Source organism: Lycorma delicatula, chromosome 6 (genome assembly GCF_047948215.1).
Source record: "Lycorma delicatula isolate Av1 chromosome 6, ASM4794821v1, whole genome shotgun sequence".
NCBI classification, from domain to species: domain Eukaryota; kingdom Metazoa; phylum Arthropoda; class Insecta; order Hemiptera; family Fulgoridae; genus Lycorma; species Lycorma delicatula.
Window position 1 is genome coordinate 658,033 of NC_134460.1, and position 144,179 is coordinate 802,211.

General features: G+C 31.0%; 1 protein-coding gene, 1 long non-coding RNA gene and 1 pseudogene across 8 annotated transcripts; 2 read left to right on the top strand and 1 right to left on the bottom strand.

Moving 5' to 3' along the window:
• Positions 1–30,147: 30,147 nt before the first annotated feature.
• On the bottom strand, positions 30,148–116,952 carry LOC142327125 (uncharacterized). 7 transcript variants are annotated; one of them, XR_012756925.1, is made up of 8 exons: positions 116,564–116,952; positions 65,419–65,591; positions 62,701–62,725; positions 61,334–61,395; positions 56,276–56,440; positions 45,889–46,116; positions 43,458–43,537; positions 30,148–30,988 (listed from the first exon to the last, which is right to left on the bottom strand). It is a non-coding gene; the product is annotated as an uncharacterized LOC142327125 (long non-coding RNA). The 7 variants fall into 7 exon arrangements; XR_012756924.1 differs by lacking the exon at positions 62,701–62,725 and having other exon boundaries at positions 116,564–116,951; XR_012756923.1 differs by lacking the exon at positions 61,334–61,395 and having other exon boundaries at positions 116,564–116,950.
• LOC142327136 (cytochrome c oxidase subunit 1-like) lies at positions 113,890–114,770 on the top strand (annotated as a pseudogene).
• A 3,261-nt stretch (positions 116,953–120,213) lies between the features above and the next one.
• On the top strand, positions 120,214–124,676 carry LOC142326527 (vacuolar protein sorting-associated protein 45-like). The gene is made up of 2 exons (XM_075369104.1): positions 120,214–120,354; positions 124,506–124,676. Exons 1-2 carry the CDS (start codon positions 120,262–120,264, stop codon positions 124,674–124,676), a joined length of 264 nt encoding a protein of 87 aa, XP_075225219.1. The 5' UTR covers positions 120,214–120,261.
• The last annotated feature ends 19,503 nt before the right edge of the window (positions 124,677–144,179 follow it).

The window sequence follows — 144,179 nt, forward strand, 5'->3', positions numbered from 1 at the left end:
TTTACTTTATTACCAATAATTTTATATATATTAATCCAATCAACCCAAGTACAGAATTAATAAAATAAAATAAAATAGGATGATACCTACCTTATTCCATAATCCAAGCAAGACACTTTCACAAGTACCTCGTATCATCAGTTGCTCTATAACTTTTCAAATCTTTTGTTGCAAATTATATTTTTTTTTTTTGTCTTCAGTCACTTGACTGGTTTGATGCAGCTCTCCAAGATTCCCTATCTAGTGCTAGTCGTTTCATTTCAGTATACCCTCTACATCCTACATCCCCAACAATTTGTTTTACATACTCCAAACGTGGCCTGCCTACACAATTTTTCCCTTCTACCTGTCCTTCCAATATTAAAGCGACTATTCCAGGATGCCTTAGTATGTGGCCTATAAGTCTATCTCTTCTTTTAACTATATTTTTCCAAACGCTTCTTTCTTCATCTATTTGCCGCAATACCTCTTCATTTGTCACTTTATCCACCCATCTGATTTTTAACATTCTCCTATAGCACCGCATTTCAAAAGCTTCTAATCTTTTCTTCTCAGATACTCCGATCGTCCAAGTTTCACTTCCATATAAAGCGACACTCCAAACATACACTTTCAAAAATCCTTTCCTGACATTTAAATTAATTTTTGATGTAAACAAATTATATTTCTTACTGAAGGCTCGTTTAGCTTGTGCTATTCGGCATTTTATATCACTCCTGCTTCGTCCATCTTTAGTAATTCTACTTCCCAAATAAAAAAATTCTTCTACCTCCATAATCTTTTCTCCTCCTATTTTCACATTCAGCGGTCCATCTTTGTTACTTCTACTACATTTCATTACTTTCATTTTGTTCATGCAGTAGTTCTTGCGTAGGACTTCATCCATGCTGCTCATTGTTTCTTCTAAATCTTTTTTACTCTCGGCTAGAATTACTATATCATCAGCAAATCGTAGCATCTTTATCTTTTCACCTTGTACTGTTACTCCGAATCTAAATTGTTCTTTAACATCATTAACTGCTAGTTCCATGTAAAGATTAAAAAGTAACGGAGATAGAGAACATCCTTGTCGGACTCCCTTTCTTATTATGGCTTCTTTCTTATGTTCTTCAATTGCTACTGTTGCTGTTTGGTTCCTGTACATGTTAGCAATTGTTCTTCTATCTCTGTATTTGAACCCTAATTTTTTTAAAATGCTGAACATTTTATTCCAGTCTACGTTATCGAATGCCTTTTCTAGGTCTATAAACGCCAAGTTTATAGAAAATTATATATTAAAATTAAAATTGTACTTGCAAATTGCACATTAAAATTAAAACTGAGTTGTAAAATTATTAAAGATCCTTTTCCAATTAAATCAAAACAGAAATAAAACTAATTTTAATTTTCAATTTAAAATTTTGAATATAAAAAAAAAATTAGTTTTATTTCTGTTTTGATTTTTAATTGAAAAAGGATTTTTTAACAATTTTCAATTTTAATTTTAATATGCAATTTACAATGTACAATTTTCATTTTAATCTGTTATTTGCAACGATGTGAAAATAATGTGAAAATAGGAGGAGAAAAGATTATGGAGGTAGAAGAATTTTGTTATTTGGGAAGTAGAATTACTAAAGATGGACGAAGCAGGAGCGATGTAAAATGCCGAATAGCACAAGCTAAACGAGCCTTCAGTAAGAAATATAAGTTGTTTACATCAAAAATTAATTTAAATGTCAGGAAAAGATTTTTGAAAGTGTATGTTTGGAGTGTCGCTTTATATGGAAGTGAAACTTGGACGATCAGAGTATCTGAGAAGAAAAGGTTAGAAGCTTTTGAAATGTGGTGCTATAGGAGAATGTTAAAAATCAGATGGGTGGATAAAGTGACAAATGAGGAGGTATTGCAGCAAATAGATGAAGAAAGAAGCATTTGGAAAAATATAGTTAAAAGAAGAGACAGACTTATAGGCCACATACTAAGGCATCCTGGAATAGTCGCTTTAATTTTGGAAGGACAGGTAGAAGGGAAAAATTGTGTAGGCAGGCCACGTTTGGAATATGTAAAACAAATTGTTAGGGATGTAGGATGTAGAAGGGTATACTGAAATGAAACGACTAGCACTAGATAGGGAATCTTGGAGAGCTGCATCAAACCAGTCAAATGACTGAAGACAAAAAAAAAAAATTTGCAACGAAAGATTTGAAAAATTATAGAGCAACTCATGATGCAAGGTACTCACGAAAGCGCTCTTGCTTGGATTATGAAATAAGGTAGGTGTCATCCTATTTCATTTTACTTTATTAATTCTGTACTTGGGTTGATCAGATTAATATTATTTGTATAGTGCAGAGGAATATGATTCCCAAAAGATCGATTAAAGAAAAATAATGTGTGTATATATATATATATATATATATATATATATATATATATATTATATAAGAAAAGTATTTATTTACTTTGTTACAGAAATTATACATACTGTAATGTTACTGATCAAAATTTATCTTTTACAATTCAGACAATATTTGACTTAACGCAGATGACATGTTTTCATGTTTTTTTTTTTAATATCATTATGTAGAAATTCTCCCGAATCTTTATAGCAACCTGATACAAAATTGTTCAGGTTAATATCAAATCATTACTGAAGTTAGCTGTATTTGGATTATTAAAGATATTTTATTCAAAAAAACTTATGTATTGTGATTGTCATCGATTCCATATTCTGAACTCTGCATTTCAATTTTTCTGTGTATTTTTTTTTTTTTTTTTTGGTGTGCAGTGGGGATTGGTTTGTTTAACTACTTAATTGATTATTGTTACTTTTATTACCACATAAATATTACTTGATTACATTGTTTATCACATATCTTTATGTGTGGACTGTTTGATTGTCTCTATTAATAAAAAGAGTTGCACGACAAAGGTAAATCTTGTGACCTAGAAATTACAGTGTTCAATCATATTTTGTAAAATGAGAGAAGTCATTAGTAGAACTTATTTTATTTTTTACTTTTATACCTTTTAATGTTTACAAATACAAATTATGTAAAAGACAAGTAAATTTTGCTCAATAATGGATCCGTGGAGATAAAATACATCTTACCAAGGAATCAAAAGTAGCAGTAATTTTTTAAGTGAAAGTTCAAAATGGAAACTTGTAGCGCATTGAGTCGATATTATTTTTCTATTATGAGAAATATAATGTATGTACATTTGTATTTAAGTTTGAAAAAATCCATTGAAGAAAAAGAAGATAAACAACTTATATTTGGTTCACTTCCAAAATACCATTGCAATTACAAGTTCTGCTTTTGGCAAAGCTTCATTTTACAAATTATTCAGTTTACCTGCTCAAGAAATAGAGATCACTGAGAAGTTATTCTTTACTAAATCTTAGTTTTTGTTTTATATTAAAATAGTTTGTAGTTTAATAAAATTATTTAGTTTATAATATATATTATTAATATTTCTTCAATCATCTGATGGCAATTCCTTATTTTTACAAAAAGATAAGAAATCTTTTTGGTCATGTTACAAGTTAAAATGACTTTTAAAATATTAACGATTACAGTGAAAATTTTCTTTCAGAGGATTCTACTAATAACATCTTAAAGAGTGCCTTCAATATCTACTTCAAAGAGATGCTACATAATTAGTTCTGATAAAATTGTGTAATAATAAGTTTTTTTTATGTTTTTAAAATGTTATGCTGATCAACAAGTATTAAATTAATAAAAAATGGCATAATTCTTCATCTGTTTTAATGAATCTCTGTGGATGATCTAGTCCTAATCCTGATTTAAATTGCTTATAAAACTAGAATATCTGAGTGCCACCACCTTCTTAGACAGAAAAAAATTCTATGTACATTTATTTCATGGATGTTATTTATTGCAAATTTAATAAGATTAGAATTTACTTTTAATGTTTTAAATATTTTTTTCAAAATTCATTTTGATACTACAACTTTTTTTTCAGTTATTGTTATTTTAGAGGGAGACGTCTCATAATGCTTCCTGTAAAACTTCTTACAATTTTTTTTATGTAGATGCCAATGTGTTACTACTGAATTGTCAGTTGTACTGTAACACTTTTTTGGTGATATTTTTTTGTCACATATTTTAATTTTGAGGCAATTGTAAATATAAAGATCTTATTTATCCCATTATTAAATTTGAATATTTATTATGTATTTCAGCATATATACGGAAGTTCGAAATGCCACTGTGTACAAAGTAAACTGATAATTTATTAATATGATAATAATGGTTGTTTATCAACCTGTTCTTTTATCAGTCAGATTTTTGGCATATCTCTTCTCTTTACAAGTATGAACAGCATGTATTACTTTAGAAAACTTACCTAGTTCGATCACTGTTTTCATAATTAAATCTTAGACAATGTTTTATTTCAAAGTTAACAAATTTTTACCCTCTTTTGGGGGTTAAAATTACCCTCTTTTGGCTCAATTAAAATTAAGGCCAAAACCCAAACTCCAGTCTAAGAATTAGGTGCATCCAGTTTGTCAGAAAGTATCAGTTTATATCTGAAATATGGAAATACTTTCTCATTACTGGCCTATTTCTCCCATCTTGGCTTACATTTATATGATTACAATTGTTTTTCATAGTTTTTTACCTACTTTGTTCACTCTATTGAGTACACAAAGAATCTCTTCCACAGTGTACCTGTATCGGCATGCAGAGTTTAGGAATTTTCAAACTTTTACTCGCACATTTATTTCATCGACACTCATTTCAAAATTAAAAAAATTTGAATTTAAAATTAAAGAATAACTGATTTGTGCTGTTTCTTGCTCTTGACTATTCAATCAAAAATAGTTTGCACTTTGACTAGCTAGATCACAAATTTCTGTATTTGATATCAATTAAATACAGTTAATCAACAATATAGGTCAATGGGAAGAGACTGACTGATCTGTAAATTATCCAGTTATAGTGGCTGCCTCACGGTTAATTTATCTGCATTATTATTAAAATGTATTTTATATTGCAAAAAATATTTTATAAAAATTTATGAGTTGATTTTTAAATATTAGTTCGCTTGTATTAAATATCAGTTTTATATGCAACTTTCTAACTATAGTAATTTATTTTTTATTGTTATGATTGTTCAAACATTTTTTCAATATTAAACTGATATTAATATAAATAATGCAAAGTATTCCTTAGCATTCCTACAAAATGGAAAACTCTTGATTATAAAAGCCAAAATCAGACACTATAAAAACTTGGGAGAAGAGCATCAGTACCGAAGAATAATATTTTTTCTTGTGTGTAATTTCTTAAGTAGATTCAGTTTATTTAACTGACCGTATATATATAATACATATCTTTATCTTTACGGCATGAATTATTTATAAATTTAATCCCTGATCTTATATTAGTAATGGCTTTCTTCACATTTTTATGATTTCTCGCTACTATATTTAATTTTTTACTTACATTTACAGGTAAACATACAGTTGAATTATCAGGGGAAAAACTCAGTGGAACATTGTATGTAGAATATTGAAAATATCAATAATCATAAACCTCTGTTATTTAAAGCAATTAAATAAACAATTTTTTTTTTTAAATGTTCGATAATTTTTCTAACTTCCATGATGTAGTGTGCTGTTGGTTCCTCTCATCCAAAAGGTTCTGTCTGTATTTAAATCCTGATCAGACAAAGCTTCTGGTTTGTGTGGGAACAATTTTAAACAATTATTCATTAATGTATTGTATGTGTATAAACGATTTTCCTGTAATTTTATTTTGCATTTTAATGCCATGAAATTTAATGTTATTTTTGGTTTTCCATTTTAATAAATGTCTTAGTATTTTTAAAATAATTTATATATATATATATATATAATTTATGTATTATTTAACATTTATTATTATTATTTATTGATATATTTTCTTTTTAGAAATATCATAATAACAATATTCCCTTGCACCAAATAACAAAAGCTATTATAAACTGCGTATCCTGTTTAAGTTTATGATTTTGAATTATCTGGAACATTTCACCAAGTTGGATCCTAGAAGCTGAAGGATGTGAAATATTAAATATATTTTGTTTTATTATCTTCTCATTATTAATTGTTTGTTTGTAGATTCAGAAATAGTTTACTCTTTCATGATACAATTTCTTAATATCATATGTTAAAATGTCAGCAATATATATTTTCTAAGTGTATTCTACTCTGTCTTAATCGATATCAATTAATAATGCTTCACTGTAGGGTTTACTCCTGTAATAAAATTAATATATTTAAATTTCATTCCTGGATTAGCAAAGGGGAATTTTCAATATGTTCAACAGACTAATATATTATTTTAGATAGCTTCAGTTAAGCAATTCGTATGTAACAAAAATAATTTCCTGTTGCTGTGTTTCTTTTTTTATACTTAAATTTTATTATGTTTGTATATATTTTTTCTTTATTCATTTTGTAGGCACAACTTAATTTTTTTTTCTTTATGAAAGAAGTATTAGAGTACGTTATTTTCTTATTTTCATTCTTCTGTTTGCTTTTAATAATTATTTATTCTGCTTTATTTAATAATATTGCCTTTCAAATCTACAGTATCAATTAAATTAACTTGATCATTAAAGTTGACAATGTACAAGTATCTGAATAGAATTGTCTTTTTTTTATAATACTTGAATATTAAATAATTATTCGCATTGGATAATTTTTTCCAAGTTTGGCAGACTGAGGACAATGTGAAGCAACGTTTTTCATTTATTTATGGGCGTTTTCTTTCTTGGTCTTCAAATAGTTCATTCTTTCGCTTTGTTTTGTCTTTCTGTGTTCTGATCAAACATTGTTGGCTTCTTTTTACTACTTCTCTTAGAAACACTTGAAATGATGTATTTCTTCAGATATATTTAAATTTCTTTTAGGTTTTTCTGAACCACAGGTACATCAGTTTCCATTCTTTTTGTTGTAAATGTGGAAGCCCACAGGGCTGGTTAGTGGTTAATTTGTCTTCACAAATCAATTTGTCATCAGCTGATTGAACAAATAATAATAATTGGCTAATTGAAGAAATTGCAACATACAATTAGGAAAATAAATATAAATATGGTTGAGATTCATTTTGTGAGCCTGTTATGATTCATTCTCATAAGGTGGCCAAAGAATTTTTTTCCTTCTTTTTCTGATGAAATCTTTTGCTAAATTTCATTTTGTTTGTAAAAAAAAAAAAAAATTATTTCTGAATTTGTATTCGTTTTTACCAATTTTTATTGGTCTTGGCATTTTCTTAAAATTTTCTTTTCCTTATTTTCTGATGCATACAGATCTAATGGTTTGATTATTGTATAGTAATGCCTGATTTTGGTTTTGATTAAGATGGGTTTTTTGTTGTAAATATCTTTTGTTAATTGGTAAGCAATTCTATTTTACCTGTTATTGTTTTATAAGCTTCTTTATTGAAACCGTTAATTTGGATTATTTCTCCCAGATAATTAAATTTATTAACTTTATGATTTTTCCATATTTCATATTAACGTGCTTAGAGGTATTTCTAATGATGTTTGTCATAAAATGTATCTTTTTGAATGACATTTTTAGCCCTTTCTCTGTGATTTATTTTTTGTGATTTACTTGTTCTGCTGATGTTATGAGATTCTTCCCAGCAAAAGCTAGACAGTTAATTCCAAATTCTTCTAATTTCAGACCCAATTTTATTTGGTGGGGTGTTCCAATTTATTTCATCTTTTTTTCCCCATTCTCTTATTACTTTCTTTAGTACACAGCTAAAAAAAGTTTGTGATAAACCTTCCCCTCTTCTTACTTCATTTTTAATTTTGAACTATTTGAAAGCTCTCCCATGAATTTTACTTTGGGTCTTTGTTTATAAGAGCGTTTAGTAATGTTAAATGTTTTGGGATTCACAGCGAATAATCCTAGGACTGTTAATTAAGGAGTCCTGTCAATTGAATAGTATGCCTTTTTAGAACCCTTGAAGATGATTATTTAGTTTATTGCCCTGCCATTCTATCCCTTATTATTGTTTTTAAAGTTCCAGATTTGTTCAATACATGATCTTCCTTTTCTGAATCCTCATTTGTAGTCTCCCAGTTTTGTCTATGATTATACTACGTGAGCTGAAGGTTTACCCCTATCTTTGTCAACCAAACTGTTGGCAGACTTAACAGAGTGGGTGAACAGGGTTTGTTATACTGCCTAATCAGATATCATCCGATTAATAATAATATGATACATTTACGAGGTTCGGCTGATAAATTTTGCACATATATGTGTAGCATTGGAATGAAAAGAGTTATTGAATGAAATAAAAATTAAATAAAAGTACAATACGCTGAAAAATGCAGTATTTATTTTTCAATATAATCCCTGCATACACTGATTACACACTTTTCCCAACATGTGACAAGTTTTTGCAGTCCATCATTGAAAAATTCTGGCGATCTTTTTCAGATCCAAGCGGTCACAGCATCCTTCACTTCATCATCGGTAGTGTAATGATTACCTTTGAGATCGCTCTTGAGGTGCGGAAAAAGTGAAAGTCACAAAGCCAAATCCAGTGAGTATGGCAGATGTGGAATAGACTCAAACTTCAGTTTGCAGAGAGTTTACGTGGTACGCATCGTGCACAGATTTTATGGTAACCCAGTTTCTCAATAATATGGCCTACTCGTTCTTTAGATATGCCTAACTGAATAGCAATGCGTTGCTAGGTGATTCGCTGGTCACTTTGAAGCAGATCATCCACCTCCTTTCTATGTTTCTCATCAGTCATAGAAACTGGTCGTCCACTGCAAGGTGCATCCTCAGTTGTCACTTTATCAGCTTCACATTCGCAAAATTTCAATGTCCACCTATTCGCAGTACTCCTGTCAACAGTTTCACTACTGTAGACCACTTTTAAACTATGAAAAATATTCATAGGATTCACATTTTCTACTGTTAAAAATTCAATCACTGCACGCTGTTTTAACTGTGTTGACATATTGGCCGTACTCGACTCCATTTTAACTGCTACTGAAAACAAACCAAAAAACGGATTTCAACACATTATCACAGGTTTGTAGAGGGGGATTTTAGCTATCATGTGCTGCCACGCCCAACTCGATAGTGTACCTTTTGTCTCCGTGTAGCACACTAGTGTGTAAAATTTATCAGCCGAACCTCATATATAAATTGCAATCACATTAAGAATCTTGTTGTTGCAGTTTGTGAAGTAGTGCGTGCCACGTAAAGTTAATTTGTTTATACTCGTCTATATTTGGTTTTTCTTGAGTGCATTATCCTGCGTATAATATTTTTGTAATTTTATTTTAATTTTAGTGAATATTTATTTTCTTGCCCAATTTTTAGTATTCCCAAACAATTATGGAGGGTTTTATGTCATAACTTAAGAGAGGGAAAATTCTCAATAGTCAAACTCAGGAAATTGTACAGAACATTAATCACTATGGAAAGAGAGAGGCCAAAGAATTCCAACAATTGGTGGTTCCAAGCATACCATTTATTATTCCTGTGAAAAAGTGTATGGAGAGAACTGCTGCTGCAGTGGGGTTTTGGTCAGGACTGTTGAAACTATTAGAAAAGAAATGAATGGGATGTTGAGAGGATGAATGTTCTTGTTTCAACCTGCAAAAAAATATAAAAGAGAAGACAAAATTACTAATTTAGATGGTTTTGATAAATGTTTAGTTAGGCGAATTGTTTACTATTTCTATTTGCAAGAAAAAGTGCTTCCTACAGCTAAACATATTTGTAATAAACTGAAAGAGGCTATTAGTTTTCAAGGTGGTGTATGGAGCATCAGGCAAGTAGGGAACTTTTAGACTATGTAAAACAAATTGTTAGGGATCTACAATGTAAAGTTTATACCTAAATGAAACAATTGACCCTATATAGTGAATCTTGTAGAGTTGCATAAAACCAGTCAAAGGACTAAAATAAACATATTAGGCAAGTAGGGAACGTTTAGACTATGTAAAACAAATTGTTAGGGATCTGCAATGTAAGGTTTATACTAAAATGAAACAACTGACACTAGATAGTGAATCTTGTAGAGTTGCATAGATATTTTCTACCAAATACAAATTCATTTTTAGCAAAACAATTTTACGTTTGATTCTATTTTAAAAAGTTTTCCTTTTGTAATAAAATGTCAGTTTAGAATCAGTATGAATATTAATAAACGCTATAAACATTCAACGATTACAAATTAGCATAAAGTATTGTAGATATTTTATGATCAAGCAATATATTCAACAGTTATTAAATAATTATTATTTATTTTTTATTATATTTATGTAGATATATCTGTGTTAATGCTTACAAAGAAACATATTATGAATTATCGCATAGAATTCTTCCATGTTCAAATTTTCATATATTTTGGTGAATATCTATTGCATTTTGGTGGTCCTAAAATGCTACTGTGCATTTCTATATCAGGCTCATTGAAGAAGGCAATTGAATACCACAAAGTAATTTACCTATTTCTGTAGGGAAATGATGAGGCATCGTCATTTCCAAGGTTTAATCATTATTTCAAGGTTTAACCTTGTTAAACCTTGCAAGGGATGTTTATATGTTTGAGAAGAACTTTTTCTTAAGTAAATTGTGACTTAAGCCAAATTGCTTACAATCATTATGGTTATGTTACCTAATAAAACTGTATAACTACATAAAAAAATGTACATTGTATTATATTATTTTTTGATTCGCATAATATAATCTTCTTACAGCAAAATTTTTTACAAGTTAAAAAATTTATATTGTTTAAGAATTAGTATTTAATATACATTATTATTTAATTTAAGAAATTTCCTCGAAAGGAAGTCTAGTTTGAGTCAAAACCTTACTGAGAATCAAATTGATATTCAGAATCTTCATTAAAGAATGGTGGTTTTATACGTGTATTAAATGAAAACAAAAATGCTTACAGTTGATGTTGTTTACTTATCAAATTTGTCATCTCAAACAGTTTTTCTTAAATAATTAAATATCATTTAAGTTGATTAAGGTATCTAGTAATGATCCTTAAGAACACAAAGACTTCTGCTTTCATTTGATCTGGTAGGTCAATATGTGGTATACAATTAGAAAAATAAACTTTTTTGGAACCAGATGAATCATTTTAAATTACTCTGTAAAGAAACCATTATCATAGATTAAATGATTGTATTATGAGCATAAATGATAAAATGTACTAATCCAAAAATTTATAGTTAATATTGTTATGTTAAAGATAATCTTAAAATTTAAAAGATTCTTTATTTTATTTTTTTATTTTTTAGAATTATTTAATCGAAGTCAACAAGAATCGCTACTGTCAGATTACTTTGCTAAAAATACAAACTTGACAAGAGATTTAGAGAGGTTCTAAGAATATTACTGGTAACAGTTTCATAACTAATGTGAAAAATTATTCTAAAATGTTGATCGGTTTAATTAATGATAAATTGTTTACTAATATTCCATTTGGTAAGTTAACTTTTTCTTTTTTTGCCACCTAAAGATATATTAATTTATTTTAATAAGAATGTATGCTTGTAAAATTGAATTTAATTAATTTGTTGTAAGAAAGGTGTTCAAGAATGAAAAGAAGACAAGCTTTAGTAAAGGTGGATTAATGTGAGGGGGTTGGTTAGTTATCTTGTCAAGAAGATGGTGAGGGATACTTTGAGTTCAGGATAATTTTGTACTGCGTCCCTGAATGAAGGATAATTTTTTATATTTTTAAAATTATAATCTTATTTGAAGTGTATTATTATCCATTGTTGTGCGTTACAGTCAAATTCCATTCTAATGAAAGTTGAGGCTACCTTTAAAAATTGTCATTGCAGTAAACTCATCTTGTATGCACAGAGTAAAAATAACAATTTACTAAGAATCTTTACAGGCTTGTTAAGATAGAAAAAGCAAAATTTCTAGGACTATAAATCTGTGATCATTGAAGCCAAGACTTCTACATTGTTTGCATTGTCTTAAAATATTTTCCATTTACATGTTTTATGAAAAATGGTGAAGTTTTATAATTTAGAAACATTAAAATCCATATTTTTTTCCTAAATTTTTTTAATTATTTTTTTGGAATATATATCTATATATAAAGCTACTTCAAACCATAACCTTAAAAATCCTGTTCTTGTAGAAATAAGCAATCAAAATAATTGTACATTTAATTTTCAAGATTCATTAAAGAATAGACTTGGATACTTTCTATAAATATATATATATATATATATATATATATATATATATATATATATATATATATATATCCTTGAAACTCCTGCCTGCACTGGGCTTCGTTGAATGCAGCAACTTGTGCTAACCATCCATGTGACAATAGAAACAGAGAACATCTTTTCAGAATCAGAGAACAGGGATATTTCTTGATATGATTAGAAATTCTTTAAAAAAGAGAATTCATAATTAGGAATTAAATTACTAAAATATCTATCTCCCTTCTCATTTGAGTATATAGCAAACAGTTTATTTTTAAACTAAGTTGAATGATTTATTTGTTTGAAAAAATCTATTCATTAGAAGAATTTGTTGAGAGTTATGCTATCTTATGTTGTAAATTTTGATTCTACAAACTTTAAATATGTATACAAGTGTCTGTATTTGCTGTTTTTTAATCTTGAAGTTTATATTCTTTATGAATTATCTTGCCGTGTTGATCAATATGTTGTAACATTACTATGTTATTGTTATTTTACTTGTAATTAATTAATCAATAAATTCCAAGATGTTCATATTGTTTATAAATATATTTCCTAGAATACAATCAGGAAATATTAGTACCTATTAATGAATTAAGTTATTGCAATGCAGTTAATCTGTGATATGAAGTGAACCTGAAAAAGGCATTTTTTTTCCCAACAATTTAGTTAAAAGCAAAAACTATTTTGCTATCAATATTATAAATGTTTACATTAATCTTTGGTATATTAGTTTTAAAAAGTTATTGTAATTGTAAAGGTCTACAACAGTGTTTTGTTACAAATTAATAGCTTTGTAACAACATCATTTGCCATCCTAAGATGACCTCTGTTTTGCATTGAAATATCTTATTAAATCGCTAAGTTTTTCATCATTATTAAATGTTTATACCTAAACATTCCGAAATGTAATAACATCTCTTCAGGAACACTAAAAAATTAAAATAAATTTTCAAGATACAAAAACAGGCTTTCGAATCATATTTTGTAACACTCTTCTCATTAAGGTTTTCCTTGATCCATCCAGACAAATGCTGGGGGGGCAGTTATTTTTTTTTATCCATCGAGTAGCATACCCTAAGTGTTCCTGGCTTGATGTACATAATGTATTATTATGTATATGTACCAACCAATATAAAAGATTTATTTATGTAAATAAAATAAAACTGAATAAAAAAAATGATTTAATGTTAACTAAAAAATGCTATTGAAAATAATTAAGTAGAGTATGAGTAAAAACTCCAAATCTTATTCAGCATTTCCCTTCTTATTGGTTACTCAATATGACATGTCAGTCAAACGTCATGTTAGCGTTACATATGTCGTCATCTAGTCTTACAGAAAGAATAACCATGACATTGTGTTATTTTTTCTGTTGTAGAATCTTAACATCTAACGGGTAAATGTCAAATTTCAAGCTGAAAATTACCAGTCATTAATGATCAATTACTACATCGTTAATGGTAAAAAATTACCCAGGCTAATAAATTACAAACTGACTTTCCGGCTGAAAACATCTTTCCATCATTTTATTTAAAATAAGAGATTTTCTGTTATAAAAATATTACACTGTGTTGTAAGTTGCATACAATGAAGCTGTGTTTAAATACAATTGAAAATTATAAAAAAATGGAAATTATAATACCAAGCAACCTGAAATCATGTAACAGTAAAATCATAAGTAGCATAACAAGATTACAATTAATTTACTGCTTAGTTAAAGAATCATCTGTAATATAAAATTTAGTATTCATTGAGATTCAACAGAGGTATTTACTAAGTTTTTGTTTTCAGGTAAGCCATAATATTAATTAATTAAAATAACTGAATTTATTAAATTAATTTCTTGTTATGTTTTATATCAGTAATTTATTTTTACATTTTGTTGTGAAACAGGATATGAATTGGGACAAATTGCGAATGAAATTTATGGTGAAGTTTTAGAATTATACAAATTGCCACTGATTAATATTACCATTCAAACTTCACAGGAATTCATCGATCGAGTAAGCCATACTTAAATTTATTCTTAATAAGTTATTTATATAAATTTTAACAATTTACTTGTTTTAAAAACAGTCCTTTCAATTTTTCAATTATATCTGTTGTTGCTAAAATCTAACTTTGTGTATATCGTATCTGTTTTACGTAAGTTTTAAGGCTTATTTCAAATCTAAGAACCTGTTGCTAATAAACAGCAATTGACCGCAGCTAATTGAATGTGTACACATCATCGGTTCAACCAGTTTATTCTATCTGTTTTCCTTCAATTAAATTGATTGCCTTTCTATGGGAGTAATAGCAATGATTGTGACAATCAGTTCTTTCACTCGCAGCCCATACAGCACAAAAACATCTTCAGGATAGCTAATAGACATTCAAGCAGGATGTCCTACAGGTTCCAAAATTTTTAGGACATCTCTCGAATATAAAAATGTCTTTTCCTGGTGATATCCTAGGGCTATACTTACTGAATGGGATAAACTATGAATTCTTGGGATCTTGTTAGGATATCCCCTAGAACATCCTACATACATATGAAATAATTTTCTGATGTCTCAGGATGTCATGTATTGTTTATGATTTGATTTCTTCGTGCAAAAGATCATAATGTCCCCAAAGTTCATTATAAATTGTGTGAAATTTATGGGTCTACAGTATACATAAAGGAAAATATAGTGCAGTGACATTTTGAGTATAACAAGGATGATTCTAATGAAGAGAATAGAAGGTATAACATTCAGACAGGTGGTCTTTACAGACAAGTTAATGTAAAATTAATATTTATAACATTTAACATAACTGTTAAATGTAGTACACATCTGTTCTGTGTAGTACAGCATTGAGTTCCAGTTATCTGTTCTTGCTACTGCCAGATATTTCACAGTGTACAGTGTATAGAATCATTGTTGCGTAAATACTATGCTACATCTTAAACTGTATGCCAGATATATACCAAAAATGTTTGATGGGGAGAAAAATCAGGGGATGTCATCTGTGTATTTTTGACTGCTACAAGAGAGAAGGATAAATGTTTTCCTGATGATTTGATGAAACGTGATTTCTTGAATTTTTAAAACTATCCTTTCAATTCTTAAGTATCCTTAAAAATATGTTCTAAGAAACAAATGTATAGTTTAAATAAAAATTTTTACTTTAGTAAAATTTACAAAATTGTTTCAAATTCAAAATTCATTCTGGATTGCATACTTTGAGTATATATCTAGTGAATAACTTAAATAGTCTCATTAATTAATAATCTACCTACACGGTATAGTCTCATACAAATCAATAATAGATCTCATTCTGCTTCAGAAATTGTTGTTTAAATCATTTTGTACTATTCTGATTTTAGCGCTTGCTTTTATTCCTTTAGTTATAGCTTGTATTAATTTGTTCTTTCAAAACTTAATTTCATCATATTATCAAGGACTAATACTATTAATTTGATTCATTTATGTAGGTAATCCTTGTGTATAATAGTTTTGATGTTGACAGTAAAGTACAGCGTGTGACCCCTGTTTTATATAGACATATATCAATGACTTATCACGTAATGCTCTCAGCAATAATATGAAGTAAGTCTTAGAATAGCTGTTGACCAATTATGATAAAAGTAATTTGTTGTAAGGTTTTTTTTGTTATTTTTAGTAACCATTTTTTAATAGTAAAGGTTAAGCAATTAATAAAATTGGATGGTATTTAATTTTTTTACTTTCTGTTAACAAAACCCATTCATTATAAATATTTACAGCTGATTATGTTAGACTAGAAACGTGAACCATATCTCTTATTCTTACAATATGCTATTTATGATATATCTGGAAAACAAGAAAGTGTTGAAAGACAATTAACAAAAATTACTCCAAAATATAGTCATTTTGACTGTTAAACAATTTTCATCAATTATATATATATATATATATAATTTTCTTTTAGATTTATTTAAAAAAAATTTTTACCAACTGACCTTTCTGATTGAAAAGATCTTTTCACCAATTATTTAAAAAAAAAACTTTCTTTTATAGAACCTACTTACTACAGTAAGTTTTAGGCTGCACACAATAAATTATAATGAAGCTATCTAAATACGATCAAAAATTAAAAAAAAAGGTAATTGTAATTCCAAGCAAACTGAAATCATGGAAAAATAAAATTGTAAATAACATAAGATTACAATTGACTTACTCCTTAAAAAAAATCATTAATAGTATAAAATTTAGTACTTGTTAAGAGTAAAGAATACTCAGTTAAATATAGAGAATTTAATAGTATTCTATATTAATTATAGCTGAACCATTTTTGTAAAAATATATATATATACATACTTACAAAAAATATTTTTTGTACATACTTAATTTGTATTTTACTGGAAATGTAAAATACGAGTGCAAACCAGGTAACATGAAGAATAATTTTAGGCGACTTCAGTTGAAAGCATAAAGCTTCTTAAAAAGGTTTAAACAACTTAAACCCTGAACTCAGATTGCTCACCACAACTGGTCTTTTTAGAGAGCCATATAAGTTACTTTTACTTTCATTTCAATCATTTTTTTAGATTGTCTTGTGTCCTCAATTGTAATTATTGTATTTTGTAAATTTGTATTATCCACTCTTTAGATGGGTTTAATTTTATTTTTAGCATTACCAACAGAAGAGATCAGTTTTCTCTGTAAACACACTATTGTTAAATTTGTAATTTTTCAGAATGTGTTTTTTCCTGCTTCTATAAGGAGGGTAATATAAAGTTTTTGTCATACTTTGTCTGATCCTTCTCTATTATCCTGAAGTAATGTTGTTATGCTATACTGGCTGAATTTATCGATTCTTTTCTGTATGTTACCAGTGGTTTCTCTTCTAAACTTATGTTTTATAAAGCAAACTGGATGCCACTTGGTCTGGAAGATTATCACATAAAAATTAATTTTATTAAATATATAGCCAAGTTTGATGGTTTTACCACCTTAGCTTGAAAAGATTAATGGATGAATTTCAAAAAGATTTTTAATATTCTGCCCAAAATAGTGCTCCCCCTTTAATGTAAAAGATTCCAAGTTGCATTGATTTGTTGAGTACTTATCAATGGTTTATACGTATATAAAAAAATGTTTTAAATCATGCAAAAGTCTTCACTGGGGAGAGTTATGTTTCACTATTGGTCATTGATATAATTTTTTAGATCCAAACAATGAATCTTGTATCATAACAATTGAAAGGATATGGAAAAGTGCAAAGTGATAAAATAAGAAGGCATAGCTCATATTTCAGTAAGTTTATATAGTATTGTATTAACAGAATAAATCAAGGAATTGTTAAGTTCTGGCCACTATAATCATCATGCGAGTAAGATCCATTTGAAACAAACTTATTTATGTATAGAAAATGTAAAGTACAAGTGGAATCCATGTAACAAACAAGTATTAAAATTTTTATTTCATTATCACAGGAAGACAGATCACATTAAAAAAAAAAAAAATTGACTGAACCGTCTACTTTTGTACTTTTAAAAACAAAACATACAACACTAAGGTAAATACATTGGACATTGGGATTTTGCTTTAAAATTTACTTCACTGGAGCCAGAAAAGAGTTAAACTCTAGAATTAAATTACAAAGTATTTTCTAAACCTCTTTCTGTTTATATATTCTTACTTCCGTTTTTATTCTAGGAATCGGTAGAGTAAAACTCTCTTTATATTTGATCCTGATAAAGGGTTGATAAAATTAGAACAGAAGCTTCCAGTTCCATGGCATGCCCCCAAATTTGGCAGTAAGTAGTTTTTCATATTTAAATTTACTGTATAGGTTGTTTAAAAGTTGTGGTTACATAATTATGAAGTTTGTCATAGGCAGTTGGTAAATTTATGGATTATGCAATGTTGATTTTTGAAGTTACTCAGTAAGGAAAGAGAAGTTATAACTTTCACCTCTTCTTTCATTTGCTTTTTCCTTCTTATAATTTGTATACTCTCAGGTGGTTGTTTTTTGTCTGTGTGTATTTTGCTTTCTGATCTTTTACATTTTTTTTTTATAGTTTCGAAAGTAACACAATAATTTCTTTCCTGAAAATGTTGATAATTATGTATGTTGACTCTTCATTATGTATGCTAGCATTATACTTTTTATTTTAAGTGGGTGCCTATGATAATTCCACTGAAGGAGGCTCAATTAGTTTTGAAAGGATAAAACAATTCTTGTATAATTTTGAGATTGAGTAGTTTATAATATTTATTAAATCTAGTGTCATCGTATTTCATCATGCTATGTAATGAAAAATGATATTGTGAGTTAAGTCACCAATTTACTTAATTTTTTGTTCTAAGAAAAACATTTTTAGTTAAATATTATTATGGTAAATTAGAGTTTTTTTTAAAGTATTTTTTTTATAGGAAATACCTGAATACAAGGCAGTAATGGAAATTCAACAGTTATTTTCACCTTCCAATATTACATTCTGGACTCTGTATTACTATTATATTCCATACATTGATCCTGTAAATTGGCTTCCACCATTCAAAGGTTTGTTTTTTAATATTATATTTATGGGTTCGTAAATAGTAATCCAAGTAATGGTTTCATTTAGAGGTGAAGTAAAGTAAAAAATTCAAGTAACGATAATTTTGATCAGTTTGAAAGTGGAAAACAGTGGATTGCCTAGGGCTAAGTTGCACTTGTGCCAAGTGGCAAATTAATCCATTGGTTTATTTGTCTTTGAAAATAAGTCCAATAAAATACTATTTCTGTATCGATTAAAATTAATTTAGCGATAAGAAAAATAATTTTTTTAAATGTACTGGCTTTTTCTTTTGAAGACTTTTTTTGTAAAAATTCATTTAACGAGGCCTTTTATACACTATTTTTATAACTTACACTAATTAATTAGTAATATAATATACTAGTTCGTAATAAGAGGATGGTTTGAAAAGTCTGTGCAAAAATAAAAACCATTTAATTTTTCCAGATAAACCTTTTTTATTTCTCAACGTTGTCTCCTTTTCAACTTATACTTTTCATCCAAGTTGCTCCAGTTTGTTGATCCCTTTCAAGTAATAAGATTGTTCCAACTCTGCAGAATAGGAATTTGTTCCTGCAATCACCTCGTTTGAATAAAATCTTCCTTCCAGCCTTATTTTCATTTTGGGAAATAAATAATAGTCAGATCTGGAGAATAAGGGGCATGCAGAACTCATATTGCATGCCTAACACCCCCTAACTTAGTTTTTCAAACCCTAATTCTTATCAATTTTGCGGCTACAACTGGAGAGCATGTGCATAATCATGAAGGAAAAGGATGAGGGCCAATTATGGAAGTTTTTCTTACAGACTGATTTTTAAATGGCCCAATAACAATGCATGGTATTTGCCTGTAATTGTTGAATCTTTTTCTTTATAGTTGTTGAGGATTATTCTTTGCGAATCCTAAAAGACAGTTTCCAAATATTCCTGGCTGAAGGAACAGCCTTTGTCTCTTTGGTGCAGACTCCTTGCTGAAAACTCACTGTTTAGATTGTTCCTTGATATCAGGCGTGTAGCAGTACATCCATGTTTTGTCGGCAATAATGAAAGGACACTTAAAAGGCTGTGAATTTTGTTGAAACAGCTGCAAACCGCCCATGGAACATTTCACACGATTTTGTTTTCGGTCAACTGTGAGCAATAGCGGCAATTTAACTGAATGATTGTTTTATAAATATATTTACTTTAATATATTTTATATTCTGGATCTCTTCAAAACTGTTACAGAAATTTGACTGTAATTAAATAATTAAAGAAACAATAGATGTGGGATGAAAAAGAATTAATGGAATTGAAAGCTTATCTAGGAACAACAGAAAAATATTTCAGTATCATAGCGACTGTGTACTTTTCTTTCTATCTAATAGATGAATACATCAAGATCTATAACACCACAGGTGAATTGTAAACATTAGTTTCTTGGTTGTATCTTCTGACCACCACTCATTCTAGGCATCAAATTATAATATATTCTGGCCTCATGAACCAAGTTTGTAGCCAAACTGTATCACTTCATATAAATAACAGACACAGTCACCAAATAAATCCCACCTAGCCCTCCGCCAGATATCTGGAGACTTAACTTGATAAAGACATACAACTCAACTGACCATAAAACTAGATAGATATTTTAATAATTGTTAAAACAGTTAATTCAGTGCAAAATATTTTTAGACGTTTACTTAGATTTGTTTTTTTTAGACATATTGAAACCTACCTTGAAAAAAATTTGTACAAACTTCAATCACAAACAAAATTTTGTTCTTTATACGAAAAGTATTGTTATATAATGTCTCGTAGTAATAAAAATTGTTGTCATCTCGATAAAATTTTGGGATATTGAAAATTCATTAGTGGAAAAAAAAGTACTTTGTAAGAATTATTTATTATCTTACACATTTGCTTCAAAACTTTTTAAATAAATTAGAACTCAAGTAACACAGAAAACAACAAGGTTTACTAATATTCAATTCAATAACACTATATTCGATAATCTTCAAGGCTTTTACAAATTAATTTTTTCAAGCAAGTGTTTAGATTGATATTACTCTTCAAATATGTACTTTTTCATTCATGAATACAACTACAGTAAAAAAATTAGACCATTCTGATGACAAAACCAACAGACTAGTACAAACAAATTTCCACAACAGAACTTTCATCATGATTTCAAGTTTCAAATATAATTCTTCCAAATCCAATAAACAACTAAACCAACCAAAAAAGAAAATTTTAAATCGCATACTTTTTCATGTATTTCTGCTAATAAATAAACCGCAGGTTGTGCGAATAATGTCGTTTGTAAATATTTTTACTTTTACACAAGAAAGAATTAGCTGTACATTTTGAATGTATTTGGTGGATGTCTTTCTTTCTTTTCCTGTTTAGCCTCCGGTAACCGTTTAGATAATTCTTCAGAGGATGATATGATGTGTAGTCTTGTACATTCTCAGTTCGACCGTTCCTGAGATATGTGGTTAATTGAAACCCAACCACCAAAGAACACCGGTATCCACGATCTAGTATTCAAATCCGTGTAAAAATAACTGGCTTTACTAGGACTTGAACGCTGTAACTCTCGACTTCTAAATCAGCTGATTTGGGAAGACGCGTTAACCCCTAGACCAACCCGGTGGTTTGTATTTGGATATCTGCACTTAATGTTTCTTACAAAAAACCTTTGTAACATTTTAATATATTATTTTCATTTTGTAAAATGGACCCTAATGGAGAACTGCTTAAAAGTTGTTTTTTTTAAAAAGGGGAAAACTCATATTGAGAAACAGATTTAACAGAGGGTGGAATAATCGCTCATAGTGTTTAAATTTTGTATGAAACAAAGATGTTTAGAAAAATGGACATATTCAGTTATCAAATTTTACTTTTATATATGTATAGATGCAATCAGTAGTCGGTTTAGTTTCTTCTTAAAGATAATTTTAATTAATAATTTTAATAAATCTTATCCTCTATTTTAGTTTAGAACCAAATAATCAGAGAGCTTTAGAAGGTATGAACAGATTAGATGGAGTTGGGGATGGAGGAGGTAGAGATGCATCATATTACAATGTTTCTGATGTTGATACGTCTTTTGTTGACAACACACCTCCTTCAGATCATGAAGATAGTTCTGAACTTTCTACTTGAAATTTTAGTGTAATTATCATGATGGTGAGTATGTTATTAAATGTTTAATAAAAAACTTTTTTTTCACATCTGATAAATCCATATTAGAAGAAATCTTCAAAGTGTTGTTCTCCTGCTCTTATGCATTTGCGGCACATTTATTGACTGAATTATACATTTTTTTAATAAATTTATTTCACAATTTATGAAATTGTCTGAGATTTCACTTGGCAGCTTAAGGCAGTTCAGCTTATTTGAATTTAAATAAAATACTATCTGATGATTCCCTAGAAGATAAAACTTCAAGGTGTCAAGTTCCATGAACCCATGTAATCATTTTTCCTTGGCATCTTATCGATTCAGGAAAATTTTTATCGAGATGGTCTGTAATTTACAGATGGCAATGAGGAAGTGCCCTATGTTGTTGCCAAATATAGTAACAACCAATTTTAAATGTGGGGTTGTTTAATAGCTTGGGAATAACAATATCTCTTTATATGAATTGCATACTACACTTCTATTGAAGGAATAAGGAAGGTACTAATCTTTTGTGTTCCCACACTGAAAAATGAATTCAAAAGTACATTAAATTTCTTCTCAAATTTTTATGAGAGGATTTTCATCTTATCGATTAATACTTTCAGACCTAAACCTTAATAAAATGATTGGACTGGAAGCCTGGGCATTTTTGAGGTGTCTAAAAAAAATTACAATAAGCTAGTTAATATACATAACCTATTATATGTTGTACCATCTTAATGAGAAAGAAATGAGCTATCATTAGTGATGAAAATATCTGTAATAGATTACCTACCAAAAAAATTGTCACCATCTAAATTTCCTTAAAATTTCATAAAAACAAAAGATAGCAATGGTGCACAGTATTAGTCAATAAACATACAAAATTGTTGTAATCACTACACACTGACATGTTATGCTGTCTAAAAGAATTTCACACTTTATAATGACAAAACAACCAGAAATTTATAATAAATGTAAAATAAGTTATGAATTGTTGAAATTGATTAGTTTTCTGTATTTTCAGCTTCCATTTCATCTTCATCAGATGATCAGGTTGATATTGAAGTCTGGGTCTCTCTATCTTCATCATCAAACTAATAATTTTCAAAATCTGAATCAAAACAAAACTTACCATTTCTTCGAGTTGATTTCAAAACTTTTATTTTGTTGATTTCCTTCATTATCACATCTGAAAATATCAGAATCAGATACATCCTGTGAAACATCGTTAGAATGATTTATTTTCTTGTTTTTTTTTTTTTTGTAAGTCACACGTATTTACTATAAAAACACTCCACACACAATATAAAATGTTAAAAATAAAAGAACAGAAAAGAAACCAGAACACAAATCAAAGCTCATAAACAACACCGAGTAACCGTATGTTTCATAACCTAAAGCGCTCTTGAACATGAGGTGTTGTTTTTATGGTTATTAACTAAAACATCCACTAGATTGCATTAAAATTCATACTGAATCGTTATAATGAACTACTGAAGTAGTCAACAGGCCCAGCAACGAGTATAAGTCTATCACTGTTTACTACGCATTTTAATGTAGCAGCCTGACATATACATATATGAACAAAATAATCTGTTGGTGTATACTTGGGTTTAGGTCTGAAAGTGTTAAACATGTTATGATAGTTTAGTAGGTCATTCAGTTTTAAGCATGCGCTGATCGTATCATTGAACATTGATCCCGTCAACATTCATTTTTGATTCTTCATGATTTTCTAAATACTTGCTTGTATTAGTGCCTTTATTGTTTAAACCGGTTGTCAGTTACCATCTTAAATTAACAACAATTTACCTCCTGTGTAAAACTACACAAGTACCTACTTTGCAGTTTATTGATGATATTGCAGCTGATAAGCTGTAATATCACATCAATGTGATAAAAGCTGTTTTATCACATCACTACTTTATAAGTGATGTGATAAAACAGCCAGTTAACAGTACGAGCACATAACAAATATAGATGAAACCTATGTTCATAGTATTAGTATGTGCCACCAACTTCAAGCTTGGAGTTATAAAAGTAAATTCCTGATGTAAAAATATTTACTTAGTATTTGTTAACTCCAGTTACCAAATAAAGTTAGAATATAAACTCCAATTCAAGATAAAATAAAAATTTAAGTTAACTCTTTAAAGATTTTCTTCTGGTTATTGAAATGCATAATAATTAGTTTATAGAATCATGCATATTAAAACTTTGATCTTAGTTTTTATTTCACCTGAAACTAACTATATTTGTAATCTATCTTTTATGATAATTACTTTTTTAATATAGATAGATATTCTGTGTTGTTGCAGGAATTTGGTGAGAACTAATCAAAGTCTGAAGAAACTAGACATCACAATAACATTGTTCTATTTAATTTTATTTCTACCAAAACTGTAATTCTTTTATCTTATAAGTTATTGGTTTTTTCCTTTTTACAACTACATAAGAATAAAAATTAATTTCAAATCAATATTAAAATTAATTAGTTTTATACAGATATTTATATTTCATGTAATTTTTTTTAATGAAATAATGGAATTTTAGTGCTTTTCTGTTACTAATCATAATTTTGATAAATTCCATTATTTGTTTTCGAAGATTTTTGTTTATATCAGTAATTGATGATTATACTACGTGTTTGACTGTTTGTGATTTATTATGTATATTTTTTTGTTGTCAATGTCATTGTTAAATTGTATTTTTATTAAAAAAAAAAAAAAGAAAAGAGAAAATATATTAAGCATGCATTTTAAAACTGTAATTTTTTGTTATTAGAGTAAGAGAACAGTAATTTAATTATATTAATATTTATAATATGGTTTTATAATGAACTGAACATAAAAGGATATAAGCAACTAATATCATTACGTAATAGCGAAAACAAAAATTAATATGCAATTCATCATATAGTGTTCTACTTAGACGAATTTGTTTTCAGTTGAAACTAAGAAAATTCATTTTATCAGAAGTTTTGGATAAGTTGAATTTAAATACAGAGATTTTTCTCTTGTTTTATAGAAAATATTTTAAAGGAATTGTAAAACTGATGTCATTTACAATTAATTTGTAAAAAAAAATACTAAATGTAAATTTTGATCTGTTTGTTAAATTCTATTTTAATGAATGGTGTGAGAATAATTTTAAAGAAGTTATGCTAGAAATAATTTTATCACTCAGGCACTAAGCCACATTTGTCAGTAATGAGCAGTATCATATTTTTAAAAGAATTTTATAAGCATTCCATTGTTGTAGTTAAGGTTATGTTATTGATTAATTGTTATTGAATTGATGAAAGTATTTTTTTAGTTTTTTTTTTGTTATGGTTTAATTTTTTAAAAGATGTAATTTATTTTGGAAATGAGGACAAAGTTGAATTGTTTTTTTTTTAAAATATAATGTATAAAAATTAGTAATGGCCTGTAGTACCCATTTTTTTTTTTTTTTTCATAAAAAAGATGTAATGACTGCAATGAATCCCTACCAAATACATAACAGTCTCTATTACCAGAGAGATCCTAAGTTTAAGCTGATTGAGATTAATAAACTCATCCAAGTAATTTTTATCTGTCGGAGTATGTTGATGTAAATGAAAATCAGTGAACAAATAAGTCAGTATCAATGACTAATAATTAAGTCATTGATTTAAGTTCAACTTAATTACTTCACTGCGTATTACGTATGAAAACTTGTATTAGAAATATAGATTACAGAGTTCTGATAGTCTAAATGATGTTCTATTTTTTTTTAAAAACTAATAATGTTGCCTGACTATGTAAAATTGGTGTTTTTAATCGGTTGACTAATATTTTATTTAGTTAAGTGTGACTTTTTAATTATTTATAGTTTCATCATGGTGTTATTAAAAAAAAATAAAGAAATATATCAATTGATTTACTGTTCAACACAATGAAATGTATGTCTTAGAAGTTTTTTTTTGAAATGAAAACAATTTCAAAGATATAATTCTTGTTATGGTGTCTGATAGATGAAAACACTATTATGTCCATTGGAGGTTTATACTTTGTGACATTTATCAATTGTAATTGTTAAATGAGAACTTGTTAAAGATCTTTACCAAGTCCTCTGCTAATTTAACAGAATGTTTGTTAAATAACAGTATATTGGTACACACTTACATAAAAATTTACAGGTGTTGAATGAAAATGATGTTCGTTCACTTTTATGCATTTGTCAACGTATTTGACCATGTTCCTGGCTACTCTTCTTAGCTGTTCCCTGTCTATTTTCCGGATGTTATTGGTAATGCTTGTCTTCATTTCCTGCAGGGAGTGTGGATTGCTTCTACAAACAATTTCTATTTAGTAATCCCTCAGAAAGAAGTCTGGACTAGTCACATTAGGCGATCTTGGCCACAATCCTTTTGAAATGATTCTCCCACACCAAAAATATCCTATAGTATCTCCATCTGGCAAGTGGCACTGTCCTGTTGCAACGAGCAGTCACGCTCATCCCCTTGCAGTAATGCTATGAACTGTTGGATTAATAATAAATAATTCCTTGGTAGACGGAAGCATCCACAATTTAAAAGAAAAACAAGAGTCCTAATATCCATTGCTTTGAAACTACACACCATACGCTTATTTTTTGTGGGTGTAAGGGAGATTCAAAGAAAATGTGTGGGTTTTCAGTACCCATCAAGGTGAAACCACGCTTCATCTGTGAAAGACACTACCTAAAATACCAGTGTTGCCTCTAATGAAGTTACTGTCAATGATTCAACAGTCATTGACACTGACACGCAGCATAAGATTTCATCTCTAAATAAGTAACCATAATGAATACACTTTCTTCAACAGTAACTGCATTTTAATAAATACATGATTATGCAGCCTTGTTCAAAAACCAATATTCAACACAGTGGCAATACTCTAATGCGTAGGCTATTACAGTACTTCTCACTTCAGCTCCAGTTACCCATCTCACAGCAAAATATGCATTTTAACAAAAATAATGCTTTTAGAATAAAGATTGATGTAGCTTCTTTAATTAGAACACACTGTATATGTATGACTGTGTGATTATAAGTTTTTAAATATATTATGATGTACACGGGATAGGTATATCCATTCGGTGAAGAAAAGTTGGAACTTGTTGTAATGAGCTGTGTTATGGTAACGCAGGCATTTATTTTATCATTTCTAAATATTTTCTTTGTAAAACTGTGACTCAATTTTTAAATTTATTGAATAATGATAATGCTTGATCCAATAAGTTAATGCTAACTGGTTGTTGAAAATCTGTTGTTAATAAGACAAAACTTTGAAATTATTGGTACATATTCAGCGGAGATAACATGTATTTGGTATGCTCAAAGAATTAAAGATTTTTTTTTAAATAAAAAAGAGCAGTTTAAGTTGGGTTTATGGATATTTATTTTGGTGATATATAGTTAATATTGAAATTTTTATCTAAATTAATAATTTTTATTGAGAAAGAATTAATTTATCAAGTACAAAATATGTATTTTTTAATTATTAATCGCAATGATTGTTATATAAATATTCTATTACCATCATTGATATATTTTTAATGATTTATTAACTCATTCATCGCCTCGATTGTATTAATGTGCGATAAAAATTAATTCCCATAATGCCACAATTTGAAAATACATTCTTTGTTTTGCAAACTTTAATGTTGTGTAAAATTACAACGCTCAAATCAGTCCCTTTCACATATTAATTTATTCAGAATAAAAAGGAAGATTTTCTCCTGTTTTAAATCCATATTATATAAACAGTAATGTTTATATAATAATGTAATTTTATATAATGTTTATTCTGTTTTGTTCTGAATACAATAAACAAGGAAGTAATTTGATGAGGAATAATTTGATTTTTACTTTCCTGATTATAGCAACATATGCTGCTAGAGCAGCTATAGCTGCAATGGGAAGTATTGGTCAAAAAATATTCTAAAAAAATTTGTCTTTTTTAAGTTTTGTGCATAAAGGAGACATATAAAAAATAGATTTAAATAAATTGTAAATATTCTGGGAAACGAATCTTATTCCAATCCGAGTATAAAACAAAAAATATTTTTGTCAGATGGGAGTTTGTGTGTATGGTCACACAAACTCTATATTTGCTGTATATTAGCTGTATTTGGTCTTATTACTCTAGATCCTATCGACTGATTTTCTTCAAACTTGGTAGACAAGTACCACCTTCAAGGTGAAATAATGTATTAAATTTTTGCAAATATTGGAAACAGAGGTGGGGTGATTTGACTGAAATAAAATGTAAAATCCTTACTGGGGCGCTTTAGTGAAAAAAGTTTTCTTACTGAAGTTAAACTTTTCTTTATTGAAATCACAAATTACCATAAAAATTTATTTAACCCTGAATGTGACTGGATATTTGTCTTCGTGTAGTCGCATATAAATTCCAAGAGATGGCAATTTCAATCATTTTAAGGCGGGAATTCCTGATGCAGCATTATCAGGGATTATTTTACTTCAGTTATGATGAATTCAATGACCGTACGTATATAACAAGATGCGTGCATTATTTTTTTCCTGTTTTTCACTCATTTTTCATATAATGGCAAAAAGGAAGCTTCTTACAAATTCTGAAATCAAGCAATTAGCGCATCAAAGTGATGGTGACAAAGATTTTTCTGAAATTTCTTCAGCAGCACTAGTAAGAGTGAGAGTGACCTTGTAGACAGTAGTCCTTCACCCGACTAAGTGTCGGGTGAAGGCGAGTGATTTCGATCCAGTTCCATCTTCTACCATTCTAATATATAATATTCAGCAGGGAACAATTCTTCAATCTCATTTTGATCTGGTCAAATACTTTTATTTTTCTTTCGATGATGAAATATTAGATATAATTACAAAGGAAACATGCATTCATGGAGACACAAATAAACAAACAGCAACTCCATCGACTAAAAGAAGCTAGGATTTCATCACGGTCTCCCCCAAATGTTAGTGATATGAAAGCATTTATCGGTATGATAATCAACATGAGGCTTCACCCCACATCTGATATAAAGGACTAATTTTTTTAAAAGTCGGGTATATAAATTTCCCTTTTCGGTGATGTGTTTGCACGTGTTGAATTTTGTTTATTATTCTGGTATATGCATTTTTCTCATACTGAAGGAAATAAAAATTATCGAAAGAAGAATTTATCGGGAATGTTATGGACAAAATTATACAGAAGTGCTGTTTGTTTTATTCACCAGGCCTGTCCATATCGGTAGATGAGAGCACTCATTAGCTTCAAGGGGAGGGTAAAATTCAAAGTCTACAACCCAAATAAACCGGCAAAATTTGGAATGAAGATATTTTCCTTATCTGATAGTTCAAATGGATATTTATTCAATTTTGAACCTTACACGGGAAAAACTCAGCCTTTCTTCTTTTGCGCAGATACTTATCGTCTTGTATCATAATTTTTTTACTTTTCCTAACATAAATTTTCTTTCTATATTCTGTTATAATATTTTCTAATTTTGAATATCCTAAAAATTCCAATTCCATATCACGAACAAACCGTACAATTTATAATTCCTTCCTCTTACAACAATTAATACATTTTCTTCAGGTCGCATATCCTTCATTACCACAGCCGTTTTCTGATTCATATACAATTTTTAATCGATCTACATTTCTAATCTATTCTATTTTTCAATCTATTCAGATCGGGCTTTGATATTTAATATTATTTGTGGCTTTATAAGGATTTCAGCATAGGTTAGTAATGGACCAAACGCCAAGATTCTTTAGTGAATTATGTTACTATAAACTGAACCGTATCATATATATATTAACTAATCCGTAAATATTATTTTACAAAAATTTTATTTACTCGGTTATTCCAGTTCCTTACGATGAAGAAATTATTTCATTTTTAATGTTCTAGTTTCTGTTAATTTAATTTTTATCAGTAGCCTTGAAAAAATTGATTGTAAAAAAATAATAAATAAAATTATTATTAACAAATTTTAAAATGCCTACAGAAATAATGAGACTATAGAGTTCATTTTTTCATAACGTATTTATTTCTGTGACACGGTTACTAATTTTTTTTTCTTTTTTAATTATTCCACGATTCTATAATTTATTGCATTGTCTATGTACATCCTGTTATAAAAATTTATTAATTTTTTTATGGCAATAATAAAATTATTTATTAACTCTTCATTAATTGAAGAATTTAAATCATTGAAAACATGAAATTAAAGTTATTCAAGGATCATTCAGTAAATAAAGAGACAAAGCTCATCGTTTTAATATGGTTTATTCAATAAATATAATCTTATCTATCTTTCAAAATAATCCCGAGATACAACTGTACACTTCTCATATAATTTAACAGTTTTTATTGTGCCGATAGCAAAGATTTCTTTGTATTGAAGTCTAATATTGTTTTATTCACTAATTTTTACTTGTTTGTTGCTGTGAGAATTAATTCCATGAAATGATTCCTTCAGAAATTTGGAACTTAAAAAAAAATTTGAGGTGTAAAATTTTTAGTAGACATTTCGTTTTAATTTTCATTGATTTGAAGTATTGCTTTGTAGTGTGGAAAATGAGCATTATCTAGAAGTAAAAGCAGTAATTTTCTCTGAAAATTACTTCTTTAAAATTTTTTCAGTATCAGGGACTTTGTTTTATTTTCAGTCGTATCTATGTAGCGCTGGACATATTAATAGTATACTGTTCTTACAAAAATCATTGAAAATTGTATTTTTAAGATCAGAACCCTATCCATATCACTTTACTATAGGTTAATTTTAGATGATTGGGTCTTCAGTATTTTCCTTACTGAAAAAAGGGAATTCTTTTACGCCATGCTTCCTTTTCATCATATATATCCAACTCTATTTATATGTCACTATTTTTCCAAAAAAAAATTCATCTTTTGTCAATCAAACAGCATTTTTTGAGTTCTCTACATGTACAGTATACTCGGACATTAGAGAAGGCAATGTGAAACTACTTTATTTCTCGTTCTTCTTTATAAACCTGACATGGAATGATTGTTATTCTTGTTAATAGTATGCGATTTTTTGAAATGACTTTGTTCCATGTTGGATCACCTGCAATCGTTGAACGTACATGTACCTGCAACATACAAATATACATGTACTTACATACACAAAATCTACTTTCTTTATGATTGTTCATAAAGAACAAGAACATAAACCATGAGCAAGAACTCATCTTGCTCATGGTTTATGGTAATTCAATTAGTTATTAACAATTTAGCGCACAATATTGATACTTATATTAAAAGTTTTTATTGACTCTTTCTAGTATCTACTTGAATAAGTTCATCGATTAAAGAAACCAGAGTTGAAATTAAAATCTCAGTCGGTTGCCCCTCACATTAATAACGGTAAGTAACATTTACTTAGCTTCTTATGAATTAAGCCACCAGGTTGGTTTAGTGGTGAACGTGTCTTCCCAAATCATCTGATTTAGAAGTCAAAAGTTCCAGCATTTAAGTCCTAGTAAAGTCAGTTATTTTTATACGAATTTAAATACTAGATTGTGAATACCGGTGTTCTTTGGTGGTCGAGTTTCAATTAACCACACATCTCAGGAATGGTTGAACTGAGACTGCAGAAGACTAAACTTCATTTACACTCATACATATCATCCTCATTCATCCTTGAAGTGGTACCTAATGGTAATTCCCGGAGGCTAAACAGAAAAAAAGAAAAGCTTCTTATGAATTGTCCAAACTATGCAAGCAAATTTGCTTGATTTATATAACTTTACTTAGGCATCTTAGGTTGTTAATTAAACAAGAAATAAAAAAGGTTTTACACCCTCTGTAACAGAAATCTTATTACTGAATGTTATTCACACTTTTCAATAGTACGATTGATTTGTGTAAGATGCATATTAAAATAATTATCTGTCAGCTGTTTTTAATGGCTGTTATTGTTCGAATTTAGGTCTTACTAAATAATGACAGGGATGCTAACTTATGATTGAGTGCTTATTGTGAATCATCTATACCAGTATATCAGTTTCATACTAACTCAAGAGATTCAGATATAATTCTGTGAAAACTTTTCAATAATTTCGGTAATTTTAGTTGGATCCGGCTTCTTCAAATATCTGCTACATGAACTGTTTTAGCATAAGTTAATACAATTTATTAATCGGCACAAAAAAATGAGTAAATGTCAAAAAACTCACATTTTAAATGCACGAGAATATATCTCCAGAAAATGTTTTTGAAGTATTCTTTTTATCGGTGACATTATTGGTATTGTTGTTATTAATGACTTGGAGTATCATATTTTAGAGAAGGTAAACTCTAAGAATAACTTTTTAAATAATTGATTTGTACAGACTGATGTATTGAAAGTTATTTCATGCAACACAGATAATTTTTTATGTTATAAAAAGCAAGTTTATGTAGCAATGCATTTAAGGTCATTATCAGTAGCAACTGTTAATTGAGATTCATTAATATTAAAAGATAAATACTACATACTGCTCTCCTGTGTTTAATATTTTATATAATTTCAACATTACTTCCTCCCATAAATCTGACTAAGAGAGCTCCATTAGATAATGTACAATCTATATTACCATTGAAAAAGTTTAAAAATTTTAATTTGGTATATAACATTTTATTGAAACTTCATTTAACTTCCCTATAGTAAGTAAAATGTATGCATGTTTAGTGCCATACAGTCTTGAAAATGGCTAGATCATGGATACCAGTGTCCTTTGATGGATCAGTTTCAATTAACTGCACATCTCATGAATGGTCACCCTGAGACTGTACAAGACTACACTTCATTTTAATTTATACATATCATCCTCTGAAGTAATACCTTACACTGGTTCCAGAGGCTAAACAGAAAAGAAAGAAGAAGTCTTGAAAGTGGCATAATCAGTTCACAATAATAAGACTTTCATGCCAGACTTACTAAGAAAATTGTGAAGTGAAGAGGTGACTTCATTGAGTCAAACATACTATTACACATCGGCTTAACAAGCCAACCAGAGTGAAGTTCAGCCATAAAAATGTTATCATCACTGTTCACAAAGAGATCTGTTGTGTAATGAACATTATAACTCTGACAAAACAGCTTTGGTAAGCCTTTTGTACCTGTCTTTACAGGACATTCACCCACAAGAATCATGATCAAGTTCCTAGAAAATTGCTAGATCACTTATTTTTTACTAGTGTTCAGATCCTTTTAAATTGTTATCAAGGTAGGTATTTGATTGTTTTTTTCTAATTTGTTGTTTTAGTCAGTTTTACTGACAAGATACATAAACCTAACAAGAACCCTTAATGAGTTTCCATTGGTTTCTCATTGAAGGACCCTGTAATAACATTAAATCTCTTCTTAGACTACACATGTAAAGTGTGAAAAAGGTAAACTAAATAAATAAAGGAAGAATAAATGGATATATGGACAACAGACAGAAAAATGAATGAATAATCTTTTTGTTTGATTCGGTATATAATGGTATGTACATTACGTCAGGAAAGGAAAGTTATGTTACTCCATAAATAAAAAGGAACTGTTCCCAGTATCTGCCATGGTGGATCAAGGGAAATCATGATAAAACCTTGATAAGAGCAGCATCACAAAATGCATAATTAATTAAAATTAATTTGTCACCACTATAATATTTTTCTCATTATCTCAATTCTTATCTATTGTTCTGCTGTCCAGGAATTCAACTGAATGACAAAACTTGTATTTATGAAATGCTCAGAATAAATATTTTTCAAGCAAACATTTGATTAATTGAAATTTAAGCTGTGAGCTCAACAGAAATATTCACTAGTGGGCAGTTGCCTTTTAACAAAAAATAAATAATTCATATTCATTTGCTGAGAATTCATTTTACTTAACAAGAATAATAGGGTAAATATTAAGCGCTTTTTTCTGGTGAAATTTTTTTTATTTTTTACATTCAGGATAAATTTAAGCAAATAATTGCAACGGTCAAAAATACAATTTGGAAAAACTTTACTTTTTTTTCCAAACAAATAAGTTTTCTTTTCATTTTCAATATGAAACAGGAATTCCCACCTTCCTTTTTTCTATGTTTTTTGCCACGAAATTAAAATTTAGGATATTAAATTACTTCTACGATTATTAAAGCATTTTTGAAATCTAAACAGGGATTCCTTCTCCTTTAATTTTTAATTGATTTCAGGAGAACAGGAATTGATGCAAATAGTTTAATACATAAAAAGCGTTAGAATTTTAAGAGTTTATTCCAAATAATAGATAAGAACTAATGCTCAGAATAAATTAGTTTGCAAATAGAAAAAACTGAAACTTTTTTTTTTAATTTGTATGCATTTTTTAATTTTCTTCTTGGCATTGATATCTGCTAGTCAAGGCATATATAAATACATTTTTTAATCTGATCAGTATATAATAATAATATATTATACAGCTCCCTCCAGAAGTGAATAAATATGCTTACACCATGGATAAAGAAAAGAACTGCACAGCATTTGTCTGAATGGATCAGCAGAAACTGTGATAAAACCTTAGACAATATCACAAAATACAAAGTTTTACAATTATTAAATAAAAAATGGCGATATGATTAAAGTCTATATTAATTATTTAAAATAATATTAAGTATTATTTAATAGATGAAATAATACGTATGAATTTACATACATGAAGATACTAAATATTAAAAAAAAACTGATGTGGACATCACATAACTGCCTTGTATGCATATAAAATTACATATATTTTTTTTTTTTTTTTTTTTTTTTTGTCTTCAGTCATTTGACTGGTTTGATGCAGCTCTCCAAGATTCCCTATCTAGTGCTAGTCGTTTCATTTCAGTATACCCTCTACATCCTACATCCCCAACAATTTGTTTTACATACTCCAAACGTGGCCTGCCTACACAATTTTTCCCTTCTACCTGTCCTTCCAATATTAAAGCGACTATTCCAGGATGCCTTAGTATGTGGCCTATAAGTCTGTCTCTTCTTTTAACTATATTTTTCCAAATGCTTCTTTCTTCATCTATTTGCCGCAATACCTCTTCATTTGTCACTTTATCCACCCATCTGATTTTTAACATTCTCCTATAGCACCACATTTCAAAAGCTTCTAATCTTTTCTTCTCAGATACTCCGATTGTCCAAGTTTCACTTCCATATAAAGCGACACTCCAAACATACACTTTCAAAAATCTTTTCCTGACATTTAAATTAATTTTTGATGTAAACAAATTATATTTCTTACTGAAGGCTCGTTTAGCTTGTGCTATTCGGCATTTTATATCGCTCCTGCTTCGTCCATCTTTAGTAATTTTACTTCCCAAATAACAAAATTCTTCTACCTCCATAATCTTTTCTCCTCCTATTTTCACATTCAGTGGTCCATCTTTGTTATTTCTACTACATTTCATTACTTTTGTTTTGTTCTTGTTTATTTTCATGCGATAGTTCTTGCGTAGGACTTCATCTATGCCGTTCATTGTTTCTTCTAAATCCTTTTTACTCTCGGCTAGAATTACTATATCATCAGCAAATCGTAGCATCTTTATCTTTTCACCTTGTACTGTTACTCCGAATCTAAATTGTTCTTTAACATCATTAACTGCTAGTTCCATGTAAAGATTAAAAAGTAACGGAGATAGGGAACATCCTTGTCGGACTCCCTTTCTTATTAGGGCTTCTTTCTTATGTTCTTCAATTGTTATTGTTGCTGTTTGGTTCCTGTACATGTTGGCAATTGTTCTTCTGTCTCTGTATTTGAACCCTAATTTTTTTAAAATGCTGAACATTTTATTCCAATCTACGTTATCGAAAGCCTTTTCTAGGTCTATAAACGCCAAGTATGTCGGTTTGTTTTTCTTTAATCTTCCTTCTACTATTAATCTGAGGCCTAAAATTGCTTCCCTTGTCCCTATACTTTTCCTGAAACCAAATTGGTCTTCTCCTAACACTTCTTCCACTCTCCTCTCAATTCTTCTGTATAAAATTCTAGTTAAGATTTTTGATGCATGACTAGTTAAACTAATTGTTCTGTATTCTTCACATTTATCTGCCCCTGCTTTCTTTGGTATCATAACTATAACACTTTTTTTGAAGTCTGACGGAAATTCCCCTTTTTCATAAATATTACACACCAGTTTGTATAATCTATCAATCGCTTCCTCACCTGCACTGCGCAGTAATTCTACAGGTATTTCGTCTATTCCAGGAGCCTTTCTGCCATTTAAATCTTTTAATGCTCTCTTAAATTCAGATCTCAGTATTGTTTCTCCCATTTCATCCTCCTCAACTTCCTCTTCTTCCTCTATAACACCATTTTCTAATTCATTTCCTCCGTATAACTCTTCAATATATTCCACCCATCTATCGACTTTACCTTTCGTATTATATATTGGTGTACCATCTTTGTTTAACACATTATTAGATTTTAATTTATGTACCCCAAAATTTTCCTTAACTTTCCTGTATGCTCCGTCAATTTTACCAATGTTCATTTCTCTTTCCACTTCTGAACACTTTTCTTTAATCCACTCTTCTTTCGCCAGTTTGCATTTCCTATTTATAGCATTTCTTAATTGCCGATAGTTCCTTTTACTTTCTTCATCATTAGCATTCTTATATTTTCTACGTTCATCCATCAGCTGCAATATATCGTCTGAAACCCAAGGTTTTCTACCAGTTCTCTTTATTCCGCCTAAGTTTGCTTCAGCTGATTTAAGAATTTCCTTTTTAACATTCTCCCATTCTTCTTCTACATTTTCTACCATATCTTTTTTACTCAGACCTCTTGCGATGTCCTCCTCAAAAATCTTCTTTACCTCCTCTTCCTCAAGCTTCTCTAAATTCCACCGATTCATCTGACAACTTTTCTTCAGGTTTTTAAACCCCAATCTACATTTCATTATCACCAAATTATGGTCGCTATCAATGTCTGCTCCAGGGTAAGTTTTACAGTCAACGAGTTGATTTCTAAATCTTTGCTTAACCATGATATAATCTATCTGATACCTTGCAGTATCGCCTGGCTTTTTCCAAGTGTATATTCTTCTATTATGATTTTTAAATTGGGTGTTGGCAATTACTAAATTATACTTCGTGCAAAACTCTATAAGTCGGTCCCCTCTTTCATTCCTTTTGCCCAGCCCGTATTCACCCACTATATTTCCTTCCTTGCCTTTTCCAATGCTTGCATTCCAATCTCCAACTATTATTAAATTTTCATCTCCTTTTACGTGTTTAATTGCTTCATCAATCTCTTCGTATATACACTCTACCTCATCATCATCATGGGCGCTTGTAGGCATATAAACGTTAACAATCGTTGTCGGTTTAGGTTTTGATTTTATCCTTATTACAATGATTCTATCGCTATGCGTTTTGAAATACTCCACTCTCCTCCCTATCTTCTTGTTCATCACGAAACCTACTCCTGCCTGCCCATTATTTGACGCTGAGTTAATTACTCTAAAATCACCTGACCAAAAGTCGCCTTCCTCTTCCCACCGAACCTCACTAATTCCTACTATATCCACATTCACCCTATCCATTTCCCTTTTTAAATTTTCTAGCCTACCAACCTTTTTTAAGCTTCTAACATTCCACGCTCCGACTCGTAGAATGTTATTTTTTAATTTTCTGGTGACCCCTTCCTTAGTAGTCCCCACCCGGAGATCCGAACGGGGGACTATTTTACCTCCGGAATATTTTACCAAGGAAGGCGCCTCCATTATTGTTATGTGAAAATGCAGAGCCACATTTTCTTGGAAAAAAAAAGCAGCTGTAGTTTTCCATTGCTTTCAGCTGCGCAGTACTCAGAGGACTGAGTGATGTTGATACGGCCGTTTAAGTCGTCCTGACTCACGCCCCTAACAACTACTGAAAGAGCTGCTGCCCTCTTTCAGGAATCATTCCTTAGTCTGGCTCTCAACAGATACCTCTCCGATATGGTTGCACCTTCGGTCCAGCTACTCTGTATCCCTGAGCACTCAAGCCCCCTCACCAACGGCAAGGTCTCATGATTCATAGAGGAGGATATATTTTTTAAATATTTATATTTTTTATTACTTTTTTCTTTGTATATATATATTTTTATTGTAATTTATTTTATACATTCGTAGGTTAATATTTCTTAATAAATCAACATATTTAAATTACAAAAAAAGGGAAGAAAGCGAAAGGCACATCAACAAAGTCGGAGTCTTGCTGATGTGCCTTCCCCTTTGTAAGATCCAAATATTTCATTAATTAAATTTTTGTTAGGCTATAACTCTGGAACCAGTGAAAATAAGTACTTTTTTTTGACACTTTTGGTCCAGTTGATTGCAATCTTAAGGGGAGGTGTACAACTATACATTACAACAGTCCTAAATTCAAAATTAAATATTCTACGGCTAATTGTTTTTGAGTTATCTGAGATACATACGTATGTACGTACGTACGAACAGACATCATACTGAAACAAGTCAAAACAGATTCAGGGATGGTCAAAATGGATATTTCTGTTGAAATTTGAAAAACAAAATTTTTCATGATTACAATACTTCCCTGTACTTCGTAGTTCTGCCCTGCTGTTGAAAGTGTTCCAGGAGGAACTGGACTACTTGGTAGAGTTTCTGTTGCTTCCCGGCGGGGGCAAGGAAAACCATTCTCCCTCGACTTGACAAGTTGAGGGAAGCTTTTACGGCAGTAAGTGAGGGTTTCGAGGCCTTGGCCTCCAAGCCCCAAGGTGGTTGTGGTTGTTCAGGCCCCAGTGCAGCCCAGGCGCTACGCTGAGGTCCTGAAAACCAAACGAGAGGCCAGCAAGGCGGTGAAGAAGCCAGAGGTAATCTTCGTAAACAAGGCAGAGGGCTCTAAGACCACGAGTCAAGAATTGAAGCGCGATTTCCGGGAAGCCCTTCGTGGTGACCGAAATCGGCTTAGGATTCGAGACATACGGGAGACCAGCAAAGGGTTAGTTGTTGTTGCGGATAATAAGGAGACTGTCCAAGTCATCAAGGACTCTCCAGCGGTGCAAAAGCTTCAGGTTCAGGTGGACCCCAAGCGGTTGAGGAAGTCCCGAGTCATTATATATGACATCGCGTGGAGTCTCTCTGATGAGGAAGTTCTGTCTCTCATTAGGGAGCAGAATACTGATTTGGATGCGGCCACGTTCAAAGAGCAGTGCAGGCTAGTCTTCAAGACTGGAAAGCGTGATGCCTCTCGGTATCACGTTGTTTTTGAATTAGGTGCTGGTCTCCACCAGAAGTTTTTGTCCGAGGGTAGGGTCTTCGTCGATTTTGCTTCTTGTCGCGTCAAGGAATACCTTGACGTGCAGAGGTGCTATAAATGTTGTAGGTTTGGCCACAGGGCCAAGTTTTGCAAGTATGCGTCGGTCTGCGCGCATTGCGGTGAAGAGGGCCACAAGCGTGACGATTGTCCGCAAAAGAAGGAGGCTTCGACTTGCGTTAACTGCAAGAGGTTACGGAAGAGTCATAGGCACTTCATCAACAGTAGGGAGTGTGGTAGTTATTTGAGAGCGGTTGAGGTTTACTTCAACTCGCTCGATGGTTAGGTTCGGTCAACTCAATGCCCAGGGTGCCTATGCGGTCCATGTAGAGTAGGTAACGTCGTTGAAAAGCGAAGCCTCGATGTTTTACTTCTACAACACCCGTACGTTGTCAAGGGTGACCTGCCAGGTTTTTCAGGATGGAATAAATTCCATGTTTGTGAAAGTAAGTCCGCCGTACTGTGCAGGAAGTCTATAGATAGTGTCTTTATACGGCAAGCCTCTGACACGCATCACGTCGTAGTTAAGCTTGCTGTGGATGGTTTCGACCTAGTTGTGGTTAGTTTGTACTTTCAGTACAGAGATCCCACTGACTTACACTTGGAAAGATGGGATAGAATTATCAGGCTGATAGCGGGTCTTCCTATTCTTATAGGAGTTGATGCGAACGCCAAATCGCTTCTTTGGCACAGTGGGATCACAGATGACGTCGGTGAACTTCTAGAAGGCTTCATCGCGCAGCACCGTTTTGAAGTGTTCAATGTCGCCGGCGCGGTTGGATTGCGGAGGACCTTCCTTGGTAAGGACCATAGGTAAGGATATCCCTGGTAGGATTCTGAACTGGTCTGTAGTCGATGATTGCGAAAGCGATCATCGGCTCATAGTTTTTGATTGGGTAGGTGGGCTGCGCGATGTCTTTAGGGCGGACGCCCCTGTTCAGCAGGGTCGCTTCTTGCACAGGCGGACGGATTGGCCCAAGTTTTCAAACATTCTTGCGGCCAGGATGCGGGTGTTCACTCGTACCCTGGACGAGGTCCCTCTAGATAACCTGGCAGAGAATTTCTCTTCTGCGGTGGTTGAATCCGCAGAACTCTCAATCCCTCGGAGAACGGGTCAAGAGAGAGTAGCTGGTTGGTGGACTCGGGACTTGACTGCGATAAAGCAGGCCGTGGGCCGACTCTGGAGAGCCGCACAGCGTGCGCGTGATACTGACCGGCGCGAGGTCCTGTTTGTGGAATATCGTCAGAAAAGGAACGAGTATTTTCATAGAATTAGGACTTCGAAGCGAGATTCCTGGCGCTCTTTTGTTCAAGAGCAGGGGAATAAAGACCGTTGGGGTGTTGTTTATCGAGTACTTGGTCACAAGCGGAGAAAAGACAATCTTCTGTCGGCTCTCTCGACCCAAGACGGCGTTGTAGTTGAGAAAGATCGTGTTCTATCTCTTCTGATGGACGATCTGCTCCCCGATGATACCGGGGTTGTTGAGACCTCGTATCACCGGAGAGTTCGAGCGGCGGTTGTAGATTTTAACACAGACTCTGTGTCTTCGGAGATTGCTGAGGCGGAAGTCAGCCAAGTAATCTGTAGCCTTGCTAGGAACAAAGCCCTCTGCCTTGTTTCAATTGCAGAAGCGTGGTTGCACGCGGGATGAAATTAGGACTCTCTCGAGTTACTTCAGCGAAAGAAATGTTGTGCTTCGCGATGGCAGTTCGCAAGTAGGAAAGACCCTGTCAAAAGGATGTCCACAGGGCAGTGTATTAGGTCCACTCGTCTGGACCATCGAGTTTGACTCTCTCATGCGGCTACGTTTGCCCGGTAGCTGTCGCGTTGTGGCTTATGCCGACGATGGGCTGCTGCTGGTTGAGGGTGGTTCGCGTGCTGAGATTGAGCTCAGAGCGGCACAGGCATGTAGGGTTTTGCGGTTGTGTAGTCTTCAGCATAAGATGGTTTTCAGTGCGGAGAAAACCAGTATGATGTTTTTGAAGGGCCGTCTAGCTGCAACTCGCCATCCGCGGGTTGTGATGGACGGTCGTTCAATTAGGTATGTCACCCTTCAGAAATATCTGGGTGTTATCCTTGATGAGAGGCTTCTCTTCCAGGAGCACCTTCAGTATGTGGCGAAGAAGGCAGTTGATGCTTTCTTCGGCGTTTGTAGAGCGGTCCATCCCGATTGGGGGTTGAATTTCCGTACCATGCGGATTCTTTACAAAGGTGTTTGCGAGGCCATTATGTTGTACGCTGCCCCCGTCTGGGCTCATCGTTTGCGGTACCAATGTTATAGGTACATTCTATTACAAGCCCAGCGTCTTCTTTTGTTAGCGGTTGTCGGTGGTTACAGGGCTGTCTCGCGAGAGGCAGTAACTGTGATCGCGGGCATCAAACCTGTAGATATTTCGGCTACTGAACGTAGCCAGCGGTATGTTGCAAAGAACGGAGACCTTCTTACTGCTGGGCGTATGCGTGAGGTTGAAGACCAAGGTTTCGACTCTTGGCAAGATAGGTGGAATACTTCTTTGACAGCTCGTTATACGCATGGTATATTCCCCAATGTTAGAGAGTTGCGAGCGGTTAGCTGGGTATCCCCCAATCAGCACACGACACAGTTCCTCTCCGGACATGGAGCCTTTAGGGATAAATTGGCTAGGTTCAGGTTGGTTGATTCCGGCTTCTGTCCGGACTGTAGGGTCGATGACACCGTGGACCATGTCCTACACATATGTCCCAGGTACGAAGCTGAGCGTACCAGAGTTACTAGGGAACTCAAGAGAGTAAACTCTGTTTTGGATCTACGAGTCAACTGGAGGACTCGTAGAGAGTGGGCTATAGTTGCTGGCTTCCTTCGCTTCCTCGCCCTGAGCAGGACGGCCGAAGGGATTTAGCAGGTGATAGGAACCTGGGTGGTTAGGGACCGCCTGGGCAGTTGACTGGCCGAAGGTAGGCGCTTAAGGCAGCGTGCCTCGGTTAGAATAATTGGTGTTATTCTGTTGGAGTAAAGCCTTCTCTAGGTCTATAAACGCCAAGTATGTTGGTTTGTTTTTCTTTAATCTTCCTTCTACTATTAATCTGAGCCCTAAAATTGCTTCCCTTGTCCCTATACTTTTCCTGAAACCAAATTGGTCTTCTCCTATGAATTTGTATCGGTGTAATTTTGATGATTCTTTAAAATATTTACACCCTGAGTTTGTTACTTCTGGGGTACAGGCCTTTTGGTGGATTGTCATCGGTGAACAATCTGTGAAAAAATGCCCATATTGTTTTTCTCATAGCTTAAAGACTATATACATATTCTTTTACAATAGATTTATAGTTTAACTCATAAGTCTATTTTTTACCACCGAGAACTCTTCCATCTTTAAGAAATATTTTCTTCATTTTTCTTTTAATTCCTTCAACCTAACACCCCTCATTTTCTAAATTCAGTCTATATAGAAATTCACTATAACAACTTCATTCCCATACAGTTTACTTTAAAGCAATTTTATACATATTTTACAATCAGTAAGATTTAGAATATTTTGCCACAAAAAAATTCTATTTTTTCTGCTGTACACACACGCACAAAAAATTTCAAAGCATTTCTCATTGTCAGTTTTTTTAAAAAGTAAAGTATCATTTTAAAGAAAGAATTCCCAGTAAATTTTTTTTTAAATAATTAAATATAAAAAAATAAATAAGGTTTTTCTAATAACATGATTATTTGATACAAAAAATAACAAAGTTACAATCATCACTGTACGTTTCTTTTATTTCACAGCATATATTTTCGTATTAATCCCTTAATAAATATGCATGTAACACCATCATCACTCCTGACCGGTGTGTATACTAAATTGTTGTGAGATGACAATGGTACTTAGTAGGATCTTTTTTTTTATCAGATTAAAAAATTACAGGTCTGTCTGGAAAACAAATATAGATGATGCTTATTAAGAGAATGCATAATAAGGTCTGAAGTTATAGGATCCTCATATAAATTAAATTTTGTATAATTTAAAGATTTACAGTGTTAAAACTGCTGAAAAGTGACGCAGTAAGTATCCATATAAAATAAAAATATGTGGCTAGAATTGAATAGGTTTGGCTGAAGCATATCTGATAACAGAGTTGCTTCAGTAAATTCATAACAGCAGTGATTTTATTATAAAATCATCTAATAAAAATATTTTTTAGAGTTGTCAAATATAATAATTAAAATAGTATATAAAAAAGTGCAAATGTCATCCAAGAATTATATATAATTTTAAAAGTTTTATATAATTATTTTATAAAACAAATCCTGTGCTTTATTAACAATGTTATGCTCTACTCACCCCTTACTACTCGCAGATTAAAGTTTCGTGCTTTTTATTTTACTAAAAAACAAGATTCCAATTTTTTACACACCATTTACCTGCAACAACATTTTTCACACGTGAATTTATATTTAAAAAAAAAAATAAATATACAAACAATGAATAAATGTTATAGTTTTTAGATTACTATAAAAACAGGTTTTCAGTTTTTCTTCTTAGTTTTATTGTTTGCATGTCGAAACAAAGATAAAGAAATTCTAAATTCTAATAAAAAATTTCAATTAAAAAGATCCCTTTTAGCATGCCAGAAGGTAGATTTCACCGGCGCTAAGTAGAAGATAAAAAAGATTTCCACCTAAAGTTAAGAAAAACTTCAAAATTTACTCAATATGTCAACGGTTGCATGTGAAAAAAAGTTTCGCATGTTTAGCATACGACAAGTCTCATCTTCTTATAATTCCAGCAACATTTCGGTCATCCCTTGTCGTAAGGGTTGGTCATTTTACAAATTGTTACAGACAAAAGTTTTAGGTAATGTTCCTTAAAAATAACTCATCCCAAAATCAATTTAAACCGATTTGATACTGTGCCTATTAAGCGAGGTATGATTCTTTTTTGTCTTTGAAACCCCTTGGGCCAATGGTTGGTGATATAAAAAAAAATTTACTTCGATAAGTTTTAGGGCCTTATCCAAAGAATAGTAGGAACTTTAAATGAAGTCAATATTTTACTTAATAAGAAAGTTATAAGTTATTTTTTTGTAAAAGCCCCTCCATTTCCACCCCGATGGTCCGATTTTGGCCATTACCAAACACATCTGAGATTTTGGGATGAGTTATTTTTAAGGCACAATTGGAAAGTTACCGGCACAAAATTACGGCAGTTATAGAATCCACTTTTTTTTGTCTTCAGTCATTTGACTGGTTTGATGCAGCTCTCCAAGATTCCCTATCTAGTGCTAGTCGTTTCATTTCAGTATACCCTCTACATCCTACATCCCTAACAATTTGTTTTACATACTCCAAACGTGGCCTGCCTACACAATTTTTCCCTTCTACCTGTCCTTCCAAAATTAAAGCGACTATTCCAGGATGCCTTAGTATGTGGCCTATAAGTCTGTCTCTTCTTTTAACTATATTTTTCCAAATGCTTCTTTCTTCATCTATTTGCCGCAATACCTCCTCATTTGTCACTTTATCCACCCATCTGATTTTTAACATTCTCCTATAGCACCACATTTCAAAAGCTTCTAACCTTTTCTTCTCAGATACTCCGATCGTCCAAGTTTCACTTCCATATAAAGCGACACTCCAAACATACACTTTCAAAAATCTTTTCCTGACATTTAAATTAATTTTTGAAGTAAACAAATTATATTTCTTACTGAAGGCTCGTTTAGCTTGTGCTATTCGGCATTTTATATCGCTCCTGCTTCGTCCATCTTTAGTAATTCTACTTCCCAAATAACAAAATTCTTCTACCTCCATAATCTTTTCTCCTCCTATTTTCACATTCAGTGGTCCATCTTTGTTATTTCTACTACATTTCATTACTTTTGTTTTCTTCTTGTTTATTTTCACGCGATAGTTTTTGCGTAGGACTTCATCTATGCCGTTCATTGTTTCTTCTAAATCGTTTTTACTCTCGGCTAGAATTACTATATCATCAGCAAATCGTAGCATCTTTATCTTTTCACCTTGTACTGTTACTCCGAATCTAAATTGTTCTTTAACATCATTAACTGCTAGTTCCATGTAAAGATTAAAAACTAACGGAGATAGGGAACACCCTTGTCGGACTCCCTTTCTTATTAGGGCTTCTTTCTTATGTTCTTCAATTGTTATTGTTGCTGTTTGGTTCCTGTACATGTTAGCAATTGTTCTTCTATATGAACGTATATTTACATATAAATATACAACTGATGGGGCAACTACAATTTTTCGTACTGTGACTAGCAAACATTTTACAGTACTGTTTTCTTAACACTGTATTGCATTTATTAAAATAACCTTGTGTCATGACAACATAACATGTAATGTAAGATACAGACAACAGATTATCGATCTAATTTTTTGAATACTGCATCAAGAAAACTGAGTATTTTAACCCTTTAATTATTTCTTATGATAGAATATTGTTAAATATTGTATGATATAACATTCACATTGAAAATGTTAATATTAATGCTATAGATTGTATAACTTCAGTCAGTATGACTTATCCCACTCTTCACACATGTTCACACATGTCCAGATATTAGTTTAAAGTAAACTAATATCTGGAGATAGGATAGTTTGAATGGAATTTTACTTTTTTTGTAGAAACTGCTCAAGCGAGTCTTTTTTTAAATTAATTTCTCATTTAATCATTTAAGGTAGAAACCCCTCAAGTAAGAATAAGCTTTTCTTAATAGAGTAAAATGTAGCATATAAGTGTGATGCAACCTTACCTTTTGATAGATAAATTTGAATTTCAGTTATGAATAGATTTAAAAGACCGATCAGTTGATAAATCCATGATGATGTAGGAGTTGAAGGCTTGAAGTGTTTTTACCTAATGGAAGTAGCTATAAAATGCTCTTGAAATCATGTTATTGCATATGAAGCATTCAGTAATTCAGTATGAAAGTAAATCAAACCCAGATGACAGCGTATGACCATCACCAGTTGCTGGTTACCTGGTAATATTAAGAAATGGAAGATTTAAAATAAGCCATAATACTACTGTCTTTAAAGATTACTTAACATTAGTTAACTCTTCTAGATATTGCAGATCCTTGACATAATTTTAATGTCTTTTAAAAAAAACAATTACTAAATTCACAAGATATTCAAAATTAGAATAAAAAGTATCTTTGTTAACAGCAGATTTTTTAAACTTCTGTAAGGATGAATTGCTACATCACCTTCATTTGTAACATAATTATGTATTAGCTATCTGTGTTATTTGTCTATTTTACATATTTGATAATAACGTAACTACTTAGTTTAGTTTCTTGCATGCAGTTGTCAAAAATTGGCCAAATCAAAATTGATAAAAATCTCTCCCAACTCAAGCGTCATGTATAAGATTCATTTTAAAATCCCCCTTCTCCATTACAGATCATGTATTTAAAGCTTGCCTTGTCCTTAATTCCATGTTTATACAGTAGCATTTCATCTATTTGGGCAGAAGATCTTTCTGAACCATTTCAGTAAAAATTATATTTTTTTTCCTAAAAGCACATAAAAACATGATCTATAATAAGAAAGTCCTCTCGACGCAAGTAAAAGTGAATTTTTTCATTTTTTTACATTTTCCTAGTGAGATAGAGGCTACTAGACTGAGAAGGAGGGTCAGACTAGCAGCTGGACTCAACATCTGTTAGTTTCAGCTCTTCTCATTCAAGTTTTCATTGAACTTGAATTATATTTTTTCTATACAAGTAAGAGTAAAAAGGATTTAGAAGAAACAATGAACGGCATAGATGAAGTCCTACACAAGAACTATCGCATGAAAATAAACAAGAACAAAACAAAAGTAATGAAATGTAGTAGAAATAACAAAGATGGACACTGAATGTGAAAATAGGAGGAGAAAAGATTATGGAGGTAGAAGAATTTTGTTATTTGGGAAGTAGAATTACTAAAGATGGAAGCAGGAGCGATATAAAATGCCAAATAGCACAAGCTAAACGAGCCTTCAGTAAGAAATATAATTTGTTTACATCAAAAATTAATTTAAATGTCAGGAAAAGATTTTTGAAAGTGTATGTCTGGAGTGTCGCTTTATATGGAAGAGAAACTTGGACAATCAGAGTATCTGAGAAGAAAAGATTAGAAGCTTTTGAAATGCGGTGCTATAAGAGAATGTTAAAAATCAGATGGGTGGATAAAGTGACAAATGAAGAGGTATTGCGGCAAATAGATGAAGGAAGAAGCATTTGGAATAATATAGTTAAAAGAAGAGACAGACTTATAGGCCACATACTAAGGCATCCTGGAATAGTCGCTTTAATATTGGAAGGACAGGTAGAAGGGAAAAATTGTGTAGGCAGGCCACGTTTGGAATATGTAAAACAAATTGTTAGGGATGTAGGATGTAGAGGGTATACTGAAATGAAACGACTAGCACTAGATAGGGAATCTTGGAGAGCTGCATCAAACCAGTCAAATGACTGAAGACCAAAAAAAAAAAAAATTACTGTAATGTACTCGTTTGTGTATATTAAACAATGTACATTAATGTATATATATATATATATATAAAAATATAGTTGCCTAAAGTTGCTTCTAGACCACTTAAATTTAATGAATAAATAAAAATGGATGATTATGTTAATTTTTTAAAGCTCTTCATGCATTTGTTATAGTCTTTTGATTATCTCATGTTTTTTACTAACATGACTGCAACAATACTTATAATTCCAGATTGAAAGTAGTAACAAATTTTTCTAAACAGAGTTTATGTTATACTCTGAATGTTATGTTATATGCATTTTCATTTTTATGAATCTTCTTTTGAACATACTCTTTATTTCTCAGTTCAAATTTATCATTTTATTTTTAGGTAATATTACTTTGTAGAATTTTTCATCAGTTGTATAACTGTTTTTTCAGCTTAAATTGGCAAATATTTTATTTCATTCTTAATATAATTTCATACATTTATATAATTCTCAAACATTTGTTTAAAATATATAAACTTAGAAAATGCGTTCATTTAACTTTTAGGATAATTTTTTTTTATAGTGTGTTCTATGCATTCAATTTTAAATGTATAGTACCAAAGTCAACTTGTCTACACACACAAGAAAAATTTCATAATTTGGATTGTAGTTAATTTAATATTTATGATGTTTATATAATTTATTGAAACTGAGATTTCACAGTAAATACTATTTACTGTACTTTTTCCTGATTTGAGGTTTTTAATGTTAATTATGCTTGTAATCATTTGATTTTTTTTAAAATGTTTTTCTAAGGAATTTTTCTTAGTTAAAAGTAACATCAGGCAGTCATTTTTTTTGCAAGGGCAATTTCAACAAGATCCTTCTTCAGTAAAATTTTAATGTGAAATTACATTATATTGTTTTAATTAGACAATTGAATTCTGAATTATGTTAAAATTTGTTTAGACAATTTTTCTTTGTATAGAAACCAAGCATATTTTTTTCTTTTTTGACAGTGTACATCCGTGCATTTATGTTTATTGTATACATTGGCATATGTTGATATAAAGACCCGTTTAATTGACACTGAATATCAAATGAGTTGAGTATTTACCTGGTTGTATTGCTTCAGCTAATATGTTAGGATGATCTTTGTTGGATGAACTATCTATACTTGCACATTTATCTATTGTTTTTCTATTAGATAATCTGACAGTCTTCTTAACCATTCAGATTTCCTTTACTGTACAAGAGACTTTGATTTTGCAGTTTTCATGTGGCTGTTTCAGTGAAGTTAATACACAGAATTGGTAGTATTTTAAGTGATGGGTAGTTGAAATTAACAAAGTTTTTTAATTATTAAAATATGTTACTTTTGTCCAAAATTTAACTCTTGTTTATGCTAAAATCTTTAACCATTCATTTCTCTATGAAATATAATTTTCGTGCATAAAGTCTGAGAAAAATAGTTTATCTAGTAGCTCCCAATCCTAGTTTTCTTTGAAGTAGACCTTTTTTTCTTTGTTTAACCTCCAGGACCATCATTCGGTATTGCTTCAGAGAATGAGATGAATGATTTGTAGGTGTGTGAAAATCCATGCCCGACCGGGATTTGAACCCAGGACCTCTGGATGAAAGGCCAAGGTGCTACCAATCGCGCCATTAGCGGTACAAAAAACATTGATTTTGCAGTTTTCATGTGGTTGTTTCAATACACAAAATGATTTGTAGTGTGTGTGAAAATGCCATGTCTGAATGAAGTAGACCTCTTATGACTCCATAACCTATTCCCACAATCCTTCCCTTGCTTGAAACATTTTTGCAGTGCTCTTTTAGAACGGCTACCAGCTGTGCTCTCATATCTGTCATTATGTACTTCCAGTTGTTAAATCAGGAAACATTCATTCAGCAGCTTCTTCAGCCTAAGGAAACGACAAACTATCATAAGCAGTTATTTCTGTTGAATAGGGAGACAGGTAAACCTGAGGAATTCTGTCTCTGACAAGAAATCCTGGGTTAGACGTGACAAATGTGAGTTTGTTATCAAGGTGCAGCTATCCCACATTGCATTGTATTCCCACAGGTCTGGCCTTTTTTCCTGATTTGCAACACAATGATGATAGAATCTCCAGACAGTACTGTTTGTTGACAGTGTGGATGCATATACATGATACACAGCTGTACGATAGTAAAAAAAAAACCAGCATTGTTTTCATTTTGTTCCTCACCTAACTTAATTTCTTCAGTCTTGGGAGATGATGGTGTCTTCCACTGTGACAACTGAACTTTTATTTCTGGGTTGTGCCCATACACCCAATATTCATCACCAATTATGGTCATAAGAAAGTTAGTATTACTGTTGGACTTTACAACGTCCTGTGCAGTATAAAAATGTATATCTTCCTATTCAAATGAAAGCACTTTTGTGACAGATTTTGCAACCACTCTGTGCATATCTAAATCATCTGTTAAATTTTTGTGTTGAATCATTACTAATTCAATGTCATTTGCAATTTCTTGGACAGTAAGCTAACTATTTTCCATTATCAAATTCTGCATGTTATTAATGAGGTTTGGATTTTGGCTTGTTGACTATCTACTAGTGCTAGTTACTCTCAGCTGAATTTTTGGTATTTTGAAAACTGTAATACCACTCTTTAATCTTTGTACAGCTTCATTTCCAAAACCCTGTTTTGCCTTGGCAAGACAAGTCATGTATAAAATAAAAATGTAAACACCTACTACACAAATACACAATAGCTGCTGAACAACAGAAACCATGTACAAAAACTAATTGTACACAATAATAAACATCAAAACAGTTGAGGCATTTGTCGTATCATGACACCAGCTTTCCGATGCCCTCTTCAAAGAAGTTTGCCATCAGTGAGGTAAGGTACGTCTTGACAGCCTCCTGAAGTAGTTCGTCGGTGAAGTGTTGTCCACCCACCCGTGCCTTCAATTCTCAAAAGAGGTGAAAATCACTAGGTGCTAGGTCTAGATTATACGTTGGATGGTTGAAAACATCCCACTTGAATTGTTTGAGAAGATGTTGTATCATGTTGGCACAGTACGATCATGAATTCTCATGGACCAAAACCATGCCTCCTAGTTTGTTCTGGATCGATCTGCAAAGGTGAGATAAAGATTCACAATAAACTTCCTTTGTTATGTTGTCCTCTGCTCTATAAAGTTCACCAACAAGACACATTTATTGTTCCAAAAAACTACAGCCATTGTTTTCCTGTTGCTCAGTGTCTGTTCGAACTTTTTTGGCTTGTTTGGAGAAGTTTGCATCCACTGCTTAGACTGTTCTTTGGTTTTGTGGATTGTGACACAGGATCCAAGTTTTATTGCTGGTAGTGATAGACTTTAAAAACACCCTCCTCCTCATTATTGTAACATGAGAAACTTTAAGGCTGATGACATTCACTGTGATCGTCACTCAAATTTTTGGGACCCAACATGAAACAAATTTCTGGTACCTTAGATCTTTAGTCACAATTGTGTACAGAGAAGACCTTGGAATCTCTGGGAATTTCGCAGAAAGTTCACTTATCGTAAACCTCCGTTTTGTCACGGACAAAATCATCAACACACTCAACCAGGCAAACAGTAGCAACAGACTTGGATCCTTGCCCACCTTCATCATGGATGTCCATTCGCCCTTCTTTAAATTCCCTACACCTTCCCATACACTACCATTACTCCAAGTGTTTTCACCATACACTAGGCTCATTCTGCAGTAGATTTCATCAGTGCTACATCCTTCTACTTGCAGAAAACATATTACAGCTCACAGTTGGCAGGAGCATCTCTCTCAAAAATTAAATCGTTAAAAAATAAACCAATTAAGTAAATTTTCTCGTGTACTTTTAATAATACTTTTTTCGTTTCTTGTTTGACATGTTTTGTTTAAGTTTCTTTGACATTAGGAGGGAAGGATTGGCTAGTTTTTGTTGTTTTTTTTTATTATTATTTATATATGTGTATTTTTATGATGACATATATAAATTAAATAGGTAAGGGATTGATTAAATAATTCTAGATTCTTACCAGTTGTTGAATCTTGTTTCAAAAAGTACGTATGTTTACAATTGGTTGACAATTTATTACTGGAATACAGTTAAATTAATGTGTTACAAAGAAACTACTTTTATATTTATGTATAAAAAAAAAAAAATAAGAACTTATATCCTATAGTTACAATATGAGGGTGAATATTATAGTTACAATATTCTGTTTTGCAAATATGCTAAGTCTAACTAGGATTCAAACCCACAAACTTCCAGATGAATGGTTGAGAGAGATCTTACTATTGTTTTAAAAAAGTTGAGTATTATAAAAAAGTATTTTAGATGTATTTTATAAAAACATAATTATTTTGATTTTTTTTAATTTAATTGAGAGAATAACATGTTGGTAATGAAATTTATTCTCTGTTAATGTAGATTAACAATTTGTCTATTGTTAAGAAGTAAATAATCTTAATTTTGAAAGTTGTCATTTTTCTTTTATATTATGTTAATAAGGTAGTAAAAAATGTATGTCAGAAAAACGTTAACCATAACTATTTAATGTCTATTCATTACATGATGCGTAGAATAAATTATATACATATATATATATGTATGATTATTTAAAAAACATATTTTAATACTATGATTATTTTAATAGAAATTTTAAATAGTGTAATTTAATTAATAATTATCTATAAATAAATATTATATTTTAATCATAAAGATATTTAATTGTATTGATAATATACACAAATGTTGTTTTAAATAAATTATAAAAGAAGTACATGCAGATGAAATAAGAAGAGCACAAATTATTGCATTTTAGATGCAGATGCTTTTTTAAAGTATCAGAAAAAATTGAAGTAATAAACTATTTTTTAATTGTTATTGTTAATTTTAATCTATTAGTGGTGATATTATATAATATAAAATGAATTGTATATTTTAATGCACGCTTATGTACTGTTCACAAATTATTTGTGCCCTAAAATTTAGATAGTGTGCAATTCATAATTAATGAAGTTAATTGTTCCTTCAGTGATTATATTATTTAAAATTAATTATGGTTCATTGAATTAATTATTAATTACCATAATTAATTATTTTAATTTAACAAATTATTTATTATATTTTATTATATAAGTAATGGAGCTAGTCATGAATTTAATGTTTTGTATATATAATTTTAGTGTCAATAAATGATAATGATTTAATTTACGTTTTTTATTGTTGTATAATCCTGATTATCTGATCTACATCTTAGCCTGTATAACGCATTGAATATATATTACAGAATTTTTTCTTCATTTTTTAAAATTAATATCTTATTTATAAATATAATTTCTTTTCAGTAGCATAAATAATAAACATGTATTTTTGTGTATTTTGAGAATAATGATTTTTTTCACTTAGTTCAGTAATCATGAAATGGGTTTATCACAAATGGCGTATTTAATTTTTCAACAAATTTATCACTTGCAATGGAATATGGCTTTCTTCACTTGTTTTGTGCATTAGTTCATCCTTCGCTAAAGGAAAACAGTTTATTTTTAATGAATAGAAGTATGAAAGACTGATTTAAATCAGTCTTTCATACTTATTCGGTGTACAATGGATTACAAATATTATAACCGCTACAATTCATGTTTTTAATGTTCAATGGACTCTTACAGCATTTTTCTAGTCGATTGTGTTAGTTTTTTTTTTTATTAAAAATTGTATCAGCTGTGGGATAGATGAGGTGAAATAAAGTGTAAGAACATCATTACTGACTTCTTATTAAAAATTTATCTGTATTAACCGATAGAAAATAAGGCTGGAACTAGCAGTTTATAGAGGCATTGGCAAGACCCCAATTCATATTTCACAGCAAATGGAAACCGATGAATTTCGAGTGCGCATGCAACAAAAAAGAATCCCAATATTATTGTCCATTGTGTCCTTCGCAACCGGCTCTTAATTTAACTCCTTGTATTGATGAAATCAACCGTAAGTACATTTAGGCTGGTTTACATTTAGTTTCAATTTTTTATTGTAATTATTTCCATTTTAATATTTTATTATATTTACTACTGTTTATGTTATTCCTTTGAACTTTTTCAGTAATGTAATGTATTATGATCGTAATTGATTAAATATTAACATTTTGTTTGATTATTATATTAAAATTAAAAATTATCAATATTCTGATATTTGTGTTTTTATTTTATGTCTCGTCCAGTATAACAATTTACTTTGTTAAGTCTACAAAGTTCATAATATAATGCTACTATTACTGTAGATTGTACAGTATGAATGAAACTAATGAAAATATAACACGATAATTATTTTGTTGTTTGGTGGAGAACGCGTCTTCCCAAATCAGTTGATTTAGAATTCGAGAGTTCCAGCGGTCAAGTCCTAGTAAAGCCAGTTATTTTTATATGTATTTGTACTAGATCGTGGATATTGATGTTCTTTAGCGGTTGGGTTTCAATTAACCAAAAATAAAATATGAGTTTACAAAAGGAAAACAAAAATATAGATTTTTCATAAGTTTCACTTAAATTTGTCTAAATAATTCTCAATTGAATTCTATTTATTGTAACTGAAATACTACTAGTTGGAATATACTTACACGGGATATTTTTGATTTAAAAAAAAGAAAGTATTTTTGAGAATTGTTACAGTTTTCAGAAGCGATTGACACTTTATGTCTGGTTGTAAAAAATGAGAAAATCTAGAAATCTGATTTTTTCTTTTAGATTAAAGTAGTACCCGAGTTAATTTTAAAAGCCAATAAAAAACAGTTATTTGCTGAAGATAAAAATTGAAAATGTTAAATTTAAAATATCAGCTGGTTTGATAGAGCTGAGTTTTAAAAGATATATATTTCCACCATAGATAGTTTGAGAATAAATAACGTAAAAATCTAAAAAACTAGTTTCTGCAAAAAAAAAATAATTATAAGATGATAATAATCGTACCAAAAAATTAGAGATCCGGAATTAACATTTATATTTCTAAGATTACTAAAGTAATATTCAATAGAAGCTCTGGTTAAAATATTGAAAGAATTTGTCAATAACACTAAAGCATTATAAAATAAACATACCAAAAGTTAAAATTTAAGGTTGAATTTCGAAACCCATTCAAATAAAAATGACAGTAAGACAAGATGACACATCGTTCAATTTCGCTCTGGAAAAATCGATTGAAGAATAGAATATGAAAATACAAATACTTGTAAAAAAAAAATACTAAAGTCAACATCTAAATGTTTACATTTTACCATTAGCTGATGACATGGTAACTTTGGAAAAAACTTTAGATGGGAGAATGAAATTTCAATAATCAGAAAAAAGTGCAAACAAAATCAAGCTATAAATTTAATATAATGGATTCGAATAATAAAAGTAGATGCAAATCATGAAAATTTCAGAAGAATCAATCAAAAAGTTGAAACGCTTACGTAAAATCATTACTTTAAATGTATTAGAAAAAAAAAGAAATAATCTCCAGAACACAAAAAATGAAAAGTGGCTTTCATCTTAAAGAAACATAAAATAAAAAATTCCTATTAAAAAACAAAAACACTATAAAACCATGGTTTTCCAGACATTTTGTATAGTACAGAAGGCATACAGAACTTCTAGGAAAATCTAGTAATTGTCGAGAAAATTATTTTAAGAAAACTCTACTGCGAAAACTCAAAGATATTGAGATGATATTTATAAATTAAACAATTTTTGAAAAGTCATGGAATTAGAAAAAGAACTAAATTTTACGGTCACTTGAATGGAACGGATGAAACTAAATTAATAAAACAAATATGTAACTTTTTTTTGAAAAAAGAAAATCAAATAAGCAAGTTCTCGATGAGGATCGATTGAAATTCTCAATTGAAGAACTCGAATTATTAAATATTTCCAAAGAAACAGAAAATGAAACACAGTGACTGGACCAAAGAAAGGAGAGAAAAGTTTAGGGAAAACTGAAACAATTTGGAAAAGAAAGAACTCTGGACTACGCCTGGTGGATCCTTTCAAGGTCTAATTGCAAACAAAATAACAGGATACGTTATAACGTTTGAAATGTAGTTTAGCTTATCAAAACAAAACTGAATAAATCTGTTATAACACTCTTGGCTATTGATTCTGTACATTATTCTATTTATTAGTTTACATCTTTTTGCATTGACAATTGGATTGTAATTAACAACTGAACGACTGTAATTACCAAATTTATCTGGAATGGCAAAAAAAAAAAGATCTTCGGCAGATTCACTTTATAATTTCATCCGGCTTAAAAAGCCAAATAAAATAACTTGATCAAAAAATTAACAATTTTTCTCAAGAATTCCTAAGACTTTAACTTTTTTAAAACTATAAAACTTTTCTTAACTATAACTTTTTTTAAACTACAACAAAAGCGGCTTCTTCAAAACAAACAATATACTACATTTAAGAATTCATTCAGAGTTGTATCTTACTGGAAAAATGTTTTATCTGAAAGAATGTCTTCATGAAAATAATTTTATTTAAAAACATTTCATTACAATGAATAAACATTGAAAAGTATTTTTTTTTTAAATAATGATTGCCTTTACATAGTCATTTTTTTGAAGATACTTAATGCTACACATTAACTTAACACAAATTAAGTAACAGAACCACCTATGATCTTACCCGTTCATGTTCCGTTTACTTCTGCTGGATTATATAATTCTCTGATACAAGCATCATGAAGTGTTATTTATAAATATTATATTCGCTCAAAAAAGTGAAATTAACACGCTAAAGAACATTAGTTTTGCCTGAAGTCTTATACTGTTCGAAAGCCCAATGGAATTTCTAAGGAAAAAATAATAAAGTTGTAAAATAAAATATGTAAATACAGCACATAACTAACACTTTTTGGCAGTAAAATAAGATATGCAATCCATAAAGAAAAACAACCGCAAGTTTAGAAATTGAATTACAATGTTATAAATTAACATTCAAGATTTTGTACCCGATTAAAAAACAATTAGTTTAACATTCATTCTCAAAGCGGGTGATAATGCTCCCTTGTGAGCGCTGGAGGCATTCACGGGGCCCAAGAAGATTGGGGTTGTTCAGACGGTCAATGAAGGCAATGACTGATTAAAAAAAGGATAAAATTATGTTTTCCTGATCTTTCAAACTAAAATTAAACACCTACTACATACAAAAAATTTTTCAATCGAAAGCTTTGTTTTAATTATTGTATTGTTATGTTGAATTTTTTTTTTTGTCTTCAGTCATTTGACTGGTTTGATGCAGCTCTCCAAGATTCCCTATCTAGTGCTAGTCGTTTCATTTCAGTATACCCTCTACATCCTACATCCCTAACAATTTGTTTTACATACTCCAAACGTGGCCTGCCTACACAATTTTTCCCTTCTACCTGTCCTTCCAAAATTAAAGCGACTATTCCAGGATGCCTTAGTATGTGGCCTATAAGTCTGTCTCTTCTTTTAACTATATTTTTCCAAATGCTTCTTTCTTCATCTATTTGCCGCAATACCTCTTCATTTGTCACTTTATCCACCCATCTGATTTTTAACATTCTCCTATAGCACCGCATTTCAAAAGCTTCTAACCTTTTCTTCTCAGATACTCCGATTGTCCAAGTTTCACTTCCATATAAAGCGACACTCCAAACATACACTTTCAAAAATCTTTTCCTGACATTTAAATTAATTTTTGATGTAAACAAATTATATTTCTTACTGAAGGCTCGTTTAGCTTGTGCTATTCGGCATTTTATATCGCTCCTGCTTCGTCCATCTTTAGTAATTTTACTTCCCAAATAACAAAATTCTTCTACCTCCATAATCTTTTCTCCTCCCATTTTCACATTCAGCGGTCCATCTTTGTTATTTCTACTACATTTCATTACTTTTGTTTTGTTCTTCTTTATTTTCATGCGATAGTTCTTGCGTAGGACTTTATCTATGCCGTTCATTGTTTCTTCTAAATCCTTTTTACTCTCGGCTAGAATTACTATATCATCATCAAATCGTAGCATCTTTATCTTTTCACCTTGTACTGTTACTCCGAATCTAAATTGTTCTTTAACATCATTAACCGCTAGTTCCATGTAAAGATTAAAAAGTAACGGCGATAGGGAACATCCTTGTCGGGGACTCCCTTTCTTATTAGGGCTTCTTTCTTATGTTCTTCAATTGTTATTGTTGCTGTTTGGTTCCTGTACATGTTAGCAATTGTTCTTCTATCTCTGTATTTGAACCCTAATTTTTTTAAAATGCTGAACATTTTATTCCAGTCTACGTTATCGAATGCCTTTTCTACGTCTATAAACGCCAAGTATGTCGGTTTGTTTTTCTTTAATCTTCCTTCTACTATTAATCTGAGGCCTAAAATTGCTTCCCTTGTCCCTATACTTTTCCTGAAACCAAATCGGTCTTCTCCTAACACTTCTTCCACTCTCCTCTCAATTCTTCTGTATAAAATTCTAGTTAAGATTTTTGATGCATGACTAGTTAAACTAATTGTTCTGAATTCTTCACATTTATCTGCCCCTGCTTTCTTTGGTATCATAACTATAACACTTTTTTTGAAGTCTGATGGAAATTCCCCATTTTCATAAATATTACACACCAGTTTGTATAATCTATCAATCGCTTCCTCACCTGCACTGCGCAGTAATTCTACAGGTATTCCGTCTATTCCATGAGCCTTTCTGCCATTTATGTTGAATGCGCTATCATTATTGTTGTTATATAACAGTATAGATACAATTGTAATTTTTTTGAAAGCAATTTTAATAAAAATACTTTTAAATATGATTAAATGTGCATTATAATTGCTCTCATTTAAAATCTAAGTTTCAACTCGGAAATAGGATATGCCACGTTCAAAAACATTAGTTTTTAAACGTTACTGTTTTTAAGAGCGCATCTTAAAAACAGTAATTGCAATTATTATTTTTTAAGGATGGTTAAGTTTAAAAATTTCGGGGCGCTAGCAAAGTTTTGATTCTAATGTGAGCAACGGGAAAAAGTTTGAGAATCAAAGATTTAAAAGAACGTTATTACATATAAAAGAAGAATCGTAAATATTTTCACTGTATAATTAGGCTGGCCAGGGGTTTGTTAGGCCATTCATCATTCGGCCATTACCATTTTACTTTATAAGTTTAAATTTCCAGGATCTTACTATGCACAATGTTGTGGAATCATCAAACTGTACGTAGTTGCACTAGGGTATCATCTTACCCAAGCCTCCCTCTCGCCGTTGAGTTAGTTATAATTTAGTAATGGTAAAAAATATGACAAGATATAATGTTAGGAATTAATTAACATGTAGTATTTATTAAACGCATTGAGATCAAAAGATAAGTAGAATTTTTGGAAGCGTTCACATAACTTGAGCTTATAATCACAAATATAAATAAATTTTGAATCGTTTTGTAGAAGGGAAAAGTTAAAATTTGTTTTAAAACGATTAAAACAAAATTGGAGAAAAACTGACTCTTTAACCTATTCCATTTTTTCTTCCTTTAAAAATCTGAATTCTAGTTTTAATTCTCCGAATATGTTTTTTTACATTTAATTTTTAATTAATGAGTATATAAGGTTTAAAGTTTGACTACCGGTTTCAGATTAACAAAATTCTTTCTTTCAAAATTCCTTATGCGGCTATTTATATCAGCTATTCCTATTATTCCAGAAAAGAGCCGATAATTAGCTACACATGTCTTGGAAGAAAAATTACTTTAATCTGAAACTCGATTATTAATAACTTCAGTTTTATGTCGTTTTTTGTCATGCTGTTCAACGAATAAATGCGCTATGCATTTCACAATAGCATTATTACAAATTTGAGTTTATAAACAAAAACTTTTGAGGCTTACATTTAAATCATGTGCGAGAAAGTAAATATTGATGCGTTTCTTTAAATACAAGTATTAAACACCTTAAGCACACAATTAGAAATAGATAGCTAGGATGGGTAAATCATTAGACACTTCTTATTTGGCGGCAATATCCAGTATGCTTTAATAATATTAAAAATAATTAACATGAAAATTAGAACTAACAACAAGCACGAACAATAAACGCAACTTTGTTTACAAGCATTAAAAATAATATTAAAACGGTAAAAAATTTCAGACAAAAGATACACCAAAAAGTTAGGTCTAAGTTAACTATAAACATAAAGCCTTAAGAGTTACTTATAGTTTTATATTATCTAGATAACACAATTAGAATCAATACAACTGTAATATTAGTGTAATATTTATGAAAATGGGGAATTTCCATCAGACTTCAAAAAAAGTGTTATAGTTATGATACCAAAGAAAGCAGGGACAGATAAATGTGAAGAATACAGAACAATTAGTTTAACTAGTCATGCATCAAAAATCTTAACTAGAATTTTATACAGAAGAATTGAGAGGAGAGTGGAAGAAGTGTTAGGAGAAGATCGATTTGGTTTCAGGAAAAGTATAGGGACAAGGGAAGTAATTTTAGGCCTCAGATTAATAGTAGAAGGAAGATTAAAGAAAAACAAACCGACATACTTGGCGTTTATAGACCTAGAAAAGGCATTCGATAACGTAGACTGGAATAAAATGTTCAGCATTTTAAAAAAATTAGGGTTCAAATACAGATAGAAGAACAATTGCTAACATGTACAGGAACCAAACAGCAACAATAACAATTGAAGAACATAAGAAAGAAGCCCTAATAAGAAAGGGAGTCCCCGACAAGGATGTTCCCTATCGCCGTTACTTTTTAATCTTTACATGGAACTAGCGGTTAATGATGTTAAAGAACAATTTAGATTCGGAGTAACAGTACAAGGTGAAAAGATAAAGATGCTACGATTTGCTGATGATATAGTAATTCTAGCCGAGAGTAAAAAGGATTTAGAAGAAACAATGAACGGCATAGATGAAGTCCTGCGCAAGAACTTCGCATGAAAATAAACAAGAACAAAACAAAAGTAATGAAATGTAGTAGAAATAACAAAGATGGACCACTGAATGTGAAAATAGGAGGAGAAAAGATTATGGAGGTAGAAGAATTTTGTTATTTGGGAAGTAAAATTACTAAAGATGGACGAAGCAGGAGCGATATAAAATGCCGAATAGCACAAGCTAAACGAGCCTTCAGTAAGAATTATAATTTGTTTACATCAAAAATTAATTTAAATGTCAGGAAAAGATTTTTGAAAGTGTATGTTTGGAGTGTCGCTTTATATGGAAGTGAAACTTGGACGATCGGAGTATCTGAGAAGTAAAGGTTAGAAGCTTTTGAAATGCGGTGCTATAGGAGAATGTTAAAAATCAGATGGGTGGATAAAGTGACAAATGAAGAGGTATTGCGGCAAATAGATGAAGAAAGAAGCATTTGGAAATATATAGTTAAAAGAAGAGACAGACTTATAGGCCACATACTAAGGCATCCTGGAATAGTCGCTTTAATATTGGAAGGACAGGTAGAAGGGAAAAATTGTGTAGGCAGGCCACGTTTGGAGTATGTAAAACAAATTGTTGGGGATGTAGGATGTAGAGGGTATACTGAAATGAAACGACTAGCACTAGATAGGGAATCTTGGAGAGCTGCATCAAACCAGTCAAATGACTGAAGACAAAAAAAAAAAACAACTGTAAATAATTAATTAATGTAGAACGGGTTCAAAATTCACATTCATATTATGTACAATTAAGAAAATTAACTATATGTCATTACTTACTTTTAGTAATGGACCACGGCACAAAATAGTATTTCATTATCTGCAAAAACCAATCGGTAGACCTACCAAAAATTATTTCTCTTAGTAAGCATTCAAGCAAGATTATTTTATGTAACAAATTAATCTACATCGTTAAATTGAGTAATAGTTAACGTCACGGTTAGAAAGGACGCTGATAGTGTACAACAATGTCATGTTGCTTACACGATGTACGAAACAAACTTAATCTGCCAACATTTTTGGTGCATTTTTTGAAGTTTACGTGTGAAACAAGTGAAGAGAAAGTGTTATAACATTTTTTGTTTCGAAAGAAACTTTGAATATTAAAAAACTAAGCCCGATAGAAAAAATTCATTAACATATAAGAAATTAGCATACAAAATAATATAAGAAAAAGCCATTTTATTTAACAAACAAAAAATTAAAAATTTTGTTGACCGGTGTAAAATTATTAAACTTGTTTTTAATTTAGAACTGATAAGTTAATTATTAAATACATTGCATTGTGCGCACTACCGATACCATCCTATTTATAAGTGTATTACATCAGTGTAAATGTGTATTTTATTATTAAGTCAAAATGTATTTTGTTTTGCTTTCCTTTCAGATATATTTGCATGCCCCATTTAGTGTTATCACCCCCCCCCCCCCCAAACCAATAGGGGGGGGGACACACACCAGGTTGAGAAACACCGATCTGGACAGTCATCTGCTGTAATGTGAACTTTTAGTTCTTTTTTTCTATTTAACATAGCGACCTTGACCGTTATAATTCCAGAGTTTATTGAAGAGCGTGCAAATTATATTATAAAATGCATTACACGATAAGTACGGATACAATAGGGCACTTATGCGGTTTGTTCCACCCCAATATTTTTTTTATTGTTAAGTTAGGTTAGGTTAGTTTACAGAAATTTTAAGGATCTTGGATACACCCGTTTTACAGTCTATCGTTGTAAAAATTTCGTTGACCCTCAAACCGGTGCGTACACCAATCACATCGAATTAAAACGGCAAAATTCAAAAGAAATGCATAAGCAACTGTTTTGGTACCCACAGAGAACTTTTGCAGTCATATGTGGCGTAAAATGTATCCTTATAACGATTTTTTATTTTTGTAAACACGTTTCAGAGGAATAGCCTTACAATTAAAGTTTTGTTTGACGTTTGTAATTTTCAAATAAAATTTGGTTAATCAGGTCTTTCAGTTTCAATTTAATGCGCGTTAAGCATTTTTCATTGTTTGCACCGTCATAACAATTAAACTTTTGTTTGGGGTGGACCAAACCGCATAAGTACCTACAACAGGCAAACAAAAATAATAACACTTATTTAAGCTGTACTAAAATAATATAAGAAAAACTTACCGCGATCAATAATGAGGATCATTATCTGAAACGTACAAGAAGTAACAATAACTGTTAAACAAGAGAGGACACAGAAACGATAACCTAATTTGTAACCTAACTGTGTAAACAACCCAAGACTGACCGCTGTATTTCATAAGCGTCATTGTCACCACGTGATTTCCTGTCGCTCCCCACCACTGTAACAAGCCCGCCCTCTAAAATGCACTTCCTCTCTCATAATAACCGACCGACCGACCGACACAGTTTAATATTCATGTTTACAGATTTCATGACATTATACATAATAATAACTGAACCAAATTTTCGCTTAAACCGATGTGCACATTAACAAATGAACGTAACCAAGGTACCCAAACTATAACGATAAGGTTTTCAATTATTTCTTTTTACCAAATATTCAATTTGGATATAATTTACATTCACGCATACTATAACTGCCCTTGGATATAAAAAAAAAACTCGTGCGCGCCCGTTAACATATTATTAAATATTTACTTCTTTTAATATAAAAAAGCAATTTAAAAAACGTAGACCCTATCCGTCTTTAGTAACTAATCAGAAAAAAAACAACAGGATCATTTTGTTTTAATAAAGATCATAAGAAATATTAATGAATACATAAGGGGGTTATATAAAAGGATTATTTCTAAATTTATCTCATCAAGCCGACTACCGTATTTCACAGTACAGCCCAGCCCGCCTAAAATACAAATACACACACGAACACGCAAACACACATTTAGTATGGATTTAATTCAAAAATTATATTTAGAGATCACAAAGTAACATATAATTATAATTTTTCGTGTCTCATATCATTTCTGTAATCAATTTTGTCACCTCGGTAACGCAGTAGAGAAACCGACTGATATAGTGAAAGATACGGATTTGATTCTCGACTTGACACCGGATCACAATTTTAGCCGGTTTAGTCGGGTTTCACTACTGAAAATAAGAGTAAACTGAAGATCTCAGATTCAGTTCTCGGTTTAGAATTAGTATTTTTCTCAATAATTATATTTACTCCACTTTCCGAGGTGGAGTAATAATATCTTTCCTCTTATCCGAAAGGTCCCGGGTTCGTATCCCGGTCAGGCTTGAAATTTTAATTCGCTTCAAAATTTCAATACCGTACTTCCACAAAACCTCCAACCTAATACGGTGAATATTTAATAATAATAAATTATCGAATTAAAATAGTATTATCGTTTCCGCGAGCAGAAAAAGTCAGGTTTTGTACACGTCTGCGTCGTATAATTTCCAGTTCTTTTCGTTATAATTTCTTAACCGTCCTATGTTCAAAAAAAAAATTGGAATTTTTTTTCGGTTTCAGCACAAAATCACATACTTGTTATAATAAATATTAAATAAGTTAAAAAATAGACTTAATCTTCCCTCAGAACACAGTTTTATTTTATTTAACATTTTCATTCAAAAATATTATGCATTATAATAAAAAAAAAAAATCGAGATATGCTGCAATGGTCTCGGGTTCGATTCCCGGCTTGGATCATAAGTACCTCAATTCGTAATGTATATCCGAGTATCGGTAATAAAAAAAAAAGCTTAAGTTGAAGATCCTGGGTTCGATCTCATAACACAATCGGATTTCAAAACATGATTTTATTTGTAATATTTATAAAATAATCCGTTTAGAATCAATTTGGGTAATTTTTCGTAAAATGCCTGCCATCAAAAATAATTATTAAGCAGAAGAAATATGGTAATATGATAAAGGTCAAGGTTAATGAGGCATTTGTCTGTTGATAATTATGTTTGTAATAAAATTATAAATTTGTAATAATTTAACCAAACTTAACCTACACTCGCTAACCTTGACTAGCGAGCGAAGCGAGCGTAGATTAAGTTTGTTAATTAATTATATTTATAATTTTTTAAATTTATTTTCTTATTTCAATATATTGAAATAAATTATATCGCATAAAAAAGTATCTTTTACGTATTTATCTTGTAAGTACGCGTATTTATTCGTTAATTATTATTTTTGTTAAAATGTACTTTACACAAACGGGTGTTCCGCACAGCGCTAGTAGTTTAACCTTGATCAAGGACTGGTCTGGCGGCGATTGGAGAGGGTGACTCACATAGCACAAAGTAAATTGTAGACAGCGCGTCGGCAAGCAGTTCCGTCGATGTACGATGATTTATAAAGTTATCCGACATGAATTAAACGAACATTTATAATAGGTTTTTTAAAATTTATTTTACTCGCAACGACAACATCCAGAATATCCGCATTATTTTTTTCTTTTCCTCCGGGCCAACCGTTATGTATCGCTTCACAGAATGAGATGAAATAGCAATTTTATAGCGTGTGAAAATATCACGCCTGACCGGGATTCGAACTCGCGACCTCTGGATGAAAGGCCGAGACGCTATCACTCGCACCACGCGAGTTAACCGCCCACTATCACGCGCATTTTTTTTAAATTGCTTTTTTTCACGTTATGAATTCTGATAATAATGTCAATCGTAACCCGAAATCGAACCCATAACGTTTTATCCGACAGTACTATCTTCTCGCAATTATTATTTTCACACTGTTTCCTATAACAAAATTAATATTAACCCGTAATTTAACAATCTGTTTTATTTTATACGTATATTACAATAATTGAAGCTAAATGTATTATAAAAATGACATCAGAGGTTACATACTAATGAAACGTGTAAATAGATTAATTTTTTTTTTACCTTCGGGTCCACAGTTAAGTTATCGCTTCAAAGGATGAGATGAACAATTTGTAGCGCGTGTGAAAATGCCATGCCTGGACCGGGTTCGAACCTGGGACCTCCGGATGAAAGGCCGAGACGCTACCACTCGCGCCACGGAGGCCGACAAATAGATTAGGTTGCATAATATTAACCTAAAATACAGAAACATCTTGTATTACAGATCAAAATTACAAAATAACTTTACAAATAAATTCATAAAATAGTAATTTAAATTTTTGCTGAGGGCGGTAAAATATATAATGAAGGTTAAGAGGACACGATGTAACGATATTTTTTTAATATAAAAATCTACTACGATAATCGATTAAAAAAAAATCCTCGATTTCGGAACAGTTTCAATGAAAGACGTTTCTAAAATTCTGTCATATTGGAAACCACATACTGTATTCATTCCATGAAAGTGGATTAATTTTTAACCCCCCTATAAATCTCTGATTCCGTAATTTTTTGGTTGTGTGTATCAAACGCACGATAAAATTAATTTTTCAGCAGTTTTTTTAACATTGTCACGAGTAGTTACACACAAGTGAAGAAAAAAGTAATATAACCTCATTACATTAAAACTAAAAAGATTATTTGTAATCTAATTAATTTTTGATATACTTAAGCTTAACTATAACTAATTAATTAAAAATAATACAATAAGAATTTAATACCTTTATGAAAGTTAGTTAGTTTTGATATAATCGTTTTAGAAATCGCGAAACATATGATTTGGTTATCAGACTAAACCTATTACGGGATTTCTTCTAAAGATGTGTATATTTTGAAAATATTTTTATTTAATGTTGTTAGTTATTTATATTTGTAACTTTATTTATTAAATTTTCTATTGTAAAAAAAAATCATGTTACAAATAATTATACACGTTAAGTAAAACCGATAAAAAAAACAACGGTCTCTCATTTTGCCAACTTAAATTTAAATAAAGAGATCTGTATTTAAAATAGTACCTAATTGTATAAATAAGTAAAACTATTAACAGATTGTAATTAATACATTAATTAATATATATTATTTAGTTTTATTTACAAATATTATTTATTTAAAAGTTATAAACGTATTTTTTTTTAAATATTCTAGTAAACAAAAATAGATGACCGCGGATGATTATTATCAGACTTTTGTAGACCCCACAAACCTGTCATACGTTGTTCAGATTCCGAACCGAAAACATCGTTCATCGTTTCGTATTAGCTTAAAAAGTTATTTTCCTGGATTTAAGGTAAAATTAGGATAAACTTATTGAAAAGCAGCATATTTATGCGAGGAATAATAGTTATTAAGTATTTAAATTAATATAACAAATTAATATTCAATTTTTGCCGGTTACTGATTTATTATAAAGCCACGTGCTTTAGACTGTCTAATGTTAAAAAATTAGAAAATTAATTTTTATGAAATAGATAAATCATTTAAATTGTATTTAATATAATATTTATTGTTATGACATTTATATGTTAATATGATTTTCTCATTTTTTAATTTGATATATTTTTTTTAATAAAAAATTGTTTCAAGGCTGTAGTCTTTTGTCCATGCTTTCATGGCAACATTTTGGTTTTTATAAATTGCAAATTCTAATAATTTGTAGTTTGTTCAATATACTGCTGCTTGCTCTATATATATATATTTTTTTTTTTTTTTGTCTTCAGTCATTTGACTGGTTTGATGCAGCTCTCCAAGATTCCCTATCTAGTGCTAGTCGTTTCATTTCAGTATACCCTCTACATCCTACATCCCTAACAATTTGTTTTACATATTCCAAACGTGGCCTGCCTACACAATTTTTCCCTTCTACCTGTCCTTCCAAAATTAAAGCGACTATTCCAGGATGCCTTAGTATGTGGCCTATAAGTCTGTCTCTTCTTTTAACTATATTTTTCCAAATGCTTCTTTCTTCATCTATTTGCCGCAATACCTCTTCATTTGTCACTTTATCCACCCATCTGATTTTTAACATTCTCCTATAGCACCACATTTCAAAAGCTTCTAATCTTTTCTTCTCAGATACTCCGATCGTCCAAGTTTCACTTCCATATAAAGCGACACTCCAAACATACACTTTCAAAAATCTTTTCCTGACAATTAAATTAATTTTTGATGTAAACAACTTATATTTCTTACTGAAGGCTCGTTTAGCTTGTGCTATTCGGCATTTTATATCGCTCCTGCTTCGTCCATCTTTAGTAATTCTACTTCCCAAATAACAAAATTCTTCTACCTCCGTAATCTTTTCTCCTCCTATTTTCACATTCAGCGGTCCATCTTTGTTATTTCTACTACATTTCATTACTTTTGTTTTGTTCTTGTTTATTTTCATGCGATAGTTCTATATATATATATATATATATATATATATATATATATATATTTATATGACTGATATTTTTAAAAATATAATGAATTCCTACAATTTAAAAAAAGATGATGCAATCAGTTGAAATTTGCTACAGCCTAAATTAGGTGAAGATTATGCAATGCAGTTTATTGAAAAATAGTTTTACAGTCTATTAATTTATTGGTAAAATGTTTATCAATTTATTTATTAAATTATTTATAATAAAAAATGTGTACGCCAAAGATTGTTACATATACTGAAAACAAAGGTATATGCAGAAAGATTAATTATTGTTTAAATAATTAATAGAAAAGTGCATATTAGGGATTATGACATATACTGATTATTTCAGTTGAGGTAACGCACCAGTTTACATAGACAGCTTTCATATAAAGGCTGTTGTGAATAAACTGCTGCTTGAAATTTTAATTTGCATCTATAGCTTAAGAAATTTTTGGGGTAATGACTAGTTCTTTCCTCAAAAAAAAAAGTAATTATTTAATGAATTTAATCAAAAATGCATCGGTTTAAAATTAAAACCAGTTATTACTGGAATTTTTTAAGTAACTGTTTAATTAAAATTTTTAAATTAGATAATGTTTATTAGAATGATGGAACGAGACCAGTAAAATATTATGCTATAAGTTGGCAGTAATATTATGCTTTCATTAGTTCTGAGATCACTTGTAGATCCTAGATAACAAAATGAATTCAGTTGTTATTAGCAGTAATATTACATTTATTTACAATCTGTAGTGTTTTTTTACACGTATTCTTTTGTACATGTTTACAGATTATTTTCCATCTAATATTATTTTAGTAATATAGAATTCAAATAGGACATAAATAAGTTATTAGGCTTTTTAGATACACAAAAGTGACCTTATTATTTAAACTATACTTCTATAATTTTTTCATGATTTTTAAAAGTAATTTTCAGTTAATTAAAATCTGATTGTGATATCTAGCATTCTTAACAAAAAAATCATACTAACACATGCACATCTCCAAACATTTCAAACAATAAACTTCTGTAATTAGAATGAATTCTCTCACAGTTTTGACAAACTTTTCATTTATGAGACCTTCGCTATTTCGCAGTCTGAAATGCACTGATTTTCACAGTACAATGCACTCACTTCATAAGTTCAATAACTCAAACGGTCTTCATCAAATTTTCACACGCACAACATCAGTTACACTACTACAGCATATCTAAGTTTCAATGAAAATGATGTACGCTAATGTATATAAGGAACTTAAATTTTAAGTGAATGATATTTTAGTACTTCTCGTACCTCAAAACGTAAAGAAAATTCAATTTCAACCCCTCAAACCCACCGTTTGACTGAAAATAATATACTTTTTTTTTTCAAAAAAACAGTTAAAAAATGTTACATAGCTTTATTGTTACATATGTTAATTATCAACAGATATATTCATTCATTTATCACACAAGAGGTCTTAATCGTTATGAAATGAATTATTTCTCATTTTAATTAATTGCCTTTGACAAAGTTTGGCATAGCGGGCTGCTTTATAAGCTAGCGCGATCGGCGATCCCCTACCGCTATGTCAGACTGATGCGGTCATATCTGCTAGACCGACATTTTGTCGTGCGCGTAGGGGAAACGATTTCCTCCACCAGAGAAATAGCCGCTGGGGTTCCCCAAGGAGCAGTACTTTCCCCGTTCTTGTACACTTTGTACGTGAACGATATGCCGCTGTCGGAAGGGGTCAAAACGGCCCTTTACGCGGACGACACGGCATATTTCTACGAATCCGCAAATGTGGATTACGCGGTCCGGAGGCTCCAAAGGCAGCTGGACTTAGTGGAACCGTGGCTCGACATGTGGAGAATCAGGGTCGACGGTGAAAAATCGGTGGCCGTGATGTTCACATGCAAGACACGAAAACCGACCAGAGAGCTGGAAATCTCAGGGGAGAAAATCCCTTTTGAGAAAACGGTTAAGTACCTGGGGGTGGTGTTGGACAGGCGGCTTACCTTCGGCGAACATGTAAATTATGCGACCCGGAGGGCTAAGGCCGCCAGAGCCTCGCTATACCCAGTGCTGAACAGTGCCAGCCCGTACCCACTGGCAACTAAGCTCCTCATTTTTCGGCTGTACGTACTGCCGATTCTAACATATGCTTACCCGGCATGGGGGGCAGGGTTGAGCTCCTCGCTTCAAAAGAAGATCGAGGCCGTCCAAAACATCGCGTTGCGGACGATCTTTGGAGCTCCGTGGTTCGTCAGGAACGCCACTCTCCGATCTGATGCGAGATTTCAATCCGTGTCCGAGGTGGGGGTGGCGCAGGCGCGCAGACTGTTCGGGAGAGCGGCTGTGTCCGAACACAGTCATCTTCGGGACATCTGCCGAGAGGACCCAACTCCGACAGTTGTAAGGAAGCGGCCTCACGCCGTACTGGACGAACCACCGTGATGGTGCGGTGCGGTAGCCGAAAATCGACAAACCAGGCTTAGGGGCCTCCATATCGCATGAGCCATAAACGGAATAGTGCGTCAGACGCGTTTCCGGGGTCGCGAGTGAAAAGTTTTCGCGAGTTATATAGTTTGAAGACGTCAAACACGGTAAGTCGCGCATAAAACAAAAACGCGGTCTAAATTTAAAAAAAACTTACAGTAAGACAAAATATCCCAGCAATTGCGACTCCTCCGGAAAAGGGGACGCATTGCTCCCTCCTTACAGGTAGTGCCCCATTGTGGCGTATTCCTGCTAGCCTATTTAAGAGTTAGCACCGAAAGGACTTCAGTGGACGGTCTGAAGGGGAATTACGTCGGGAGGACAGGCTTTATAAGCCTAGCCTTCCGCGGTCGGCCCATGAAATGGGTTCGATAACGCTGGTTTAACAACGGATTGGAATGCAATTAAATCCGTCTTAAATTCACTAAAATAATAATAGACAAAACTTGAAAAATTAGATCCGAGATTAAAAAAATAACCCTTTTAAAAACAAGCCCGATTAGAATGATCCAGCAGCAAGGGACTCTGTCCAGGTTCTGCGATAAAGTAGGGAGTAATAGACTCCTGCCAACTTTGCATTCCATTCCATTCCATTTAATTAATTAATTATTTACAATGAAAGATAATTTAAGATTTATGTTTAATTTTCATGCGGTTCCATATTTCTAGAAAGTTGAAACAGAAACCGATTGCATCTTAAGTCGCATGATACAAACAGACTTTAACCATCACCTCTTATAAAATCTTTAAACAATTTTTTTCATCACCGGTCACTGTAGAATCACAAAAATGTTAACCGGCTAGTTTTTTAGCCCTCCAACACTCCTTCATTCTTTCAATGTCCAACATCCTTCTTTCTTTTGACCGTTTTCGATTACTGTATTCTTTCTTCTCCTTCTGGGCCCTAGGATTTTCCTTGTATCAGTCTTTCAGCAAGTTCCAATTTACCTATTCCCCTTTGTTCAGAACTTTGCGTTTGGATTACCGTTGTATAGTAACTGATCTTGCCCGTCCTTGAGATCTGTTTCATATTGTATATGTTCTTTGTAAGGATGTTAGAATTTACTGGTACTGACAATGTTTGTTCCCTTGTCCATTTCATTTAGTCTGTTAACTTCACCCGAGTACCTAAATTTTTTCGTATTTTTAATTTGTTTGAAATTTGTCCAAAACAATTTCAGTGTGTTCTTAATGTACTTGATTTGCCTTTATATATATAGTCGATTATATACTCTGAGAGTGTTGATTCAAACCAAAATTACAAATAGAAGGCAATTAATATTTAATTGTGGAAAAAGACAATAAAAATATTAACCAATATGTAAAAATTACTTAAAATTTGTAAAAACTTGCAGGAAGGGTTTATAAGTACAAATAAATTGTACAATAAAACATGAAACGATTACTAAAATCAGGACATTCGTGAAAAACAAAAAGAACTTACTTCATTTGGTCATTCAATAATAATAAAAATAATAAAAAACAAAGGGATAAGTTAAAATTATAGTTTATATAAAAATATACACGTAACAGTAATAATAATTATAATTTTAACCCCTCAATCAGATTAAATTTTTAATTTTTTTGGAGAAAAGTTGCCGATTGATATTTTCTCTATGTTAATGTTTAAAAAAAAAATTGCTTTGCTTAATTATGGTGACATTAATATATACATAAAAAAAAAAAATCTGTCTTAACTATCTCCTGTCTTAACTACTAATCATATACTAACTATTAACTATTAATTTGGGTAGTTTATAAACAAACTAACTGGTGGTGGATTTTTATGTATATTATATATGTTGCCGTAATATATTTAAACTTAGGTCATTAAGTTTTAGCATAACTGCGACAAAGTATTCAAAGAATTAACTAAAATCTGATTGTTTGAGGTTAAGATATTTTTTTTTTTTTTGTCTTCAGTCATTTGACTGGTTTGATGCAGCTCTCCAAGATTCCCTATCTAGTGCTAGTCGTTTCATTTCAGTATACCCTCTACATCCTACATCCCTAACAATTTGTTTTACATATTCCAAACGTGGCCTGCCTACACAATTTTTCCCTTCTACCTGTCCTTCCAAAATTAAAGCGACTATTCCAGGATGCCTTAGTATGTGGCCTATAAGTCTGTCTCTTCTTTTAACTATATTTTTCCAAATGCTTCTTTCTTCATCTATTTGCCGCAATACCTCCTCATTTGTCACTTTATCCACCCATCTGATTTTTAACATTCTCCTATAGCACCGCATTTCAAAAGCTTCTAATCTTTTCTTCTCAGATACTCCGATCGTCCAAGTTTCACTTCCATATAAAGCGACACTCCAAACATACACTTTCAAAAATCTTTTCCTGACAGGTTAAGATAATTAGTTATTAATTATATGAGAAACAGTTTGAGGGGCGTTTTCTTTTTTCCCTTATTTGGATCATATTTTTTTACTTTTTTTATGTTGCTCACAGTAGAATTCTTTAATAAAAATAAAATGTAAGAACATCATCTTTATATAAACCGTTAACTTGGATAATTTCTCAGAGATATTTAAATTTATTAACTTCGTTTATTTTTCCACATTTTGAATTGAATTTTTGTTATTGGTTACCAGTAATGCTTTATTGAAGGAAATTTTGAACCCTACTTTATCTGCGATTTCTTTTATACCGTTTACTTGTTCTCCTACTATGTGAGATTTTTTGAGAAAATTGCAGTGTCATTAGGAAAGTTTTAGCAATTAATTCAAATAACTTTCAACTTCCAACCCGGTGTTGTTATTTCACGGTGTGTACAAATTTTTTTCATCTTTTTCTCCCGTTCTCTTAATTTTTCTAAGACACGGTTAAAAAGAATTAGCGATAAACTACCCCTTTGCTTTATTCCTATTTTTAATTTTACATTCTTCTGAGAATTTTCCCATGAACTTCTCTTATTATGATTCTATTAGTTATAATTGTACAAATTAAACGGTTGTATTTGTTTCAGAATAATTAATGATATTTGAATCTACTTTTGACCCAGATCCTATTATTGAAGTTGTTACATCGTATAGGCCAGTAATTCTTTCAAATATAACGTTCACTAGTTTAATCTACCAGTATATTTCAGTATTTATGGTGTTATCAACCCCCAATGCAAGAATATTTCTTTTGTTCAATTCTATTCTGATGAGGTGAATAAATTATTTCTATTGATATTATTATAAAAACGTTTTTGCTACTGTTAATAAACTTTGTTTTTCGTCTTCATAATTAAATTGTGCTTTAATTTATGGTAATTTTCACTGTGAATCACCTTCAGCCTATTGTTGTAGCTCAAAATTATTACCTTTTATTCTTTTTTAACGGTCAATTTAATGTATTTATGTTCTGGAATCGATCGATTCCAAATCTTTAGAAACGTATTTTTCAAAAAATATCCTGTTTACATCACGTCGATTTGTTTATTATTCTGAGTGTAAATTCAGTAAAATTTTATAATTTTACTGTTCCCTCTTATCATTTATGTTTTTTCTAGATATTTAAATAATAACATCGAGTTACAACCGTTCTAACCCGGTAAACTAACCGTTTGTGAAACATTACATTGCCCTGTATCTTTACTCGCCTAGTAATTTTCAGAAGAGAATATTCTTCCATTTTTAAAGTATTTGTGTTCTTATTCTAGATTATATAGATAAATTATATTCCGATAAAAAATCATTTGTTCTTACAACGTATTGTAGAGATTATTATTTGAGGACAAGGTTGAAACGGTTTGGGTGACAAAGCATGAAGCAGTATGTGAAAGCTTCTAGAATGACTGGAAATGTTGAAACATAAAATCATAAATTTATTTTTGATTAGGAACTCTCTGTGTAATATTATTATTATTATGCTTTTACGGCCAACATGGGACCACTTAAGTCAATTTTAGTTGGATCTTTTCTGAGAAAAGCGTGTTATTTTACTCTTTCGAGCTGCCCAGTATTTCTTCATCCGTAAACACCCTCTTCGTTGTATTTTGTCGTTTGTCTGTCTTTTGTTTAAATCTAATGCTTTTATCTTTTAGCTTTGTAATTTTTCCAGTTTTATTCTGTAGGTCGGTCAGGGAAATTCCCAATTCTTTCATATCTTCTCTAATTTCTTTGATCCATCCTACTTCTAGCTTCTGGAACCAGAGCTTTTCAATGATATTTCTTGACAGTCTTGTTTGCGGTGTCCTTATGAGATGACCGAAGAAAGAGATTCTTTTTTTCCGCATAGTATCAATAACAGGCTCTATTTCTCGATACACCACCTCATTTGGCACAATCCACCATCGGCCTTCTTTTTGGTGTTTTTTATCGATACACGTTCTGACAATTCTCCTCTCTATTTTCAGAATTTTTTCAATTCGGTTTTTCTGAGTGATTTTGAAAAGGGTCTCGCTTCTGTAGGTGACTTCTGGCTGTACTACAGTTTTATAGCTTTAGTCGAAAGGCATTTTTTGTTATATGTTGACCGAGTTAATTTTTGGGATTTAATCATTTTATTTGTCCTGTTTTGCCATGTCACTTTTTCATTTAAATTATAAGTTATTATTTCCCCTAGATATTTAAATCGTTTTACTATTTTAATTTTCTGATCGTTTACTGTAATGCGCTCTATTAACCAGAGGATCTATGGCCATCAGTTCAGTTTTTTCAAAAGAGATATGAAGCCCTATCTTTTGTACTAGGTTTTGAAGGCTCATGATTTGTGTTTTGGCTTCTTGAATATTATTTGCTAAAAGAGCGAGGTCATCTGCAAATCCTAGGCGATTTAGTGTGACGGAGTTTTTCTTAGTACCCGTTTTTATATTTTTGGGATTTATTTCATACCATTTTCTCATGACAAATTCAAGGGCGCAGTTAAAAAGGAGTGGTGAGAGGCCGTCTCCTTGCCTCGATCCAGTTTTTATGTAGAAGGGTTGAGAAAGTTCACCACTGAATTTCACTCTGGACTGGGTATCGGTTGAAGTTAATTTTATCATGTTTACGAGTTTAGGGTGAAAGCCCAGGTTTCTCAGAATATTCAGCATGGATGGTCGGTGTATACAATCATAGGCCCTTTTAAAGTCGACGAAGGTGATTATTAGTTGTTTTTTCCGTCTTTTATATAAGTCCATCTTAAGTTTTAGGGATATTATTTGCTCCGGGCAACCTCACCATGGCCTAAATCCCCCTTGGTATTCCCCATGTGTAATATATGTATTACTCTGGAGAGAATATCACAGAGAATACCCTTGGTATTCTCTGTGTAATATACTATGAAAATATGGCACTCGTAAGAATATAACATATGACAATTATAATATCTACTACTCTTTATTGTAATGAATTTTATAAATACATCGGCATTAAATTTAATTAACTTCATTATAACTCGGGGCATTTTTCGGTGCGATAGCCACTTAAACGGTAATATTGTTCTGGTCTTATGTTCCAGTTAGGGTGAATAGTAATAAGATTACAATTCAATGTTGAATTAACAGTAACCGGCATAAATGTTTGGTACTTGAGTACGTAACATCTATCAGGTACCATTATCTGTGCTCTGCTTTGCGGTGTACAGCGTAAAATGTCAATTGATAAATGAATAGTACATATCAGCAAAAACAAATTCGCTCTGATTACAGAATACAAATGTATATATCTGCAGGAAATATTACACAATTATGGTCTTACAGATATTGCTATACATGTTCTGCATATAATTAATTTCTTCAGCTGATATGTAAGAAGCATAAATATGTTGTAATATTTCAATAAGTGAGTGCGCGACGCGTACGCGTTCAACCGCGTCGGACACCGGCCGTTTTCTTCGATACGGGGTTACGCATATACCGTAAATGTAGATACGCGAATGGTATAAGATGGGTGTTACTAATGTTAACACCCATATATATTTTTGTGCTGTTTCTTTACAGGTCCGACTACAGCAGTTCCATCAGCAGCAGTCCTCCCAAAAGAAACATTTCATTTTTTCAAAATTGTACTTTTTATATTAAAATAATTTTTCTTTAAATTTTATTTATTTTCTAGTTTTAATAGTATTTATAAATTTAGATTTTTAATGAAAATTCATTTAATAATTTTAAATGCACAATTTTAAATTGTTTTTTTTATTTTATATTTTTTTTTTAAAGAAATAACCTAATTTTATTATGTAAGGAATTTATTTCCATTAAGGGGATGTAATTTTTTATTTGTTTTAATATTGATTTTTGAACATAGATTAATAATTAATTTTTATTTAACAATAATTACATTTTTTTTAAATAATTAAACTTATTATTATTATTATTATTCAATAAAGGGGGGGGGGGAACTCCACTTTGGCCCTTTACCTCATCCAGCGAGCTACAGTCTACATTTTCTTCAGTTCATCGCTTCAGCTTCAAGAGCATCAGTCCTCCCGAGGGGAATACTCTTTTTTTCAAAATTATAATTTTTTTTAATATTTCGACTGTTCATTTAATATTTTCTTTTCACTAGAAGTTAATTTACATTTAACATTTTTATTTTAATTTTAATAAAAGCTCATTTTTAGTTATATTACTCTGATTTTATTAAGCGAATTAAAATTAAACAGTAAAATTAATAATAAAGTTTGCTTTTTTAAAGCTTTTTTTTTAATTTAGATTTTTCAGATTAATTTAATTGGTTTCTTGAATTAGTGTAATTAATGAAAACCATTTAATTTCTTTTTAACTTTTACTATATACTTTTTCATTAAGGGGGGGTATAGTCCACCCTGGCCCTTATTCTCTCAGCGATCTTCAGTCATCATCTACATACTTCTACAATATTATTTTGTTTTTATTATGTGTTTAGTTTGAATCAGGGCAAGCTCGAAATCGGTGAATTAAATCTGTAAATCAGATATTTATTTAAAGCGTATAATAAAATCTTTTATCATTTTTCTTATTTTTAAATACGATTATGAAATAATTTCAACTTGAATTATTTTAATATTTTCGGAATAAATCTCTTATGTTCTTATACCTCTAATTATTTTCATGTTGTTTCATGAAAATGGATTATCGCCTACGATCGTAAAAAAACAGCAAACCCTGATTTGAACTTTTAGTTTTAAGAAGGCATCATTATCCAGTTCGGCGGTACAGTGGCCTTCTTTGCAGTTCTTCAGCTTCGTATCCACCGGTTCCAAGTTTATACCGGCGGATACCTCTACAAGTCTGTACCTTGATATCCGGATGATTCATAAAAGCGCTGGTCGATCGTGTTTGAGGAATCAGAAGAAAGAAGACGAATCAACCTGGTTGTTATCGTGGGCTGCAATTGAAGGCCTCTACCACCACAGGGCAATAAAATTAAGGTAAGTTACACAACTATTATAATTTGGGGGGAGGGGACAGACTGAGAAATATTATAGTATGTCAGTTAACCGTAATTCTTTTTGTTGTAAGAGAAGTTTTATCATTTTTTAAATAATTATATTTTATATCTTTTTATCTTATTCGTCAAATTATTATAACAAATGTATATATAAATTAAGTAAAAGAATAAAAATATTTCAATCTCTACAGAGATTTAATTCAATAAAACTCACTTACCCTTTAAATATTTTATACGTAATATGGACTTGATTAGTACTGAAAGTCATGATTATCATTATATCGATCAATATTTGCCACGTCAGATAAATTTTTATGATTTTTCTTTTTCTTATAAAATTGAACTTTTTTTTTTTTTGTCTTCAGTCATTTGACTGGTTTGATGCAGCTCTCCAAGATTCCCTATCTAGTGCTAGTCGTTTCATTTCAGTATACCCTCTACATCCTACATCCCCAACAATTTGTTTTACATACTCCAAACGTGGCGTGCCTACACAATTTTTCCCTTCTACCTGTCCTTCCAATATTAAAGCGACTATTCCAGGATGTGGCCTATAAGTCTGTCTCTTCTTTTAACTATATTTTTCCAAACGCTTCTTTCTTCATCTATTTGCCGCAATACCTCTTCATTTGTCACTTTATCCACCCGTCTGATTTTTAACATTCTCCTATAGCACCACATTTCAAAAGCTTCTAATCTTTTCTTCTCAGATACTCCGATCGTCCAAGTTTCACTTCCATATAAAGCGACACTCCAAACATACACTTTCAAAAATCTTTTCCTGACATTTAAATTAATTTTTGATGTAAACAACTTATATTTCTTACTGAAGGCTCGTTTAGCTTGTGCTATTCGGCATTTTATATCGCTCGCTCCTGCTTCGTCCATCTTTAGTAATTTTACTTCCCAAATAACAAAATTCTTCTACCTCCATAATCTTTTCTCCTCCTATTTTCACATTCAGCGGTCCATCTTTATTATTTCTACTACATTTCATTATTTTTGTTTTGTTCTTGTTTATTTTCACGCGATAGTTCTTGCGTAGGACTTCATCTATGCCGTTCATTGTTTCTTCTAAATCCTTTTTACTCTCGGCTAGAATTACTATATCATCAGCAAATCGTAGCATCTTTTGAACTATAATATTTAAATAAGTTTTATAAATTTCTGTTACATTAAGTAAATATTTTTAATATGGAATTAAAAAAAAAAATCTTATGTTATCTATTTAACAATCGTTCTAAATATTTAAGCATTATAATGTACAGTTTAGATAACAGGTGTGGTATTGTTACTGTTAGTATAATCGATAGATTTTTTCATTCTTATGTAATCCAACGAATACCAAATGAATGTGATGTTGTGTACAAGTTTTTAAAACGTTTAATTTACGTATTGAAAATACTTTTTTAAGCAAAACAAAAAGGTTAATATTAATGTATTATAATATACATCAGTGGCGGCTTGCGTATAGGCACTGTGGAACTGCAGCATCCCCTATTTCCATTTGATATTATTAATAACAATTAATATAATGTCCCTTTTTCTTTAATTCCTTCTTTATACTTGTACAATATATAATCTAAGCTTAATATTCAACCGATTATGGTTTTTAAGCGCACAAATCATATTCTTGAATGCGATAAAATGTAGAATTAAGTTATTATCCTGCTTCCAGCTATTCTATGATTCATTGTTTTTTTTTTTTGTTTTTTTATTTTACAGAAAACTTTAACCCTACCTTGAAAAGGCCCAGAAAAAAATTTTCTGGAGCAGCACCCCCCCCCCCCCCCCACTAATTTTAGTTACAAGCTGCCACTGATAATTGTAAATGTATTATTAAATTAATAATATAAATAAATAAATATATATTTTTACTTTTTAATAAATTTTTTTAACATTTATTAATTTGCTACATTTTTTTAATTATAAAAATACTCTACGTTTATCGCTATTATTAAAAGTTCTCCGAATATAAAGAACCAAATTAATTAATTAATCTTTTAGTAATGAAAAATTTTCTTTTAATTTTTTATTAATCAAAAAATGAATAAAAAGTTATTAATAAACATAATTAAATATTAAAACACAAAAATTCTATTCTGTTCGATTCAAAATAATAAAGATAAAATTACGTGATAAAGAATACTATTTTATTTCTTTTTATTAAAATTAGTTTCTTGAACCGTTAAGTTACAGTTTAACTATTAATTCTATTATAACGATTAACAATGTTCCTTTTAATTAAGTATTTTGGATAAACGGTCGATATACAAGCTCTTTTAGGTCGCTCTTTTCCACCCTTTTAAATAATAAAATTGAATTATAACATCGGCTCCTGGAATAGACAGAATACCTGTAGAATTACTGCGCAGTGCAAGTGAGAAAGCGATTGATAGATTATACAAACTGGTGTGTAATATTTATGAAAAAGGGGAATTTCCGTCAGACTTCAAAAAAAGTGTTATAGTTATGATACCAAAGAAAGCAGGAGCAGATAAATTTGAAGAATACAGAACAATTAGTTTAACTAGTCATGCATCAAAAATCTTAACTACAATTTTATACAGAAGAATTGAGAGGAGAGTGGAAGAAGTGTTAGGAGAAGACCAATTTGGTTTCAGGAAAAGTATAGGGACAAGGGAAGCAATTTTAGGCCTCAGATTAATAGTAGAAGGAAGATTAAAGAAAAACAAACCGACATACTTGGCGTTTATAGGCCTAGAAAAGGCTTTCGATAACGTAGACTGGAATAAAATGTTCAGCATTTAAAAAAAATCAGGGTTCAAATACAGAGATAGAAGAACAATTGCTAACAGCAACAATAACAATTGAAGAACATAAGAAAGAAGCCCTAATAAGAAAGCGAGTCCGACAAGGATGTTCCCTATCTCCGTTACTTTTTAATTTTTACATGGAACTAGCAGTTAATGATGTTAAAGAATAATTTAGATTCGGAGTAACAGTACAAGGTGAAAAGATAAAGATGCTACGATTTGCTGATGATATAGTAATTCTAGCCGAGAGTAAAAAGGATTTAGAAGAAACAATGAACGGCATAGATGAAGTCCTACGCAAGAACTATCGCGTGAAAATAAACAAGAACAAAACAAAAGTAATGAAATGTAGTAGAAATAACAAAGATGGACCGCTGAATGTGAAAATAGGAGGAGAAAAGATTATGGAGGTAGAAGAATTTTGTTATTTGGCAAGTAAAATTACTAAAGATGGACGAAGCAGGAGCGATATAAAATGCCGAATAGCACAAGCTAAACGAGCCTTCAGTAAGAAATATAATTTGTTTACATCAAAAATTAATTTAAATGTCAGGAAAAGATTTTTGAAAGTGTATGTTTGGAGTGTCGCTTTATATGGAAGTGAAACTTGGACGATCGGAGTATCTGAGAAGAAAAGATTAGAAGCTTTTGAAATGCGGTGCTATAGGAGAATGTTAAAAATCAGACGGGTGGATAAAGTGACAAATGAAGAGGTATTGCGGCAAATAGATGAAGAAAGAAGCATTTGGAAAAATATAGTTAAAAGAAGAGACAGACTTATAGGCCACATACTAAGGCATCCTGGAATACTCGCTTTAATATTGGAAGGACGGGTAGAAGGGAAAAATTATGTAGGCAGGCCACGTTTGGAGTATGTAAAACAAATTGTTGGGGATGTAGGATGTAGAGGGTATACTGAAATGAAACGACTAGCACTAGATAGGGAATCTTGGAGAGCTGCATCAAACCAGTCAAATGACTGAAGACAAAAAAAAAAAATATAATATCGCTATAGAATAGCTATCGATTAGATAGTATGTTTTTTCTTAATGCTACTGAATAACTAAATTTTTGTTACTAATGGTACATATATAATACTAACATCGTTTATTTAATCTTTTGTTGCAGGTACGACAACGATTACTTACATAGGTTAAGAGTGAACAGCGTTAATGCGGCTTAACTATTTAGTTTTATAATAACGATTAAAGGGAGGACTACTTACTTCGTAACTGGTACTCCTTTTCCAGTAGAATTAAGTTTCTTTTTCAGGTAATTATATATTCTTGTTTTGTTTTACAAACATGTGCATGTTAGACTAAATTTGGATGTTAGAATTAAGTAAAAAATCGCGTTTCCCCAGTAGGCCCCTCAGTAGGTTGTAATTGTTTTTTTTAATTATGTTATATGTGTTGTATTTTTTTTACAGGTTCATTATATATTTTAAGTTAGAATTAATTATGTTAAGTCGCGTTCCGCGTTCCATACCCCGTCCACAGTAGGCCCGATTATAAAGCGGGGTATTATTTTAATATTGTTTTTTTTTTATTTATTTAAGATTAGATTAAGTACATGTTGTTAAGCCGTGTTAACCTGATCGGAATTTTCTGAAGTACTGTTTTATTTATTATGTATGTATATTTCAAGTACACCAAACTGTATTTTTAACAAACGGCCTTGATATTTTTACTAATTTTGTTTCAGAATATTTGTTTCAGGTATAGATTATGTCATATTTTAACTAATCGATGTTGAAAAAATATGGTGTGATGAAGAATAAAAAAGGAAAAATGGATTCCAAAAGAATTAAAATATAAATAACTTGTTAATCTATTTTATTATTTTTATATTAATATTTCTCGAGATTGTTTCAAGTTTGTTTCAGCTACAGAAAATTGCGATATTTCAACTACTTAATGCTGGAACTACATACTAAAGTAACGCTTAGAAAATTGTACATGTGATGAACGTATAACAAAAAATACGATGAAAAGGCTAATTTCAAAAGTCAAAATGATGATTCAAATTAAGATTAACATATCAACATCTAGATGACACAAGTGAGTATAATTTTAAATTTAATTAGATTATAGAAAAACAATGTAAAACCTCATGATCAGATTTCTTTTATAAAATAACTGAAGGGGTTTCTTTTTGTAAGACAATTTTAATTTTTGACATCGTAAATGGTAAAACATTTCACGGACTGCTGCATTTGAATTTAAACAGTTTTAGTAAAAATAAAACAAGTATAATTAATTAGTCTTTTATTTATTATAAATAACATAAACTTGTGAAGATTTTTACTATATGGAACATTTTATGTGTCTGAAGATGAATCGATCGCGCTAGTTTTAAATTGAATTTTTTCAATAATTATTTGTAAAGATTTTGCACAATACTATATTTTAGATGTTGTTGTTGTTACCCTACTTTTAATAGTAAAAGAGTTGCCGTATTCACTATAGAACATTATATTAATTATGTAAGCATCTTAGATCTGCATTTGCCATAATCTAGTACAAGTTTTATTTTGGAATGCAAAGTTGGCAGGAGTTTATTACTCCCTACTTTATCGCAGAACCTGGACAGAGTCCCTTGCTGCTGGATCATTCTATCGGGCGTGTTTTTAAGGTTTATTTTTTTGTTAGCGGGTCTAATTTTTCATGTTTTCTTTATTATTATTTAGTATTTTAAGACGGATTTAATTGCATTCCAATCCGTTGTTAAACCAGCGTTATCGAACCCATTTTACGGGCCGACCGCGGAAGGCTAGGCTTATAAAGCCTGTCCTCCCGACGTAATTCCCCTTCAGACCGTCCACTGAAGTCCTTTCGGTGCTAACTCTTTAATAGGCTAGCAGGAATACGCCACAACGGGGCACTAGCTATAAGGAGGGAGCAATGCGTCCCCTTTTCCGGAGGAGTCGCAATTGCTGGGTTATTTTGTCTTACTGTAAGTTTTGAAATACGAGAGGTTGTATAGAAGCTCTTCATCCGTTTCTGGTATGGCTGCCCTTCAGGACGCATCTCTGCTGGGCTCTGTTCCGGACTCCAGTCCGTGACGTTGAGACGAGTGGTTGGTCTTCCTTCTTCTTCATCTTCTCCCGAAGACCTCTTCGTTCTTCTTTGGCCTGCACTTTCCAAGAATTGGTAGTAACCGAAGTTACATACCATTAACCTTGAAATTCCCGAGGCCCCGAAGGGCTGAACGGGGGAAAGTGCAGGTTTCTTCGTTCTTCTGTGCTGTCAGTGGCTGCTGGGCTCGTTCCCTCTTTCTTCTTTCTTGAAAGGAAAGGAAGGTAATAGGGAACTTACAAATGGTGATACCTATTACGCCCTTTTGGGGCGGCGATTTTGGTGGAAAGAAGTAAACAGTAATTATTCACTCCACGTAATTATTAACCTTCAGACACACGTGTGTCTGATAAGGGGTTGGGGGGACCGCAGTTTTATTTTATGTCATACTAAAAATGGGCTCTCTCTTTTTCTGTTTGGCTTTCGGAACCGCCATAAGGTATTAAACTTCAGAGGATGATATGTATGAATGTAAATGAAGTGTAGTCTTGTACATTCTCAGGTCGACCGTTCCTAAGATGTGTGGTTAACTGAGACCCGACCGCCAAAGAACACCGGTATCCACAATCTACTATTCAAATGCATATAAAAATAACTCCCTTTACTATGATTTGAATCTTAGAACTGTTTAACTTCAAAATCAGCTGATTTGTGATGATGAGTTAACCGCTAGACCACCTCGGTGGGCTATTAAAGAAGGGGTTGCGTTCCACCAACTGTTATTTTGCAAACTCGCTGGATCCCCTCTTATAAGTAATCTGTCTTGGTTTGGATTCTGTTACACGAGTTTTGTTTGCATGACATTAAAAATTGCTAATCTGAACAGAAGGCTGAGCAATTACTTTGAACAGTGTAACAAACTTATACCAGACAGTATAAGTGGTTGTTAATGAGGTGTAGCAAAATTTGATTGGCATATCTTAAAATGAACTGAAATAAAATTAAAAAAAACCACGGGCTTTGCATCTCTACTGTATATCTTGTGCAGAAAATTTAATACAAAGTACAATAATACAAAGGGATTCATTCATCTATGCCGATCGGTATTCGAACGGTATAGTGTGAAAGACAAAATAATTTCAATTTTTTGTTCCCAAAATATCTGTAGTTAAAAAAAAAGATGCTATTCAGTTCATTAATCTACCATCGACATTATTAAGACCTGTGCTTCACGACGGGCAGGATACTCCTACTTCAAGACATCAATCTGTGTTACTAGACGATAAAATTTCATCCACCTAGCATATAGAAAAAGTTAATACAATTTCTTCACCGGTCTTTGAAGATTATAATCTATACCCGCCCAAAGATGAAGGATTTTGTTCACAATTTGGATCTTACTAAATAAATTAACATATAACATATATACAGTTAAATAAACAATTTGTTTGGAGTTTTAATGGTAGTACTTTCACACTGAGGCAGTACTTGAAAAACTTTGAATTCATTTTAGACTGTAATTTTCGAAACATTTTAAAGACTCCACTAAACATCTGATTGTTTTATAAGGTGTCGTGTCATAGGAGAGGCGATGACATTTTGTTGAGTTTTGGTAGAAAATTTTAATTACTTTATAAAAAGCAAAATACGTCATGTAAATGATCATTTATGTATAACATTTATATTTTAATAAAATAGAGTGCGAGGCATAATATAAACAGGTTTCTCAAAAACAGTCAACTAGCCTAATTACCATAGCCTTATTTGTTAATAATAGACTTGTGAAGATTTTTACTATGTGGAACATTTTATGTGTCGCAAGGTGAATCGAGTGTACTAGTTTTAAATTTATTTTTTTTAATAGTCGTAAAGATTTTGCACAAGGGATTTTTATGCAGAAAAAACAGCATCACAACAGTTTTTCAGTCTGGCCATTTTAGGCGCAACAGGGAAGAATACGAGTTGTACAAGTAGAAAGTTCTTCTCTTTTTTAGGACAATCTCTAGTTAAAAAAATAACCACCTGTTTATTAAGTTTGAAATTTCTCATAGGGTTTACTTGATTATTTTTACAGACATAAATTGCGCTAAGAGAGACAAAACATTAAAATCAAAAACTCCAGCTGTAGAATATCAGAACAGCATACAGGAAAAACTAACAAGATAAAGAATAAAAAATTATAAATTATAATTTAAGAGAGCATTAAAAGATTTAAAAGGCAGAAAGACTCCTGGAATAGACGGAATACCTGTAGAATTACTGCGCAGTGCAGGGGAGGAGGCGATTGATAGATTATACAAACTGGTGTGTGATATTTATGAAAAAGGGGAATTTCCGTCAGACTTCAAAAAAAGTGTTATAGTTATGATACCAAAGAAAGCAGGGGCAGATAGGTGTGAAGAATACAGAACAATTAGTTTAACTAGTCCTGCATCATAAATCTTAACTACAATTCTATACAGAAGAATTGAGAGGAGAGTAGAAGAAGTGTTAGGAGAAATCCAATTTGGTTTCAGAAAAAGTATAGGGACAAGGGAAACAATTTTAGGCCTCAGATTAATAGTAGAAGGAAGATTAAAGAAAAACAAACCAACATACTTGGCGTTTATAGTCCTAGAAAAGGCTTTCAATAACGTAGACTGGAATAAAATGTTCAGCATTTTAAAAAAATTAGGGTTCAAATACAGAGATAGAAGAACAATTGCTAACATGTACAGGAACAAAACAGCAACAGTAGCAATTGAAGAACATAAGAAAGAAGCCCTAATAAGAAAGGGAGTCCGACAAGGATGTTCCCTATCTCCGTTACTTTTTAATCTTTACATGGAACTAGCAGTTAATGATGTTAAAGAACAATTTAGATTCGGAGTAACAGTACAAGGTGAAAAGATAAAGATGCTACGATTTGTTGATGATATAGTAATTCTAGCCGAGAGTAAAAAGGATTTAGAAGAAACAATGAACGGCATAGATGAAGTCCTACGCAAGAACTATCGCGTGAAAATAAACAAGAACAAAACAAAAGTAATGAAATGTAGTAGAAATAACAAAGATGGACCGCTGAATGTGAAAATAGGAGGAGAAAAGATTATGAAGGTAGAAGAATTTTGTTATTTGCGAAGTAAAATTACTAAAGATGGACGAAGCAGGAGCGATATAAAATGCCGAATAGCACAAGCTAAACGAGCCTTCAGTAAGAAATATAAGTTGTTTACATCAAACAACTTTTTTAAGATGTCACAACCGCTTTAGTTTTTCATTACAAATTCTATCCGTCATTCTACTTGTACCAAAACATTTCCTCATAATTTTTTTTTTTTTTTTTTGTCTTCAGTCATTTGACTGGTTTGATGCAGCTCTCCAAGATTCCCTATCTAGTGCTAGTCGTTTCATTTCAGTATACCCTCTACATCCTACATCCCTAACAATTTGTTTTACATATTCCAAACGTTGCCTGCGTGCACAATTTTTTTCTTCTACCTTTCCCCCCCAATATTAAAGCGACTATTCCAGGATGCCTTAATATGTGGTCTATAAGTCTGTCTCTTCTTTTAACTATATTTTTCCAAATGCTTCTTTCTTCATCTATTTGCCGCAATACCTCTTCATTTGTCACTTGTCATTTTTCATTTGTCAAAAGAGACAGTAATATTATTTTTCACTCAAGATGCAATGTAGTACAATTAGTTATCGTATCTAACTTCGCACGGGCGCTGCTCATTGTTCAACCCTGAAGAACATTTACGCCTAATCGTATCTCGGATAAATATAACGATAAAAAATAATACAACTTAAGTACAATTTATTATTATTATTTAATTTCTAAGAAATGAAAATAATAAAAAAAATTACAAAGATTACAAAAAAAATGTTATGCATAAGATACTACTAGTTGAGGCAATCATTAATTTTGCAAGTTTAATTCATTTTTAGTAAAATGCCTATAATATTTTTACGACTTCCAAATTACTTTCCTATGATCTATATTTTTATAAACAGCAGCCCGAGAGTGTAAATGCAGAAATTTATTTATTTATTTTTTTTAATAGTAAAATTATAATATATTGATTCGTTATTAAATTTAAAAAAAAATAGATAATAAAAATTTTACCAAAATATTAAAAATTATTATTTTTATTCATCTTCTATGTAAACGTATTGAATACGAAAAAACGCACGCGGCGATTTGTCTGATGCCAAGCTCGGCGGCTACGGGACCACAACGGAAGACGTGGCAACATAACAGTTTAAATGTTACAATAGTAAATAAGTTTAAATGGCAACATAGCGTCTCTCCATCACATCATATACAAGCTTCCTATTACGAACGGTATTGTCATACGTTTCATGTTTTTTATTTGCCTCACTCGTAGCTTCTCCCCTTCCCACACTACGGCAATGACCTTGATAGACATATTCAACAACCACGATTTTTAAACAAACAAAATTATAATGAAAAATTATTCCATCTAAAATTTCATTCACTATCAGATTTTTTTTTAACAATAGACAGTAGAGTATTATATATGTTGTCTAATATTAAATTATTTTTGTTATTTTTAAAACTTATTATCAATCTTACGGAAATTATAAGTACATAAAATATTACACAGAAAAACTTTTCACTTAAAATGAGATTTTCACTTATTTAATTACGTCTAATAATCAGTCTTCCTAAGAAAACTATTGAAATTAATTTAAGATAATGCAATTCTAATTGAAAATAAAAATTAAAAGCAAAATTAAAGGATTTTTTGTGAAAAAAAATTATTAATAACATTTAAAAAATACATTTATAATAAATTATATTGAAAGTAACACCGTATTGAATGTGACTGATAAAAGCACATGTTTAGCATACGACAAGCCCCATCTAAATTTTGGAAACGTGATCTTTAGTGAACAGAAGGTAAAGAAAAAATCCCGCATTATTTACTTCGAAACCCATCCCATACCCGTTCAGAGATTTAATTAATTTTTTATTTTAACTTGAAAATAGTTTTTTTGTATTCCTCTAAAGTTATGGTACTCTTTCGATTAAAAACTTCAGATTTTCTCTATGAAGCCTCCCTGATGTACTTGTGTCATACAGGAAATATCTGATCTGGACACCACATGACTTCTTTGTACGCCTATTATATTACATATAGATATTTTTTTAAAATGAAAATTACATAAAATCTTACTTCATTAATAACTTCTGATTTTTTTCATATATATTTTTTTGTTATTATTGAATTATTATTATTTATTGTTTTTTTTTTTTTTTTTTTTGTCTTCAGTCATTTGACTGGTTTGATGCAGCTCTCCAAGATTCCCTATCTAGTGCTAGTCGTTTCATTTCAGTATACCCTCTACATCCTACATCCCTAACAATTTGTTTTACATATTCCAAATGTGGCCTGCCTACACAATTTTTCCCTTCTACCTGTCCTTCCAATATTAAAGCGACTATTCCAGGATGTGGCCTATAAGTCATTTAGTAGACTGGAACATTTTATTCCAGTCTACGTTATCGAAAGCCTTTTCTAGGTCTATAAACGCCAAATATGTTGGTTTGTTTTTCTTTAATCTTCCTTCTACTATTAATCTGAGGCCTAAAATTGCTTCCCTTGTCCTTATATTTTTCCTGAAACCAAATTGGTCTTCTCCTAACACTTCCTCCACTCTCCTCTCAATTCTTCTGTATAAAATTATAGTTAAGATTTTTGATGCATGACTAGTTAAACTAATTGTTCTTTATTTACTGTAATACATAATTTGTGCTAGATTTAAAAAAAATTAAATTATGATAAAAGCGAAGTGTTTAATAAAAAAATTAAATTAAATAAAAGTAATAAGTAAATTCTTTATAGTAATAAATGCTTTAAAAAAACAGGTCGATAGTCAATGATAAAATATAACGATAATTTATAAAACTGTAACGGTCATAGGCTGACAGAAGACTTTTAGAGGTAATTCTTTTTTCGTTTAATTTTTTTAGGATGACGTAATTAAAAACATCTGTCTGTCTGTGACTATGCGATGACGGAGAGAGGGGAAGGGGGTTTAAGAAACACAGTGGCTTCCTTCGCTCTGATTGGCTACCGTTGGACAGTACAGTATCACGCGATGTAAACTTGCTTACATGTGTGCGTGCGTACGTGTGTGTATTGTTGTCGTCGAGTAACAAAATTAATATCCATATTTCTTATATAGACGTTTAATATAATTAAATTAAATCAACATTTGTCGATTATTTTATGTTTATTAAATTTTATTTAAAATAATAATTAATCTCTCTTAATTTTAATAAATTTATTAAAAATATTACGATAAGGTTTATCCGTTTTGTAAAGTAATTTACAAAAAAAAAAAAAATTCTAATAATACATAACAGATAAAATTTCTCCAGTTTTATTTACAATTCGACCTCGTAATATCCTACACGTGTATTTTAACGAGCGAAGAATTTGCGGTAAATGAAATTAATGAGATATTAAAAAAAAAAAAATTTTGCCCAGAATCAAACCCGACACCGGCAGATTTAGAAGCCAACATGTTTTTTAATACGATAAAATGTTATAAACTTATTTCTAAAATGAAATACAACATTAAGGGGTAAAAAAATTAATATGTAAAACTTGTAATTAACTCGATTATATTTAAGGTTGTAATAATAAAAATAAGACGTCCAGATACATTCAACAATGTTGCGTTAGAATCTATAAGCGACTTACATTAATACATTTATGTTTATAAGAACATAAAATATAATGTTATTTAATACTTCAACAAGCATCAACTAAACCGTTTGTCGACCGATCCCCTAGATGGAATCTTGCGTCGTCCGGATGGTCCCGGCTTCGAATCTCAGTCGCTAATGTTTTAATAAATATTAATCTCAGATTATATTTAATTTGAATAACAATTTTGTAACAAGAAAATCTCTCTCTGATAATTCGAGTACTTAAAACAAGCAATAATTTATGTAAATTTTACTAACTGTATTTACAACTTAAAATAAACAAAAAAGTTATCAAGTATGATTTTTAAGTTTTTAACACTAATACATGAACGATAAAAAAAAAAAAAAAATCATAGTTCATTGACCTTATAAGTTCATTGACCTTATTGTCAAACACAAAGAATTTTTTTTTTTTGTCTTCAGTCATTTGACTGGTTTGATGCAGCTCTCCAAGATTCCCTATCTAGTGCTAGTCGTTTCATTTCAGTATACCCTCTACATCCTACATCCCCAACAATTTGTTTTACATACTCCAAACGTGGCCTGCCTACACAATTTTTCCCTTCTACCTGTCCTTCCAATATTAAAGCGACTATTCCAGGATGTGGCCTATAAGTCTGTCTCTTCTTTTAACTATATTTTTCCAAATGCTTCTTTCTTCATCTATTTGCCGCAATACCTCTTTGTTTGTCACTTTATCCACCCATCTGATTTTTAACATTCTCCTATAGCACCGCATTTCAAAAGCTTCTAATCTTCTCTTCTCAGATACTCCGATCGTCCAAGTTTCACTTCCATATAAAGCGACACTCCAAACATACACTTTCAAAAATCTTTTCCTGACATTTAAATTAATTTTTGATGTAAACAAATTATATTTCTTACTGAAGGCTCGTTTAGCTTGTGCTATTCGGCATTTTATATCGCTCCTGCTTCGTCCATCTTTAGTAATTTTACTTCCCAAATAACAAAATTCTTCTACCTCCATAATCTTTTCTCCTCCTATTTTCACATTCAGCGGTCCATCTTTGTTATTTCTACTACATTTCATTACTTTTGTTTTGTTCTTGTTTATTTTCACGCGATAGTTCTTGCGTAGGACTTCATCTATGCCGTTCATTGTTTCTTCTAAATCCTTTTTACTCTCGGCTAGAATTACTATATCATCAGCAAATCGTAGCATCTTTATCTTTTCACCCTGTACTGTTACTCCGAATCTAAATTGTTCTTTAACATCATTAACTGCTAGTTCCATGTAAAGATTAAAAAGTAACGGAGATAGGGAACATCCTTGTCGGACTCCCTTTCTTATTAGGGCTTCTTTCTTATGTTCTTCAATCGTTATTGTTGCTGTTTGGTTCCTGTACATGTTAGCAATTGTTCTTCTATCTCTGTATTTGAACCCTAATTTTTTTTTAAATGCTGAACATTTTATTCCAGTCTATGTTATCGAAAGCCTTTTCTAGGTCTATAAACGCCAAGTATGTCGGTTTGTTTTTCTTTAATCTTCCTTCTACTATTAATCTGAGGCCTACAATTGCTTCCCTTGTCCCTATATTTTTCCTGAAACAAAATCGGTCTTCTCCTAACACTTCTTCCACTCCCCTCTCAATTCTTCTGTATAAAATTCTAGTTAAGATTTTTGATGCATGACTAGTTAAAGTAATTGTTCTGTATTCTTCACATTTATCTGCCCCTGCTTTCTTTGGTATCATAACTATAACACTTTTTTTGAAGTCTGATGGAAATTCCCCATTTTCATAAATATTACACACCAGTTTGTATAATCTATCAATCGCTTCCTTACCTGCACTGCGCAGTAATTCTACAGGTATTCCATCTATTCCAGGAGCCTTTATATGTTTAGATTGAGCCTTTAGATTGTTTATTACTGTAATTTATTTTTTTTAAATTCATAATATACTAAGACATTTTTTTTTTTTTTTGCAGAATTTTAATTAACTGGATTATAATATTTTATACAATCAATTCAGTATTTCTTTATGAAGTTTATTTATACTAATCAAAGAATTCTTTTGTAATTTGATAAAATATGCTACTGATTGTGAAGTGTACTGCAGAACAATGATCCCATGAGAAAAAAAAGAATGGTGTAGACAAAGAAAACTTAAGATGAAACACCCAAACATTAATATTTTTTGTTATTGACATCACACTTTGTATAAATATTATAAATAAAAGTAAGAAATATAATGTATTATAATAAAGAATCTTTCAGTACGTAGAGAAACATCTTTAGTTAAAAGTATATCTAAATAGATTTCTTCTTAGTTGAGGTCAGGTGGAATATATTGGCCGGTTCTTCAACATGATCACGATTGTTCGCATGTGACCGATGGATATTTTGCTGTGAAATGTTACAGGACAACGGCTTTAGGCCACGTATAAGCCGTCTAGGTCTTCCATTTGTAGGCAGGCTGCAGAGGCACCTGCTAAGGAGGATGGTCCAATTGAATTCGGGAGTCAGCACCTGGGGAAGAAGATGGTGGATCTTATGGGGTATGGATCTGACACTGAGGTGTTGAAGGCAGTCAGGAAACTGACCCTGCTTGTAAAAGAGAACACCAAAACTAAGAAGGAAATTAAAGACATTGTCCTGAAGCTCCAGCAGAGTGTTGCTCATCGAGAGAGTCAACGAGGAGGAAGTAGTTGTCCTGTGCAAGAGATTCTGGCGGGAGGAGCCGTTTACTTGGATGAGTGAACCCAATGCCATCAGTGCTCTGGGGAGTGATGCGGTCCATGTGTTGGATCTTAATGGAAATAGTAGTAGCGGGTACTCTAAGGTGATGTTTGGTACCTGCAAGGTACTTAGACAGTTAAGAGTCTGAAGGTAAGCCGAGAGCAAGTCTGGTTCTAGCAGAGAATACCAGGCCTGAGTTATTGCTTGGTAATGGGATGGAAATGAATGAATGGCGTAGTTTCATCGTGGTAGTAGATTCCACCAAGAGGGAAGACTCCGCAAAGCTTGAGTGTTATTGAGCATTGCTTAAGATTAACGCGGTGACAAAGCTTGACTTGTAAATGGTAATGCGACGGGTAAGTGACTTCGGAAGGTTATAGAGTATATCGCAAGGAGAGCCAATCTGAGGTACTCTTTCCGGCTGATGGCGGATAGTGCTGCTAAGCAAACAGCCATGGGTGGAGACAAGGGTAGTGTTCAATGAGTGGATATGGTGCCAACCCAAAGTAGGACTACTCTAATGGTTAGAGCAGAGGGTCGTTCTTATGCAGTGGCCGTTGCGGGGGCTTTGCTGGATAAACACAGAGTTAAAATCTGCTGGATCTGCCATAGGGTCTCCCATAGATCATCGAAGGAGCGCTGCTTTCGTTGTGGTCGACAACCGTAAGCAGTGTTATAACTGTGCATGGGAGGGGCACCTGAGTATGGATTGCAGTGAAGTTCAAGTAGCTTCACTGCAATCCCAAGTAGCTCTGGAAGGTACAGTGCCTCTGTTTAACTGGGATGAAGTGGGAAAAGAGCTTCTCCCCTATGCCAGTATTGTGGGGTCGTTCACTCCTCAGAACATGTTATGCTAGGATGTCGCACCCAGTAGTGGATGAGTTTGGGAAGTTAAGGGTCAGAATGTTGTCCCTAAGATGCTTGCCTTGGAGGTAGCGAGGCGGGGTAAAACTGCTATTGTTGAGGCTATTGCGTGTTGTATTGTGTGTGGAGGCACAGGACAGCAAGTAGGAGTACCTTGCATGGGTCGTAGTTGATGTAGTGCTCTTTTTTGGTCGGGGCTTGTGTTTTATTGTTGTGTATTTCATTATTATTTATAGTATTGTATATATGTAGTCGGGCAACATTAGTTTCTGTATGTATTAAGTGTATTGATTTTTATGTATATGCTTGATGTTGCATCTTTGGTATTTATGTATGTATTTTGTGTGTTTTATTAATCATGTATTATGTAGGTGAGTACTCAGGTCGGGGGGTTATGTTGTATTGTTGTGAATTTTATTGTTTTATTTTTGCATATTATGTGTTTGTCATAGTATTTTTTAGTATATTATGTACAATTCTCTAAAAGGGTATTTTCGGTCTTTATATGTAACAAATTACTTTCAAGAGTATGTTAAGTAGTCTACACACACACACACACACACACACACACACACACACACACACACACACACACACATATATTGTGGAGTGTAAGATTATTTCAGTGTACGAAATTGCACTGAGCAACTAATTGCAATTGTGTGGCCAATAATGTCAGTATGGCTGTTTTGCATAGGTGGCGACCTCTCACTGGGTGGGGACTGACTAATGCTTCAAAAGTGGGTCCGATCCACGGTCAGTACAATTGCAAAAAGAAAAAAAGAAAATAAATCTGTGTTACTTTCAAAATCATAAAATCATTAGTTCGGAGCATCTGTGTAAACAGTTAAAACTGTTAATAATAAATACTGTTGTTTATATAACTATCATAATTATTCAATAAGTCAACTTGAAAGTGCATTTTTGAATAAAAAATTCGGTGATAAGATTAATGTTTAAAAGGGTTAAAAAATACCTAAAATTTATTACCACCTTATTAAGTAATTAATACAGTAATTAATCGTGAAAATTATTACGAGTGAGTTTAACGGTTCGAAAGTGGCTAAAATTTTAATAAAAATATTTAAAGTTAAAATTGGCTGAATGTTTCAAAATAAATTGATTTGATAATTAACATGGGGGGAATGGATGATCGATCAAAGTTTCAGTTATAATTGCGAAATCATAGATCAATGAAATTATTCAAGAAGACACAGAAAATTATAGAAAAATGTTTTGATGGAATTAGTAAGATAAAATTAGTAAAGATAAACCGCATAAGAATGTCCCTCTGCTCTAACCACACTAGAGTCCTATTTTGGGTTTGCACCATATCCGTTTGTTGAACACTACCCTTGTCTCCACTCATAGCTGTTTGCTTAGCAACTCTATCTGCCGCCAGCCGGAAAGAGTACCTCTGATCAGCTCTCCTTGCGACATACTTGGCAACCTTCTGAGAAGGCATTTACCCACTGCATTGATTGCCAAGTAAAGCTTTGTCACCGCGTTAATCTTAAGCAACGCTCGATAACACTCGAGCTTTGCAGTCTTCTCCCTTTGTGGAATTTATAACCGTGACAAAACTACACTGCTCATTCATCTCTATCCCATCACCAAGCAATACCTCAGACCTGGTATTCTCTGCTAGAACCAGACTTGCTCTCGGCTTACCTTCAGACTCTATCTAACTGTCTAATTACCCTGCAGGCATCAAACACCACCTTGGAGTTGATTTTTAGACAAAAATGAATCAAAAGAATAATTTTCATTTGATCGTACAATAAAATGCAAAACTTCATTCAAATGTACGTTGAAATACCACTGTAAAACATGAGTGAGATTTGATTACAGCTTACCAATAGAATTAAATAAATCAGATTTCACATACGAAGGGAAATTAAACATTATCCAATTGACAGAGGTTTATTACATGTATTAATTTTATAATAAAGCGAAGGAAGAATAGTCAAGATAGTATGAGCTAGATTAAAAACTTAACCCACCGGGTTGGTCTAGTGGTTAACGTGTCTTCCCAAATCAGCTGATTTGGGAGTCGAGAGTAACAGCGTTCAAGTCCTAGTAAAGCCAGTTATTTTTACACGGATTTGAATACTAGATCGTGGATACTGGTGTTCTTTGGTGGTTGGGTTTCAATTAACCACACATCTCAGGAATGGTCGAACTGAGAATGTACAAGACTACACTTCATTTACACTCATACATATCATCCTCATTCAGCCTCTGAAGAATTATCTAAACGGTAGTTACCGGAGGCTAAACAGGAAAAGAAAGAAAGATTAAAAACTTAAAGAACTGCAACTTCAGAATTTTTAACTAAGTATAAACTTGTGATAGCAAGAGAAGCTGGTGCTTCGCTGCTGTTGGTAGGCTTGACGAAGATAATTTGCTGAAGATGATGTTGACCGGCGAAATATCATGGTGAAAAGTGGCTGCCTTGGTCGAAGGTATCCTCAAAACCAAGATGGCACAGGAATTATGGTACGAGGGCTAGCCTTCATATGACGGATTGTGAGGGGACAGCCTGTACAAGGAAGTGGTTGAGGGCTCCCTTGGGGTTGTCACTACTGTCAAGGTGGGCAGGACTCTCCAACCCATCGGATTGGGGCCGACAATGACCTGATCTATAGTGTTGCTGACATTGTATCTAGACAGCGACCTCCTCCTCTTATTGTGGTGCCGTAGATCGAACCCCGGACCCCTACTAGACCGGTCGCTTTACAAGTGAATAGATGTAGAATGGAAGAAGTTCCACTGTGAACGGAGGCTACATTATCGTGAATAATGTGTTCTGCCAAAGCACGCATGGTGGACAGGATAGGGATAGCCTACACATGGAGGTGGTTAGGGGCCATTGGGTCGCTGCCACTGGTGATATGTGTAAGACTCCCAACACCGCCCTGTGTCTATAAACTGGCAGTCAAGAGGATTTCTTTTTGAAATTTATAAAAGAAGTTTTATATATATTTGTGAAATCCATCTCCTAGACTATTATAATTATTAGGAGAGATTTCCAAATTAAATTATGGAATGTAAATTACATCCGGGAATAGACACTGATTCTTACCACAATATAGTTGTGTCTAAATGTACGATGAGGTACAGAAAACAAAGAAAAAATGGGATAATAAAGACCAGAAAAAAGAATGATATGAAATAAAAATTGGGACAAACGTAAGGACAACTATTACAAAAAACAAGATTTACAAAAAATGAAGAAATAAAATTAACAGAGGAAATAATTTTAATCAAGAAAGGGACTTCAAATAGAAATAAGTCTAAAGAAAATTAAATATCTTACATTGATGTTTGAAATTTTTTCCACTTAACTGATAAGCACAATGAACACTTTTCTTAGGATGTGTCAGAGATGGAAACGTCCTTCCAGGGAAAATGGTCTAAAGATGCTTGCCGATTACTGTTGGGGAATGAAAAGAGTTGTTCCTGAGGATGATTCAGAAGAAAACTAAAGAAAAACAGATATTAGGTAAGATACTTTAGGCTTTATAATTCATTAATCAGGTTTTCTTTAAATTTGCATTACTAAATACCCTGACCTTCGATTTAATTTTGGTTAAAAAGTCTAAAAAGTTAAAATTTTTGTTTAAATTGAACATTATTGCGTTTTTTAAATTTTATTTGAATTTTTTCATTGTTTATTTTATATAACCACTTAGAAGAGGGGGGGGGGGGGTGTATCTATTAAAATGTAAATTTTACATCAAAGTAAATTTGATGTAAAATCAAGTCTGTAACACTTTTATTGAGTGCTAGGAGAGAAATTATTTGAATTGCACAAAAAACAACGGTATTAAAACCATTTTTCTGTAGTGGAATTCATGATAATGTTTTTTTAACATTACGGTGAAGAGAACAATTTGTTTTTTTTTTTATGAGGAAGAGTAAATATAATTCTCTGTTTGTTTAAACCAAATGTACAACTTTTTTTTGTAATGTTTAAATAATCATCACAAAATAAAATAATAAATAAATAAATAATCTTCCTGACGAAGTCAGAAAGAATGAATTAAGGTGATCGATATCTATTATTAAATTTCACAATATTAAGATATAATTTATTCTGATAAAAAATGATTAACTTTTGTCGCTCTTATGCTAACGGGTTTAATATATACTTTTCTTTTTTTTTTATTTACAGTTATGTTTGCCATGATTTCAGCTTTTGTTGTTCATTAACTTTACGGAGGAATTTGAAACGATGAGAATGAAATTTTCACCAGATTACACAGTTAAATTATTTAATATTTTATATGTTCTCGTACAAGACAAGTGCACCGTTCTACGATCATAAGTAAGTACAATATTACTTACATTTAGTAGAAAAAAAATGTTTTATTTTTCAGTAAAATTTTTTAATAGTATTGCAAAAGAGAAAGCTTTCTTTGAAACCCTTCTTGATCTTGGTGATCCGTTAAAAATAAGTAAGTAGTCTCTTCATGTTTTATGTAAAATAGTTGTACAGTAAAAACAGTACAGTCATTTTTTCTGCCTGGCATTACGAAGAGATGTCCAAGATTGCCATTAGTTTTAATGGAAATTCTTGTTAGATTTAGAGTTCTTTTTCATCTTTATCTTAATTGAAATCGTCCAGCTATGTACGACTCTAAATGTTTATATAATAATTATGAATTTGTAGTTTTTAAAATTCCTATAGAATCTCTTCAAACTTCAAATAAATTGAAATAAAAAATATGCACATATCTCAAATTAACTAGTATTTATTTCTGGTTTGTAAAATATAACTTTTCAAATAGAAGATTTTTTGATATGACATACCGTAATTTATTTTCACCTGTCTGATGGCGTGGCTTAGACCCGGTCTAAATTAACCCTCCCATTGCCAAGCTTTTCGACACCTTTATTTTACCAAACAGAGTATTTTGACTACCCCAGTACTAATTTGTGATTTAGTGTAATATTTGTTTTTAGATTCTGTTATTTTCAACGAATAGCTTTATTTAGTTTTGAAATACAGTTTTTCAAATAATTAAAAGTATTAAAAACTGAATGTAGAAGCAAAGTACAATAAATTTTATATCATTCACAAGAGAAATTCAATAATGGACACCTGTAAAATTAAAAATGTATACGTTTTGGCTGTCATTGCAGTAAACTAGTGCTTTGCCTCAAAATAACATTTTTGAACTGTTCATTCAGGTACATTTTTGCATAACATGCGCTTCACAATAACAGTTTCTTCTTTGTATATATTACAAACAAGTTTCTTGCACATTACACAATAGAATTGTGTTTTACTATCTTCATTTCTCTTGCAATCTTGACAGCACTGTGATGGTAACTTGGAACTTTCAGGTTGGATTACTGCTGTCTGAATTTCAGTACCGCATGCTTTCAGTGCGTCTTTTACTTCCTTATTAAGACTGTTGATATTTCTAGCTCTTTCCTCCATGTTGCCTTTGCCAAAAACAAATGCCAGCTCAGTCATGAAAGATTTCCATCGGCTCCGATTATTTTCCTGCCACTCAGGAAATGTTTGTGTGTACAGAATTTATGCATTCAGTGCTGAAATATCTACCATCTCCATGAAAAGTCTTAGTGGCCACCCCCTGGTTCCTCTAACACGGCTGTATTCTCTTGTCATTTTATCTCCATTATCTACGGCACCTTTAGTTTTGTTGGAACGGAGTATTATTTCAGATTTGTATTCACTTCCTTCACCCTTCACTTGCCTCTCATGATGCTGAGTAGAGAGTAAAATTACCGACTTACCCCTTTTTGGAACACGGAAAACTAGTACAAGTAAACTTAAAGTTTTTCTTAACTTTAAGGTAGAAATCTTTTTTATCCCTTACTTAGCACCGGTGAAATCTACCTCCACCTTTCGGCATGCCAAAAGGTTTTTTTTCACTAATGGATCACTTCTGACTAATAATTAGGTATTTTTTATGTTTGTAAACGAATTTTATAATATTTAAATTCAGGAATTAACATTATTTTTTATTATACCGTTCATTATTTTCAATAAATTTGTTACAAATTCAATAATTTGATAATAAATGTAATCGATTTAACCTAATAGATAAATTTAAAAATAATACATAATACTTTCGAAAAAGAAAAAAGACATTAATGTTTAATTAAAAACAAAAAATTATGTACAGTTAATAAATCAAACAAATCAGGACATAGATAATTTGAATTCTCAATACGTTCAAATTTTTGAACATTCAGTATATTATTATTAACTAACATTATAATAGAACACTAAAATAAATTATGGAAAACGATAAATACTCAATGTCATTTATATATTTTTATTGTGGAAGTTGAATAAATTGCATAGAAATACCTTACAGCAAGCAACAGCAGAATATTTTTAAATGGCCTGAATCATAAGACTATTAACAAAATATTTATTTTTAACAAATGAGAAGTTATGAGAAATTTTGCTAATTTTTTTATGTATCATTACTTTACAATTTATTACTCCAAAATTTAACTGTAGTAATCTTCTTGAATCAGAAGATTCAAGTCTTCTGAGACAGCTAGTATAGTACAATCTCTACTAGAAAAACACCATAACAGGATGCAGGTGGATTGGAGGAATAAGGGAATAAGAGAGGTTCTTAAGGAAACTGTCTTACACCAGAAGACACCACATTAAGATAAAATTAAACAAGAAAATCAAAAACAAAGACGCCTGCTTCACACTCGCCAGAAAAACATACAACACGAACATTTTTAACACTAGAAAGGGCACAAAGAACAGAACTTATTAAAAAGTACTGGCAGGAACGCAAGGCTCAAACACAATCCCATCAAAGAGACTTTGATAATGGCTGACCAAAATGTTCTTATTATGTGGTCATAAAAAATTATATATATATTTATATATATATATATGTCTCTTCTTTTAATTAAATTTTTCCAAATGCTTCTTTCTTCATCAATTTGTCGCAAAACCTTTTCATTTGTCACTTATCCACCCATCTGATTTTTAACATTCTCTTATAGCACCGCATTTCAAAAGCTTTTAATCTTTTCTTTTCAGATACTCCGATCTTCCAAGTTTCACTTCCATATAAAGCTATGCTCCAAACATAAGGAAAAGATTCAAAAATCTTTTCCTGACGTTGAAATTAATTTTTGATGTAAACAACTTACATTTCTTACTGAAGGCTCGTTTAGCTTGTGCTATTCGGCATTTTATATCGCTCCTGCTTCGTCCATCTTTAGTAATTCTACTTTCCAGATAACAAAATTCTTCTACCTCCATAATCTTTACTCTTCCTATTTTTATATTCAGCGGTCCATCTTTGTTATTTCTACTACATTTCATTACTTTTGTTTTGTTCTTGTTTATTTTCATGCGATAGTTCTTGCGTAGGACTTCATCTATGCCGTTCATTGTTTCTTCTAAATCCTTTTTACTCTCGGCTAGAATTACTATATCATCGGCAAATCGTAGCATCTTTATCTTTTCACCTTGTACTGTTACTCCGAATCTAAATTGTTCTTTAACATCATTAACTGCTAGTTCCATGTAAATATTAAAACGTAACAGGAATAGGGAACATCCTTGTCGAACTCCCTTTTTTATTACGGCTTCTTTCTTATGTTCTTCAATTGTTATTGTTGCTGTTTGGTTCCTATAAATGTTAGCAATTGTTCTTCTATCTCTGTAATTAAAACCTAAATTTTTTAAAATGCAGAACATTTTATTCCAGTTTACGTTATCAAATGCGTTTTCCAAGTCTATAAATGCCACGTATGCAGGTTTGTTTTTCTTTAATCTTCCTTCTACTGTTAATCTGTATGCTAAAATTGCTTCCCTTGTCCCTATACTTTTCCTGAAACCAAACTGGTCTTCTCCTAACACTTCTTCCACTGTCCTTTCAATTCTTATGCACGGAATTGTAGTTAAGATTTTTGATGCATGACTAGTTAAGCTAATTTTACTGTATTCTTCACGTTTATCTGCTCCTGCTTTCTTCGGTATCATAACTATAACACACATTTTGGAATCTAACGGAAAAGAGATGCGATGTATATAAAGTATATAATATATTATTATTATTATTTACTCATCAGAATACAAGATTTAATTAACTCATTTAAATAAACTTTCTTGGATGCTAAAGTAACATCTTGAAACTTCAAAGCCAAGAGGAAAAAAAATGATCTGTCATTAACGGTGAGCCCTTATGGTTTAAGCCATACTGGTGGATTGAATGTACAAGAATCTGTCGATTCATTCAACTACAGCCAACAAGTCTATTTTTTGTGAAGGTAGATACTTTCGATGGCTAAATTCTTGCTTGTGACCATAACGGTGTATAGACATCGACCGCAATTGTAATCGCGCAGCTAAAAGATGAGTTGTTACAGTAAATTAGTCTAGTCATAAAAGGGGAGTCCGTCCCTGACTTCGTTTAACTTTATTTTATTTTACCAATTATAAGGCCAAATTTGGTATTTTAAATCGATGCAAGAGTACTCTACATACATTTGACTAAGGGACTAATAGCCCTATCTACGCTATTATCTATTTTATACCTAAATATAAGTTTTAAATATTTAGCTTTAACAGTAAATTGACTGCTAACTAAGATTACAATTAGCAACAGTTCCAAAGACCAGACTGCAGGTCTCTATGCCATCATTAGGTAGCCTAAAGAGGTAGCAGAAGAAAAATTAGTTAAAAAATAAAAATCGATTCATTAAATTTTAATCTCCGTCATCTAGAGTTGAAAACGATTTGTTTGTTTACGTCACTCGTATGAAAGGCAATATTCTGTTCATACATTTTGTAAATTAAGCATAGTAAACGATATTTGCTCATTAAAGCACAATAATTTTTTGATTTATTTATAACTGGAAAATAACTGATGTGTTTTTTTTTTGTTGCAAAACCCAGAAATACATATATATATATATATATATATATATATATATATGATCTAATGGCCATAGATCCTCTGGTAATAGAGCACATAACGGTAAACGATCAGAAAATTAAAATAGTAAAACGATTTAAATATCTAGGGGAAATAATAACTTATAATTTAAATGAAAAAGTGACATGGCAAAACAGGACAAATAAAATGATTAAATCCCAAAAATTAACTCGGTCAACATATAACAAAAAATGCCTTTCTGCTAAAACAAAACTTAAACATTATAAAACTGTAGTACAGCCAGTAGTCACCTACGGAAGCGAGACCCTTTTCAAAATCACTCAGAAAAACCGAATCGAAAAAATTCTGAAAATAGAGAGGAGAATTGTCAGAACGTGTATCGATAAAAAACACCAAAAAGAAGGCCGATGGTGGGTTGTGCCAAATGAGGTGGTGTATCGAGAAATAGAGCCTGTTACTGATACTATTCGGAAAAAAAGAATCTCTTTCTTCGGTCATCTCATAAGGACACCGCAAACAAGACTGTCAAGAAATATCATTGAAAAGCTCCGGTTCCAAAAGCTAGAAGTAGGATGGATCAAAGAAATTAGAGAAGATATGAAAGAATTGGGAATTTCCCTGACCGACCTACAGAATAAAACTGGAAAAATTACAAAGCTAAAAGATAAAAGCATTAGATTTAAACAAAAGACAAAATACAACGAAGAGGGTGTTTACGGATGAAGAAAAGAAAGCAAGATCTGAACGGATGAAGAAATACTGGGCAGCTCGAAAGAGTAAAATAACACGCTTTTCTCAGAAAAGATCCAACTAAAATTGACTTAAGTGGTCCCATGTTGGCCGTAAAAGCATAATAATAATAATAATAATAATAATAATATATATATGATAAATATCAGTACACAGGATCAAAATACTGTTTAGATTTTTATCTGGAACCGATCAGAATAGATTACATAATTGTAAATTTCTATGTTTGAGTTCATTGTTCAAAGAACTTTTATTCTGTTAAGCCACATATCGATTACATTCATTGTAATTTTCCTTATATTATATAAGACTTTTTTAATATTTTATCAAAAATGTATTCATAATCGATCGTTAGAATTGAAGTAATATACTCATTACTTGTAATGAACCACCGTGATACATAATGTGGTTTTTTCACTCCACTCTTTTTATATTCTCCTAAAGAAGGATGTAACAGGTAAAAACCTTTCGATATATTTTATCGATAAGAGATTGTAGATTGTTGTTATTATTATATAATTTTTATTTATTTTTGCAGGGAAAAAGGATTGATATCATCAGATATGGAAGAAATTTATAAATCATAAGGATTTATTATAATTAAAATTGTAATATTATCGTAATATATAAGTCGTTTCTACTATGTTATAAGCCTGTAAATCTGATAATGTATCGTAGACATAAACATTGTTAGGCTGTTCTTATCAGTTACAGCGTTCAAGTCCTAGTAAAGCCAGATATTTTTACATGGATTTGAATACTAGATCATGGATACCGGTGTTCTTTGGTGGTTGGGTTTAAATTAACCACACATCTCAGGAATGGTCGAACTGAGAATGTACAAAACTAAACACTTCATTTACACTCATACATATCATCCTCATTCATCCTCTGAAGAATTATCTAAACAGTAGTTACCGGAGGCTAAACAGGAAAAAGAAGAAGAAGAAGGCTGTTCTTATCAAGGTTTTGCCACGGTTTCCCTTGATACAAGAGGGCAAATGCCGGAACAGTTCATTTAGTTTTCCGTGGAATTTAATCTTTGATATCTTTATTCTCAACTAAAATAATAAAAATGAATATTTATTTATAATTTTACATTTTGTAATTTTTTTTTTCATTACCTGCTTTAATACCGAATTTATGTGAACCCATTAACCACTAAAATTTGAAATTTAGCTCAAATACTTTTTACTTCCTTTACTTCGTACAAGGAAGTAAAACGGATTAATTTTCTATCGGCTAGATGGCGCTCTGCGGTATTACAGCAACCGTGTCCGTGCTGCATTATACATCGGTTTCAAAACAAGCGGAATTGGAAGAGCAGGGCTGATCGCACGGCCACCAAGGAACCTAAACCCCCCCCCCCACCATTAGATTTATTTTTGGGAGGGCACGTAAAAATCATTATTCGGAGAAAATCCGCGACATCAACCATCTACAGAAGAGGGTTGTTGCAATGCGACGGTAGTATACATTACACTCGACATCCTGACTAGTACGTGAGAAGAGCCGGATTACAGTCTGGATATTTGCAGAGCAACGAATGGTACATATATCGAAGTACACCAAGAAAAACTGCAGAATCTACCCGTTAAGAGTAGACACTAATGTACAGTAAGTAAGTTATACTACCTTAAATATAATGCCGTTTAAATCGTACTTGAAATCAAACAGTTCTTATATAAACACTCTATGGTTTGCATAATTTTTCCATACGCAACAGACATCCACACGTGGATCTAACTTACGAAGGATATCTCTACAGTAAATATTAAAGTAAAGTTTTAAGCGATTCAACGGAACATTTTGCCGATAGGTTATATATAGTAAATACAATTCGATGCTGATTGTACTAAATCGCCTGAGGTTGTGTTTTTTTTTTAGTATTAATACAATTTTTAACTGATTTTAATTTTTTTTTTTTAATTTAATTAAATATTTTGTGACACTCATTGTCATGAATTTATCACGGTTATGTATTTATCATGATTTCCCTTGATCTATCCAGGAAAATCTTGAGCGATTCTTTTACTTTCCCGTCTAAATAACGCTATAATAGAGCTGTAGCTCTAGAAGGAAAAAGTATCGTAATCTGTCCAATTTGGGCATATGCGATTTTCGCCGGATCTTGACTTTTCGCATCTTTTTCCGTTGTTACAATCTTCATTCGTTTTATTTATTTAATTTTAAATATTTACCGATATTTGATATGAGGAGGATGAAATGGGAGAAACAATACTGAGATCTGAATTTAAGAGAGCATTAAAAGATTTAAATGGCAGAAAGGCTCCTGGAATAGACGGAATACCTGTAGAATTACTGCGCAGTGCAGGTGAGGAAGCGATTGATAGATTATACAAACTGGTGTGTAATATTTATGAAAAAGGGGAATTTCCGTCAGACTTCAAAAAAAGTGTTATAGTTATGATACCAAAGAAAGCAGGGGCAGATAAATGTGAAGAATACAGAACAATTAGTTTAACTAGTCATGCATCAAAAATCTTAACTAGAATTCTATACAGAAGAATTGAGAGGAGAGTGGAGGAAGTGTTAGGAGAAGACCAATTTGGTTTCAGGAAAAGTATAGGGACAAGGGAAGCAATTTTAGGCCTCAGATTAATAGTAGAAGGAAGATTAAAGAAAAACAAACCGACATACTTGGCGTTTATAGACCTAGAAAAGGCTTTCGATAACTCAGACTGGAATAAAATGTTCAGCATTTAAAAAAAATTAGGGTTCAAATACAGAGATAGAAGAACAATTGCTAACATGTACAGGAACCAAACAGCAACAATAACAATTGAAGAACATAAGAAAGAAGCCCTAATAAGAAAGGGAGTCCGACAAGGATGTTCCCTATCTCCGTTACTTTTTAATCTTTACATGGAACTAGCAGTTAATGATGTTAAAGAACGATTTAGATTCGGAGTAACAGTACAAGTTGAAAAGATAAAGATGCTACGATTTGCTGATGATATAGTAATTCTATCCGAGAGTAAAAAGGATTTAGAAGAAACAATGAACGGCATAGATAAAGTCCTACGCAAGAACTATCGCATGAAAATAAACAAGAACAAAACAAAAGTAATGAAATGTAGTAGAAATAACAAAGATGGACCGCTGAATGTGAAAATAGGAGGAGAAAAGATTATGGAGGTAGAAGAATTTTGTTATTTGGAAAGTAGAATTACTAAAGATGGACGAAGCAGGAGCGATATAAAATGCCGAATAGCACAAGCTAAACGAGCCTTCAGTAAGAAATATAATTTGTTTACATCAAAAATTAATTTAAATGTCAGGAAAAGATTTTTGAAAGTGTATGTTTGGAGTGTCGCTTTATATGGAAGTGAAACTTGGACGATCGGAGTATCTGAGAAGAAAAGGTTAGAAGGTTTTGAAATGTGGTGCTATAGGAGAATGTTAAAAATCAGATGGGTGGATAAAGTGACAAATGAAGAGGTATTGCGGCAAATAGATGAAGAAAGAAGCGTTTGGAAAAATATAGTTAAAAGAAGAGACAGACTTATAGGCCACATACTAAGGCATCCTGGAATAGTCGCTTTAATATTGGAAGGACAGGTAGAAGGGAAAAATTGTGTAGGCAGGCCACGTTTGGAGTATGTAAAACAAATTGTTGGGGATGTAGGATGTAGAGGGTATACTGAAATGAAACGACTAGCACTAGATAGGGAATCTTGGAGAGCTGCATCAAACCAGTCAAATGACTGAAGACAAAAAAAAAAAAAAAAAATTTGATATCAAATTTCTATGCGCGCGCGCGTGCGATTGTTTCAATGTGTACTTTTATATTAATAATAAAGTCACCTGATTTGAGGTTTGTCCGAAATGGAACGTTAAATAAACGTTCTAAATATCAGTTCTATTTTATTTATCGTAAATACAGAGTGATTTAGGAGGAAAGAGAAATAATTTGGTAACCTATTCTAGATTTTGAGATAAAGGAAAAAGTTCACTTACTAACATACGTCCGAAAACGCTTCTTTGTAAAGTTACGGCTAGCATAGATTTCGCTCGGATTTCAGTTTCCCGGTGAAATAAGTCACACTGAAATTTTAAGGCGTTATATAAGGGGTAAACATTTTCTTTAATTGTTTTTTGATCTGAAAAATAGAATAATAAAAAACCCAGAACTATCATCCCTTATTTTCACGATATCCAGCGTAGAACAGAAAAGTTCAGTAACGAAAATCACGTTTTTTTAGGTTTGAAGTAGAATAACTTTGTTAAACAAACTTGTAGAGAGTTTAATTCTGAAAAAAATCGTTGTAATATACTCTATGGAAAAAAAACTGTAAGGATTTATAAAAGTAAAAACAACCGTTTTCTTTTTTTATTTAGTAAAATATGTTTAACATTTGAAAAATTAAAATAATAGTTTTAATTTACTTTAAAACAAAAATACTCACTGTGGTTTATATTTTTTTTAAATTTAAAATATATGTTTGAAAATTCCACCGTTGACATCGATGCACTTTTCAACTAGTTTCCTTGCGTTCCTAGGTAACAGCCTACCGTACACAAAGGGGTTATAACGAGATTTTTACTTGTTATATACGTAATCAAGTTCAATATATAGTAAATGTAAATACGACCCACACGCGCGCGCACATATAATTTTATTATTAAGTGTTACTATATTTTTTTAAATATCAAATAAGAAATTAAAAAAAAAAAAATTGCATTAATCTTTTTTAGATGTAACATGATTTCCATGCTATTAGAGAGGTAGCTACTTTACCTGCTAGACTAAAAGTTCCAGATTCGATACCCGGATACATCTAGGAAATTTATAATAGCGCAGTTATTTTATATTTATTACATTTTATTTAAAATAACAAATTTCCTTCAGTTTTAATACGTATATTAAAACGATTCGAATAAAGTTAATCCGTTTTTTTAGATAATTTATTCAAAAATTTTAATATTACGTAACAGATCAGATTTTTCTAGTTTTATTTCCATACGACATCGTAATAACCTGCACACTTATTTTACCGACCGGAGATGAGATGAAATGAAATTAATGAGATATTTAAAAAAGCCAAATTATTACCCAGAATCAAACCCGAGACCGGTAGATTTAGAAGCCGACGTACTAACAACTATATGATCGATGTTACTTTATAAATAACAGTTAGTCATAAAAAGTATAAATCCAAACGTATATTAACAGTTGCGAAGTCTTATGGTTTAAAGAAAAAATTAACAAGATGTAGACATCTTGTCAATGTGCCTATTTTTACAGATTATTACGCACTTACTAGTCTCACAACAGTCTTAGTTTTTTATATGATAGAATTTAGAAACATATTTATAAAATAAAATTGCGTTTAAGAATAAAACAGTTACTCAAAACGTTTAATTAACTCTGATTATATTTAACTTTATAATAATAAAAATAACAAACGGCCAGATAAATGAAATAATGTTGCCTTAGATGTAATAAACAACCAACATTTGTGTAATTATTTTATATTTATAAGAACAAAATATATAACGTTATACTTGATGAACACGCATCAAGTAAACCGTTTATCGACGTCGAATAACTACATTTCGTCCGAAAGTTCCCGAGTTTGAATCTCACATACGATCGGCATTTATAATTTAATATATAAATTATATTATAATAGACTCGTGTAATTAGTTATAAAAATATGATTTACATTGCAGCGTGAAAGGCACGAGTTAGTAGCGAAGAAGTTCCTCAGAGGGCGCGAGAATTGTCTAACCGCGCGCGCACGTGTGAGTAAGTGAGGGGAAGTGAAACAGTGTGTGTGTGAATGAGTAAGAGAAATCGAGTGAGGGGGAGTGGCGCGCGCGCGTGGGTGTGTGTTGGTGTTGATAGAAAAAGAGAAATCATTTAATTTGTTACCGAAGAAGAAGTATTGTAGGAATAATTTATTTATAAGACCTAACTTCTCAAGAAGACTGAAAAATGTCCAACCTCCGGCATATTTATTCCTTATTATATAATTCTCTTAAATATTATAAGAAAACAATTAAAGAAATAAATATACCAAATCAAACTTAATTCTAATTTTTATTATATTTTTTATGTACTATCAACTGATTCTATGAAATAAAATTATTTCATAAAGTAACAAAAATTATTTTTCACTTTGAAGGGAAAGTAATCCCATCTAAATTTTTTTAAACGTTCATCACCGCATCGAATTTGTAATGTTAATATACAACTTTTAATTGAGAAAATATCTTATAATAAATTATAGAAAATATTAAAAAAATAATAATTTTATAAAATGTAATCTTTCTCTCTCTCTCTCTCTCTCTCTCTCTCTATATATATATATATATATATATATATATATATATATATATACAGAATAATTCAGGAGGAAAAGTACATAATTTGAAAACTGATTCTAGAGCTTAATATAGGGGAAAAAGTTAATACAAACACATGTCCGAAAAGGCTTTGTTATTAATTTACGTCTACCGAATTGCTAACGAGAATGAGGAATGAAGTCGTTTTCCGTTACACACTTCATTTAGCTAAATAGTACACGTTTTTGCCTAACAATATACTAACTTACTGAAATGTAAATGGTGTTCAGTAGTACAAATGATATTTTCATTTCTTTCACAACAGGTAAGGTTATATATACCCAGCACCATTACTATCAGAGAGAGATAGAAGTTCTTATTAGTGCCATCTACACCACAGACGGTTAAAATTTATCACAATCATAAGAAAAAATGCAACTAATTAATGTCCTCTTTCTTCAGGAAACGATGGATAATGATAAACATTACGGATAATGAAATAAGTTTAATTAATTTTTATCAGATTAATGGCTATGACTCCTATCACTGTGTCCAGAATATTAGGTCTGGTGGTGGTATTTTAATTCTTTGTCGTAGCACACTCAGTGCTGAAAGAATAATGTTGGATTTGACTGTCTCAAGTTGTGAACTAATATGCATTCAGGTTTCAGTGAAATTGGGTGTTTAGACCGATGATTTTACGATAATATGCTTTTACAGACCGCCAGATTTAAATGTTCATGAATTTTTACATGATCTTGAAAATATTCTTCATAATTGTAATAATAATAATGCGGTCTTAATCGGAGATATGAACATTGATCTTACTAAGGAAAATACTGTAGTTAGTTACTATCAAACCTTATTACATACAACGGGATTCATGTGTTGCATATCTGATATAACGAGGGAGGAAATAAGAGATGGGGTAATTGTTAGATCTTGTATAGATCACATTTTTATTAGAGGCTTTCCTGATTACGTTTTTTCTGGAGTAATTGAAACTAAAATTTCTGGTCGCTATGTGACAATAGCAGATCTGTTGTACAAGAATTCATCCCGACGATCGATGGATGACAGTCTTGGTTCATTTTACTTAGATAATGCCTTAATTAGATATAAGTTAGATAGCATAAATTATGACACCTTAGGTAATAAGATTGATAATAATCCATCTGCATATGAGAAATTCGTTGGTATAATTAATTCTGTGTATAACAGTTCTTTAGTTCGCAGAAATACTGACAGGATTAAAATTCAAAATAGAAAAAAACCATGGATGACATTCTAAATAAAATAGAGACAAACTGTTCAAAAAATGGAAAAAAGCACCAGCTAACCTGGAAATTCGAAAAGATTACATATTATATAGAAATAAAATTAATATTGAAACACAAAAAGCGAAGGAGAAGTATTTTAATGATAAATTTAAAAATTTTAAAAAGAATGATATTAAGGGTAACTGGAAACTACTTAACTCTTTGATGGGGTTACACTCTAAGCGTAACTTAGACGATACTATAATTAAATATGTAAGCGGTAAATCTAATAACGCGGGTAAGGTCGCTGCAGACATTATAGGTAAACACTTTGTAACTTCAGTAGATGATATTAAACATAATTGTATACATAAGTTCTTGAAATTCACGGGTGGCAATTGCATGCAGCTTGTGTCTTTTCATTTACCTTTAAGTTATCCTAAACAAATAGAAAATATAATTTCATCTATGAATGATAAAAAATCGCCAGGTGTAGATGGCATACGGATCAAAGATTTGAAATATGTCGTTAATAAAGTCAGCCCTTTAATTTCAATTATAGTAAACAATATAATTAAATCAAGGAGGGTTCCTGATCTACTGAAGATATCTATTGTTAGAGCTATCTATAAAGCCGGTTCTTTTAAAGATTTAAATAATTATCGGCCAATTTCTATACTGTCATGTATCGAAAAAGTTTTTGAACGGTATGTCTCTATGCATGTTACTAAATACCTTGATGATAACAAATTAATCAATGAAACTCAATACGGTTTCAGAAAGGGGATTGGGACTAACGATGCTATAAATGATTTATCTGATTTTGTCAATATTAACTTAAATAAATGTAACCGTGTAATCTTACTTTTTTTAGATTTTCGTAAAGCTTTTGATACGTTAGACCATCATAAACTTCTAGATGCCCTAAATAAGCTAGGGTTTAATGGCCCTTTTAATAATATGCTACAAAACTATTTATGTAACAGAAAACTTATTGTTAAAATTAAAGATAAATATAGTGATAGATACGAAACGGATAGTGGCGTGCCTCAAGGGTCTATCTTGGGCCCAACACTTTTTAATCTGTACGTTAATGATATGTCTAGCACGATCTCTAATTCATGTCTGTTGCAATACGCTGATGATAGTGTTTTAGCATTTGGACATAAGCGATTGGAAGAAGCAGAGTTTTTAATAATCTATTAAAGTGGCTTCATGACAAAGGCCTAATTATTAACGCTAAAAAAACTGCTGTTTTACATGTAAGATCTCCTTATCTTCGATCCCAAAGACCGATAAAAATTATTTGTCATACATGTGACTGTATAAAAAATTACCACATAAATTGTAATTGTGAACATCTCCAGAATGCTGACAAATACAAATATTTGGGTGTACATTTTGACTCTTTTTTTTAGATGGGATCACCATATAAAACATATATGTAAAAATTTAAGAGCGGTTGCTATGAAATTCCACCACATCTCACCTCTATTACCAATTCACTGTAAACGCTTACTCTATTCATCCTTGTTTGAATCTGTTATTCGATACGGCTTGACAGCATGGGGATCATCCGCAGACTATCTCATAAATAAAATAAATTTAATACAAAATAGGGTCCAGAATTAATCCAGAATTAAACTGAAACTAAAGAAATCAAAATTCTTAATGCATCACACATCCTTTTACAAAAAGATAAGCTAAATTAAGCTTATGGGTTCATACCCCATCGATGAATAAATTCTCTTTTTAATTAAAATAAATTTATCAAAAATAATATTTATCACAACAATAACCGTAAGAATTATTATAACAATATCCTCAAACAGAATAATATTCTCATGAATATCTATAGAAATCAATTTAATTTCTTTTCTACCCCTTTTAAAAAAAATAAATAAAATAAATGAACAATCTATAAAATATTTAATTATTCAAAGAATATCATCATCAATTATAATAACCTCAATAATTATTAATGCTATCATTAACTGCCCCATTAATGAAAGAATTTTAATAAAAATAGGTATAATCCCATTCCACCTATGAGTACCAAGAATCATACAAATAATAAGATGAGAGATATGCATAATAATGATAACTATACAAAAAATCATTCCTACAATTATTGCAACCCAAATAACCAGAATTAAATTAATAATAACATCAATAATTATATCGATAATCATAGCACCAATCTCAGGAAGAAAACAAACATCACTAAAAAAATTAATAGCATATTCATCAATTTCAAATTCACCAGTAATAATCTTTTCATTAATAATTTCAAAACAACAATTTACTCTTCTATTAATTATGTATACCACAATCAACTTAACCATGATAAACACATTCAAGAAAAATAACATCAATTTTATAAACCAAATTAATACTCAAACAAACTTAACAAAAACATCCCTAATAATTTCATCATTATCAATAAGAGGTATACCTCAAACTACAGGATTTTTAATAAAATGAATAATTATAAAATCAACAATTTGTATAGCACCAATAATTCCACTAATTATATTAATTTCATAAATTATGTCAACATTCATATACTTAAATATAATAATCCCTACAATAACCAAATCAAATAAATAAAAAATAAAAAAAATAATAAAAAAAGAATCAATTATACCAATTATCTTAAATTTATATAGGAATTCCAATAATAATAATTTTTAAATTAAACTAAAAAGAAGGATTTAAGTTAGAAAAAACTATTAACCTTCAAAGTTAAAATTATTATTATAAATAAGCCTTAGCAAGTAACGCACCTCTATATTTGCAATATAGAATCATAATTGAATACAAGACAAATAATGAGAGGTTTAAAACCTTAAATAAATTTACAATCTATCACCTAAATCAGCCATCCCATTATCAATGAATAAATGAATATTTTCAACAAATCACAAAGATATCGGAACTCTCTACTTTATTTTTGGGCTCTGAGCTAGATTACTTGGAACAATAAGAAGAATAATTATTCGATTAGAATTAATACAACCAGGATCAATAATTAAAAATGATCAAATTTATAACACCATCGTAACATCACACGCATTCATTATAATTTTCTTTATGGTAATACCAATCATAATTGGAGGATTTGGAAACTGACTAGTCTCTATAATAATTGGTGCACCAGACATGGCATTTCCACGAATAAATAACATAAGATTTTGATTATTACCACCATCAATTACACTTTTAATTGCAAGATCAATTGTGGGCTCAGGATCAGGAACAGGATGAACTGTTTACCCTCCTCTCTCAGCCCAAATCGCACATTCAGGACCTTCAGTAGACTTAACTATTTTTTCTCTTCACATCGCAGGATTAAGATCAATTATAGGAGCGATTAATTTTATTTCAACAACAATAAATATACGACCAAAAGGAATAACTATAGAAAAAATACCCCTTTTCTGTTGATCAGTCCTAATTACAGCAGTTCTACTACTAGTATCATTACCAGTACTAGCTGGAGCAATCACAATACTACTAACAGACCGAAACTTTAATACCTCATTTTTTGACCCCACAGGAGGTGGAGACCCAATCCTATATCAACACTTATTCTGATTCTTTGGACATCCAGAAGTATATATTTTAATCCTTCCAGGATTCGGATTAATCTCCCACATTATTACTAACGAAAGAGGAAAAATAATAACATTCGGCCATCTAGGAATAATTTATGCGATATTAGCAATTGGTATTTTAGGATTTATTGTATGAGCACACCACATATTTACTGTAGGTATAGATATTGACACACAAGCATACTTCACCTCTGCAACCGTAATTATTGCAGTACCAACAGGAATTAAAATCTTCAGATGAATGGCCACAATACAAGGAATAACAAAAAAAAATCACCCCAAATCATTTGATCTATAGGATTTGTATTTCTATTCACTATTGGAGGATTAACAGGAGTAATTCTAGCTAACTCTTCAAATGACGTAATTTTACACGATACATACTATGTTGTAGCCCACTTTCATTATGTATTATCAATAGGAGCAGTATTCGCCATTATAGCAAGAATCATCCACTGATTCCCACTAATAACAGGTATAAGAATAAATAAAAAATGATTAAAAATTCAATTTTCAACCATATTTTTAGGAGTAAACGTAACATTCTTCCCACAACACTTTTTAGGTTTAGCAGGAATGCCACGACGATACTCTGATTATCCAGATAACTACATGACATGAAACATAATTTCATCCATAGGATCATTAATTTCAATAATCAGAATTATAATATTCATATTTATTATATGAGAAGCTATAGCATTTAAACGAATTACAATTTTCAAAAACAATAAATCATCCTCAATTGAATGATTTTCAATTACACCACCCCCCGAACACTCATTTAATGAATTACCACTAGTATCTAAGCCATTCTAAGAGTGGCAGAAAATTGCCATGAACTTAAAATTCATTAATAAATTAAAAAGTAATTTCCTTAGAAATATCATCATGAATAAAATTTAACATAATAAATAGAGCCAGAATTAAACCGAATAATTGATTGCTCTTTATGATTCTGATAACAACTATGACACTAATTTAAATAATCTTACAAGGTTTCTGTCAGTTAGAGGTCTATTTAAATTCTTAATTATTTTTAACAACTTTTACAACAGTGAATACAGGGTAAATGTAGAAAGTGGATACAATTTGAGAGCAATGAGCTTTATCACAGATAGATATAATAATACCTATGGTAAACGATTAAAGAAGTACATTGTTCCTGCATTACTTAATTCTTTACTGAATCACATCAATAATGTAAAAATGAAAAAAAAGGATTTAAAAAAACTTCTCATTGAGTGGGCATTAATTATAAAGTAATAGGTACTAACAGGATTCATGTTGGATTTATACTGGCGGTCCAGACAATTATAACATGATTATAGTTATTATTTTAATGTTGATAATTATTGTAAATCAATAAATAATGTATTGTTGAATGGTTAAAGCTTAGTTATTTATTTTCTTTATGTAATTGTTGCAACAAGATATTAATTGTGTAATTCGTTGTTGTAATTAAGTATAGTTTTGTTCATTAGTTTTTAAATATATAGTCCAATTTTGTAAAATTAATTTTTATAATTGTACTACTATTATAAGTATTATAAAACTAATAATATCTTTAGTTGTTACATAAAATTGGTTATTACATTATAATGTAATAATAACTCTTTAGTATATCTGTCGATATATCTGACGGATGACCATGTAAGTTTTAAATTGTAAATAAAATAAATAAATAAAACCTAAAATATACCAAGCATGTAACTTGTTTCATTTTTGTTCGTTTACTTTCACGATTCTATTTGGCTAACAATAGAAATAGTAAATAATATTACAAACGTTTGTATATGATATAAAAAAATTGAAGAATAATAATTTATTTTGTAAAAATAAGCGGGTGAAAATCGTATTCTAACCAAAAAATTGTTTTCATTACGTGGTAAGTACGGTTAAATCACTCAAACAAAAATAATAACACGAATTATGACTAGAAACAGTTATATTAAAATAATATTAAAGTAAAAAAGACTTACCTCAATCAATAATGAGAATCATGAATCTAAATTAAAAAAGTATAAGACATAATATTAATTAAACAGAGTAGCCGTTAGCAGGAAGGCCTAAATAGAACAGCGTACGCCGCGCCATCTTTTTTTCTTTCAACCCGAGACCACTGCTGGATTAAGTTAAATTCGTTGTTTTCACACACGTAATTTCTCTGTCCTATCTCAGCAACGCGACCGTTCAAATAAACAACCGATCTCTTGTACAGTCACAGCAAAATAAATTATGAAAACAATCGCGCCCTCTAAAATTATTTCCAATACTGTTTCACCTCTCATAATATTTTATACAGTATTAAAAATTCGTTATTTGTTTAAAAGATTGAGCTTACACAATGCGTGTACGGGACGGCAACAGTGCGTCTTCTAACCTTGAGAACAGAATGTTGTGTTTGGAATAGAGGGGTGTGGTAGAGGTACCTCGCATAGTAATGGAGTATTTATTCACTAATATTAAAAGAACCGGTTATAACCGGTTCTTTTTTTTATTAATTTACTTTACTCGTATTGACAACAAAGTATTCGCTTTTTTTCTGGCCTCCAGGATCATCCTTAGGTATTGCTTCCGAGGATGAGATGAAATGATACTTTTGTAGCGCGTAAAAATACCATCCCTGACCGGGATTCGAACCCGGGACCTCCAGATAAAAGGCCGAAACGCTACCAGTCGTGCCGACAAACGTCTCATACTAGTCACGCATTTTTTTTATATTGTTTTTTTTCATTTTTTGATGTTATGAATTTTGATAATAACGTAAGATAATGCCAAACAGTCGGAAATCGAACCCAGAACCTTTTATCCGACAGAGCTATCCTCTCACGACTATTATTTTCATACTGTTTACTGTAGAAAAATGAATACTACCCTATAATTTATCGATCCGTTTATTTTATATATTATAATAATCGAACTAAATATATAAACTTCAGATGCAAGATCATTCTCACTGTTAACAATATATATGAGTTAAATAAAAACATCGGTTGTGTTCTTTAATTACGCAACAGATTCAAAACTGTCGTGTGTGTGTGTCAAACAAATGTATTCACACTGAACTGTCATAGAAAATTTATTCTACTACTTACAAGGTTAGATTTCTGGGAGAAATAACCCTACAATCCAATTTGAAAAATAAGTGTACTTTCTGGTTAAAGTGAATGTTTCAAATGGTAGTTAAAGTAAATGTTTAAAAAGGGTTGCCCCCTGAGACAAATTTGAGGTCCATGGAACAAATGTGATATGCAGAAAGGCCGATCAAAGCAACCTCACATGGCTACAAATGTTGAATCCTCAGGTGCGGTGCTGGAACTTTCAACATTCACTATAAAAATCTTTAAGGCAAAGGTCGCTTGAGAGTGGTACAATTGCTAATAGTGTGCAACATATTCTGAAGAAATGCAACTTGGTGTGTACATTCCAAGGCTGATGCAAAAGCTAAGGGACGATGAGATGAGGGGACAGTTACATGTGAACCATGATTGATGGGTAGCATTTTTTGGTCAGATGAAGCGCAATTAAAACTTAATGGAAATGTCAATAGGCATAATTGTGTATACTACTGGGCTGAGGATAATCCCCTCATTACTGTTGAAAAGGCTTGAATTTGCCTGGTGTTAATGTACGGTGTGGTTTGTCTCCTAGGGGACTCATTTGGGCCTTTCTGTTTTGAAGTACTGTAACTGGAGAAAAGTATCTAATAATGCCGGCCGATTTAATTTTCCCTTCTATTCATGCAGTGTACACTAATGACATGTTTTATTACCAACAAGCCTTGCTGCACTATCACAGGTATGTGTGAACATATCTGGATCAAAATGTACCAGACCGGTAGATAGGACATAGCTTGCACTTTGGTGCAAGTCAGTCGTAACTTGTACTCAGAAACGTATGGCTGAAGGCCATCGTTTTGAACATTTACTTTAACCATCGCTTTGAACAATCAGTTTTACCAGAAAGTGCACATATCTTTCAAATTTGACTTTTCCCACAAAATTTAACCTTGTAGGTAGGAAAATAAATTTTCTATTACAGTTCAAAGTGTGTTCCTTTTTTTTGACCTAATCTATATATACATACGAGCTGGGAAGGGCGAGTGAAGCGAGCACTGTGTTCATTAAACTCATGCTTGTGAGAATAATGATAACTAAAAATTAAAGCCTGTTCAATTTATAAACCTCCTTAATTGACCTCCTTAAAAATAGTAGTTGTAATTAACAAGTTACCCATCTTTTGGACAGGTAAAAATGTATTTTGCCCAATTCTTAGCGTTACTTTACAAACACCACTAGGAATTGACTGTACTTTATTTCCAATTTTTCTTTTAAATTACTTTTATGATTTTAGCCAAGTAACTGGAGGGAGTACGTACAGTCGCGTCGTATGTACAGTAACAGGTGGTTGTGTTGGTTGAGTCCCTGCGCCCTTTAAAAAATTGAAATTTAAAAAAACCAGAAAATGGTTTTTAGATATTTATCTGGAGAGTATTTGCAAGCCCAATTCGATTGAATACTTCGCTTAGTATAGTCAGAAATGAGATACAATCATTATGGAAACAATTTTGGCTTTCTTCACCCCTTTCAATATCAAATTTCTAAAAATCTAGAATTTGTTTGTAGATATTCACGTGAAGATTATACACAATAAAAATCAAGTTGATATCTTCATTTGTTACAGAAAAATTAAAAAATTTCTGGATTTAAAAAAAATAATCAAAAATCTATTTTAACCCTTTAAACGCGGATTAAAAAAAAATCCTTTCTTAGTGTGCATTTAAAACTTAAGAAGAACGCGTATACAAATTTTCATTAATTTTATCTTCAATATATTTTGCTGGGCGTTAATTTAAGTCCATCAGGACATGTTTTATATAAATATAATATTTTTATTACGTTTATATTTATAGATTAAATATTTGTGTCTGAAGTACAGCACAGCACGTTAGTTTTATATTATCATCTTACGCTTAGATTAATATGAAACATATTATTTTTCTCCTTTCATAAAAACAACGCTACAAACTTGTAAAACGACAGTAAGAGTTTATTTAACTAAAATTTAAAAATAATTAAAGTGCAAATGTTAATCCTGGTTAGAAATGACATTTTCACACACTACGAATCATTTATCTCAGCCTCTGAAGGAATATCTAACGGTGGTTGCGGGGGTTAAAAAAATTTAAAAATAGCACCATTACAGTCAATTAATGTTGCCAACATCATAATACTTTAACTAAATGTAAGATTCTGCGATTAGTACTAGAGGTAAAAAATTAATTAAAGAACCTTCTCTATTAAATATTTGATTTTAAATTAAACTCGCATACTGACTCTTTATATATATATATATGCACACACAAATTATATATTTGTTCTTTTCTGTTCACGGTATTTTCAATAAGTTTTTATAAAATTTTTCTCTTGTTTTTAAATAATATTCATTAGTTAAATTTGGGATAAATATTGTGAATATAAACTCGCAATTATAATTTTTCTCTTTATTAAAAATGTTTTCAAATTAGATAAAAAGTAATTCAGTTTCATTTCAATGTTGGTCACAACGATTTGATCAATCTATCAGCTGGTATAGGATTTTGGTTAGGATTTGTTTACTATCTGTCAAGATTGTGTAATTGCTGTTTGGTGTGCATTTAAGCTAACCTTAATTTAAAATGAATATTATATTTGCTGTAAAGTCTTACATAACTAAAATGGCAGAAGAAAGTGGTCCTGGAATGAAAGTTTTGTTGATGGATAAACAAACTGTGAGTTTTATATGAGTGTGTTTTATTAAGTACAATTAGTTTTATAGTTGACTGTGAGAAGTGTAGATTTTTTTACGGAAATCCAAAAATTCAGTTTATCATACTAGATCCAAAAAAAAAAAAAGTTAAAACAACAGAATATTTAACGTTTGTAATCGAGTGTTATAAGAGAATGGAATTCCTTGAATAAAATTGAATACAATTGTTAACCACTTTAGAATTTCTTAATTCTCAAATTACCTAAATATTTACTAACTAGTATTTCAGCTGATGTTTATTATTTTATCGAGTTAAAAATTTTTTTTTGCAAATACCAAAAATGAATTATAGTAAATTATGAACGGCATTGATTTATTGCTAGGAGAGCAATTTTCTTTGTAAATAAGTAATTTTAAAACAAAGGGTAAGGAATTACTTTAAAAAAATTTTTTTAATTTTTTCTGGATTTGTAAGTTGGTCTGTTCAACTAGTGTACAATAAGGAATCACCGCCACAGCCCATTGAGATGAAGATGATATGTATGACATATAAATCAGGTGTAGTCTTGTACAGACTCAGGCTGACACTTCCTGAGATGTGTTGTTAATTGAACCCCCAACCACCAAAGTACACTGATATCCACCATCTAATATTCAGATCTGTATAAAAGCAACTAACTTTTACTAGGATTTTAACCTCATAGTTCTAAGGTTCAAATCCTAGTAAAGGCTGTTACTTCTATACGGATTTGAATACTAGAACCCACCGGGTTGGTCTAGTGGTTAACGCGTCTTCCCAAATCAGCTGATTTGGAAGTCGAGAGTTACAGCGTTCAAGTCCTAGTAAAGCCAGTTATTTTTACATGGATTTGAATACTAGATCGTGGATACCGGTGTTCTTTGGTGGTTGGGTTTCAATTAACCACATATCTCAGGAACGGTCGAACTGAGAATGTACAAGACTACACATCATATCATCCTCTGAAGAATTATCTAAACGGTAGTTACCGGAGGCTAAACAGAAAAAGAAAGAAAGACATCCACCAAATACATTCAAAATGTACAGCTAATTCTTTCTTGTGTAAAAGTAAAAATATTTACAAACGACATTATACGCACAACCTGCGGTTTATTTATTAGCAGAAATACATGAAAAAGTATGCGATTAAAATTTTTTTTTTCTTTTTTGGTTGGTTTAGTTGTTTATTGGATTTGGAAGAATTATATTTGAAACTTGAAATCATGATGAAAGTTCTGTTGTGGAAATTTGTTTGTATTAGTCTGTTGGTTTTGTCATCAGAATGGTCTAATTTTTTTACTGTAGTTGTATTCATGAATGAAAAAGTACATATTTGAAGAGTAATATCAATCAAAACACTTGCTTGAAAAAATTAATTTGTAAAAGCCTTGAAGATTATCGAATATAGTGTTATTGAATTGAATATTATTAAACCTTGTTATTTTCTGTGTTACTTGAGTTCTAATTTATTTAAAAAGTTTTGAAGCAAATGTCTAAGATAATAAATAATTCTTACAAAGTACTTTTTTTCCACTAATGAATTTTCAATATCCCAAAATTTTATCGAGATGACAACAATTTTTATTACTACGAGACATTATATAACAATACTTTTCGTATAAAGAACAAAATTTTGTTTGTGATTGAAGTTTGTACAAATTTTTTTCAAGGTAGGTTTCAATATGTCTAAAAAAAACAAATCTAAGTAAACGTCTAAAAATATTTTGCACTGAATTAACTGTTTTAACAATTATTAAAATATCTATCTAGTTTTATGGTCAGTTGAGTTGTATGTCTTTATCAAGTTAAGTCTCCAGATATCTGGCGGAGGGCTAGGTGGGATTTATTTGGTGACTGTGTCTGTTATTTATATGAAGTGATACAGTTTGGCTACAAACTTGGTTCATGAGGCCAGAATATATTATAATTTGATGCCTAGAATGAGTGGTGGTCAAAAGATACAACCAAGAAACTAATGTTTACAATTCACCTATGGTGTATAGATCTTGATGTATTCATCTATTAGATAGAAAGAAAAGTACACAGTCGCTATGATACTGAAATATTTTTCTGTTGTTCCTAGATAAGCTTTCAATTCCATTAATTCTTTTTCATCCCACATCTATTGTTTCTTTAATTATTTAATTACAGTCAAATTTCTGTAACAGTTTTGAAGAGGTGTAGTCTTGTACAGACTCAGGCTGACATTTCCTGAGATGTGTTGTTAATTGAACCCCCAACCACCAAAGTACACTGATATCCACCATCTAGTATTCAGATCTGTATAAAAGCAACTAACTTTTACTAGGATTTGAACCTCATAGTTCTAAGGTTCAAATCCTAGTAAAGGCTGTTACTTCTATATGGATTTGAATACTAGAACCCACCGGGTTGGTCTAGTGGTTAACGCGTCTTCCCAAATCAGCTGATTTGGAAGTCGAGAGTTACAGCGTTCAAGTCCTAGTAAAGCCAGTTATTTTTACACGGATTTGAATACTAGATCGTGGATACCGGTGTTCTTTGGTGGTTGGGTTAACCACACATCTCAGGAATGGTCGAACTGAGAATGTACAAGACTATACACTTCATTTACACTCATACATATCATCCTCATTCATCCTCTGAAGAATTATCTAAGCGGTAGTTACCGGAGGCTAAACAGGAAAAAGAAAGAAAGGATTTGAATACTAGATCGTGGATACTGGTGTTCTTTGGTGGTTGGGTTTCAATTAACCACACATGTGAGGAATGGTCGAACTGAGACTGTATAAGTCTACATTTCATTTACACTCATACCTGTCATCGTCATTCATACTCTGAAGTAATACCTGATGTTGCTTCCAAAGGCTAAACAGAAAAAGAAAAAAAAAGGATTTGAATTTCATAACCTTCAACCTTGAAAATCAGATGTTAAACAAGTTAAACCAGCTCAGTTGGTTAATTTAAAAAACGCTATTTTAATTTTGTTTTCTTTGCAATCTTCCTTTAAAAATATATCTAATTGTATTGTTTAACTTGTTTATTTTTCTCTTGTGCAGACATTTGTTGTGTCCTTCCACATTTCTTTGTTTACATAAAGTTCATTTTTATACGATGACTTTTGATTTTAAAATTATTTGTTGAATATTCTTTGCTTAATGTCCTAAAAAAAAGAGCACATCATCTGTATGTGAGTATTAGGTTATGTTTGCTGATATCGTATGAAATTTAGAAACTCATTTAATCACGTTAAAGTTTAATTACAATCTACCAGTAACTGAAATCACTCAACATAAATTTCAAGGAAGTATATTTAAGAAAGACTAGTAAACATTCAACATGTGTTATACAAAATAGAAAAATTGTAAACACAAGAGTATTGATACAAATTTAAAACATTACCCTCATCGCTACAGGAGTATGTAATTTTTTTATTTTAAATTCTTTTTACTCAATAACTACAATAAAGCAAAACTTTTTTGTGTATTTACAATTGGCATCTGATGAAAACAACAACATATATCAACATTATTGACTTCTGAATGCACGTCATCTTTCAAAATAATTACCAAATATTTTATCATATTTTCCATGTACTTTTTCTTACCTTACCTTATTCTCTTCCTAGTTCCATTTGAGCATCTTTTTATTTTCAGAGCTATTTTCTGATTAAGGCAGAATTCTTTAATTAATCTTTTATATATCTTTAACTTTTTAATAAAGGCATAATTCATTAATTAATCTTTTATCTTTACAATTTATTTTAAGCCTTTTAATATTATTATTTATTTAATTTGACATAATCAAAAGTTATTTCCATATCTATAAATATACCCTCATTTTTTTACTTCTTATTACATACCTCTCAAGTAGTTCTTATAAACCCAAAAGTATTGCTTGTTCTCCTTTCCTTCCAGAATTCATATTATTCTTCTGCATCTATAAGGTTAACTAAGAGTTTAATTTATAATTAGGATTTTTAATTTCGGTCAATTAAGTACAATGCTAACTCCATTTATGAAGTAACTTTGCAATTATCTCTAAAAAGATCTTTTGGAAGCAGAATTTCCATATATTTTTTGAAAGCTGAGTTGACAGAATTTAAAAAATAAATATACCGTAAAATTTAAAAATGATTAATGATATTTAGTTATCTTTTTGTATTTGTGTTGCAGACTAGTATTGTTAGCATGGTATATAGTCAATCAGAAATATTACAAAAAGAGGTTTATTTATTTGAACGATTAGATTCTGGTGGAAAATTAGAACCGATGAAGCATTTGAAATGTATCACATATATCTCAGACCCACCAAAGAAAATGTTGCTCTTTTATCAAATGAATTAAGGAATCCAAAATATGGAGTATATATATATATATATATATATATATATATATATATATGTTAATGATTTTATATATATTTTTTTATTTGTTATAGTGATACACCTTTTTTTTTTTGCATGTTTTACTATTTTTCTATAATAGTAGAGGTTACTAATATAAGTATTAACTAATAATTTAAAAATATAAACTTCTGCTATGACAAATAGAACCAGATTTTATAAATTTTATAAAAATTTATAAGATGATTTTATCATCTTTGCAATCTGTGACTGTCTACTGCACCAGCTGATATTTCTGTTCTCACATTAACAACAGTTAATCGAGTGCATTTATATAGAGAGTATATATAAAATAAGTTCCTCTTCATATGTTTTCCTGTAATTGTTAATTTAGCATTATTTTCATATCTTATGTTATTTCTATGTAAAAATTGATGGTAAAGACAGGATTTCCCTATCAAATTTCAAGGTATCTGCCATTAAAAGCCTACTAATTGAGGATTCTTCTTTGATTACTCTGTTACTTAAGAAAAAATATAATCAAAAACAGTTGCATTCATGATGATTTATTGATGTATTTTACATTCATTGATCATTTTCTTAAATTTATTTGAAATAGTCAGCGCTTAAAAAACCTGTGTGGCAGATATTGAAGACCTGAAGATCAGGAAACTAATGCGTAATGCAATACCTTAACCCTCTTATCCTTACAAGTATAGAGTAATACAAGATGGAATATACTATTACCTCTAGGCAGTCAAAGTATACACACTTTCTGGCTAGTATGTACTTTAATTACTCTTATACTTCAATGAAGTTGTTCAATATACTTTAACCTATAGGTTGAAAGATTTCATTTTGACATTCAATTTTTTTTTATCATTAACTGCAAAAATTAACCAGAATGGTTTCAAATTTTAGAAAAATTAAGTAAATTTTATTTTTACCTGGTTTAATTGTTATTAGTCAAAATCTAATATCAGAAATTAAGAAATAAGCACCCCCAATCGCTTAGTCATTTTAATGACTAATATTTTGAATCGGATAAAGATATTTATGTGCATTGTTTGCCATCAGATTTTACATAGAAATGATGTGTCATATGATTACAGTATTAGTAAAAATAAATGTTGAATCCAGTATATTTGAAATAATATGACGGTCAACATTTTGAAGTAGATTAATATCTAATAGGTTAAATAGTAATATTATAATACGTTAAATAGGTTATATATAAAAGAGATGTAGCATTAGTCAGGGTTCTCCAAATTAAGAGTTCTAGAAAAAATAGGATGGGGAATTACTGTATATACACTTGTATATTATATATTTATATCGTAGCCACTGTAATAGACAAAACATAGCAAATATTGATGTATACCATTGGTGGTGTTCTTTACAAAAGAAAAAAATAGCGCTTATGTTTGAAGAGTTATGTCTTAAAAATTAGTTAATAAAAAGTATTGAATATTTTAATATATAAAAATTTATTCTTATCTACATTAATTTTTTTTGTGTTGTAATTTATTTGTAGAAAATTAGTAGGAATTATATACAGGTATGTTTAAAAAATACCTGAACTTCATTTTTTTAATCTTTATTACTAATTTTACAGATTATTGATCCTTGTCCCCTTCAAAGTACTCCTCATCCCTATTCACATACTTTTCTCAGCTATGTTTCCACTTAGCAAAGCAGTCCTGGATAGCTTTATTTAAAATAGCCTTTAACATCTGTGATGAATTTGCTTTAATGTCATTAGTAGTCTCAAACGGTGTCCTTTAATCACCGATTTTAATATCAGAAATAAGAAAAAATTCCCAAATCTGAACGATTACAATACTTTTCCTTCTACAGCTACGGCACTATCTAGACGGGAAAGTAAAACAGAAAGAATTATATTTCCTTTTCAGTGCAATTCTTCTTTTTTTTTAGAGGCTATTTAATTCTTTTTTTAAGGTTTCATCATAATTTTAATTAATAACTGGATATAAAGAAAAATGGAACATCAGTTAAACTGCTGTAATTTTGTAGTCTGTTAAAAAAAAAATCCCTTTCGACATGCCAGAAGGTGCAGTCACCATCCCGCTGACAGTGATGCTTGCTCATTCAAAAATTGTCCTTGTCAAAACGACACTACACCTCATGGTTGCCTCAGGAACCCATGCCCTCAGCAGTGCAACGACTAACATTAACAGTAATCACCATTACTTTTATTAACTAACCGTGGCTCGATGCCAATACACCTACCTCCGGCCAATCAACTTTCTTTTTCCTGTTCAGCCTTCGGTAATTACCATTCAGATAATACTTCAGAGGATGATATATATGCATGTAAATGAAGTGTAGTCTTGTACAGTCTGTTTGACCGTTCCTGAGATGTGTAGTTAATTGAAACCCAACCACTAAAGAACACCGGTATCCACAATCTAGTATTCAAATCCATGTAAAAATAATTGACTTTACTAGGACATGAACGCAGGAACTCTCGACTTCCAAATCAGCTGATTTGGGAAAGACGCATTTACCACTAGAGCAACCCGGTGGTTTCCGGCCAATCAACTGCCCAGGCCGCCCCTAGCCATGCGGGGTGCTGCTACTCTACTATACCCCTTCAACCATTCTGCTCAGGGCGAGGAAATGGAGGAAGCCAGCCATGATAGTCCATTCTCTGGGAGTCATCCAGTTGACTCACAGATCAAGAAAGGAATCGCTCTCTCGAGTTCCCTAACAATTCTGGTACGTTCAGCCTCTCCAATTATGTCAAAGTAAACTCAAAAATGCAGAATGCAGAGTATATTTTATAATCGTATTAATTTCTTTTCAAAGAGTTTTACCACATAATTTCCTTTCAAGAACTATTCCAGCATCATTATAGGCCAGAAACAACCTAATTTATAATGAGTTGAGATTCGATTTTAAATTATATATTATGTGTCAGAAAAAATTTAATGTACTGAATCCATACTAAAATTTATTGTTTTGCTGTCAAATTATCTCTAGTCTAAGAAAGAATCATATCCCATCAACAAAATATAAATTCAAATCGCTGAAACTCTAATCAAATGTTTTTTTTACAAAATAAAGGTTATTCAAGAGAAAAAAGAACTTCCCCTTTCGCATTAAAAAGAATTCTGCTGTATTTAAAGGTTATCAGGAGTGAGACATTTTTCAGAGGACAATTTAAAGAAATTTTACTCTGTATGTTTGAACCGGAATGCCGCAGCATCAGCAGCTGTATTATTACCAGCTGATTACTAATGATACTATTGTTTAAGCCACATTAAATAAAACAAAATGGGGTTTAGAAAATTTGAAAATTACAAATATTGATGACAGAAGAGCTTTCATAGAGTTGTAGGTGTAAATGTTGAAAAATCAAACATATCTTTTTACCTTTTCTGTCTAGTCAAGTTCAGACACAGTTGAAACCCGGTAATCAGACTTTTTGGAATTGTTCTTGATTCAGATCAACAAAGGTTTATATAAATTACATGTAATTATAAGAATCTTTTTTACAGTTGTACTATGTCAGCTGTTATCTCATTGATTTCTTTATTAGACCATTTGAATAAAATTTAAAGTACCGTTTACAATCTTTTTATTCTCAAACAAAATTAGCCTAATCTCAAATCCAACAACAGTCATACAATGATATGAAAGTTTGTTTGGTTTGCTATTGAAAGAGCATGTAGAAAATGGAATTTATAAAGGAAGACAAATGAACTTTTAAAAAAGAATCGAGCATGTATTTTGTCACAATTATGTTGAGGTTAAATTATTTATTAAACAACAAAATCAAGCCGGTAAAAGTTTTGTAATAAACTTTTCTATTTTTTGCTTATTATATGGAGTGCTTAAAATTGTTTATTTATTATTATTGCACTCATATCTACTGTCTATTACATATATATAACATGTACTTTTTTTAAAGAAAATTCTAAATTAATAACAAATTTTTATAGTATAAATGTAGTGTTTTACCTTTTTTGATAAAGTATCATTTTGTTAAAATCAGTTTTATTTGTATTACAAAAATGTTTGTTTTTTTGAGAGGAAGAAAAATCTTTCTCTTTTTCTGTTTAGCCTCCGGAACCATCCTAGCATATTACTTGAGAGGATGAATGAGGTTGATGTGTATGAATGAAAATGAAGTGTAGTCTTGTACAGTCTCAGATCGACCACTCCTGAGCTGTGTAGTTAATTGAAACCAAACCATCAAAGAGCACCAGTATCCATGATCTAGAATATGGATTGTGCTTCCTCAGTGCTTGCGTGGCCTGTAACCTCCTGAGACCCCCCACGATCCCCACAGGGCACCACATTGCCGGCAATGTAGTGCCCTGTGGGGATCGCTCACCCAGTAGGTCGGGACTGTGTCTTTTCTTTGTGCCATGTCTCAAACCAGTTCCCCTCCAAGAAAGGGATCTAGCTGGGTCTCCAGTCTTTTCATTTTTCCACTGAACTCAATGGGTCTCCGGTCACTCATCAAGAGCGTCCCACTTCAGTGTAAACCACCCTCTCATGGGTATGCCACCCATGAGAGGGTGGTTCACACTCTGAGAGGGAGCATGCCGCTCCCTCTCATGCTCAAAAAAACAAACAATTATTTTGTTGGGAAATACAAGTATTTCCCTACCTCCAGTATCAGTCCCCACCCCACTACCTAGCATCTCTCTTCTTGATTTGTTATTATTCTGGTTACTGCTACAGTAATCCAGAGGCTACAGTATTCCATTCATGTTTTCCTTTTAGCATGAACTGCAGCGTGTTTTCCAGATGCAATTACTTATCCCAGATGGGTGCCTAATCTTGTCTCATATGTTACATATGTTACTATCGACTGCTCTATTGAGTCAATTTCGTAACAGTATCGGCAGTCTGGAGTCATCTGCCTACCAGAATATGGAGGTTGGTCCCAGTCACACCATATCCAGCTAACAGTTGTGTGAGATGGAAGTTCACCTTTCCGTATCTCCTGTTTATCCATATGCTGACTTGGGGAATTATCCTTCTGATCCAGCGTCCAGTGTCTGATGTTTCCCACTGTGCCTGCCATTGTTCAAGCATTTGTCTTTTAGGTTCTAGGTATCCTACAGTTAACTTGTCGGAGCATCAGAACAAAAGCCTGACAGGGATTATTCCCACTATGACTTCTACTGCATTTTTTGATACCGTTTTATATGCAGACATAATTCTTATCATAGCTCTCCTCTGCAGGGCAGATACCTTATTTAGGTTCTTCTTCTTATCAAAGCCCTCAGCCCACGCCGTGACCGCGTATAAAATAATTGTCATTGCAACTGACAAAATCAGTCTCCTTTTCGATGAATATGGACCCCCTGTGAATGGTTATGAGCCTCCTCAACTTAGCAATCACAGGCTCGGTACGCTGTGTTACCCTGTTCAATTGCTCTGAACATAGCCTTTCTTTCTTTTCTTGTTTAGCTTCAGGTATTACTTCAGAGGATGAATGAGATTATGTATGAGTGTAAATGAAGTGTAGTATTGTACAGTCTCAGTTCTGCCATTCCTGAGATTTGTGGTTAATTGAAACCCAACCACCAAAGAACACTGGTATACTAATCATAGTGAAAAACAAACTGAATTGTTTGGTGTTACTTCACATATCAGTTCTAATGGAAGAGAATCAAACAGTCTATACTGAAAACAAAGTACATTCCTACAAAACCAGACAAAGAAACTGTTTTGTAAAACTAAACAATAATTCAGTTTAAAAGAAGGTTCTTATAATGATTTTGTTGCAGTTTTTAATTAATTAAATAACTTAAATTTTTTTTTGTTAAAAATTTTAAAATTTTCTTTAACTTGTTAAAATTACCATAGTAATAATTAAAATTAAACATATTGTTGAAATTAAGATAATAATATGGAAAACATTTTTCATTAATCAAAGATTTAGTAAAGACATAATTTTCATAATGAAATTAGTCAGTATTTGTTACATTATTTATTTCAATAATTTCTTATGGTGAAATTTTTAATACTCTTAACATCAAGAGGTAAGTCAATGTTGAATTTTTAAACATATAAATATTTTTTTTAGAAAATCAAATTATTAGGTAATTAGAATAAGTTTTTCATTAATATGCCTGAGATAAATTTTCAAATAAATACTATTGTAATAATCTTAGAATTTGCGAAACTCTATTGCGCTCTGTGTGAACTGCTGAAAATTTAAAAACCTTAAGATAAGGTGTATATATATATATATATATGTGTGTGTATATATATATATATATATATATATATAACAATATGAAAAAAATTTACCTAAATATAAATTCTTGGAAATTATTTCCCCGCAATATTTTAATGGTTACTACATGATATGAATTAAAAAAAATAAAAATTAAATCTTTGATTACAAATAAAGACATGTAATATCTATTTCTAACCAAAACTAAAAATAATAGTTACAGTAATTAATTTGGATTCATTGTAGTTACATTTTATTACGTAAACAAAGATAATGAACTGTTATTAATTATTATTAGTATTGCAAAGAAAAACCTAACAACTATGTATATATGTAAAAAAATACAAGGTACTTTAGCTTCAAACATTTGGTAGCACTTTTTTGTGTAAAAAGCACTTTTGTTAAATCAAAATAATTTTGCGTTAAAATTTTGTTAATGAAATATTAATACATTAGCAACAACATAAAAAGGCATGTATGAACCTAAAAAATATTTTGAACTGAGGGTAGAATGTTTAAAAAATTAGCAGCTTGCATGAAAAAAATACTTAACCAGTTGAAGTACCACCTGAAATATTTATAAGCAGTTATAAATTGTGTTGTGGTATATGAAATTTAATGTTTTTATTTATAATAATCAAATTAATACATATAAAAATATTTTCCAGTGAAAGGCAGTTTTGAATATGTCAAGAACCATCAGACTTTTTACTGTCACCATGTAGAAGTCGTCGTACACAAGGTCTAGTTCGTTTCTGTTTCTGTTTCTTCAGCTTCTGAAGTGTGTTTCTATCCATACTGTGTTAAAAGTGGTCAAACGTTTAGTCTGTTTACATCTTATTTTATTTGGATGTGTAAGGATGCTAATAAAAAGTAAGTAGAAGTACTCGTATTAATTAAAATTAAAGTAAAATTGTAATTTTTAGATTTACATACCTCGTTTAATAGAAAAAACATTTTTATACGTTCTGAAATTAATTTTAATAATTTTTTTAGCATTAACTGCTCTAAACCTATAATGGAATTAAAATGTAAATTAATAGATTAAATTTCACAAAAACCTAATCGAAAGTAATTGTTTATACGGTAAAACTATCATATAAATACAAATTACATAAGGCATAATTAATGACAAACTGTGATATATAAAAATGTTTTGAATATTTTAAGTAATCAAAATAAGTGAATCTTTAATATGAGTGCTATTTTTTAACACTTCAACATTTACAAATGTTCATTATTATTCCTGAATTGATAATAAATAATTCTGATTAAATTAGTTTGCTTAATTTACTCCAAGCAGATGAAAAGGTTAAATCTGAAATAGGTTTATATATTTTTCAGTGAAATCGAGTTAGTTTATAAGGCTTTTGACAATTAGTTATAAGAGGGGGCTACAAATGGTCTAGATTATTTCCAAAATACTCTGCATTTTTTTTACATATAAGAAAGGCTTTCGATTCTGTCAATCACAGACTCCTAAAAAAAATGCTAGTTTCAGAGGAATCTGTGGAGACTGGTTTGCTAGCTTTTTGTCAGGCAGGACCCAGCAAATTTAGAGGTGGCAATTTTTTGAGTAACAAATTCCGCATCATCTGTGATGTTCCTCAGGCCTCTACGCTTTCAGCAGAGCTCTTTTTAGTATACATTAAAGATTTATGTGGAGGTGTTCAAAACTGTGCTATCACACATTTGCGGATGACACAGCTTTAAGCTACAGGGCAAACGATAAAAATGAACTTTGTAAGATGATCCACGACGATCTCCAGAGGCTTAGCGTGTGTTTTGAGTACAACTCTTTGCAGCTGAATACAGAAAAGATTAAGTTATAATCGGTTTTGAATTAAGATAAAATTTGGAGGAACCATTGGCTCTACAAATGCATATAAATATTTGTAAAGCTTGTAATTGTATCATTGAAACTGATCACATGAAATATTTGGGAATACCCGCCGATTCTGGAGTTAAATGGACAGCTCATATAGAAAAATCAAAGAAAGAGCTTGTATATGCGTGACGAAGATATACCTATAATTTATAAGGTCTTAAAAATCTTTTTTATCAAAATTGGAAAAAGCAACAAAATTACTGTTGGCGGGTTTACAACCTACCCAAGTCCAAGTAAAGAGATATTTGTAGGTTTTACCTTTACATAGCTCCTCGACATTACAACACTATACCTGATGGAATAAAGAATGTTACTTTTACAAAATTTAAATGTTATTAAAAGATGGCTTATAGGAAAAGATAATCTCAAATGTTTATTTCTTTAAGCTGACATTATGTCTTTTCTATACAGATATATATTCTTCTTTTTTATTTTTTGAAAATCCTAATACTTTTTGAACACAATAACCGCTGTGTTAATTGATATAATATTATAAGTTGAATAAATTAAATTGACACCAAAACGCAGTTGAAGAATCAATTTATTAAACCTTCAAATGTAGTTTCGCAAACAACTCGTATCAAAAGTTAATGACATTATGGCGATGTTATGATTAAATGAACAAATGAAAATATATATAATTTTTTGAATAATAACCATAAAAATCAGCAGCATATGAGTTATGTAAATAGTTGTAATTTACTGGGGCTTTAATCAAAATATCTTCTTCAAAAGATAGATACTTGTTGGATGATCATTTTATGCGTTGAATTTAAAAATGTAGTATTTTTCTAAGAAGTTTATTTTTATGTTACCGTATGTTTCTAAAATTTCTAAGTCGGTATAGTATGATTATATTGTAGCAGATGCTCAGCTATATAATGTTGGACCTGGAGGTTAAACAGAAAAAAAAAGAGGGACAGCTTTATCCCACCGGGTTGATCTAGTAGTGATCAGCTGATTTGGAATTTGAGAATTCCAGCATTCAAGTTCTTGTAAAGGCAGGTAGATAGTGGATCTTTGGTGGTTGGGAATCAATTAACCATACTATTCAGGAATTGTTGTACTGAGGCTAAACAGGAAAAAGAAAAAAAGATGGTCATGTGTATTAGAATTGCCTCTCTTCTGAAATATATTAGTAACTTATTATTATTCTGCTGTAATGTTGCAAAGCCATTGGAAACTGCTATTTGTCATTAACTGCTATTTTTCATTTTTGAGTTTATCTGGGTTATTATTGTTTGTGTATTGCAACAGCCTAAAAATTAAATTTTTATAAGAGCCAATTTTTTTGATCATGGATGATTAGATTCCTCATGTATAGAGGTGTGATTTATGGTTGATTTCCTCTTAACGACTTTTTCTTTAATGTTTCAATTTCAATGCCCGAAAAGTGTATTTTCCTGTTAATTTCCACTTGAATTTTAAGTCTGTTATAGTTAAGTATATTTAAAATAATCATATGTTGTCATTTTTCATTGGATTATATATGATCAATATATCGTCCACATATCTAATCCAGATTAATATTTGATACTTGTTCGAAATATCAGTAATTACGATGTTTTTAAAATATTGTAAAAAAATTCGAGTCGTGATTGCAGATATAGTTGATCCCATTCATGGGCAACCCTTTTGTTTTAAGCAAAAATTAATTTTTTACTTAATACTTTATACTTTTTATTTACAAACATTGAAACAAATAAAATTTGTTTCAGCATTTTGGAGTGTTAAAATGCTGTAAACTTCTATTGTATTCAATTCTTATGTTAACAAGGTTTATTGGCATACGTTGGGTGTTAATTCTTGAGTAAGTAATAATTATAAGTATTATTTCACTTATTTTGTCATAGACAACACAGTGCCTTTATATGATATAATTTTTTTTATTCATTTATTGCAATAAAATGATGTGATTGTAACTCCCACACTTATTTTTTTCTCAGGAGTACCTAATGTCTCTTCCTCTTTAAAAGAAACTGTAACAACCAATTGTGTCGAACCTAGATATAGGAACTCTAATAATAAGAAACTTTAGAATAAGTAACTTTTACTAGTTTTTAAGTACAATTAACGAGGAGAAATAATGAATAAATAAATAAAATTTTTCCAGAGAACTGTTTATGGAAGAAGTGGGTAAATATTAGAGACAACTGAATAAAATACCATAAGAAATAACTGACTAAAATAACTGGTTTTGGTGCAACTAAACAACACAAAAATTTGTATTACGAGGAAACTACAGTTTATAAGAAAACTGTCGGCTTATCGATCAACTACATCAAGTATTCCTGATGATACAGGTATGTAGTAAGGATTATTTTCATTATAAGTGCTTAGTTTAAATATAATGTGTTAAATTAGGCTGACCATATATAATGGAATTAAATACTTGTCTGTGTTTTGGGAATGTGTGTCCTAGATACTGATTTTTCCTGTTTGAATTTATTTACTGTAAATTATTAATCGTTTAATTATTATTAATAGTTCTAATAATTTGGTAATACTAGTTAAATTCCAATAGGATAGATATTTCATTTTATAAACATTATTATACTGTACCAGCAGAATGTAACCGGGCTATTAAGCTGATAGATAATGAAAATGATTGTATTTCTTCCTTGGGACGACTAATCCAATCTCAGCGTAAAAGGCCAATCCAATATTTAATTATTTTTTTGTTGATTTTGGAAAAAATGAAACAGCTACTGTATTAATTACGTCTTACTTATAGAGTACATGTTTTTTTCTTTGACTACATTAGAAACGTAGTTAAATTATAAGCTAAGATTTTTTTTTAGTTAATTTTTATACTGTACCTGCTTGAGGGATGCTTATCAAGCCGTACAAAGCAATAGTCTTTTATAACAGTTATTTTATAATTTTCTGTTATAGATCAGTCAATACAGTAAATTATGATGTCGCTGTTAGTGCGTAGAAAGAAACAATGGATTGAAAAAAGAGGAAGAGAATATCTTGTGAATTAAGCAAGAAAATGATGGCCAGAATCGATTCCTCACTAGACCAGGGCCAAAGCAGAATAATCAATTTCTTTAATGGAATTGTGCACCGACAGTGGAGACATTATTGGAACCAGATATAGTAAAAATCTGGTTAAATCTCTCTGAAATACACTATTCAATCTCTACAAAAACTTTCGTTCCTTGGCCACAGTATATCCTATTGCATCCTACAGCATCATACCGTCACCAAACTGTGGGAAATTCATCAACATAAAGTACATGGAGAAATAAAGAGCATTTTACAACCAGCCTTACAGTGCTACACACATTTCACAACACTACACAGAATGTTTATCGAATTGATGATCAAATTGATACATCAATCAATTTTTTTCCAATACAACAAAATGGTTGACACATTTATCAAGCTACGTAAAATAGTTAGCGCCACCTAACGGGTTTATAAAAAAACATGCGGAAAAGATGACTCTGCGCAAGCGGTTGCTGGTACTTTAAGAGATTGATTGCATTGCTATAGATGCTATAGGTTTGTTCCATTAGACTGTTTTGTTTTTTTTTTACTGTTTTCAATATTTGAGTTTATTTTAATTTTTTATTATTATGTGTTTATTCTTTTGACTTATTTCTTTTTGCTTATATTTTTAATTAAATTGTAGATATATTTTTATAATTTAACATCATTGGAAGAATAGAAAATAATTCTTGTATAATTATATTGTAAGAAGAATGACTTTTCGTTATTTTATTTTGTTTCTTTTTTTCCCTCCTCAAATACATACAATCATTAATGCTACCTGCAATAAATAGAATAAATACAGCAGGTAAAGAAACATCATTGTTCCAACTTGCACCATCATAATGAACCACGTTTATAACTTGCCCCATATACACTTTTTGACTTTATATTTAGAGTAAATCAATAAGGCCTCAAAAATATTTTCACATGCTTTAGATACAGTGCTACAGCATACCTAGTTTTCAATAAAACTGATTAGTTTTTGAGATTTTCAAGCGACAGAATTTTATACAGTCTACAAAAAAACATAATAAGGAACCACAATTTAAATGAATTGTATTTTCGTACTCCTCATACCTCAAAACGTAAAGAACATTACATTTTAAGGTAAAACTTTATTACATATAAAACTAATAAAATTAATCAATTAACATAGAAGTAGAATTTAAGAAGAATAAGTGAAATGTAGTAATGAAAGAAATGGAGACACCCTTTTCAAAGAAGCAAAAGAATAATAATAAGATGATTATGCAACAATGCATTATACATCAGGTTCATGTAATAAAAATAAATATTTATTATATTTTTATGGTATACATATTTTAAATCGCTTTACAAAATTAATATATAAATAAAATTAATTTCAATTTTTTAAATATTATATATATTTTACTTTTCAGATTTTATGGCAAATGTTAACCAATATTAGTCACGTTAATGACAACGATATGCTATGGATGTTAAAACTACCGTGTTAGAATAAAAGGTAAGCAAGATCAATATATTTCAGCAGGTACTGGACTATCTTCAAATTATAGAAACCTTTTTAGTGTACTTGATTGTTAGATCAATCATAACTAGCAAATGAAAGAAAATTTTTTGTAACAATTACATTACGCAATGAGCCTATAATGATAGCCATTAATGCTTTGTAACTCTTGCGAAGTTTGACACTCGTTTGGGATAGTACTTTCAAATTAACCTCTTTTAGCTAACTACTAAATTGGATAAAAATCAATACAAAAAAAACAAGATACATTAAACAGTACTTGCTTCTTTAAAGGAGTATGTTTGTATTGTTTGAACACCTGTACAAAAGGTAAGCTGCCTTGTCACAATAAGTTTCAGAAACTGTTTACAATGTTTTTTCTGAAATTTTGTTCTTTCCTGTGAGTTTGCGTGACATCTACTGTGATTAGGTTGCCTAGTTGTGGAGTAATGTGTCCTATCGATGTGGAGATGCTTGCCGCCTAATGCAGGGGTCATTTTGAATCTATTAATTTTGATGATTAGTCGTAATAGTAATCGACAGAAAATGAGTGGTCATAGATCACAAGTTTTGAAATGTTAGCGGTAGGGGAAAACTAAAAACACAGCAGAACCTGTCGCTTTATACGATATTTTATTTTCCTGATATGATCCCTGTTTGCATACATTTCAGTCATCCCTCGTAATAGTAATAAAAATTTTTAGAATATATTGCAATCTTCTAGAAGTTTTCTCAAATAACAGGAAAATATTTGCAATTAATGCATCATTTAAATACATTATTAAAAACCGATTATAATATATTATATTAATATATCTTTAATTAACTGAAGATAGTTACTGTAGACTAGAGAAGATGGCAGTCATAAATATCAAAGGTAATCAACAAACAGAACTTACATTGTTTTAAAACTAACAAAATATTTTGTTAGGCTGCTCTGATTGCATTTAATACATTGTACAATGCGCACTTAATACTGTGACTGGTAATGCACTTAATATTTGTGCAATATGCACTTAATAGTGTGACTGATAAATAGGTAAAAGCGGCACTATTAGAGCAATGTTTAACTTGAGTTACCTTTCAGATGGCCGATAAACTGATCTGAAATCCTATCTTTGAGTGTAATAAAAAATTTAATCTTCTTAGATTTATTTATCTAATATGTTTATTCCTTTAAAATCAGTTAAATGGATGATATGCCTTTAACTATACTTGGTGTTAAACAACATTTTAGCGTTGTCAGAAAAAGATTAGGAAAGTTAGCAGTTTTCAGTAGTCACAATGGATTTTTATTTATTGGTTTTTCAACTTGAAGTAAATATAAAATTCATATTAGTCACAATACTCTTTAGAAATTTTTGATATTTCCAAATTTTTGACAAAACTTTTTGTGAATAATGAATTATTTTCACTATAAAATATTTTATAACAATTTTCTAATATTTTTAATATTCTTTAAAAAATATTGGAAAATGCAATTTTTCCAGATATTATCTTTCTTTATATATGTACATTGTCTTTTTCTAAAAATTATAATTAAATATTTGCCAAATTTTCTAACAATATTCATATTTCTAGGAACAAGTAAAATATTCACGTTCCCTGTTGACATACCAGAAGGCGGAGGTAGATTTCACCGGTGCTAAGTAGGAAATAAAAATATTTCACCTTAAAGTTAAAAAAAACTTCAAGTTTACTCAATATGACAATAGTTGCATGTGGAAAAAATTTCACTTGTTTAGCATATGACAAAGCCCCAACTTCTTACAATTACAGCAATATTTTGGTCATCCCTTGCTATAAGGGTTGGTGATATAAAAAATTTTTTTCAGTCAAAAGTTTAGATAATGATCACTTTAAACCGATTCAATACTGTGCCTATTAAGGGAGGTATATGATTTTTTTGTCTTTGAAACCCTATTTTTTCTACCTTCTGGGCCAGTGGTTGGTGATATAAAAAAACTTTACTTAGATAACTTTAAATGAATTCTATATTTTACTTAATAAGAAAGTTGTAGTGAAATTTTATTTTTTGATTGGCATTATTGTGTTCACAAGAAAGTGAAATATATAGATAATACATATATATATATATATATATATATATATATATATATATATCTGACTGACCTACAGAATAAAACTGGAAAAATTACAAAGCTAAAAGATAAAAGCATTAGATTTAAACAAAAGACAGACAAACGACAAAATACAACGAAGAGGGTGTTTACGGATGAAGAAAAGAAAGCAAGATCTGAACGGATGAAGAAATACTGGGCAGCTCGAAAGAGTAAAATAACACGCTTTTCTCAGAAAAGATCCAACTAAAATTGACTTAAGTGGTCCCATGTTGGCCGTAAAAGCATAATAATAATAATAATATATATAAATGTATATATAAACTTTTGAACTGAGGGTGGTTTTGGTATCTGGAGAATGTGAAATGTGAAGACATGTTGACATTTTTGAGAAGTCAAATTATGGTACCCATTACAACAGGTAGCTTTTTATGAAATCTACCTTAAAATATAAATAGTTGTTTTTTTTAATTTTCTTTCATAAAATAACTACAAACCTAGTTCTGTATATAAACCAAAGTGAAGAGAAAATCAAATTTTTTATTTCAGATCTCACTCCGATATCAACCGTAAATGAAAAAATACTATCACATTCTAGGATTATACTTAATAAATATAATATAATTATTATAATGTTATTTTTTTTAAATTACTGACAGAATTATTTATAATATGTACATGCACTGGTTTTGTATACGGAATAAATTTTCAAAAAAAAAAATTTATAGATAAAGAAACATGTTCATTCCTGTTTCAGACGGTACAAACATTATAAAAACAATGTAGTGTTCAAAATTGAGTGAGATAAGCAGTTAGATTGATGATTGATATATATTCTTTATTAAAAAAGATTGCAATTGTTTATGGAATACAGAATTATACATAGTATATCATAAGAATTGAAAAAAACATGGTCTGAAATATTAGTTGAGCAACCAATTAACAATATTTATCATCGAATTTGAACAATAAAACCATGGAGAAAGTAAATGGGAATAGTCTTCTAGAATTAGTAATGCTTCAGAACGAGATGAAGTGACAGTTTTATAAAAGCGATGACCATCTAAAATTTTTCTTTTTCTATTTTATTTAACATTCATAGTTCATAAACAAACTATTCTGTACTAATAATTTTTTTTTCTGATCTGTTTTTTCTTTCAGAAATGTTAAGGTGGCATTTGACAAATCGATTTGGATTGAGTTTAATTCTGCCAACAAAATGTTACATATTTGATGGTAAATGAATACGGTTCTGATAAAATTCAATAAGAAATCTTCATTCATAAGCAGTATGTGTGTAGTTAGGAGGTTGGTAGAAGGCAGGAAATAGAAGATGACGATCCTCAGTTTTGCCAACGTTTGAAATATTTGTTTATTGAAAACACTGAGACAACAATAAAAAAGTTTCATTCATCAATAGTAGGCAGCAGTTAAGTAGCTAGCAGACAGTAGTAGGTGGAAAATAGAAGATGACAACATAAAATATTTGTTAATTGACAACACAGTGAGTCAACAATAAAAAAGCTTCATTCATCAAAAGTAGGCAGCACTTAAGTAGGTAGTAAGCAGTAAAGTAGATATGTGATATAAGCAAGGTGGTAGGCAGTAGTAGACAAGAAATAGAAGATGAACATAAAATATTTGTTAATTGACAACACTAAAAAAAGCTTCATTCATCAATAGTAGGCAGCAGTTAAGTAGGCAGTAGGCAGGAAATAAAAGATGACAACAAAAAATATTTGAAATATTTAATTGACAACACTGTGAGACAAAAATAAAAAAGCTTCATTCATCAATAGTAGGCAGTAGTAGATGAGAAACTAGTAGAAATGATAAGAAAGTCAGTGGAAGATGATGAATCCTCAGTTTTGCCAACCTTTGAAATATTTGTTAATTGAAAACACTGAGACAAAAGGGAGTTTCCCACAGAGATAACAGAAATTCCAAGGTGACCGACACTGTGTATGCAGTACCTGCGCCCTTGTGGTTATGTTAATGCAGCACTAGTGCCTCGGTAGGTTAGAAACGAACTAGATGAAGACACTAGCAGCAGTATGCAGGCTACACTTACTACATATAAAATTCAATTCTGATAAACAATAGACTCTATACTAATATTTTTTTCCTGATTCATCTTTTGTTTCACACCCCTGATGCTGACGAATATTCTTACTTAATATTCTTATTAATATTTAATCATTAACATTTGTCGTACTGTAATAGTTATGATGGACTACAGAAAACTACAGTTACACATGAAGAGAAACTCAGTCTATCAGATCAGACAATGATATTTCCCATTCACAAAGAACATGTAAGGATAAAAAAAAGGGCATAACACACTTGCATTCTTACAACAAATGCTACAACACACAAAAACCTAGTTCATGAGTTCAGAGTCAAGATTATGGACGGTTAATGCCGACGGTTAAGGAGAAAAGTAGTAGATCCTGTAAAACATTAACTGCATCAGGGATTTGTTTGACATAAACACCCTACCTGTCCTGTCCTGTCTAGTCCTGACCTGTCCTATCATCACTAGGACTAGGTTCAGGTTCTGACCCAACATTATCTTAGGTAATATTTTGTCAGCACAAATGGGGGGTTTTATTACGGGTAACATAAGGCATGGGTAACTTGGGCAGAGGTAGGGGTGAATTGAACATTTGATCAGCATAAGGATATATAGGGTTTTGGTGTGATTTAGCTAATAGGTGTTTGTTAAGGAGTAGTAGGAGATAAAGTATGTAAAACAAAGTTGTGATAGGTGTAATGTATCATCAAGTTTTTGATGTAGTTAATGTATTTTTGCAGCATTTGCTGCTTTTCAACTGACCCGTCGGTATTAAATCAGCTTCGATTGCTTTGATTACAGCTCTGTATGCCCTAATTTCACATTTATTTGTTTTATCCGATTCCTTCAAGTCTGAATTTTTATAGAATAACAACTGTAACAAACTAGGTTTAATAATTGCTTATCAATATGCATTCCCTTTTGGTCAAAGCTGACAATTTTCTCTCTTATTTAACTTACATCTACTTTCTTGACTCTGAACAATTATCATCCACTATATTCTTTATACACTTTTCTACTTTTTTACACACGTTGATAGTTTCACATACCAACAGTCTACTAATATAATGAAGTACACAGGAAATATCACCGTTTACCGTTATCCGAATGTATATTATATATTATCATCTATATCAATAATATATCAAAAACAAGAATTATACAAAAAAAATAATCACTCAAAAAATAAGTAATACTCCAGAAATATTGTAACATCTTTATTTGTAACAGAATTTTAATTGTAATATCTCTTGGTATTTGATTGATCTAAAATTGAAGAATTCAATTTTGTTAGGTAACTATTTGTCTGTAGTCCATTATAATTATTACAGTTTTATCGGTTACAAATTGAATATGGAAATAGAACATCTTTAATACACCAGATCCAAAAAAACAGTAAAAACATAAAAAATACAGTATCAAGATATCATAACATCACAATAAGTGATGTTTTTCAGCATCAGGGGTTACCCGACCATAACACTGATAATGTCTACACCTAGGTTGGTTCTAACCCTCCACAGAGCTAGTGTCACCAAACTAATTTTTTTAAAATACTAAATGTTATACCAGTCTAGTTTATTTTTTCATGTTATAATATTTTTCATGTTATAATATTTCATGTTATAACGAATATCTCAAAAGTTTGAAAAGCTGTGGGTACACAATCTTCTATTTCCCCATTGAACCAACTACATCATCTTCAAATGTTTAAAAAAAATTTTACGTAAATAGTTACATAGTTAAAAAGAAATCGTTACATAACAAAAAAAATTACATAAAAAAAAATTGCTGCCTACAACTTATACAATACTGAAATAGTTACAAAGAAAATTGAAATAAATGATAGAATAAAATTAATAAAGAAATAACTACATTCAAAAGAAATCGTCATATAAAAAATAAATAAATAAAAAAAAAAAAATTGCTGCCTACAACTCAAACAATATTGAAATAGTTACAAAGAAAATTGAAATAAATTAAAAAAAAAAAAAATTACAAAAAAAAATTGCTGTCTACAACTCAAACAATATTGAAATTGTTACAAAGAAAATTGAAATAAATTTAAAAAAAAAAAAAATAATTACAAAAACATTTGCTGCCTACTTCTGTTATCATATTAAAATAGTTACAAAGAAAATTTACGTAAATGATTACAAATATTTGATAAAGAGAAAACTACAGTCACAAGAAATCATTACATAACTTAAAAAAAAATTACCTTGCTTCCTACAACTTATAGAATACTGAAATAGTTACAAAGAAAATTGAAATAAAGTAAAATTAATAAAGAAATAACTACATTCAAAAGAAATCGTTATATATATATATAAAAAAAAAATACAAAAAAAAATTGCTGCCTACAACTTAAACACTATTGAAATAGTTACAAAGAAAATTGAAATAAATTAAAAAAAAAAAATTACAAAAAAAAAATTGCTGCCTACAACTTAAACAATATTGAAATAGTTACAAAGAAAATTGAAATAAATTAAAAAAAAAAAATTACAAAAAAAAAATTGCTGCCTACAACTTAAACACTATTGAAATAGTTAAAAAGAAAATTGAAATAAATTAAAAAAAAAAAATTACAAAAAAAAAATTGCTCCCTACAACTTAAACAATATTGAAATAGTTACAAAGAAAATTGAAATAAATTTAAAAAAAAAAATAATAATAAAATTACAAAAACATTTGCTGCCTACTTCTGTTATCATATTAAAATAGTTACAAAGAAAATTTACGTAAATGA

Bases quoted from the DNA above. Each gene is read 5' to 3' on its own strand.
- LOC142326527 (XM_075369104.1), top strand. From the start codon at position 120,262: ATGAATATTATATTTGCTGTAAAGTCTTACATAACTAAAATGGCAGAA. The intron at 120,355-124,505 runs GTGAGTTTTATA...TTTGTGTTGCAG, and splicing joins TGTTGATGGATAAACAAACT to ACTAGTATTGTTAGCATGGT.